The sequence below is a fragment of the Falco cherrug genome, chromosome 3 (genome assembly GCF_023634085.1).
Source record: "Falco cherrug isolate bFalChe1 chromosome 3, bFalChe1.pri, whole genome shotgun sequence".
In the NCBI taxonomy this organism is placed as follows: domain Eukaryota; kingdom Metazoa; phylum Chordata; class Aves; order Falconiformes; family Falconidae; genus Falco; species Falco cherrug.
This window is the reverse complement of record NC_073699.1, coordinates 77,957,960-78,086,813: the sequence shown is the minus strand read 5'-3', so window position 1 is coordinate 78,086,813 and position 128,854 is coordinate 77,957,960. Positions and strand designations below refer to the sequence as shown.

General features: G+C 40.2%; 2 protein-coding genes across 4 annotated transcripts; one reads left to right on the top strand and one right to left on the bottom strand.

Annotated features, from left to right (window-relative positions):
• The first annotated feature begins 7,299 nt into the window (after nt 1–7,299).
• On the top strand, nt 7,300–50,473 carry RPRD1A (regulation of nuclear pre-mRNA domain containing 1A). 3 transcript variants are annotated; one of them, XM_055703534.1, is made up of 7 exons: nt 7,300–7,636; nt 18,463–18,592; nt 19,281–19,387; nt 19,466–19,560; nt 20,490–20,616; nt 20,716–20,891; nt 48,575–50,473. In XM_055703534.1, exons 1-7 carry the CDS (start codon nt 7,486–7,488, stop codon nt 48,722–48,724), a joined length of 936 nt encoding a protein of 311 aa, XP_055559509.1. In that variant the 5' UTR covers nt 7,300–7,485; the 3' UTR covers nt 48,725–50,473. The 3 variants fall into 3 exon arrangements, with proteins under 3 accessions (XP_055559509.1, XP_055559511.1, XP_055559510.1); XM_055703536.1 differs by lacking the exon at nt 48,575–50,473 and adding an exon at nt 23,961–28,772; XM_055703535.1 differs by lacking the exon at nt 48,575–50,473 and adding an exon at nt 23,949–28,772.
• Nucleotides 50,474–56,498: 6,025 nt separating this feature from the next.
• C3H18orf21 (chromosome 3 C18orf21 homolog) lies at nt 56,499–61,966 on the bottom strand. The gene is made up of 5 exons (XM_055703537.1): nt 61,799–61,966; nt 61,361–61,383; nt 60,444–60,643; nt 57,109–57,317; nt 56,499–56,691 (listed from the first exon to the last, which is right to left on the bottom strand). Exons 1-5 carry the CDS (start codon nt 61,876–61,878, stop codon nt 56,538–56,540), a joined length of 666 nt encoding a protein of 221 aa, XP_055559512.1. The 5' UTR covers nt 61,879–61,966; the 3' UTR covers nt 56,499–56,537.
• Nucleotides 61,967–128,854: the final 66,888 nt, after the last annotated feature.

Genomic DNA, 128,854 nt, shown 5'->3' with positions numbered 1-128,854 from the left:
GAAGACACTAGAGTACTGGGAAGGCTGTGAGCCTCCATTCCCTCACAGTGGCCCCAGTTCAAGTTAAGACAAAAGCAAAGCAAATGGCCACTTTGGGACCTGGAGGACTGTCCAGGAAAAGGTCATAATCTCCTTTTTGGGACAAGAGCAAATCTCTGACAAGCATGTTGGTTTGGAAATTCTGTTTGTTAGGGACAGAAGGTCAGAAGTATGTGACACAGCGTACAGGTTCTGACCGCCAGAAGTCTGCCAGCATTGCTACAGCACTCTCATCCTTACCTTCCTTCCAAACTTTTCTGTCCCCTGCTCATCACTTCCCAAGAGAAATAAGAATCCCACTTCCATAGAAATGAGGGGCTTTTACTCCACCTGGGCAGTGGCTGTGCCCAGATGTTACAGGACAGGAGAGTCACGTAGCAATAAAGCATATAGTGGTCTGGACCACTACCAGACAATGACAGCATGTCTGATCACCACTTCATAAAACACAGATGTCTGAAGAAACATGGACTTTCCATTGCATTCACAGCTGACTCCTGCACACAACTGCTTATCCATCACCAACTCTTGGCTATGTTTTGCAATGAATATGACAAAACAATGGCACAGAAAACAAGTACAGCAGAAGACTATGTCACTAACAAATACTGGCAAAGTCACTGTGCTTGAACCATGTTCCTCAAGATGTTGCAAGAGCAAATTAAGAACCCCTATTGTCTGCACAATCTTCCTTGCTACATAACCTCTCCTCATTTATTGTTCTTTCATCAAAAAGCGGGCTCAAAAATAGTTCTGGGGTGAACAAATAAACATCCCTTGGGAATAGCCACCTACCACTCTGGCAATTCTCAGGTGTGTTTTCAGTGTAAGGAAGAGGGAAGAGCTAGTATGCATCAAAAACCACCTGGATTTTATTCATGGACACTCCCCCCCTACATTTGGGGGAACTGTGGCTAATGAAGTAATTTATGTTTTTGACAACTTAACTGACGGCTATCACGCAGAAGATATGGCTGATGGCTGAGTAGTAACAATTCTTAATAGCAGACTTACCCATGTCACTCTGCCTAATCACTGATCTGTAGGAATTGAGGGGTGCACACACTCCAGAAGACAACAAATATCCTCTGTCCTGAAGGATCATGCTGACATGCAAGTTAATCTGAATCACTCTGCATGATAGGAGAGTAGTGTTGTGTAGCTGGACAACCTATTGTGCTACAAGGAGCCAACTGACACAAGCCTAGCAAGCCAAGCCCCACAGTGTGGATTTGTACCTGAGCTTGCACAAGCACAAACCAAGTTGTACAAGTACATCACTGAGCAAATGTGAATATTATAGTATATAGGCATAGTTTAGAGCATTACCCCACCATCCTCCTGCTCAAAGCTGCGTCACATATGAGGTCAGACCAGGGTGGTCAGGGCTTTATCCAGCCAAGTCTTGAAAATCTTCAAGGATGGAGACTGCAAAACCTTTCTGGGTAACCTGTTCCATCATCTGACTGTCCTTGTGAAAAAAAAAAAAAAAAAAACCAAACCACAAACCCTTGTTCTTTATATCTGGTTGGAACCTTCCATTTCAGTTTACCACCACTGTTTGTCAGCCTGTCATCATGCATGTCCATGAATTGTTCCATTTTCTCAGTAACCTCCTCGTAGGTACTGGAAAGCTGCCATTATGTTGCCCCAAAGCCTTCACTTCTCCAGGTTAAACAAGCCCTGTTTCCTCTGACTCTTCTGGGTTCCATGCTCCAAACATCTGACCATCTTGGTGGCCTTCTGCTGGACTTATTTAAGCTTATAAATATTTTTCATATGCTAGGGGAGACCAAACCTGAGCGCACTATTCCAGATGTGGTTTAATGAGTGCTGAGTAAAGGTAAGTAAGCGCTTCGAAGCCTCAGCCCTCTGGGTATGCTTGTGATAGTACACTACAGTATGCTGGCAGCCACCATCTCCAAAACCATGAGTTGAGTACACCGTAACAAAAACAGTATCTGCTTTCTACAGCTGAATGGTTTCTGGGGCACCATGTCCTCTATTGGATCACAAAGGTGAATCACCCCATTTCCTTTGATTTAAAGCAAAATTTAAATTTTCATTTTCAGAAATTTCAAGAAGGTTCTTCACACAGTGTATCAATACATTGCAGAGTTTTCCTTTTCCTTGCAAAGATAACATTATTTATTGTTAAGAATGTGCTTTATTACTTTTATGCTGTGACTATGAGCTATATACACTCTAGGGCACATATTAATGATCCATTAATATATTGCTCAGATGTTTAAAATTACTTAGCCTAATGTTTCATGCTTTTCTACACACCTGAGTTAGTACATACCCTAGAGTGCTTTCTTGCATAGTTACAACACTGTCTCTGCTAAGGAAAACTGGAACTTGATTGCATCCATATATTAATCACAGTGTGTGTTTACATAGTATGACTTCACTTAATAGCATAATGATGAAGAAGCCGGATGTACATAGCTGTTTGGCTAAATGCCTGACTTCGAAAAAAAGGGAAGGTTTTCTACAAACATCTTTACATCTCCACAGAGGGCCAAAGAAATCACAGAAATCCTAGAGATATTTTTTTAGATTGTATAGTCTATCTTTCTCCATAAAATATGGGAATGCCTTGTTGGATCATATTTATATATCTCGGTAAGTGGGGTTTTTTAATCTTCTAAGTAGCAAATAATTTCTGCTTTTAATGAATTACATTAAAAAGTGAAGTGCTTAGTGGCAAAAACTCATGTAAAAGAACAATTATTCATCCCAAGGTTTTTGGCTCCAGTAGGCAGCTCCTGTAAATTACTTCAGTGGGCTTCTTCCTTCCATTTAAGCTTTCTTTTGTTCTCTGCCCGTAGGACTTCACAGTAATTCAACTCAATTTTTATTTATTTAGGGGTTTATTTATTCATTTGTAATTTCTGCCAGGGATATGCCCTGTAACAAATGGGGTTTAATCTTTCTGAAGAAATTACCTAGACGAATTACCATCTCTCAGTCAGGAATCACTTTACAGCTATATTTGAGGGTCATCTTTTTGTGTTTCTGCATTTTTCATGCCCTTACTGGGATATGGAAGTAGGATCACTTACACAGAACTGGATTGTGAGATGCACAAGCGTACTGTGAAAGATGGAAAAATATTTTTAAGTATGACACTTCAGAAACTGTTATACCGGATAGACCACACACTTGTAATAATAAAAAAGAACTGATAAGCCAGTGCTGCATTTTTGAGATCCAGGCAGCAAATGGTATGCCGATTAACACAAATTCTTAAACAGGAAACAAGACTAGAGAAACCTCATTTGTCTTTTAATATTATCGCATCTCCTGGGTGGGACTATTTAAGAACGAGTTACAAAAGAAAGGTAAACATTACAAAAGGCCAGCCTCATACAGAGAAAGATCTGGTCTGTTCTGGTGCAAAAGCTGGTTTGAGCTCAAATCCCACATGGCTGATGAGCAATGTTTAGTAAACCAGTATATACATAGATTGTTCTGCTGCTCTATGTAGTGGTATAGAGTAAGGGTTCCTAAGCAATTCCAGTAAAGCATGCAACATTACTAAGGGTAAATAAATCATCTAGTTACATCTCTGGGCTTCAAAAGAGAACGATTTCTAAAGATGACAGCTGTTTGAGGGGAGTGCCCTGGAAGAAACAATTAAAGTTAAAATTGACTCTGAGACTAAGACATGTTCATATCAACAAATCATGCAACGAGATACATAGGCTCAGTGAACAGCAAAGGAGTCCGGTGGTGCGTATTTTTAACATTGTCTGTACCTCTGGGATCTGGCAGGTAGAATGCTGTTCTGTAGAGCAGTAGCAGCCAATTGGCACTAAACTAGATGATCACTGGAGCACAGACAACGGCCAGTTTCACTGGGGCTTTGCCCGTTTTGGGTCTCTGGATGCTCTGTCAACCAACACAGACTGCCACCTTTGCCATCCCTTTGGCCCCATCTGAAAGATGAGAGATACAAGAGATACACAGTATAGACAATCTGCCTTATCTTTCTTAATGCTGATGTCATTTTAAATTTTGCCTTTTCTTGCCAGTTTCAGAGAAAATACCTAACCTCTGTTATCTTTTTTTATCTTACCTTTAAAATGCTTAGTGATTAAAAAAAATGCTCTTGTCTCGTGGCAGTTTCCTTTTGATCATGCCTCCAGGAGAACCAGGAGCTAAGCCCAGATGTATTTGCTGAAGGGCAGTCCAAGAAACTCAGTTCAGTGTTGTGATGATTAGCTGGAGCGGTTCAGGCAGAGAAAGAGCGTGCATATAGGTTTGTGCCTTGGGGTAGTTGCTTTTGAGAGAGCCCTATAGTAAAGATGTGTGCCCCACCACTTCAGTAGCAGCAAGCCTTCTCTTTGAATTAAGACTGGATAATAGATAAGCTCAGATATTTGGGGAGTGGGGGTGGTGTAAGAAAAAAAAGAAGAAAAAAAAAGCAAAGATGTGGACTGATGTGTTCTGGGTTTTTTACCTTTCCCACAAGGCACTATAAGCATTGCTATTTTAGACACAGGATCAAGCCTTCTAGTGCTTAAACACTTCCTAGGATTCCCTCAAGGTAACAGAACATAAAACTTCCAATTGTTACAAGGGTTACATTCCCCTCTTACAAAAGGTTTTATGTGGATGTCCTTGGGTGTGGGGAAAAGAGAAGCAAAAAATCTGCGACCAGCACATGAAGTGAAAGGATGCCGTATGGCCTCTTGGTGACTGCAGTCTGAAATGTAATTGCATCTTTGAATTACCTAGAGCTTCCCAGTCCCATATTCTACAAAAACATCAACCGAGGAATTTATTCACAGTCATTGTTGTACATTTCATGGGGCTCATTTCTCCAGGAGTGGGTGAATACAGGTGACTACCATTAACCCACAGTGATCAGACAGAAGGGAAGCACTGCAGAATTTTGTTCTTAGGCTATCAGAGGAAAGATGTTACTGCAGTTTGAACAGAGGAATGGGTGGAAGAAAACTTGCCATTTGTTGGCAACTGCGCCCCTGTGGCTGTGGGCGAATTTTCTAAAGGCAGGTGAATAATGTATGAATTGTTTCTGAATGAAAGCTGAGGTTTTCAAAGCTCCACAGCAAACAAACCCGCCATTGTGCATACTTCCTGAGAGTCCCTTCACTTTAAGTAAAGTGGGAAATTTCCATTCACTGACTTGATAAGCAGAGATTTTAGAATTAGATTACTGATGCAAACATTTATGACTACAAATTTAAAATGCAATATAAAGATTTATCGGCGAAGTAAAATCTCAATTTTACTATATATTATATTACGCAAAGATGATAAATCACTCGGAATTTAAATATATTTATTTACAGAACAAATACCTAACTGAGAGGTTTTATTCTGTTTGTAAAATGTTCTGATAATCCTTGATGACTCACGCAGAGGAAGCAGTAATAAACATTTCTACAATCGTTACTAAAATTCTCTACTGATTTCCTGCTCTTTTTTCCTTTTTTGCTTTAACATCTAAATATCACTTTTTGTTGCTACATATTTTTTAATCTAGTCTTGTATGTGAGAGATATGTTTCTTTTTCCATAATTGCCCAAAAGCTTCTCCTAACATCAGAAGATATGCCTCCAGAAAACGGTATTTGAATTTTAGTTACTAGATTACCATTCATACTTCATTTTTCTAATGCTTGCATCCATGTTAGCTAGCTATGTCTTAATTTTACTTCACTGGCCAGTCTACTTAATGCCAGAGTGTCCTCTGTTGTACGTAGCAAAAACAGCAATATGTTACAGGTTCTTTCACTCATGATGATCAAAATGCAGTGAAATGATAGAAAAAGAGACTCTGTAGCGATCTGTGCAGCTCCTCACTTAAATTTCTGTCAAAAGCATTTTTGCAAAATCCTTTCTATTTCCCCAAAAATCATTCATGCTACAGATTATTTTGTAAATAGAATTCACATGAAAACCGAACACTCCCCTCTCACCCTTTCCAATGTTTTATGTTTAAAGGGCAGATTTCACTAAGAATCAACATCAGGAAAAATGGCCTGAAAAGAAGCCTCTGGGACATCTCAATGTCAGACATAAATCAGGGAGAAAACTTTCTAAAGTTTAAAAAATTCTGTAAAGAACTTTTTTTCATAACTAGCTTTCTGTTGTTTGGTGAGGACAAACTGGATGTGTGAAATATTATAAGAATACTCCATTTTAAGGGTGAATACTTAACCATTGCCAGGCTGTCCCAAGAGTAACAAATACACATATTTTTCTAATTAATACAGACAATTTTATAGAAATACTAACATATCTGAGAAAGACATGAACTGCAGTCATAATTATTAGGTACAGAAACAGGATTCAGGACAGACCCACAGGAGTTAAGGTAGATAGTTTTCTGAAAATGTGTTAGTTGGCAATGTTTAAAATAAGAAGTGATGTCAGGTGTTTTTTAAAAGAGCAGTAGGAAGGCTAGAAATGCTCACATCATGTTCAGCAGCGTAGGGCACCTTCCATGTAAGCACTGACTTAGATCTTTCAGCTTGAAAAGTAACTGATGAAACCATATAAAAATATATGAGAGAATGCAAAGGTGAGCAGAGAATCATGTTTATTCACCATTTTGAAAACAGCGGAATTAGCAAGAATTCAATAAAGCTTTAGGGAGAGGTTTGCAACAATAAAGGCAATGCTTTTGGCTTCATATTGCCATTGAACAGTGGAAGTCTGTTACACAATACTGTCAATGCCATAAATTGGGGAAAAAAAGAAAAAAAGAGGGGGGTGAAAATTAAAACGGGGCAGCTTTTAAAAATGAGGCTCAGCCATATTTGCGGAGCAAGTGTCCACCTGCAAGTGTGAAATGCCACACACCCTGTGTGACAGGCAGCTCCTTCACAGGCTAGGGGTAGGCCGCGGGCAGGCCTGGGCTGCCCTGGGCCCTTACTCGTGTCTGGTTTTTCGTTATTTCCCAGGGCAAAACGCTGACGTACCCCTCCTTTTCTAGTTACGGCCCCAGCTGCTCCGGCGCGCCACATCCCTCAGCCTCCCGGAGCCCGCCAGGAACTCTCCGCAGTCACCGGGTAAGGCACGGCTGGCGCGCGCTGCCAAGCCTCCCGCCACCCGGGCCGGGTCCGTCCCGCCCGCCCTGACGGTGGCGCCCGGGGGCCGCGCGCAGGCTGCTGGGAGAGACGCGAGGCCGGCGCGCGCGCTCCTGGGGCACGAGCGGCTCCCGTACCCCCCCGCGGCGGGCCGCTGCCGGAAGTGAGGAAGGGAGGAGAAGGGGGGCGGGGCCGGGCGACTCTCCGGGAGGCTCGGCCGCCGCCATTTTGTTAGCGCCGGGCTGCCGGGGCGCGCGGAAGTGGCGGCCGGCGAGGCGGGAAGGGACAGGGCTCAGCCGGCTCCTCCCCCGCTGGGGCGGAGAGGCGGGGACTGAGCGCGGCCGAGCAGGGCTGGCGGCGGGGCCGAGCGCGGCCCAGCAATGTCGGCGTTCTCGGAGGCGGCGCTGGAGCGGAAGCTGTCGGAGCTGAGCAACTCGCAGCAGAGCGTGCAGACCCTGAGCCTGTGGCTCATCCACCACCGCAAACACTCGGCGCTCATCGTCAGCGTGTGGGAGCGGGAGCTGCGAAAAGGTGAGGCAGGCACGGCCGCCGCCGGGCCTTGCGCCGCACTCGGTGCCGGGTGGGGCCTTGCTCGGGGGCGGCGGGCGTGGGGGAGGCGGCGGCCGGCGTGGCCGCGGTGGGAGGGGGCCGCCGTCGGGTGCGTGGCTGCTGAGGGGAGGATGGTGGGGCTCCTCGGCCGGCCGGGCCGGGCAAGGAGGAAGAGAAGAAGAGAGGGCGGGCGGCCTGGCCTGCCCTGGCCTAGCGCCTGCGGAGAATAGAGCTATTGGGGCAAGTGTTACACCCCGGGTCTCAGTTTTTTGATGACTGTGGCTTGGGAGATGCTTCTCCTCTTTTTTTTTTTTTTTTTCTCTTTGCTCTCTTGTCGTCATCCCATCCCACTATCCCCCCTCAGTAAGATCTCTGAGTAGGCTTGTTGTGTTTTATCTTCCCTTTTTTGTGGAAGGAGAGAGGAAGGTGGGAAAATGGAAGGAAGGCAGAGAGCACTGGGTTCAGTGCTTTTTGTTTTAATACTGGTAGTTAAGGCTTTTCCAAGACGACCCCTTTTAGGCATTGCCTGTCGTCATCTACAATGATGGCTAGTTAGCTGTAATATTGTTTGAGTTTGAGGACACGGTGGCTTTGCCCACTCATACCAGCAATTATTGTTGTAGGGCAGCTGAGGATGGGAATATTCTGGGGGAAGAGCAATGTAGTGTGTCCAAAGTGATTTTCACTTTCTGTTTTTGTCAGGTGGCGAATGCCGATGTCAGCATAATAAAAATGTGTTTTTCTTTAAATGTATTGAGTAATTTGATGTTGAGTGTGCAGACTTACTTGGCTTACCTTTTAACAGGAAAGAACTTGCATCTATAGGCAGTGAGTGGTTCAGGGACTGAAAGGAGGAAATGGCATATAAAAGTTTGTTTGAGCTGACTGGAAAGTAATTTGATCTTAAGTGAACTCATTTAAGTAAAAGCAGAATCACTTGCTAGAATTCTGCTTTGCTCTAGGAAATGTTGCTGTCTTCCAGTGGCTTCCTTTGGAGCCCCATTAATATGTAGATCTTTAGTGGGAAAAGTAGAAGGCTAGATTTTCAGGTGGAGAGGAAGAATAGCACTAAACCATTACATGATTTATGGCAGTTAAACATGATTTATGGCAGATTAACAGTTAGACTTGATCTTAAAGGTCTTTTCTAGCCTAAGTAATTCTGATTTCACAAAAGAGGAGACACTCCCTTAGTTTCACACAACAAAGAGGAACAGTCAACTTGCAGAAATTACGTGTAATGGAATACAAAGAGTGCGTGGCTGGATCATAACTACATCTTGGCTAGGGGGTATAACTTCATAGCAAATGGACCAAACTATCATTAAAATAAAAATCTTGAGTATGAAGTAGTGCTGAACTTTACAGTATAGTATGGAAATTAAACTCTGTAGGTTTTCACATGGCTACTGTGTTTTTGTTTAAAATACGCCTTTTGTGTGCAGTTTTATTTTTTAACTCTTAAAAGATGAGTTAAATTCTTTTTTATGTTGCCTAAAGAAAGACTTATTTGGTTGCATATTTCATCTCATGAACAAAACATTTTCACTATATGTTTGCAAGCTTTCTTTCCTGTTCCGAGAACAAATGGGTGGATCTTCCATCAGCATCTGAAACACTTCATGTTATCTGCGCCTTCTAAGCAACCAACTTAAATGTTTGGTATTCTGAATGGTATCAGAAAAGTATCTTTAAACTAATTGACACAGAGCCAGAGTTTTAGTATTAGCGTAATTTTCCTGTGTTCGAAACACAGGCTACGTGTTTGAAGATGGCATTGAGAGTTCAGGATAATGATCTTAAGAACTCATGGATATGCTTTCTGTGTCTGGCTTCCACTTTTAAGCCTGTTTTGAGCTTCAGATGAGTATACCTGCTATAATTGGGTTTATCTTCAGTTTGTTAAATTCGTCCAGCTTTTACTGCTTCAAAGAAGATATTTCTGGTGACTTCTTTTTGGAAGCAAACCTTCAAGGGTCTGTGGAAAGCATGTGGTAGTCTGTCTGTGGTAGGAGTAGCTTAGTTGCTTTCAAGGTCCTGCACCTTTTCTTCTGGGCTTTTAGGCCTTGTGTTAAGTGCTGCTTCTTTCCTTTGTTCCTCAACCACTTCATTGAAGCAGGCATAGTTAATATACACAGGATGTATTTTAATTTTCCACCTCTGATAGTAGTACTTGAGCTTCATAGATCAGCTTACATTTGCCTTAGTACTAACTTTTTGCTAATTGCAGCACAGAATTATAAGATGGTCTCTGATCCCCAAAGGTATAGTGGTCTTAAGCAGACAGCATGGAGCAGATGAGAAGAAAAACCGGTATGCTGCGGTGAAGTGACTTGCATAAAACATCACAAAGCAGAATGCTGGCAATGAGTCCATAAATAGTGTAAGTTTAAGGCTCCTGACTTGCCTGCCATCCAAACCATAGAAATATGATTTTCCTCCTACCCGAGAGGAAAATGATCTCTATTTGGCGAATATGGGCACAAAAATTATTGGCATGGTCTGCCTCTGTTGCTAGCCAGTAGTGTCCTGGGACTGAGAAGTGAACCTAGCCTTTCTCAGTTTAGCTTCTGTTCATTGTACCCTTTTTCTATTGTCAACCCGGTTTCCAGACCTTCCTTCCAGCCTAGTTTCTCTCAGGCCCATAGAACATTGTATAACAGAGTTGAACACAGTACAGTGTGATACTATATTTTTTTTCTGGATGCTTTGTTTTGGTAAAAGATCCCTTGTGTCTTGTGTCAGATCAGTCTTTAGTTATTCATGAAAACAAGTACTAGGATCACAGCTCTTTTGTTCATTAATGTTTGGTTCAGATTGTTTTTATTTTTAAAATAGTCATTGTCTTATATCCTGTTGGAGTAGAGGTGAAAAGGCAGCTTTTCAAATGTGCATATAATTTAGGCAACATAAGATTTTAGTCCCTTTCTGTTTACTTGGTTTACTGGGGTAGTGTTCAGGTCCCGTATTAGGGCATCTCTACAAATCATCAGTTTTATGCACCTTCATCTACAGGTTTTCTGTGGTTGAACTTTCATTAATTCCCTTGATGAATTCTTGTACTTAATATAAACTTGGAGCACAGGCAAAACTTGCATGTCTTTGTCATACTTGGAGCAGTTACGTAACATTGGATTTGTCTTGCTGAACTCGTGTTTAGCTAAAATTACATCAAGTCAGTTGATGGAACTGATTCCTGAAGGAATATTCATGTGTATTTTTTTTCCTAGTACTACCATAACTTTTATACATAGTTCTTAGAGTACTGGCATGTAGAATTAATCGGGTCATTCTTAGAAATAATAAAAAATTGGAAGAAAGCTTGTATGATGTATTCTAGAATTTACTGTATTGTGAAAGTACTGATACTGATAATTGTCCAGACACTTAGTAACATTTGTGACTTAGTAACTGTCACAAATACTCAAAGGAAAGGATGTTGTCTTATACAACCAGTAGTTTGATGAAATTCCGATAAGGAGTTGTATATTACATGCTTCAAAAGACTCAGTGTGGAGACAGGCTGTTTAATGACTGACCTCAAATATGTGCTAATAGCAAGTGTATGGATGAATTATGCTGCTGGGGTGGGGTGATCGGTGCTGAGGTGTCTCTGCCTGGGGTGTTAAGTATTCCTGATGCTGCAGTTGTGCCAAACCACTTAGGTGTCACTCAAGGTACTTCACATTTCAGTGTCTGTAGTGGTTTTTTTTTTACTATCTATTGTTATGATTATTGGAGAACAGATTCTGTAGTTCACTGATCTTTTGTTCATTGATAAGTAAAACGATGAGAAAAGATTAATAGAATACCTTTAACTTAAGTGACAACTGCAATGAAATAACAAAAGACTTGTGTTTTGACAGATAAGCAGAGGTCTACAATGACAACAGAACAGTTTCTTTTCCACTCTGTTGTTGGTTAAATATGTCTTTAAATATTTTTGATGTTTTTTTGCTGGCAGTATCTTGTGCTGTGCTGCTGCTGAAAATCAGCAAAACCAATAGTTAGTTTTGAAATATATGAGTTCCCTGATGGAAAGCTGGTGCTGGTACAAAGGAGACTGACAATAGTATCATCACCCCTTTAGGCCACAGCCTGTGTTAGCATTGGCTGATGCTGATCATGAGTCTGCATTTTTTTAATTTCATAGTTGATTTATGGAATAAATAATTGGGGGGATACTCTTTCAGTACTTCATTTGTGGTAAATGTCTTACGTGAAAAACTTAGCACAGGTTGGATTTTTATTCTAGAAAAGTGTGGCTTTTTTACTGTGGTACTTGTGGCAGTTTCATAATTGCTTCAAAGTAACTTGTGTGCATTAACTTTTGCGATAATGTTGCCACATCACGTAAGTATTTTACAGAGACCTTTCGAATTAGGGAGAATTTTGTAAAGCCTTGAAAAGTGTGCGCAGAGGGAAATGATACTGCTTCGGCTAGATTTTGGATGTATGAAATGTAACACTCAAAGCTAAATATTTAATTACTTAGCAGTCATAAGCTTACTCAGTATTTAAGTAGTTTAGTACAACTAATTCATTAATGGGAATATATCAGTCATTCCCAAAATGCAGCTGGTGGGCCCATTAAAACTATTTAATTTTGTCTGTCCATAAAGGGATTGCCTTACAGGTGAGTGTTTTTTTAAATTAAGTAGTGGCATTATACATGCAGTTTTGTTGTGTAAGCCTGTGTAAGAGAAACCTTTGAAGGAACCAAGGAACCTACTTGAAGAGGGTCTTCTGAGATGGAGGCTGTTGACTTAATTTTGTTTGCAAATTGGTTATGTTCTCTCGCATACATCTCTTGCTCCCTAGTTGCAGGATTCTTTGCAGCTCTAGGGGTTTGTTGTTTGTGTGTGCTGTTTAGAAATGAAAAACTTCAGTTCTGTAATTCAAAGCATCAGCCAGCCATCTAGAATGAATAGTAAGTGCTTGTTCAGTAGGCTCCATGTGATTCTTGCTGTACTGACTTAAAATAAAGTGAAATTGCTAAATATTTGAGTTTGGTAATATGGGACTTCTTAATTTAAGCTCCAGTTAGTTGTCTGTAATACCTTCTTTTCCTGTCAGCTCATTTTCTGCTAGCTTTTCCAGGTCTGCTCGGGCACTTGTTAGGTATTTACATCCCAGTGATGTTTTAGTAGTTGTTGTGTTGTATCTTGAAACCTAATTTCAAATTCAGGTATCTGTTTCCTCAGGGCCTGACATGGCATCTCATAGATAGTCAGTCCTAGAAACTGATGCTGAACACACACTCCACCCCCCTTAATCACTTGACCTCTTGGTTCGACTCTCATCTGTCACCCCACCCATGTTGCACTGATGAGTGTCATCACTGCAAAGTTTATACAAGTTAGCAGAACCATTGTATATTGTCTTTTAGACAGCTGCAATTGTGTAAGTACATCTGGGCTGCTACAGAGTGACATATTTGTAGCACAACTCTGCCAGTTTACCTGCTGTTCCAGTTTATTGTGTGTGAACTTTTTTGTTTATTTTGGTGTGTTGAAGTCATTCAGCCACACAAGAAGTGAATATTTTTGCTTATTTATGGCTGTCTATCTACAGCTTCTACTGCTGGGTCATATGCTAGTGTTTGAGTCCTCATAGCTGTTGGCGTTGATGCAATACAGTTTTCTGAAGCTAGTGCTTGTGGTGGCAGTTGCTCAATGCTGCTGCAAATTGGAATATATCTTAGTAGGCAAATTGAGAAGGCCTAGCAATGTTGAAACCAAATTTGAAAGCAGTACTACATGTGAATTACTCTGATACTCACTCAGCTGTTTTGGAGCAGAACCGCAGCCAAAAGTGGTAGAAATACATTGCCCTGCAGATGTGAAGTGAATTTCAGGAAACTAGTCCCTGATTTAAAGCAATTATTTTCTGTACGATGTAGTATAATTTTTTTGCCAAGAGAAGGAGCCTTTCTCTACTGGTAGTTGTAAGATTATTTTACTTACGTGGTATAGTGTCATTGGCCAGTGTGATAATACTTGAGAGAATAAATGCTCTATTTTATTTAAAAGAAACAAAACTATGGCTTACTGGTTAGTAGGTGTTCTTGAGGAGGCCAGTAAGATACTTAAGACAGATGTGATTGTGGATACCTTCCTGCTTATGCCCATGAATCTTCTCATTTGTGCAAAAACATTTGGAGATCAGCCAACAGCAGGCAAAACTTCAGTTTTGAAGTTGACTCAAGTTAGAGAAATGTATTTGCTACATACATGATTTGACCTGCAGTCAGGAGCAACATATTAGCAATACAAGAATCTTTCACTTAAAATAGTCACATTTGGGCTGCATAATCTAGCCTGACTAGTTGACTCTCTAATACTAGTCTTGAAAGAATGCAGTGTGTACAAATCCTTATTCATTTATTGCTGTACTACTCGTGTCCTGGTATCTTACCAGTACCTGTGTGTCTTTCACCATTCTGTTTTTGAATACTTTAGTGTCTTTTCTATTGTGAAACTGTTGTTGTTGTCAACTCGTATCTATTTTGGCATTGTACCAGCCAGGTGAGGCAGTGAAAGAAATTGTTTTTTTCTGTTAACGTAATTCAAGATACGCTAAGTGCAGTGGGAAGCTTCTGCAGAGTAATTGTGTTGGAATGGTTTCCTTGGTTTGTGACCAACTTTCTTGCATCCCGATGGCAATTTAATACTGATGGCCTCTTTCCCAGCAGTGGCTGTGTGCTGTGTTCCCTTTGTCTACTAGCCTCCAAACTCAAAGTCAAGATACTTGGACCCTCAAACATGCTATAGGTAATCTTATTCTCCTCTTTGAAAAGGAAATAACATCAGTTCTCAAACCTTGGTAAAATTCCCCAGGAGAATCAGTTGACAGCAATGTTGAACGCTTAGCTTAACTTTTTCATAATAGGAGGTTAATAAATGTTAAGATTCTTAATTGCTTGTTGTACAACATGCCTTTTATGGATTATATTATCTTTGAATTGTCCTTTCTGGTGGTAGCCTCTCAAGTAACTTTTTACAGATACCCTTTCAGTTATGTTAGCAAAGATGCTGCACTTAATCAGCTTGCATAAAAATTGAGGTTGCCTCTCAGTGTGAAGGATCAGTGATCTTGCAGTCAAGTTTCAGTGCTGCTTGACTTAAAAAAGATGAGTTGTGTCTTGTAATAAGGAGCTTGAAATCTTGTCAGGTGTTTACAAAGTTGTCCTGTAACTTCTCTTGCAAAGACACGAAGCATGCTATCACACAGGAAGTGTCCCAGGGATTGTGGGAGAAGTGTCGACATTCTGCTGCATGTAGGTAAACTAACGTAATTTGAACGCAATTGAGCCAAATCTTTATTTGAATCCATATTAGAGAGCTTCAGTAAAAAAGGAACTGTTCAGTGCTAATAACTGTTGTAGGATTTTAACCTACTGATAACCATTTTCTCGAAATCTGTTAAATTATATTCTCATTCAAGGTCAGCTAGTGTAGCAGAGCAGGCCTGTAGAAGATTAAAGGCTGATACATGTTTTCAGATGGGTCAATAGTCTGTAATCTTAGAGTGGGATGTAAGAAATATATGTTTCTCTGCTTTCTTCCTGTATGCCTGAGAGAGGGTGAAATTCCATGAATATCTGCAGTGTATTCACTGGTATTTAAATATGTCAGATACATTTTTGGGACAGACTTAGTTTCTGTTGCAAGATGCCAATCCCAGTTAGTCTCGTCAGAAAAAAACCCCACATTGTGGATGCTTTAAGAGTAACCTGCTTACCTTATACCAAGCAGCATTGTTGACCTGTTAAAATATTTCAGAATCCAGCACTTCAGGGAGCTGCTTTGGTGACTGCTGTGGTGGGTAAATGGTAAATCTAACTGTAACAAGCAGAAGAGTTATGTGAATGCTGCACAGAGCTTCTGAAAAGATGACTCGGTCCAACATGGATGCTTTCTTAGCAGTTTTTTGTTTGTAGACTGTATTGTTAGTGTGCCAGAGATGCTGTGGGTTAGCTGCTTCTAACACTATATACTCTGGCAGCATGTGCCTTTCAGATCCTGCTTTAACTTAAGATCTTACATTTTTTTTCTTTCATTTTTTTTCTGACTTTGAGTGCTTTTACTAATAGCCTTGGCATATGTTGAGGAGATGTTTTAAATAGTTAAACTGTTCTTTGATCCATTTTGGTGCTCTAAGATATATCAAAGTCCAGGGCTGAAATTTAATGTCACCGATACTGAAAAGAGATACTGTAAACAAGTAAGTTTTTTCAGAATAGATCTATCTGTTCTAAAATTTAATTTTGTATTTTAGGCTTCAATAGTTAATTTACAGCCGTAGTAGCAATAAAACACTGAGGGTTTTTGTAGCTGAGTTGTCAACCTCGGTTGCTAAAGGTTACGTTGCACTTTAGTCTGATGTGTAAGGCAGGCAGTAGTAGGCCAGCATGTAACTCCTGAAGATTTGTGAAGTGAAAGGGAACACTTCTTCAGGCTAGGCATAATTTTTAGCTTTGGGATTTTATAGAGCCTGATTGCAGCAAGAGGAGTGAAATGCTACTTCACAGTATTCTTTGTGAACATAAGGGCAGAATATGAGTTGAATTTTTAACTAAAGCCAACAGATAGCTTAATAGTATTTTGAGGATTTTTTTTTCGTTATATGCAGCATTGTTTCTGTTGAACTGTAGTAGGAAGCTGAAAAGGTAATACTAGAGGAAATAAGCTTGAAAGTGATTTTCTGGGTTTTAGCATGCTTTTTCCAAACATGGTATATTGATCTGTTAACTGTAGTGAATATATAAAGTCTAGCCTTTGTGAGAGTCAATATCATGTGACTTCATGACGCTGCATACATCTCCTGTCTTTACCAGCTCTGCTGATTTGGTTACTTGTTCTGCTGATTTGGTTACTTGTTGGAAGTACAGAAGTTGAGGTATGTCATAAATGAGTTACAACGCTGAGGATTAAAACATGGCGCTTTTTCTGTGAGGTGGATGGACAAGGATCTATCCTGCATGCAGTTCAGGGGGTGTAGTATGGGGAACAGCCTGCTCATTAGATTTTTGAATCCTAATTCTGGGCTCATTTAGGAAATGGGAGAGGGGAACAGAGTCATCTTTGGTAAATACTAAGTAATTTTCATGCACATATGAGACAAGGTGTGTTTTCTGAGATTGTCTCTTTAAATCAAAGCTTTCTATGTGTCAGAACTATGATTTACTTGAAACATGAGTGGATGTGTTGCTATATTGTCAGTCAGTTTTTAATATAGAAATAAAGTAGGATAAGTTTATAAAATCTACGTTTTAGTCTAGCCAGATTTTGACCCAAATAGATGAATTTCCTGGGTGTTTGCATGTAATGACTTCACTGTTTGGAGCAGACTTTTAATAGATCCATCTTGTGTCCAGCACTTGCAAACTAATTCTTTTTTGCCACTTTTTAGTTTGCTTTGACTCTAAGAGATAGGTGCATTTTTACTTTTAATGCAGTGTCTTGTTTCTTTTTTTTCCCCCTGCTTAATCCAGAACTCTCAACTTGTTGGATATATCTGTCCGAGAGGATGGGAAAAATTCAATACTTGAAGGGGAAAATCCTTCAGAGGAGTCTTTTCTGTAGCGCACATTTTATTCTCAAAAACATTTGCTTTGAATGGAAGTATATCAACATTTAATATTCTGTATGTATGTGAGGGTGGTGGTTCTGCATGTTTGAGAGCTTGGAGTAGATATTAACAAAGCTAAATCATATTGGCAACTAAGCACAAGTTTTAAGAAATCTTAGGTTGGCTTTACCACAGTGTTGCTGTCCTTGAGAGGGCAGAAAACATTTAAATCCTGTCTTTCAAGAGAAACCTCTTTTTAAAGTCAGAGCATACATACTGAGGTTGTGTGGTTGTAACTGATATTGAAAGTTTTTCCTGGTGTTAACACAGGGTTAGAAGTGTTACAAGAGTTGCAGCTCTAAAAAACCTGTAGACTAATGAAGATTAGATGAAATGTGATGTTAAATGAAAATACCTGAGTAGGAACACTTAGAAAACATGAAATAGATTTTTAAAAACATCTTGTAAATTGAAAGCTTGTAATCTATTGTATGTTAGTGGGAATGGTGCAGAATGTGTAAGATGCTTGGAGAAGAGAGATATCACAGCAGCCTGAAAGTGTTTTTTTGAAATGTTTTCTTGATATTACGGCTGCAGGCACATGAATGATTTAATTTTTAGGAGATAAAGCAGGGGACTGTCACCATGATATAGGAAGATTGACTGGGGATTGACTGCTCATTTTGCTCACATATGAGAATGAAGGGTGGTTATATGACTGAGTGAAATTCAAACCAAAAGGAGGAGGTTCTTCACGTGAGTGATTGTGGATCTGTGAAGCTCCTTGTCTCGGAGAACTTCATGGGTGTAAGAAATTTGTGCAGGCTCAAAGGGAAGCTGAAGCACTTGGAAGAAATCGTTGAAGGCTACCAAACCCGTAGATCACATAAGGCTCAGGAAGACACCTGAAAATAGCTGGGGCTGAGGAATATTTTGGAATATCATGGTTTTCTCTGTTTTATTTTTTGAGAGTGTGCTAGAGGAAACTAGTGTCATATTATGAAGGAGGAAGAATCTAAGCAAAGTTACAGCAGAAAGGAGAGAAAGCCAGTAGGTGACTGGAGTCTGTTCATGTTTTTAAATAGAAAATTTGAGTGAAAAGTTGTAAGCAGTAATGAGAATAGGAAAAACATATTTTATTTGAGGTTTTGTGTTTAGTGTAAATGTGCATAAATAAGTGTTAGATGGAGGAACTAAATTTTCTAATTATTCTTGTGTATCACTCTTTTTATTAGCAAAACCAAATAGGAAGCTGACATTCCTGTACTTGGCCAATGATGTCATACAGAACAGCAAAAGGAAAGGACCAGAATTTACAAAAGACTTTGCTCCAGTAATAGTGGAGGCTTTTAAGCATGTTTCAAGGTACAGTAAACTTATGTGCAGTGTCCTTCATCATACTGTATTCAAGGGGTGTTTAGAGAAGTCCTTAGTTCATCTCTTCTGACCCAGACAGTCCTTGTATGCTATTTCTGTACTTCAGGTCTTGTTAATTTAATTTAATTCAGTGTTCCTTTGATCTTGGGTATTCTTAATGCTGTTTGACGAAGTTAAATAGTAAACTCATCTGCATGCAGTCCCTGTTGCCTTAGAAAACTTAGCTATACCTTAAATTAAGATTTGCTTTTAGTCTGTGTTTATATGCTATAACAGGTTAATATGTTTCATTACTGGTGTTGCATGATCTGCTTTTCCCCAGCAGCCATTAGATCCTTATTTTTACATGGGATGCAGGTGTTGAAGCAACACAAACCTATTTGCAGTGTTTGCATAACAGGGTTACAGACCTACAGATTTACAGGTTGAGCAAGCAAACAGAAAAAAAGAATTGGTTGTTGGCCTTTTTTTCTTTTTATGTGCTTGCTAACTCATCTTGAACTGGCCTTTGCTTTCTTTTCTTAAAACATGATGATTTTGTTATTTTATGAGATTATTGGACTTCTGGATACTTTGATATCGCTAAGGTATGCCGAGGTTCTTCCACAAAAGATAACCATATGGCTGTGCTGTACTTCTACCTACTGCTGATTTTTTGCTTTTTTCCTTGTAACAGTGAGTCTGATGAGAGTTGTAAGAAACACCTTGGCCGAGTGCTCTCTATCTGGGAAGAAAGGTCTGTTTATGAAAATGATGTATTAGAACAACTTAGGCAAGCGTTGTGTAAGTATTTTGTGTGTGTATGAAGATTCAGTCTCTTGTTTGAAATACTATTTCCCTGACTCCTCTGTTTTCATTTAGATGGAGAGAGGAAGGTGAGGAAGCGCACATATGAACAGATAAAAGTTGATGAAAATAACTGTTCACCTCGAAGTTCTCCCACTGACCCTCCACAGGTAGAAGCAGTTTATAAAATTCTGTATTTGCATATGTTTTGATATAGAAATTTTCAGTTACTCTTGGTTTTGAATGTTCCCTGTTTTTCTTTTTAATGAGGTACTGTTTCTGAGCAAGGATGAAACCCGAAACCTTTCTCGCAGCACTTTAGGTTACAAATGGAACATGTTGTAACTTTGTTTGACACTGTATGAACTATATATCCAGCTTTGTCCACATCAGACTTTCAGCATTAGTTTCTATGTTTTAGGTTCTCATTTGTTTCCAGGGTGGTAACAAATAACACATGTATTAGAATAAGATTGTTATCAATTTATCAGTAAAATATTTCTCAGTATTGCAATCCTGGTGGTTGGGAAAAGTTCTTACTACTTTGCGTTGTTATGGCTTTTATAATTCTTGTGGGGGTTTTGTTATGGTATTGCCCCATCTCAAAAGGCTTTTTATTATGGCAAGGGATGACTGTCCTCAAATAATCATAATTTAGTATGTTTCTCTGTAACAGACATCTGGGCTTCTATGAACGTCAGCCCTACTTCCAAAAGAAGTGCAGTGATCTAGTCTGATGCAATAGTGAAGCAAAACTACAAGTAAAATAATTTCAAAAATGTATAGTAAAATGAAAGGTACTGTAAAATATTCACTACTGTCAAAAATAAAAGATTTATAAGTAGTCCTATATCAAGAAATTAAATGAAAAATCTATTTTAGGAAGGTGACCTTTAAAACTGGGAACGCTGCAATGTTGTTCTGAGAATTAATGGCTTGGTTTTCTTTTGCTTTCAGTCTGAGAGGGGTAGAATGTTGCTATAATGCTGATAGCATAAATTATGTTAAAGTTACCATCAAATTGTTTCCATAAGCTTATTGTGAAATACTGTTTTGTACTAGAATTAAACTAGTTCTCAATCTTGCATGCTTTTTTCAGACCACAGATCTCATTAGAGCATTACAAGAACTAGAAAACGCTGCCTCTGGGGATGCAGCAGTTCATCAGAGAATAGCTTCTTTGCCTATAGAGGTCCAAGATGTGTCCCTGTTAGACAGAATAACAGGTGAGGGTTGGGGACCCAGTAACTGAAATGCTGTTCTGAGAAATTAACAATATATAATGAAATCATGCTTTACTTGTTTTTCTCTGCTTGCTTTTTTAGATAAGGAATCTGGAGAGCAACTTTCCAAAATGGTAGATGATGCATGTATGTTGCTGGCGGATTACAATGGCAGGTTGGCAGCTGAAATAGATGATAGAAAACAGCTAACTCGAATGTTGTCAGACTTTCTCCGTTGTCAAAAAGAATTCCTTGCAGAGAAAGAACATAAGCTGGAAGTGCGTAATTTTTTGTTTTAGTCCATTCTTCACTAAAGCTTGTTCTTGCATATGTTTTTAGTTTGCCTAAACAACTTTTCTCTCCAAAGGTAAATATTTAATTGCCACTGTTAAGTCTTTGCTTCCAGCACGCTATTAACAAAATTTCTTTTGGTTCTAGTGCTCTAAATCTATTAAACCAGCTCAACATTAGGTAATGTCGGAACTGTAATCACTTCAGTGTGTGTCTTTCTGGTTTTTAGCCTATTCAGTCTTCATTATATGTACAGACTTAGTTTTAGTAGTGCAGGTAGCAAGTCTTACCTTGAATGGTACAAACTTAATTCTTCATGGGGTGATTTTTTTTTTTTTCTCGTTCATTCATTGTTGTAAGTCTTAGCTACCTATTACATGGTTTAGTAATAATCCTGTTAGTGAATAGGATGATCTTTCTGGAATTCATAGGTTTGTGAAGCCATTTAAAGGATAAGAATTTCATTACTGGTTTCAGTACAAGTTTTTAACCTGAATCAAGCATTCATTAAACCCAGTACAATGTAGTTTTAGCTTCTACAGCCTCTTAACGCAGCTGGTTAGCAGTACAGGCACCATTAGGACAGGACAAATGATTAATAAAAGAAGGATGTGGAGCAAACAGCTCATTGTGAGCAAATGATCCCCTAAGTTATTCTGTTCTTTGCTATTACCAGTAATCTGTTTTCCCTTCCTGCCATGTAATACTGTCAAGTCTCCTGTTGAACATCCCATATATTCTAAATAGGTCCATAATTTCATGTACATTGCTTCCCAAATCCCTTGTCTCAGCTTTGAGACAGAGGTGCCAGCAATAACTTGGGTATTACAGTAATAGAACTGAAGCTGCATCCTTTTGCAAGGACTGATAGCTGAGCAGTTGCAATGCCCTGTAACTGCAGCATATGCATACAGGGTGCATAAATTAATTGCTTTTCAGGTTTTCACCATGTAGGCCTATCAAGAATATTGTCTTCATTCAGTTGTTTCTTTACCCTTCTGTAACTTCAGTTACAGATTTTGTGGTCTTTGTTCTGGAAAATGCTGTTCACAATGTATCTGAGGTGATCACTCAAATCAGTTGTGCAATATTTCCTGACTTCCTTCTTTTGCCCTATGCCTCACAGAAAAATATTTGATGAAGGTTCTTCCTATCAGCTTCACTGTGTTTATCCTGTGGAAAGAATATCAGCCATCTTCATTAAGATAGATGGTATGCATGGTAGTGCTGAGTGCAGTAGCAACTGATCCAACTGCACAATGGAACCTGGAAGATTAAAGAACAGGAAGCCTTAAGCTTTTTGTCACCTGTCCTACCTTCCCTCTGTGTGTGTGTGTAATGTGTTTGAAGGACAATTCCCTACCACTGTAGGACTGATTGAGACACTTCTTTATGTTGAGCATTACCAGCAATTAGACCCTGTTTAAGTGTAGTAGACCACTGGGATAGTGGGTTGCTCGGAAGCCAGTGACTTAGTCCTTAAGACAGATTTATACTTATGTACAAACAAGAGAGCTAAAATTTTCAGAAACTACAAATGAAGTGCATCTGTGAACAGGTTCTACCTTTGTTGATTGCTTTCAACAAATACAAATCATTTTGATTTCCTAATATTACTAGGTTTAAGAGTTCATGACTGCAAGAGAAAGCATTGCTTATTCCCAGGCTGTCATGATTCTTAAAACTGGATTTCTTGGCTGAATTATTTAAACTGTTAAAGAATATCATTCTAATACAGCACGCTTCCAGTTTCAGACTAGTTTCAGAGGCTGGTCTTTAGAAAGCAGGAGGTGGTCTACAGTGTCTGTAGCAGTGTTTTAAACAGATGAAGTCCTAGGATGTTGAGGTATGCTGGTTTTAGGAATGTTTTTAGGCTGATCAGTATGGGTATAAATGCAGGTTACTAGTAAAGGAAATTACAAGCCAAGATGGTGTCAACCCAGGGTACTAAAAGTTCTATGAGTCAAGAGGTTGTAAAGAACAAGAACCTTAAATCCAAGTTTCTGAAGTTGTATTAAGATGAGTGAAGTGACTTTATGCTTACTACCAGTAGTGCCTTTTGGTTTGGGAGGTCTAGGCTGATAAACATTCTGAAATTTTGACATGTAAGTTGAGGACATTTTCATGATACTTGTAGGGTCAGCTGACTTAGGTAGGTAGGTTGGTTGGCTGTTTTTAACAAACAGCTGTCTTCTAATGTAAATATCAAATACCTGTAGCCGGATGCATTTTTTTTCTGAAGCAAGGACTCTGCTAATCCTCCGTTGGGACAGTCTTAGGGAATAGCATACCTCAAGTTGAGCCTTGCTTCTTGACTTCTCATTTGAAACAGCACTGGGAAAGAGCTTGTCACCCAGTTCTTTGAGATTGTATTTCCTAAACTGTCTGTCCCTAGGTTTTGCTGCTCAAGCTTAATTTCTGGTGAAATTTGTTTGAGACAAGCTTGTTGCCTTTGTTAGACTTCTGGCTATCCACATTTTTGAGTATAACATGGTCTCTGTGTTGTAACATACAGAGTCTTCATTTCTTCTCGAATTAGCATCATCAATCTGAGTATATTGCTGAGATCCTACATTAATGATCTGTCAAACACCCAGATATAGTAAGAAGCAAGTTGTAGTCTTAGTGGAATCTGGAAAAGTTACCTGCTGTTGACCTGGTTTAATAGTATTAGTATTTGAATTCTCAGATAATTCTTGCTAACTTTAAACTTTAGATGGGAGCTTTAGACCAAAATGTGCAGATCATTTATCTTCTGAGGAAAATTTACAGGTAAGTAACTTTGAATAACCAATCTTTCCATGAGTAGGTTTTTAAGAGTAAGAGTTTCTCTAATAGTTATTTCTAAACAGAAGTGCATGATTCCCATCAAAATCAAGGTAATGTACGCATTAAATCTTGACAATTTTGTCAACAGAAAAATATGAGCTATCATGTCTGCACCAAAAGCTAACGTATTGTTTATTAGGTGGCTTTCATAAGTCTGCTCTGGGTAAGTAGTGTCATCTTTAACTCTTAAATTGTTTTCTTTAACATCTGTCTAGCTTCTGTTGCAGGTGGTGGACATGGACCTATCTTCTAATGATGTCACCATCCATTAGTACACACATCCTGCTAAAAATAAATTTAAGAATCAAAATCTTGTATTGTCTGTTGTTTTTGAAAACTGAAGAGGAATTCTGTAACTACTCATACCAAACCTCTGCTATTTTCATCTATATTCTCACAAATGTTACTGAGTTTATGCCTGAGATGCATAAGTATTTATCCAGTGTCATTCCTTTTTCGTGAAGATTAAAAATTTCACAAGATTGTTCCTAAAACTCACAAGTCCTTTTGGTTAAATCATTTGAAATTCCAAATGCAGAAGTTTGGGTGTCACTTGCATTGAAGCTGCCATTACCAAAAGGAAAGAGCTGTGCAAACAAGACTTACAGACTTTGCTTTTTAACTTACACTCTAGCTATTGGGTTTACATGAACATCAGAAATGAGAAGTGATGGATGTAGAACTTGTCCTTCACAAGCACAATAAAGAACTTTATTAATAAATATACATCTATTTTACATTTTACGTAAGTAACAGAGCGAATGTATCTTATAATTGCTCATATGCCCCTTTAAAGCCCCCCCTCAAATTTAGGGTCATCCCAAAGAATTTTTTCCCTTAATCTTTGTAAGTTTTAAAGTAGTATAAATAGTTAAGGTTCAGTGTACTGTAGCTGTATCTGGAAACTTGTATACGTTTTATAGGCAGATATTATTCTATCTGTAGAGAAAATGCAAATTTTTGCAGAAAGATTATTGTAGGAATCCTTTTTTCTCAGAACTTTGAGGACTAATATAATTTCCTGTTTTCTGCTACTTTGGCTGACTTTTCCCTCCCTGCTTCCTCATTGTGTCCACCTCCTACCATCCTGCCCATCCCCTAGTTTTGGAACAGAAATGTTGATCTCGCTGACGGCTTATAAAAAGAGCTTTTTGTTATGCAGGAACAGAGAATCAGGTATACATAAATTTATATTCAGCTGCGCTTATCTCCTTTTGATAAAGACTGTCCTGTAGACGTTCTAGAACTAACATGGCCTTAAAAGTATAAGGATGACATGAACAAGAGAAATACTTCATTTACTGTTTTTTTTTTTTATATTGCTTTGCTTTTGCCTGTTCTGCAGTTTCATTGACTACAGAGTAAACAGACTCTTACTGAATCTCAAATAAAAGCTTTGATAGTTTGAAATCTTAAGGACTTATTAACGAGTGTGGGCAGGGGAACATGACCTTCTTCCAGAAAAGCAAGATGGCCTCCTCACCTTCATTTTGATGCTAGGGAAAAACAGCATTGCTACACTTAGATGGCCTAGTTTCTTACGTAGTGTTTCTGTCAACTTACCACTGTAGATTGGGGAACATCTTGTCACTAAATCCAAATTTTTATGAAGGAAATGTTACTCTGGGAGGTGTGCTGTGTTTTAGCAGCTTTCATTTAATTAAGACACTTTTATTGATGTTGCTGTGTTGTATTCCTTATTTTCTACAGTTTTATGAACAGTATTCATATCCTTACACTCAGACATCTGGTTATAATTGCTTGTGGTTTCTTAGCATGTTGCGAGAGTATTGTATGTTCAGTGTACTTTTATTTTGTTATTGAGCTTTATAGCTCAATATAGCTTGACTTGTCCTCCTAAAGGGTTTTGTTTTGTCATGGGATTTTATGGGTAAACAGCGAGCAGTTAGTTATCCTGGTCTATGGCTCTGGAGTCAAAGGCTTCGGGCCCCCCCTCCCCCTCCAAGTTACAGCTTACATGTTTTCAAATGCAGGCAAAAATGTCAAGCAGAGAATTTAAGGATGACAGTGGTATAACAGGCCTCTTGTGTTTAGGTTTTGTTTCTTAATGCAAGACTGCATTGATACTATTGTCTGCTGTTTCCCTCCACTATGCCCTTTGTGTTATCACAGGGTGTAGTGCTTTCCTTGCTGGTTTTCTCTTTTCTTTAGATGCCTTATACTTACCTAGCACCTTTGTATGCCAGCTTCTTTCAGTGCCAGATGAACTTAAGGTAATACATTTAGTCATGCCTCATACTTTTCTTCAAGTCCATTTAAAATAATTGGGATTAATTTCTTCATAACCTTACAGCTGAGCAGCTGAAATGTTTTACTGAGCTTTGGTTGAAGTTGAGGAAGGTTGATTTGTAGCGTGAATCCTATGCTGCTTTTTGTTCTGGGTGGAGTTTGCAGCATTGTAGGTTATCTACAACTCCCTAAATGGGGCAGCCCCACATTAACTCAAGTTAATCTTGACTTAGAACTGTGCTGCCTGCTACTAACAGTGTAATGATTACAGAACCAGTAGCTGGGAAATATCAGGAAGTATGCAATAAGCTTCATCTGTACTCATGAAGACTGTTAAGTATTTAAGATCGTCTGATAGGTGCTTTGCAGCAAAAGACTCCCTGTAAGCAGTGATGCCAAACAGACCCTGTTGTGCAGCCTCGACATTATGAACCACCACATTCATTTCTGTTCAGGATTACAGCTTCAGAAATTCAAGCTGGGTTGATGGTGCTTCCATTTCAGGGACTATATGACTTCTAGTCAAAGAGGTGTTTGAATTGATCCAGATATTCTTGAGCTGAAAGAATAATGACTGTACGTCTTTTCAAAAGGGAGGGGAGAGCCTTTGCCAGATTTTTTTTTTTCTTTTGTGGGCCAGTTTCAAGTAACTTTCACTGTTTTTGAGAAAAATGTATTTAGGTTTTAAGTGTTGGGAGGGAAATGTAGGCTAAGGATCTCTAATGAACGATTTTTCTTCATTGTAGTTCTCCCCATCCTACCCTGTACGAAATGGAATATAATTCAGAAACGGGCTGTCAAGCGTAGAGATTTCTTTACATAGGTTCAAAGCTCTTGCTCATAGGTTGGCTTTGAATGACCATTTGAGATGCATTGTGTAGTGTAAATACACTTTTCATCTGAAGGTTGAGTTGCACGGTGCAAGTCCTTTAGTGAATAGTTACTGGCGGGTTTGTGTTTTTAAAAAATAAAACCCAAACAAAACCAGCCCCCACCCCCAAAAAAACGCCAAATGAACTGAACTTCAGTAAGCTCAGTAGTTTGCATTATCTACCTGAAGAGGACTGGAGAGAATTAAGCAATCACTGCAGTACTCCTCTTTCCTTAAGGTTTATTAAGGTAGAAGTTAGAGAATGTGGGAGGGGTGTTTAAAATGAGACGCAGGTTGCTTCTCTTATCTGCAATAAAGTAGTCTTGCTAAGCATGCTTACAGGTTGCTAACCCATCTTTTAAAATGTGGTTGTTCTTTTGTTTCTATGAGTATTTTTGTCAGTGACAGGAGATACAGTTGTAAAGGTTAGGTTTTGTAGAAGTCATTTGCTGAATTAGTGGAGAACAGCAGACCTTATGTCAAAGACAGCAAAGTCAGATGGTCAGCGCATTTTGTTCCTTTGTGCCGTACCAGTTTTATATGAGAATAATGCTTATTTGCCCCATTTCTTTTAACAAGCTTAAAAGCTCTTTTTATTTGAGCAATAAATACCCCTTTTTTATATTGTGACTTAACAACTGCAGCTTCAGATACAATACAGTTTCTCAGCTTGTATCTGGGAGTATTAGACTTCAGAGCTCTTGTTGTCATTCAGAGCAACAGAAACACTTGAATACTGCTTTCTAAATTGAATTACTGGATATTTCAGTATAAATCCTGGCTTTTCTAATAGATTGGGCACGTTGTAGGTTGTATTTTGCTCATCCTTGTAAAATAAGGATAACCTTTTGCTTCAGTTCATCATGTTTTAAAGCATTATTTGTCACACTGAAAATGCTTTGGTTTTGAAACAGGGTAATAAAAATGTTACAACTTTTGTATTTATACATTTTTTTATCATTTTTACCCTGCTCTGTGAAGGGTGGGGGTTTTTAACCTTCACTCTGCAACTTACCCATTACATTTTATTTGAAAAGAGGAAATAAAAAACCACCCAACAAGATACTGGGTACTTTAATCCAATAGCCTTGAGGGTACCTTTTTGAATTCCTAGTTCTAAAAATACTGAGAGAAGATACTGGTCTTGTTTAGGTAGGATTTCTGTTGTTTGTGAGACTTTTAGACAGAATTTTTCTGTCTTGTTGCAAGCCAAAAACTTCATACTGTTAACCAAAACAAATGGACCTATTTGTGTCATCCCGGAAGAACGAGTTTTGCAGGTATGTAATGGATTTGGGTTTTGTGCAAACAAACATCTGAGATGGTGGGAAATTGGAAGCAGAATAATAGGTGTCTGTCTAGAACGTCTTAAGCTTTTGGACAGCTCTAGATTGGCAGTTGACTTCATCAGACACTTTCTGCAGCAGATGTTCCCTTTGCTTTGATCAGATGTTTGTTGAAAGAAAAAAAACCAACACCCCAAACAACTGGATATAAGAAATTGATGTAAGAACTGGATGTAAGAAATACTGAAACTGTAGGGCCTATTTATGCCAGTAGTAGCAATGTAGTTTTTCAAGTTAAGACTATCCCTTTTCTACAGCCTTTAATTTCCAAGAGTAAATTTGTTGCTGTCAGACTTCTTAAAATCCTGATGCTTGTGTTGCTAGTCTTATTAAATTTTAAGAACTTTTTTTTTTTAATCTGTATTGTGAATACAAAGTCAGCAGAACTGTAAACGTTGCTTGTATCCCTCCTGCAACTGGAAACTTGCTTTTGGAATTATTTCTTGAAGCAACTGTAAATTCTAAATAGAAATGTAAGGCTACGCTGGAATGACAGGTAGTAACTACACAGACTAAAACATTGGGCTTTCTCACTCTGAGAGTTACAAAAGAAACATTTGTAATCTAGTTTCTCTTCCATGCAATGTTCAGTTTCTTTTTTGAGAAGGGAAAGGAAGCTATCAGCTCTGTGGCACAATTTGAGATTAATTGTATAAACCAAATAGAAATCTGTTGGTTTAGCTAATGTCTTCTGGTAGTTTCATTTAACAGGAAAATAAGCCCATGTGGATTCAAAGATAATTGTGTTCAGCTCAAATGCTGTGCTCTTTAGTGTTCTCTTTAAATTGTCCTAACTACAGCCTGTGTTGTTAGGCTGATACTCAAAATGTACTTGGAATTTTTTTTTTTGCCACCGTTAAGGTCTAGAAATCTTAATAAAATTTTTGGTCCACCAAGCTTCTATATGAAGTCAGAAGGTCACACCACACTCAAGTTATTCTTTACTTTGACATATACTGGTAGTTAAATACTTTTGTTGCATTTTTGATGATAATTTGGCTGGTTGGTTGGAAAGGCTGGCGAGAATCTGACAGAAGAAAGAAGATAAATGGCTAGAACATCAGCTTGCTTTTACTCTCAGCCTTGCTGAAACAAAACAAAGCAAATTTCATTCTATCTCATTTATGAATTTTCAGTGTTTCTACTTAAAACCAGTGTAGTGTAACACAGTGGCATAAAATCTGATGATTTGTGGACAGGGCTGATACCTTTCTGAAGAATTTGAATATGCACAGCAAGTTAAAAGTCTACCAACTGGCAACAACTAGTTGTTTGAGACTGCATTTAAAGAAAATTTGCATCCAGTGTAGTTACTGTAGATCTTGGACAGAGTGCTCATATTTACCTATGTCCTCACATACACATAGGAAAATAATTCTTCAGCTTCCGTTATAGTCTGAGGCAGCAAATATTTTCAGAGCCCATAATGAAGTAATTTATTACCCTTTGTTATTAGTTGTATTTTAATGTCAGCATAGGGGAAAATAAAGGTTTTGCTGGAAGAAATGTTAACTTGTGCAAACTAATAAGTATAGGTGATATGAAAACCTGTTTACATTTAAAAAAAAGTATTGATGAAATATTTTTAGAACACATCAACATTTTGTGGTTTGTAAGGACGGTGCAATTTCCATGGTGGTTGGTTTGTTTTTTTGTTGTTTTGGGTTTTTAATCCCCGTTTGAACAGAAATTCATCTATTACAAGGTCCATCAGTTGTGGGTAAAACATCACTGGAAATAAGAACATTGAAGAATTCATACAAATCTTGCATGACTGAGATAAGGATCATTTTTAGTTTTAATAATTATTCTATTGAATCAGAATGATGTGAGTTCATATGAATCAAAATTGAGTAAGTTCATGGTTGTGCTTCTTCAATCAGGCACCAAAACTATTTTGTTTCCCTACTTTAAATTCATGATGATATTATGTAGTGGTACTACTAAAGTAGTCACAACATTTACTGTGACCATTTCATACATCTTCTGTGGTCTCTGTGCTCCTTTCACGTAGCTACTGATGATCTGAAACACACCTTCAACTTTTCTATTAATTACAAATTCTCCATTTGCAGTTCTTAATAAAGGTGCAAGTAAGTAGACAAACGTTAGCCACAGGTAGAATTTTAACACATCATGTTAGTGAGGTCTTTTTACTTGACCAGTAGTTCTACAAATAAGCAGATCATGGAAGTTAGTAACTTCATTATCTTTTCAGCTTCAGTTAAATGCAGAGAGAAGAAATACTGTTTAGTAGGCCTTAAAGTGAAACTGAGTTTCATAGATCAAAAACATCACAGCAATGTCTAAGTCAGTGTAGTAAACCTGGGGAGTTTTACATATAATTTTTTTTTTAAAAAAAAAAAGGAACCCATACATTTTATAAAATTGGGTACTCCTGGTTCTTAAAAAAAGCTCCAGGAGCCCCAGCTGAGAAAGGATGAAAACTTAAGGAAAATAATGTTTCTGTTAGCTGGGCTGTTGGTGAAAAATCTAGTCTGTAACAGAAGGATAAAGACAGTTATTAAAGCAGGCAGGTGAAATAGATGTGAATTAACATTTCCTTTCAGCTAGTAGCAACTGTAGTTTAGCTAATACTGGCCTGATTCTGAAAATTAATCTCCAAGAATAACAGTAGCCTTGTTCCCTGGAGAATCCAATCTGGAAGGCTGATCTCCATACTGAAACACACGCACAATGTGTGTACTCTTGAATCCAGATGCTGAGGGAGAAAAGGGAGAGAGCTGCAGGGCTTTCATGTGATGCTACAGCTACCTGGTAGAAGCGTTTATGCTTGTGCTGATTGGAATTAGAAATTTAGATTTATTATTGTGTATATGCTTACACACACGCGTGTATATATGAACTGTTGCTCACCACCACCACACACCCCCAGCATCTTATTATTTTCTTCATACCTAGATTTCTCTGAGTGTGGTATGATACAGGTCTCTGCAGAGGGGAAGAACAACTTGGAAGCTATGAATTAAAACATTGTACTCAACCGTGTGAAAACACCAAGTCTCATTGACTTGTCTCTTGAAGCTGTGTGTATTAGTTATTGTGGGTGGGGTAATGGAACTGTAAGAGAGCAATTGGGAGAGCTCTTTGGGCAGCAGTGAGGAAAGAATGTATTCCACATGTGTTGTGCTTGCTGAGAATTAATCTCTTTGCTGGGGAGAAACGGAAAGAGTTTTGTCACGGGAGTGCTCACCATCATCTGGTAAGGGTGTGAAGTGGTCCTTAGCCTTGCCTTAAAAATTAGTTTGAGAGTAAAGGAATGGCCAAATTACATTTAGTTCTGCTTTCAGGCTGAAACAATTGAGATATTGTGCAGTTCTGCCAAAACTAAAAGAATACCGGATTACTCTGCTTTGGAATTTTTGGTAAAGTTTTTCTACTACCAAAATCTGGAATGCTTGGACTAAAAATGATGGAAATAAGGAGAAATAGAATGCAGGGGAACAACTTGGTGTGATATAGATCCTGTAAATGAACTCTGTTGCCTTGGAATTTCATTCTACTAATATAGTAAGATGTATCAGATAAAAAGTGTATTAAGCTGACTTGATTAGAGAGGGCAACACATTTTTCAACACATTTTTCTAACACTTCTCAGCTACTGCTGGCAGTGATCAGTGGAAGAGGAAAGAGTGAATTGCTGTTAGAGAAGGCTTATAGGTATGGTGCTAGTCTGATTTCCTGAGAGACTTTAACTGTTGCAGTCATGATGCCAGTCTATCAATTCTTCTTTCATTTGACAGGGAAACACTCTTAATATAATTCAGTTCCTTAAAAGTTTGATAAAATTAGTTTTCTGAATATGTGGATAGAAGGGAGGCCCAAAGTGATGCTGCGGTAGCTCTTCTCCCCTCAGCCTGCTATCCAGTCAGCTGTGGAACCAGCCATAACCTCCGCTGCTCTTTGCCACAATAGCTGTGCAATGTAGAAGACGTCAGGGGATACTGTGATGGGGAGACTTGGAGGGGGCACACTGGATGGATTTGCTGTGGGCTGGAGAATTGGGCTGATGGGTGGAGTTGGGATGTTTGGCCATTTCTTCACAGAGATCAAATAGCATCACCATTCACTGAACATCCTTGTACCACTGTGCTACCTCATCTTGAAGAAATAGTAGCATTGAGGGCGTAAAATACGTCCGTGTGATAATAGGATTGAAACTATTTCTCTGAAGGTATTAGTCTGAAGAGCCAGTGTTTTGAGCTGCTTTCTCCAACTGTTTTATTTTCTTGCCTGATTCACCTTTAAATGCTTACTTTTCACAAAAGCACCTTTCTGTTCAATTTTCATCATCTGTGAAATTGACCTCACAGCAGGTTCTAAATTCACAGTGGTTTGGTAATTTAGAAGCATATTATGAATTCAAATTGATGTAAAAAAACCCAAAAAACCAAAAAACACCCTTTTGCATTCTTACCAAATAAAGTACACTGCTCCACTAAGAAAATTAAAAAAAAAATAAAAAATCAGCTGTCTTCAAATTGAAGAAGAGCTTCAGGATTTGAAATGGGACAGTATATATTTAAATGGGAATATTTGAAACACTTGCCTAACTGTCAAAAAGGAATTTTAGTTCCTTGTTTTTCCACACTTGGACACTACCAAATTAAAAATAATAATAAAAAAAAAAACTAGCGTTTTTTTAGGCCAATGAGAGTGGTATATTTGAGGTGCATAGGTGGGAAAGGAATGTACTGTGACTTTAGGCAGAAAATCAGTGAATGTAAGGCACAAATATATTTTACATGGTTATTAGTGGACAAAATAAGGACTCTGAGGAGATAAATCAGTGGTAATGGCATTATCTGGCCCAAGCTGCCTCTCCCTGAATCAGGCTGGTTCTCGGTGCAAACAACATCAGTTCTCTCTCCATAGCTGGGCTGGTTTGCCATAGCATACATGTCATTTCTAAGTGGGGGGGAGGGAGGGTGCTATGAAGTAGGAAGAATGCCACGTGCTTTCTAAAATAATTGCAGAAGTTATAGTAGATACGCACTAGAGGGCTGTAATGTTAATCAGTATTTCGTGATTTAGCACAAGTCCTGAAGTATTTGAAGGTATTCTGCAAGTCTGATTACTTAAGTGTAAGCCGGTGTTAACTAATACAAATCACTGTAAAATGAAGCCTTTGATCTTCCTGCAAGTTAAACATTTCCCTCTGTGTTTTGGGTTATGTTTGGGGGTTTTTTTTTCCCTCTCTTCCCTATGCATCCAAACCAGATTTTTGTATCATGCTCCATCTTTGAGGCCCTGTAAACCAGATGTGGAAATTAAGTTTTGCAGTCAGCACAGGAAACGTTTTAAAGCTGTGCTGCATGCAGAGTTTGGGGATAGGAAATGTGTAGTGGCTGCTTTGTTAGTTATTACATTGCAAGAGGATGAGGGTCAGGTTTTGAAAGACACAGAATGGAAAGTTGGAGCATTTAATCTTTGACTTCCACCATTCAAAAGACTTTTGTGAAGTCACTTCTGAAAATGGCACATTAATAACATGTCAAAAATAGCAATAAAACACCGTGAAGAAGGCTGAGAAACAAGATTTAGATCTGACTGGTCCTAAAAGTCAAGTAGATACTTACTTTGCTCTAGTTCCTCAAGTGTTAGGTTATCATTATCCCTTTCCATTCCTACTTATGTATTTCTTTCTGTCCTTTGTTTCTCTTCAGTCAATAGCATTCGCATAAGGTTCATTTTACTCTAGCTCACATACTTCATTCATCAGACAGCAAAGGAGGTAAAGGGACAATGTAATTCATTTGTTCCAGAGTTGTGCCTGTAAACAAGTTCTTGGATTTTATGTGGAGTGCTGAGCTCCTTAAAACTTCTTTAAAAACAAGCCTCATAGCTATCCTGATCTCAATAAATGTGAGCCCTTTGATCATGAAGATGGTAGAAGGCAGAAGACTGAGCAGACGGTATAACTCCCCCAACTGTTATTTTTGGCAATGTTTCAAACACACAGAGTTTTAATGTAATTTATTTCTAGGTTGCTAGTAACTACCAGAGTAGGAGGAATGATTCTGCAAGGGCAGTAGATAGGAAATCACTTGTTTCCTGCATCACGTCCCGAGTCACTATTGGTAATCTGGCCCATTGCTTTATTCTTTCTGCGTTATCACTTTGCTTTCTCCTCAAAATGCGGTCCTTAAGAAAACACTGTATAGAATCTCCTTTTCCTCCCCTCTACCTCATCTTTGCTATCCTACACATCAAGGCTTAACGGTGAAGCTGAATCTGGCGCAATTGGTTGCCTAAGTTCAGAGTATCAAGGTGAAACCTGGTCAAACTCTAGATGTATTCTGGAAACATCGTAAAATCTCCCATTTTAAGTTACTTATTTTCTGATGCAGATAATTTACATCTATCAGCCATATTGAACTGTGGTCAAAAAGTGATGGCTCATTTGTAAGGTCAGCATATTTGATAGATAAACGGAACGAGGTGTGCCATCATTGTAGCAACTTTTATTCTGGAGTATCTGGCCTCCCAGATACTGATAATTATTAGGCATTCAGAAAAATTGTTTAGTTATTTGATGGGTAGCTTCCAGCCATATCTTCGGTCTTTCACTCGTCTGTGATTCCGTAATAACCAATGGAAGCGACAGAGACCGCATGGCTGGCAGTAAATCCTGAGTTCATCTTTCTCCATTTTCTGCCTTCTGCCCTAAGAAAATTTTTTTGTGGTGGTGATTTTTGTTGCTGCTGCTATTTTTTAAATCAGTGGTACATTAAACAACCTTTAGTTTTAAACTGCTTAGATCTAGAAGCTGTACCACTGTAACGAGTATTGTATGTACACTGACTGTTTAGCAAAATAATTTAGCGTGCCACCTTGAAAGCCAGGCATTTCTTGTGTTTGCTGTCACAGGTCATGTAGTGAATTGAGTGCCATTTCCAGTATAGAAACCCATTATTTGGCATAGGGTGATATTAGATGTAGCCTCTGTAGAGAAAATTAAATTCTGTCTGTGTGTACACCTATTAATTTGCTCTCTTGGCCATAACACAATTACCATGCTTAGCTATGGTATTATCCGAAGATGCAGGAATGGAAAGTCCCTACTTATAATTTTTTTATCTACAGAAGAAATCAGATATTCTTGTTGAGCAATGTTATCTCAAAGCCTTTGTATCTTAAGGCTGAAAGTTGGTGGAATAAAGTGCAAACAGAAATGCAGGTACAAACCTAAAGCAGAAAGTACAGTCGCTGCATGCTGGCTTGGTTCTAGGGAACCTGCGTGAACTCTTTCAGACAACACATTCTTCTCAAGAACTAATAAATCCTAATTTCTGGATTTCTTCCTGTGCAATAGTGCTGTCTTACAACACAGGCAGCAGCAAGAAATTTTATGTGACTAGGCTATCCTCCAGAAAGTAGTCTTTAAACCACTTTGGTTTCCTGGTTAGCTTCTCACCTGTAATTTATATGGATTGTCAACGCGCTCTCTTGCTGCAATGCCTGTAAGCAAAAGTTATCCTAATACCATTAAAAATGTCATAGGCTCTTTCTTCTGCAGCTGCTTTGTACTCATGTTCTCAGCATTTCTAGACAGAAGCACCTTGAAACTTTATTTTTTTACCTCCTGGCTGATGGGTGTCTTTGGCCTTGTGTGGAGAGAAGAATCCAAGCCAGTTTTGTAGAACACCAAGATCTTCCTTTATTCCCAATCCACATTCCAGGAGAGCTGTTACACTTAGTGCTAATCCTTGAGTCCTAGAGGAGTGCTGCTTTATTGTTGGGCTAATCGGTTTTACTAAGATTGGACTCCAAAGGATCATGCAGCTGCTTTCAAACCAGCTAGTGGAAAATTGTTGTTTTGATATATATGCAAAACGTAAAATGATTACTAGCATGGGGTTTTTTCAGATCTCACGGTTCAAGATAGAGAAGCTTCCTGTCAGTGCTGACTGGAAACATCTCATTTATTCCATTCGTGTCCTCATGCACAACTTGGCAAATATCCTAGCCCCAGATCCTTGAAGCCATGCTGGATAACAGCCACTGTAGTCAGTGGAAAATTAATGTTCTTTTCATGCAGCATGATCAGAAAACTTGTACAAACTCAGTAGCAGCTGTAAGTTTTAAATTTATACTTCTGTTAAACAGTAAGCAATAATTCCTGGGCTTCTGAGGCTAATTCCATATGTGGGCTGTGGAATAATCTTGATTACTTGAACTTCAGTTTTGGAGTTACCTGTAAGTATTCATTGTCTTCTGTTGTCTGAATAGCTAACATCCAGTTAAGTAATAACTAAAAGAGCAAGAGAGTTTGCAGAAGCTACTTTTAAAAATACCAGAAGTAAAAAAGACTGAGATGTATAATGTAGGTTTTAGCTATCCTCAGTTATAAAATGCTGAGCACAAACTCCAGGTTTGCATCTTTCAATGCAATTGATAAAGGCTTAGCATTTAAATATGTGTTTGTTAATTTAAGAAATCAATTGTATTACATGATTTAAGATTTAGAGCAAATTTATTTTCTGCATGTGAGCCAGTGCCCAAGTTTCAGTAGGAGAAAGTTGCTGAAAAATACTGAATTTCATTAGAGCTCCAGTAAAAACAACACTATCAGTGAAAAATGTAACTAGAGATGAACTGTTGTGAGGAACAGCAGGCAGGCTTGCTGTGCTGTCATGGGAGGGAGCGATACTCCACAAATCTGACAGTTCTGTGAGGTCCAAACTTGCATTAAAACAATTTCAGCAGTAGACGTGTTCTATTCAGCCTGCAAAATGCTTAATGGCAGAAAAGCTTTCTCTTATTCTGCTATATACAGACTTTTTTGTTAAAGCATGTTGCCACTTTTTGACAGCACATGTATGTTTAACAATACTTTTTCTTCCAGTGTTTGAGTACCTAGCATGTTTTTATGCTATGCCATACAGCTTTTGCCATGTTGCATAGTGAACTTTCTCCAAACTTCAGTTGGTCTGGAAACATGCACCCTGCACAGCTGCAGGTTTCAACCTACGTATGAATGACTGTGAGGAGGGGTTTTATTGCTGCTTTTACTTGGCCCCTTTCTCTTGATTCTTGAAAATGTAGCTGTGAGCGTCACTTACGCTGAACGGGGGAAAAGCTTGGTTTTGCAGTTTGTTGTTTTCGGCTGTGAAAGGGGGGACAGTTGTGCTCTTTCAGCACCATTGGGTGCTTGCTCTCTCTCGGTGGAGGCTTCTCTTGCCGTGTTGTTGCAACATCAAGGATGTGCGAGAGCTGGCTGGGAGTCGCTGAGGGACTCCTTTGGGCTGCTAAGCCCCTTCAACTTGCAGTGCCTTGCTAGCTTGATTTTTTTCACTCCAGGTGGGTTTACAGGGTACCAATAGAGAAATTACCTTTTGCTTTACAGGGTGAGCCTTATAAAAAAAACAAAACAAAACATTTGAATGCATGGTGACTTCTACAGTTACTCTTTAAGATGGTCTCTGAAGTTGGCAAGTCTTTATGTTTTATTATAAGTCACGATTAAATCATAAATCGTTTACCATAAGTGTACCTTGGGTTTGGTGCTGTTCCCCTCTTAGGTGGGGGAAATGTTGCCCTTTTGCATGATGGTTCCACTGCAGAGTGAAAGCAAAGTGGCATAGCCGAGCCCTCATAGCAGGCTGGAAACATATACCCAGAGGGCATTTATGTTGTTCTTCATAAACACTTTCTTTACCCTGCACATGATCATGTCCAGCAGACCAGAAATCTTAACACACGTGCTGGCAGGCTGGTTTTGCTGTGTCAGCCAGTCGATTCAGCTCTTGCCTGACCTTCAGCTGCAGGCTCAGACCTGCTGGTTTTGTTTTGCTTTAATGCAGTCCCAGTTGTCAAATGCTAGGTGTAGATTTGGTTTATTTTTTCTTTCAAACTTCATGTTTGCAAGAGATCTGGAAGCATGAGCTTATGGACAGACCAGTCTTAACGGTTTACTGAACAAGTAGGGAAGAGATGGACAGGTATCTAAAAAGTTCTTAAATCACCATACAAGCCATATATATTAAATTTGTATTCCGTTAATATTTGCCACAATGGTAAGCCCTTTTCTGCAGCAAGGGTAGAGTCTCCATGTCTACTTCAGGTCTTGTTTTCTCAGGGAGTTTGAAGCAGCTCACCATCAAAATGAGACATGTAATTATTTTGCCGTTTGGACATGAAATCTGAAAAAAACCCCACATATTTCCCTATTTTCCTGAGGTGGTGTAAGGAAAAACACCACTTCAGAAGATCTCAGGTTCCTATTTTAGCCTGTATAAATGGAAGTAGAGCCTGAGTTTTTCCCTGGAACCTTTGATACAAATTTAAAACAGTCTCAAGTTTGTGAGACTGGATTTTGTACAAATAAGAGAGAAATTCGGAATGTCTGTCATACAACAAAACCAAGGGTAATGTACCTGGTCAACAGGTACCTAAGTGCCTTGCATACTGACATACAAGAAGCCTGTGGCAAAACAGGGAATTTAAGTGATTTACTACTTTGTGTAATTTCTTTTCTTTTCAACACTGGAAACCCAAATAACTAGTTTAGGAAATACGGTAAAGGAACTAATGAAGAAGAGTTTAGAATGGATGAAGAACTGTGTTTAGGTGTTTTATTACTCCCTATTGAATAGTCAGAAATCTCAGAATCTTTATTGGGAATATCTGAAATGCTGTACTTTGCAATGATTCTTCCCTGTGTTCCCCTCATTCCAAAATTACACATTTATTAAAAATTGGGTGAAAATTGAAATAATTTTTTACATTATTTGCATTTTTCCTCTGTAATATATCTACCACGTTAGTCATGATTTAATTTGTAAATATCTTAGCGATAAATTACTTTAACAACATTTATCTTACTATGCTTTCCTGATGACCTGATCTTCCAAGGTCACTTCATCCACAACTGGATAGAAATACAGACCTACAAAACAGAAGACCCCACAGGTGCTCTTAGAGCTTCTATATAAATCAATATAATGATTTTAAAGACCTTTTTTAATGAAATACAGGTGGACTGCATGGATGAAAGATGCTTTAACAAGCTAAGACATTATAAATAGAAATGATTACTAACCTCTGGTACATGTTTTCTTTTATCAATAGATCACAGAAAGATGTGCATTAGTGGGGTTATTGCAAACTGTAGGCTTTTGGGAGGAAAATAGTTCATAATGGGAATGAAAACTTCAGGAAAAACACTGTAAATGTCTTTCCTTGTTCTTTTTAATCTTGTTTACTTGTTCTATGTTCTGCTTTCTCTCTAGACTTTTTCTTCTCTAGTTGCTTATGATTTCTGCCCTGACAACCTCTTTTTATTATAAAATAAAACTAGCTATTTGAGCAATTCAGAATTGGGTAAATAATGCCAAAAATGTGTGTGTGTGCCAAATCTCCTGCCTGAAATTGGTTGTTTGATAAAAGACTTTCACATTGTGAATTTTTCTGTAGTTGCTCTGTGCTCTGTATTGGTATTGTTTCCCTTTTGCAAAGCTTCCTCATCATAATATTTTAATGCTAAAGCTTTAGGCTAAGCAATGTTTTTTCAATGATAGAACTTCTATCTATGCACATTGTTAGGAAATTAAGATTCTGCTCCTTTCTTCTTGGCTGTAGAAGTGGTATGGTTGCTTGTTTGCTTCATGCATGGTAGTATTTTCATTGGAGATATTCCCAGAGGACATATGAGGAGCAGTTTCAAGAACGAAGTCAGAATATCTACTACTGCTATGTAATTCTCCCAGCTTTACCAGTCTCATGCTCCCATCCCCACCGCTGAACAGTGCATTTGAAGTTTCTATTTCACAGTCATGAAAGGAGAGAAAAACAAAATTACCATGCAGCATATCAACAGTTTGTCTTGCACAGATAGTTATTCTCATTGGTCACATAAACTATAGTTACAATTCTCGAGTGATGCTGAGCACTTTCATCTACGATTAAAGCAAATCAGGCTTGTGAGTGGTTATTCTTTGAGCTGTAACTAAATCCTGTTCTTTAGAATCGGTGTCTCTAAAATGGATATTTCAACCTACTTAATGAAATTGTGAGAATGAGTTGACAAGTGTAATATGAAACTGTCTAGCTGATAAAATGTATTAGACTGTACACACATTGGATGACCCCCTGGCATTTCTTGGGTTATTTGAGAACCATTCTTTAGAAATCTCTTTAAGAAATAGTCACATGCTCTTCAGGTAAGACTATTCTGTAATTGTAAGATGATTGTCCTTCACAGCTGTTTCTTCAGGTTGGATAGGAGTCATTTATGAACTGAAAAAATAAAAGACAGAAATATTACTTAAATTAACAAGGTCAACAGCCTGTAGCAGAAAGTTGAGATCTTTTATTTCACTTGAAATATAGCTAATACTCAACCTTAGGTCAATAAAACACTATTTTATTCAAACACCTCTCACTGATTTTCTTTGTGCTCACAGGTGAACACGGCAGTGGCTCTACACTGCGGTTGCAAAAGCTATACACATTAGCCTGCTTTAAGCTCTCTCCTTCTTGGATTTGACTGCCACTAGTACTTAGCCTTGCTATAATAAAGCTGGGTCTCAGGTTTCTACTTTATTTAGATCTGTCTTTGACAAAAGAAAGGGATCTGAAACAATTGTCTCTTGGCTAGCTATAAATAAATCCCCTACCTAGTTACCTGCAGTGTTTCTTTCATTCTCAGATTCACTTTTCATCTTCAAAATAGTTATGTGTAGTCTTGAGTTTATAGAATTTTTATACTCTCAGATATCTGTTTGTCTCTGTTAAATAATGAACATCAAAGTCCATGTTTTTGTGGTTCGACACCCACAGCATTAGCTTTAGAAAGATGAGTTGCACATGTGGAATCTGAAATTGGAACTGAGACTGTTGTAGACCTGCAGGCAAGGGTTGCATGAAATGAGGGATGTGCGTCAGAATAAAACAATTTTTACAGTTCATCTGTTAGGTATAGTAAATATTTGAACCTGAAGACAACTGTTCTTCAATGCATTGCTTAAGGCATGTTACTTCTAATAGATCATCAAATTTTTTTCATTCATAGATTCCTTTAAAATTAGACCCTGATATGCTTTAATTTGGATTTCCTTCAGATCATTTGTGAATAGGTGAAACTTTTAAGAAGCTATCCCTAAGCCTGCAGCCATTTCTTTTTTAATTGTCTTATTTTCAAAATTGTTCTACTTTATTGCTTGTAAGTCTGTCTTAACTTGAATGTTTGAGCACAATTTCTCAGAATTGTTCTGAAGTGCCTGATTGCTTGTCATCAGAAGCTCTCAAAAGCTTCATTCTGTCAGCCAAGATTTGAAACTTAAGCATTCAGTGTAAGTTAAGCATCTCTTGGAAGTGTGTAGCTGTGTGTTTATTATAATGGCTAAATTTTCAACCAGATAAAAATGCTGCATCAGATAATAAAACACAAGGAGACCAAATGGAACCTCAAGCAGGCATCTTTCATTGGAGCTGCTGCTAATATCTGCCATCCTGAAATGCTTTAAATTAAATCGTTGTCCTGGAGAGATTCTCTAATGAAATCAATGTCTTTAAATAGTAATTCATTTTATAAATTAATATTAATCACTGTGTACCTTTTAGGATTGAATGGAGGTAAATATAAACTAAGTAAGCCTGGTAATACTCCTGGTAATTAAGCTTGTAAGTCCCTGTTTTCTTTAATTTCTCTAAGCTTTGACCAACTTTTTGCCCACAAAATCTTCAAGAATAAAACTAAGGACAAGTTTGTAATAAAACACTCTTAAAAAATGACCTTTTCTTTGAAATTACATAACCAGAATGGGCTGAAGAAAACTTCTGCAATTGCAACTGTATGCAGTTGTTCTCTAAGCTCATCGTGGGGCAAGCACCTGACATGAAAGCAGAGAACTTCCATGGGTGGGTTGTCCATGGCTCTAGTGAGGCTTAACTAATGGGGAGGTGGAAGCTGATAGGTTTGAATGCAAAACTTGGACAAGTTCCACTGGAACTTGGCACCAAAAGCTGCAGAGATTAAGAAGGGATCCAGGACTAGACATTACAGTGAAGAATGGATAGGAGATCAGGTGGCTGAGAAGAAAGGGAGTGACCAGCCATAAAAGCATAATGTCATGTAGGACTGAAATGGGAGGAACTGGAATTCCTTTGGACTAAAAGAATGGAAGCAAAAACTGGTATGAGGTGGTAGATCTGATGGAGATATTATATAGACAGAGAACAAGGACAGACTGAGTACAGGACTAGGGAGAAATAGGTGGAACTGGAACCAGATGTAGCCAAAACTATAGAGAAAGTGGTAAGTGCAGACAAGGATTAGAGAGGGAGGAATTCGCATATGGAGCCAGAAAGGAAGGAAATTTGAACAGTTAGGCAAAAACCAGTTGTGAGTGTTTGTATTACATGCAAATGCAGTCATGACAGGAGTCTTGAGAGGCATGGAACAGCCTTGCTGGACAAAGGTGGGTTCTAGGAACAGTGTTCAAGGAATGAAGATGCAGACCAGGAGTCAAGACTGGGGTGAACAGGATTTGAGACCCAGGTTTAGGCTGGAAGGAGCTGGGTTTTCAAGGAATTGGGTTTTCAAGGAATGGGACAAATGTGACCACTGTGAAGGACTTCACATTTCTGATAATCACCCTTCCGATGGGAAATGACTTGGTAAAATGCTTTGTTCCTATTTACTACTGCTGATTTGAAGATCTACAGTGTATTTTTGTTTGTGCAACAGCAAAGTAGGTGGTGGTGGATAAAGTCATTTAATCAAGCTTTTTTCAGGTGATCACTCATTTAGTCTGTGCATTTCAAACTTCCGAAGTCATTGGTTCCTGTTACTTCATTTGCAGACAAGCTGAGGAGTCTCTTAAGTTTTTAACTTAATTTGGAAAATTTGCTTTGAAGCATTAAGTTCTTGGTAATTTTAAGTAGTAAGAAAAATGGGATACTCAAGAGAATGCATTTCATTTTGATCTGTCAGCTCGAAGTTTTCTGAAGAATAAACTGCATTTTGCAACAGTAAAGTATGCCATTAGAAAACCTATGAGAAGATTAGTAATCTGTGTACAGAGTAATGCATAAAGTAAGTAATGCTCGGTGCAATGCATAGAACAATACGGAATAAACAAAGCAGTCACTAGGTAGGTGCTCATTGCTTCAGTGCTATTTATTTTGCTCTAAATGTCGTAAGACCTAATGGAAAACTGATAGATTCTAACACACCGAGAAGCTGAAGCTTTCTTCCAAAAATCTAGTTTCTAGTTAACCAAAAGGTATAATGGAATGTTAGCCAAGTCAGTCCTTTCCTGAGCTTGTCATAACTGTCCTTGATTTTTCAACCTTGTGGGCTTGTGTGAAGCATATAGATGTGTTCAGACTGTTCAGTGTCTTAAATAAAAGTTATTTCAAGGTTTTGTTCATCCTTAACACCAGTAAATAGGTTGAGCCTTTAGTCATACTGGTGAAGAACATGAGCCATGCTAAATTTCTAAAGGCAGTAAAAAATTTAACCCTACTTACCTGTTTTCCAGAGTGATAGTGAGGCTCATCTGACTCCTTCAAGTCTAGTTGTCAGTCTTCCTTGCAGAAAAATACCTAGACTGGGTGAGGCATGAGATTTCAGCAAGGTGGAGTCTGTAAACAAATAAGGTGTTTCTGAACTTCAGAGTCTAGATATCAGGGTATCACATGCTATTTACCTTCATCTCAGCCTCTGGGGATTTCTGGTGGTTTCTTGTGCTGTTGGACAGAGCACATGAGAAGCCTTCGCTCTGTGACACAGCTCGAACATCTGCACCTGAAACTGGAAGGTTGGCACAGACCTAGAAAGTCAGAGATCTCAGTTGTAAATACGATGATGTACATAGAGGCCATGGATGTTGGTGTACACACATGACCTTAACACTTGAAAAGCCTTTTAAGCCTTTTGGGTTTTGTTTTTTCTGTATTGAGAGTACTGATTTCCACCTTAACTTCCTTTCTGTAGCTAACGGGTACAGATTAAATGTTTGTGTTTTCTGCAAACCTTTTATTCTTGCTTCAGAATCAGACTTTGTTTCTTTCATTTGGCTATACATTTTCAGCCATCAATATTTTGATGCATGCGATAGCCTTAGTGATCAGATGAGGATTCAAAGTCATATTCATATTGCAAAGGGAAAGCATATCCATGAAGTACCAAGTTGTTTCAGCTGTAGCACCACTCTAGGGTAATTGCAGAAACTCTGTATTATTTCAGCCTATTTCAGCTGGAAGGGAAAATATTCTCTGCAGTGCACAGCCAGTTTGGCCTGCCCACGTTTTTGTTATTCATTATGATCGTAGTGTCTAATCAAAAATTATTTGGCTTTTTTGCCTGGTACTTATTTGATAGAGAATTACTATTAATCTAGGTGTGGAATCCATGGAATCCATATATTACTAGCATTTTTTTTTTCACAAAATATCCATATTCTACACTGTCAAGTAATGGAAACTGTAGTAATCAGTGGGATTCTAATGCGCAAAATAAGTTCTTCTAATTATCTCATAAACCTACTATTATGACTGGAATTACAAGAAATTATTGCTTGAAAGTAGTGTTATCTTAGACTGCTGAAGAAATTGAAGAGATTTTAATTCCATACATCAGGTTGCCTGTAGATCCCAAGAGTAAGGTTCCCCATAGGCAGCAAGCAATGCAAATTATGCTCAGTGTAGCAAAAGAAAACATGATACTTCTGCCTGTCCTTCACTGTTTGAAGTAAATAGCTTGAATCTTGTCTCATTTACGCAGGGATAATTTCAAGTATATGTTAGAATCAACAAAATGAAATTTAAATTCTCCATGAGGATTTCTGCAGCTAGAAGTGTCAACTGTATGGTTAAATTGTTACTGGGTTATATAATATACAGTATTTCTAATGGAGTGACAATATCAGAAATAACACCTAGATATCTCCATTCCCACTTCTTGGCTTTAAGTCACACTTTGTAGGTACGTGTGCATGCTATTATTTTAAAATAATAAAGGGTGTACATACGAGTATTGTTGATAAAGAGTACTTGATACTTGTATTCCAGCAGTCCAGGGCTACTTAGGTAATGCCAAGACTGTGTTAGCAGACTTAAAAATATATAAGCAAACCCTTTCAGAAGTGACTAGTGATTTTAAATAGAACCAAACTGTGAAAAGCAGCCCCTTTGAAAGTACTTCAAAACTGCTAAGTCACTGTACCTGAAAATCAGCCCTCTTTTGAACTTGCTCACCAGTCATGACAACTAGATATTTTCAGCGATTTCTAGAATGATTTTGAGAGCGTCATGGAAAATGAGGTGCTCTGGATAGGTGAATAATGTTTCTACTTGTGGGGGAGGATTATAATGAATATTGACCCTGTAGTTGCAGATCTCATATATGCTTTGGATTACCAAAATCATATTTAAATGGCATTCTGTAGCCTCTACTGCATCAATAATATAATGAACTATAAAACTTTATGTAATTTTTTATTTGGTTCTATAGTAAAAACCTTAAGCAAACTTTCTCAGAGGTCTCCCTTTCTGAGAAGCAGGGAGCAAATGTTGACTCCCTGAGAGTGTGCTTTATCCTAAAGTATTGGTGAGAGGAAGAAGGCTGTGTCATATGGGAGACTGAATTTATGAGAGTATTTTCCTTAGTGAGAAAAAGGAACCTACTGTCAGTAATATTGATCAAGCTGATATTCACTAGGCAACAAGTCTCAGGCAAAATTTATATGGAAAATGCTGTATGTCAGAAATGTGATGTTATTATGGAAATGCTTTATTGTCAGCTAAAGGGAATTTTAATGGAGTCAAGCAACTGGCAGTCTAGTGCAAGACAACATTTCAGGTTTTGGAGTAAAGTCTTGAGAGAATAAAGCTGCCAAGTGTGATCTGCACGCATTTGCCTAGCATCACGCTTTGAGCTAACAAAGTGATACCCATTTTCTGCTTCGCATTCTTCATTGACAGAGAATGAATTTTCTCACGATTCAGCTGAATCAAACACCATTTGCAAGAATTAACTGCTGGAGTGATTTTATCATTAATTTCTTTTACTGACTTTGGGCCTTATGAGTGTTTTGATTCTGCTCACAGTTCTGCTCATCCTCTTCTGTCCAGCAGTGCGTCTTTCATGACGGATGCCTGGTCTTTCAGCTTCAAGCTTGCTCAAGGGCCTCATTGCCCAGTGCTCAATCTCCAGCCATCCTGCTTCTGAGAATAGTCATTCTGGTTAATTGCCAAATTGTTTATTTTACTAAACAATGAAACCTATCTTTTCCTCTGACATTAAAATCTGTTCCCTAAAACAATTGTCAGGAGTATATGTCTGCAATCCAGACTAAAATAGATAGTGAAAAAGGGAAGAAGTATTCTTAGTGGGTTTTTACATGCTGACAAAGGACTATGATACATACAGAATCAACTCACTGAGGCCTCTGGATGCTGCTGTAATACTCATTATGAAGCTGTAAAGTATTTGTGGCCTTTGGGCTTTACTGTAAGGCTACAGTATTCAGGATACAGCCCTTCATTTCCACAGCCATGTTCTCAAGTCACTTACACCAGAGAGAACATTTTGGGCAAGTGTGAGCAAGCGACAGTTTTCCTAGGACCAAGGGACCCGCAGTCGTAAGGCTTTTTTGGTGACCTGTATCATAAAAGGAACACTGCTTTGCCCTGTGTGCTGTCCCCAGGCATTTACAGTTCTGCTGACTAGGCATCTGTAGTATTTTCATTGTGTTTAGTATCTCATAAGACTCTGAACTTTATGTAGTATTTAATTTTAAAATAGAAATTATATCATGGAATTGATTATCCTAATTCAAGGACACTTTTTTCTCTTTTTTTATGTAAAAATTTCATTACTACTTTTTTTAGCTATGCATAATAGGGTTTGGACTAGATGATCTCTGGAGGTCCCTTCCAAGCTGACCATTCTGTGATTACCTTCTAATTAAGAATTTAAGTTTTCTTGTGGTTCTCTTACCGTCCTTGGGAAGAAGGCCACGCTGCTGATAATAGTCATGAACTTTGCTTTTATGAGTGTTGGACCTTGTCCAATAATCTTGATCACGCCCCAGGTATTTAACATTTGTACTTCTGTGTTGGGTTCTACTACCAAAAGCTCTTTTCATTGGCCTTCCTTTTTACTCCCTGCTATTAACAGTACAGAAAAATGTTTAAAATTATGTTTAGACCTTGTAAAAAGCTGTTACCTTTTATAGACATTTGCACAGTGGTTTTATACTCGCTGGAACTTTCAAGTGTTTATATTTGGCACTTTTAGAAGATGATGTAGATTTTTTCCCCACTATTATTTAGAAGGGTTATAATCATGAGATCTTGGTTATCCATGGGCTGATTATCCAAGCTGTAGGTTAACTATGTTTTATTATTTCCAGCCATTCCCAGGCTGCAGCAAAACCTGCAGCTGCACTAGAAAGTCTCTGCATTTGACATGTCAATTACAGTGTAATTTCATGAAGTGCTGCTTTGCCTGCTAACGCTTAGTCTCTTCTGCTCTCCAAAGAAATGTGTTTCCAAGTTTTTGAAATGTTAATATTCCTGTAAATTGTACCCTTATCTTCCTACATTTTGGAGTAACTTTTTTCATTTTATACAAGCTGGTATTCTCTATTATGTCTCGTATTCTTAATAGGTGAGCACTAACTAGATTCTAGTGCACTGGTTTACAGTGTTGAATACTTCATTTTGTAAAATGTTTCATGTGAAAAGTGCCTCATAATCATCAAATATATGAATTATGAGAGATGTGAGCTCTATTCCAATATAATGTGAAATTGTAAGTCCGCAATTCAAAAAGTTTCTGAAAATTCGTGGTGAGATCCATAAATGTACTGATGCAATATTTTTTTATTGTAAAAGTTAATGCTAAATACTTAATTGATCAGCTTGGTGGGACTGATCAACAGCTCTGGTTAGGTGGTATTTGGTTGGGTTTTATTCTTTCATCAGCATGAGCTGAAAGTATCTTCTTTGACATCAGTAAGTTTATTGTCCCATACTTTGTGAGTGGTAGCAGAGTATGTGTATCAGTTATCCTTAATTCAATTTCTAAGAATAATGCCTTTCTACTAGTCACATGGAGAAATGTGTGTAGCTGTGTTAACTAGGATTGTCTTCCTTGTTTAGCTTTTATGTACATACAATTCAAAACAGAATAATCCCATAGGTATGCTTCTGAAGCCAGATGCTGAGAAAATGCTAGAGCTGATGCCTCTGCCTCCAAAATACCCCGTTCTCACCTGTTAAAGGATGTTTAGTCATCTAACTTGCAGAAGGAATACTTTCTTTGGGAAACCTCAAGTGCAGTAAGTAGTAGAGATGGTATTAGCAAAAAAGCCTCATGTTGAATTCTTCTGCATTACAGGAGTACAAACGCAAGCTAGCCAGAGTGTCCCAAGTACGGAAAGAACTCAGGTCACGCATCCAGAACCTGCCTGATCTCTCTCGACTTCCCAATGTCACGGGCAGCCACGTACACCTACCATTTGCAGGAGACATCTACAGCGATGATTGATTACAAAAATATCCTTCCATAACCTCTACTTTTCTGTGAAATGAGGGGTAGGTCAGACTGATTGGTACTCTTGTAGTATTATTTTTGTATATTGTTGGAGACTGTCAGTAAAAATACTCTAATAATTTATAAAAAATGGTTTAAAAAGTTGCTTTGTTTACTATTTTATTGGTGAGTGAAGATAAGGGTACATTTATAAAAGTGGCACTGTGTCTATTACATTGAAGAATGGATAATTATCTTATCTTTTGTAAAGATTTTAGTTGGGTGCCCTGTAAAAAAACATGCTAAGATTTTTCTTATGTACCCTGTATTAAATGTAGATCAACATATATTCAACACATACTTCTAACTCGAGACATTTCAGTTGCTAGTGAGGGAGTGAAATGTGGAAATCACAAGCTTATGCTTGCAAGAAGGTTGATGCAATTTAATGCAAAATTAAAAATTATCTTCCTGTCGCATTAACATTTAAATTGCCCACTCCCAAAACAAGTCAGGTGGGTTTTTTTGAAGTAAATGTTAGTAATTAATTTTGTATTGGAAGATATAAACCACGTTACACTGAGCAGATCTTTTAATGACTCAAAACATTGCAATATTCCAGTATCATTTAAAAGTTAGCATAGGAAACTATACAGTCGACCAGTTTAATTATGTTTCAAAAATTTAACTTTCTTGTTACAGCTGCTTAATTTCTAAATTGAGGGACCATTCATTTGTACTCTAATCCCTTTCTGGAACCTCTGTCTCCATCTAAAAAGGTTAATCCCAGAAATGTGAAGCCATTTTACAACTTTAATTAAATTGAAAGGTCATTCTCAAAACTGTCCCAATTGTTAAATTCCCTTTATTAAAATTTGACAATGCTATGTACCATCCATATATGCAGCAACAGGATGATACAGCCATGCTGTACATGCTCTTCCACTGAGAAACCCCAGAGGCGAGCATGGGCTTCCAGCCCCCCACCTCGACCTGCTCTGGCAAACATTTCTAGATCTTGATCATTTTTTCTCACAGAGCAGGAGGAGACAGTTCAGGCCTACATATAAGTCAAACAGTGGAAAATTATTGCCAAGTGTCTGTTTATAAAAATGTCCTTTGCATGGAACAAACGTGGTGTTTGTCTACAGGTCGCTAGCTGAAGTTGAGAAAAGTCCTTTTTACCATATTATGCTCCAGCTTTTAAGTTCACCTAAAAACTTAAAGATACAGGCATCTAGCAGTTTGCCAGGAAGTTTAGGCTTTTCAGTCAATTGGAATGAGGCACGTAACTGTTGAGTGATTTAAAAGATACCTACCTGTACCTTTGGCATTTAGGTGACCTTAAAAACCTGGGCTACAATTGTTTGAGTCGGATATATCATCGGAGTATTTAATGATTGCATTTTGCTCCTGGGTTTGCACTTGTCAGTTTTGGGGTTTTTTTTTTACATCAGTTAAGTACACAGTTTACAAGTTTAATGCTCCTCACATGAAAGCACATTTTTTTTTGGAAAATCTGTTCTTCCTTTTCAAAAACCACAATTCAAAACAGTTCTGGAGTGAAATTGTTGGATGGTGATCTGTCACTAGCTACTGACTTCTACAGTGCTAATCACTAGAATACTTGTTGGATGTGAATGGAGAATAACCTTTCTCATTAAAATGGACAGACTTGGACATAAGCACCTCAGTCCAGTTACCTTTTTTCATGGAAGTTGCCATGAATTAGACCTCAGTGAAGTAGAGAAAATCCCCTACAAGCTGTTGACATAACGTTCCATAGCATGCAATGTAGAATGCTAATTTCATCAAAAATTTCTGACAGATAGGAATGCTGAACATAGTTCATCACAGCTCACTAGCTGTCCAAAAATTTGTACATTTTGAGTGGCAATTTTCCACTCTGTAGGAAAAAACAGCTAACTATAATGAATCCAGAGGAGTGTTTCTTTAAAGTCTAATATGCAAAATTCAGTAACACTTATTGGCATCCTTTCAGTGTAGGTTCTTGATAAGAAAAGGAATTTTCAGGTACAATTTTAATGTGTAAAATATTTCTGTTCTAGTAGGTTACATTCAGCTCCTGAATTCTTATAGACATGTACGTGCATTACAGCTGCAGTTAAAGCTCAGTCTTGCTAAAGAATAGCACCAAATTTGTGATAAATATTAAACCAGCTTAATCTATTAAGAATTACAGAACCATTTGTAAAACAAGAAGGATAAGTAGTTCATGGTTGAATCCCACCCATGGAAAACTAAATTTGTACCCAGAGGTGATTATAAGTGCAGCAGCATGACTTGTTTAGAGTGCATTGAAGGATCTAAGTCTTGGATACTCAGAACCATAGGGAGTTAAGCTTAAACAGTCTTTTGCTACCTTAATTAGAATTGATTATAATAACAAAGTTGAATGCTGAATTTCCTTGATCTCTCAAGAGTATCAAAAATGACACAACACTTACTTCACTAGACTTGTTTTTCTATACATAACTCTTTGTGGTAATGTCGCTTATCTACAGATAATGTGGAACTGATAAAAGAATGAGGAAAAATCTCAACTTCTTCTGGATGTATATAAGTTTTAATTTTGAGAGAGTGCTATTTTCTGGATATATTTTACTTTATTTTACTGTGAAATTGTTTACTTCAAGGAATATTTCATAGCTGGGTTTTTGGAAATGATCCCTCAACTTTGTTTAGAAAAGAGGACTTGCGGTCACTCTTGTGGCAAGTGTCATATATTAGTGGCTCAATGGTACATTGGTTTTTTATTTATATGGGAAAGGCATCAGGTATCAACTAGTTAGAAGATTTATGTTGTAACTGTAATAGTGTAGCAGGAGATAACATGGTATGATACAAACGCAGCCCTGTAGTATCAAAAAATACCTCCAAATCCTCAGGTTCCAAAATTTAACGTACGTACTTCTGATGTCTCAGGAAGAAAAGGGGCTGGGTGGGGGTAGGAAGGGAGCCTAGGAGCTGGAAGGGAGGAGAACAACCCCGGCTGGAAATGAAAAGCAAAACAAATGTCAACTTTTGTCAAAACAGAAGTTAACAGTGTGAAACTGGGCAGCACCATGTTTTAGCTGTAGGTGGGATTAGACAATAGAACTGCTTTGGGGCATTACCACCCTGGGAAAGAAAATGTGTGGGTGTACCCTGCTGGTCTCTTCTAATGTGGTCTGACTCTACTCAAACCAGAATACTCACTCTGCAAAAGGCACAATTATAAAATATCTGAACTTTTTTATCTCATAATAAAAGCCTAGTAATTAGATTATTTGCTTCACTATATTGCACTTTTATTGAACGTTCTCTGAAAAAAGCAAAGAGATTTGCCATGTGAGAATGCTTACCTTGGAGGTCACTGGGACTGCTTGTATATTCTAGCATTTGCAGGCTCAGGCTGTTTTTGCAGAATGTTTTGAAAGATATCAGGAATATTACCCCACTTCTGTGGTCTTAAAAATAAATGTGAAGTCCTTAGTTACAAAAATTACCATTCTTAGAAATTGTGTTTCATTACTCCTTTTGAAAAATAAACTACAGCCTGCAGTGACATTAGCTTGTCTGTTTCACTCCATTAATGTTTGTATTAATATATTAAACTACCCACGTTAATCCCCAGTAACACAACCCAAACCACATGATTATGTATTTTTATCTGAGTAGTCTGAATGTCAAACTGAGAGCTTTCATTATGATAAAATTACATTCCTGTTTACCTGAAACTTAAAAAGACAATGTGTTAGGACTTCCACAGACTAATACTGCTCTCACAAGTCAGTGGTTACTCAGTCTGGTACTTCAATAATGACCCAAAACACATACATAGGATGCAGTAGCCCCCTGTGCAGATGACCGTGGAAGACATGGATAGGCTGGATTGGGCCTCTAGAGAAGAGCTGGATTTCAGCCTTTTCAAATGTGAGCGAATAGATTCACAAGTGTGGGGGGTTTTCAGTGGAAAAATTACTGAAGTAGACAACCAGCACGTCTAAAATTTGATGGTTACATTTATAAATATTTAGGGCGAGCTCTGCTCATTCATGCATATGATCACAGTGACTATTTCTGCAAGTAAAGAAAGCAGACCTAAGTATAGTGTCTGAAGTGGAATTTATTTTTTTTTTTAATGAATGACCAATTTTGCCTCGGCTCCTATTTCAGTGTGTCATTTATCTTGATTAAGTAGTAAATCTCTTCCATCTTGTTATTTAGAAATCTGATTTCATCTTTACAATATTTAAAGTATCCTACTAAGCATGATGTTTTTGTGGGAATTTGCAAAAGTTCAATAGCACTCATTATTTGTTTGCAACAGAAATAGACTCGTTTATTAAAAGCTAACAAGTTTGAAATGTAAAGATGTTTCATTATTGTGCTTTTCTGACAGAACGTGTAATCCTTGTGTAATTTATGTCCTCAGAATAACACCTGTATGTACGCTCTTTCATATTTAATAGAATAAAATGTTGTTGTAAAAACATCTTTGAAATCATTGTGTATTGCTTGCCTATGCAATCGTGTGGTGTGAAATGGCTTTATTGTAAACTGCTCCCTATACTTAGGAAGCAGTATCTTCCAAAATCTCATAGTGAATGCTGGGGAAACGGTCAATACTGATTTTGAAGTTTATTACTCTTCATATTTGTATTTTGTGTGAAAAGTTTAAGTGAGGAAGCAGTGCATTAAAAAGTCTGAGGTCATATCTATAGAATTGTAAATTTCTTAAAAAGAAATATTGTTCATACACCATCTGCTTTGGCCGAAGTTTGCGTTTCTTTAGAGGCCTGGCCAGGGCTGAGGGAACGAGTTGCAATATGCTAGCTTGAGCTTCCCAGTACTTAAAAATGGGAAAATGTTTCTGTTGCATTAAAGGGGAACGGAGTAATTTCACAACAGGCTCAAACTGATATTTTAAAATAAAATGTGCATTAGTTGAGCTGGTTATATTAAGACATACTTTGTATGTGGTGTGATGCTATTACTGTGAATGATGCACATACCATTGCATAAACAGAATGTGCATGAGCTGGGAAATGACTCTCACTGTAGTTCAAGGCCTGTGTGCAGGGGTGTACGCTTAACGGAGAACCTTCTTGGTCTGGCTTTACGAAGTCTGAGTGAAATTCTGGCCTCGCTGAAATCAGCTGGCTGTTTCTTCTCCGTACAGTTGTTCTTCCAGCTCTTCAAACGCAAACCAGTAATGCTGCACAGCAGAGGTTTGGCGGGGAGGCTTAGCAATAGTTCGTGTTCCATCGAGTGCAGGAATGTAATATATTCTGAAGGGAGGAGTGCATCACATGCATATATGTACGTGCATATATATATATATATGGATCTGCTGTGTGTATATGTACCTATATAGCTATATGCATAATTATATATAGATATGTATATACTTGTGGGGGTTTATCTATATGTTTTTCAATATACTGATTCTGTGGAAGTCCAGTAACAGAAAAAGATTGTATTAGAGGCTTAAGAATAATGTAAAACCACTTCAGATATAAGACACCAACGGTATTTCTGCCCAGCATTTGGAAGCACAGTTGTAAAAGAAAAGAATGACACATACTTGAATGATTTTTTCCCTTTCTTCCCACAGTAGAGTCTGATAGCTTGCAATACTGATCCCTTATAACAACACACCTGAACATGTCCAGCAGCTCTGGTAGTCACAAAGATGTTGTTTGGAGCGCAACAAGACTCTGTCTACATTTAACAAATTGCACATTGTAACAGGAATACACCTGGAGCACAGGACGCCCGGAGCTCGATGCCTGCCTATATACTTTTTGGAGATGCATACTTCAGTGCGCTCTCCTGTGATCCAGTGGATGGAACGCCCATTAGCAGTCGCAGCACGCTGGTTGTGCCCTGGATCATGTCTTTTATCCATTAGCTGTAGTTTTATCCAAAAGGACGTGACTCGTACTCTGAGCTCACCGAGCATTGCATAAGAAGCACAGTAAACAGGGACAGCTGGAAGCTCTGCTTCAGAAGCATACCCTTGATTTGATCTAACACATTAATGTTGGTGCCCCTTAAAACATAGCAGACGCCTGTGCTGGTTTCATGTAAGCTTCATAGGAAGCACAGCAGGTGAATACCTAATGTGTGTACTTTAAATACAAAGATTTCTTGCTTTTTCTTGTTTTTCAAATACTTCTGTATAATGCACAACTTCCATCAACAAGATGGAAGTATTTTTCCAGAGGACTTGATCATAAATACAGCAACAACAGCTGAAGTAATGCCAAGTTCTGTACTGGAAAAGGTGAGGTCCGTATTTTGATCAAAGAATGACAGTTAATTTGATCCTACACGTAGGTAAGAAACAAATGGCAGTGAACCTTTCAAAGTTATTGTGCAAGTGTACAGGAGATATAAAAAGGTTACATGCCAGTCTTTTGAGACTGTAAGTAGAATTTGCAAGAAGCTATTCTTCCCTGCCCTGGATTGTTATAAAGTCTGCCAGCTTACTTGGTGGTTCTATTTCTTAAGCGGTGTTCAGAGTCTGAATATACTTAAAGGAAACCATTCATTAGAATACAGAAGAAAAGGGAAATACCTTTAAATCCAAGAATTTAAATGTTTTTAACCGATTCTCTTTTCAGAGGGGAAATCTGAAGCATGATTTGCAGAACTCACTGCAGCCTATATGCAGGGCAGGCTACCAACTCAGTCCTGAATGGTGACTTTCTACTGTTCTTTCTCACCTCTGTGCCGAATTGAACACATAAAATTTGACAGTGGAGACTGCTTTAACCTTTGCAATCTTCTGTTCACATCAAAACACATCGGTGCAACAAGTTCACTACTGTCCAGGGTAAACCTGGTTTTCCAGACTGAAGTCCAGGAAGGAAGGAACTCTGAAACCTTATAAAACCAAAACATTTAATAAAGAGGTTCTCTCCTTAGTAATTTCTGAACAAGACAGAAGTGACCCCTTTTGGTAGCACCCGAGCAACTGGAAATGAACCATCCCCTATTTACGACCCTGCCACTCATAGCAGTAACAAATCAGGGTGCTATTAGCAGGCAGGCATGGAGCTGTCAGTCCATATTGAGGGCATCCCACATCAGAGTACAGTTGTATAAGGTTCTGCATTATCCTCGGACCGGTATCATCTGCAGTCCAAATCACAGAGAGCATTCTTAAGAAAATGAAGCAACTTAATCTGTGATTAAACAGTGATACGCTGTTTACTCTCTCTTGGTACATGAGCACTATTACTTTGTACAAAAGTTACTTCGGTATCTTTGTAAAGGCTGTGCTTAAATTACCACACGTATCAGAAGACAGCAACACCACAGGACACTACATTAGACCCTTGAAAATACCATACCTGCAGAAACTGCTAGTGGAAATGTCTTTGTTTTACTCAAATATGCAAAGTGGGGATGAAATCTTTTAAATTCTGCTGTGATGCATTACCTTAAAAATATGGGAGAGTAAGATGGAACAAACTGTAACCTCCCCTCCCCCAAACTGCTTTCAGGGGTCCGGCGGGACCCACTGATGGATCCAGTATTGCCAGTCTCCTCAAAGGACAGAACCTGTCTTTTAATTCTTGGGCCACTAGAGACTGCAAAACATGTCACGATTCCCAAGCATATCAGACTGGCTATTTTCTCACCTCCCTCTTGCGGACAGTCGGTCCCCTTAGAAACAGAAATTCCTTCTAAAAAATATGGTCTATGCTTTCACACAGTACATGCTGTTAGCTTGAGCTTTAATCACTTTGTAGATTTACTAAAACTGAAGCAATACTTATTGCTGCAATCTTTATTACTTTGAAATAATGTGTAACTAAAGTAAAGTCAAGAAGGTTTTCAAATCTGCCTTCTGGCTTTTCTCTTTTTCTTCTAGGTTAAGCATCCGTTTTAGCTTAGAAAAGTGAAATTTGGAGTTTCGGGGAGTCTTGGAAGCAGAGTTGGTTGTCGCCTGTCCAGATGCATGTGTTCTGAAAAACAAAAGACTCAAATGTCTTAAAGGTGAGGAATAGAATTAACATGACGTAACTATGAAAGTGCACATAAATGTAATTTGAGTGAAAAATTCTAAAAGCAGTATATTTTCAGGTGAAAGTGAGCCGTCAGAAGTATAACTTTGTTATGCAAATTTTAAGCCAGCCATCTCACATTAATGACAAAAATATAACTGGGCATTCTTTGCACACAGTCGCTTTTCATTAGAATCTTTTGATTTTAAGGGTGGCAAAGTTAACACTGATCTCCTTCAGACCACTGAAGAAAAAACCTCCAGTTATCAATTTTAAGTTTATTAAGTGACTGATCCGAAATCCGTACCTGAAGCCCTTGCCCAGCAAGACATAATATACTCAGCAAAATGCCTCTTTAAATAGGACAGAAACAGGTACCTGGGAATTGATGAAGGGCTGTTCCCTTTCGATCCCCACCTACTGCAGCTTACAGGTGTTACTTTATTTGCAGACTGAATTTTTACACCTGGTGTCCTCAGGCTAGATTTAACACTTGGAGTGCCAAAATGTCGTGTCTTTGTAGCCAGAAAATTCCTGTTTTCACCATAATGTCTTGTTGTTTTGTTGCATGAGTTGCAAGTAACCAGCTATGGAGAGAAGAAAGGAAATACCGACCATTCTTTCATTCTTTTCATCCTTACGTGATAAAGCCACCATAAGAATTATCCAAATTATTCTCTAAGTGCCATGACACAAATTAAATATTTGATGAAGAGAAATACGAGATATTAAAAAGCAACATATACTTTACACCTAATATTTGCACTCAGACCTCTTAAGCCAAACACATCCTATGGGTTTCTCTAGAAATTACTCCAGTCCCCTAGAAACTAATTTCAGGAGACCTGTAACACTGAAAGTAACGTTGTACAGTGAAATACAGAAAACAACCCTGTCGAAACAGAAAGATGAAACAGCACCTGAACTGGATATATGATATTCTTGAGTATACGTTAGCAGTATTTCTATTTTGCTAAAAACCATGACATACAGTGTCATCTAAATTCATTAGCATATTCTACCCCCAATTAAGTTATATTACACGCTTTCCAGGGAGCCTTGAAATAAAATATTTAAATCACCAAGCTCTCAAAACCAGTCATCCATAACTAATAACAGCAAGTCTTAGGGAACAAAGAAAAGGCTTTCATTAGTGCGAAAACACTACAATATGAAGGAGGTTCAAAACAAAGCACATTTTCTCTTCTGTTTACTTCAAGGCTGCAGGGAACTTCCAGCAGCACAGTAAGTTGCAGAGGTGCATCAGAACAAATAACGTCAGTCACAGACACCATCAGATATTCCTAATATCCCTACTGCCATGGCAACTACGCTTATTAAGAGACAACTTTTTGAGGCACACAATTACACTGACTGGAAAACACAAGTTATATGCTGTTTCAAGTTAAAAAAACATACTCAAAGAATGTCACAAAAATGTCTAAGCAGGTTTGAAAACATTATACCAAATAATTCTTCATTTCAAAGTGTGTAAAATTACCTAAATTCAGATTGCTTAGAAGTAATTACATTTAGAAATGCCAAAATGAAATATTTTCAGTTGTTTTTACGGTTCTTGACATTATTTTGTCAGCCTAACAAACTAAAAAAGAGAAAGATCATTAACTTATACATCTCATGTATTGATGTATTTTTAGTTTATGTAAATTAAATTCAGATGGGGGAAAAAAAACCAGCATCACATGACAATTTAGCACTCCACGGAATATAAATGGGGGTGAACGCCTCACAATGCAGGAGTTAGTGGATTAATCATAGCACTGCACAGATAGTTTCCATTCCCTGAACTGCACATGCAGGGAACTCCAAAAATTTTAAAAAAGCCCTGAAATAGTTCCTATATGTCTCTTCATAGCACAAGCATTCTCAAATCAAGTTCTACTTGCTAAGAAAGGTATCAAAGGCACAATCTGTCACATTGTTCCTTGGTTTAATTTTCAACCACCCTCAGATTTTCATTTTCAGAAGTGTCTGGTACTAGATTACAGGGATCTACATTGTTAATTTTGAAAGCTGCCAGTACTTAAAATACTTAAGACCAGAAATACTTAAATCATAATCCACAGCACAAATGCAAACAGAACTGAGCAGAACACAAGTGCAGCAAACTGAAATTACATCTCAAGATTAGAATATTGCCCAGAGTTTAAACTGGACCTATTTAAAACTGACTTTTAAACTACTCGTGACTGCACAGTGCATCCTACAAACCTATCCAGCTACACAATAAATCTAAGAACCATCATAATTCTGTAAGACACTGTACCTCAGTTGTCTCAAGAGACAGTTCTTACTGTACACTGAACATTCGTGACCCCAGGAAAATAAAGCAAAGATTCCAGCTTCTCAGATGCCCTTTCTGCTGCTCAACTATGACGTACAGTTTGGAAAGAGCAATAGCAAAGCCGTCTTTCTGGAGCACCTTATTTTGCCCTGACAGCTGAGAACCTCTGTGGTATTTCCTCAGGTTAACTTTGTATTATGGACTCTAATATTTGATTTCATAAATTTTACTCCCCAAAGCAGCAGACTCTCATCTGAGAAAATGCCAAGTGTGCTAGCAACTGCTGGGCCCAACAGGGTGCAGTCTCATTTATTAAAACATCCATTCACATAACCTGTTTTAATAGTAATGCATGCCTTGGCAACACTAGATTAAATGTATACTATATTCTTCAAATAACAGTAATTAGTATAAAATATAGTAATTAAATCTTACATTCCTCAGTAATTTTAGGAAAAACAACCAAAGCCCCAAGAGCAACATTAACTTGTTTAAATCACCTACGTGGTTTAGTTTTGAAAGACTTCCTATAAACAGTAATGTTCAGAGAAATGTAAAAAATCCAATTCATACAGAAGGTAACAATAATCTGATGTAGCCATGACAGTCTACTGAGAGAAATGAAGTAAAGCTTGTTCAGTTGAGCAAATATATTTTTACACAACTGATAAAACTGAAAAATCCTGACAATCTCTCAATCACTCAAGCTATTCTTCAGAGCTGAAAGGAGCACTAAATGTCAAGCTACACATACTGGCAAAATCAGCCTGACTTCAGCCAACACCACGTTTTGCTTCTTAGGTATGTTTTGCGGTATTCGTAGCAATGGATTTCCAAGGATTCTAATGCGTTTTAGGATCTACCTGGCTGTATTAAGGCTCTGCATCGAGTAGTTGCCTGGCTTTAGCCACATCCATAGGGAAAAAAGGAACAGGCAAAAATCTATCATGCCTGTCATTTTTTGCAAAGCTATGCAAATGATACAGCAGCTGATGGCGGAAATGCCAGAGCTTTGTGGCAGGAAGAACTTATTTAATTTTCAGCAAGATCTTAAGACATCTGCAGAGTCTACCCGGACTGCTGCTAAAGAGATCACAGGGAGGGCAGTGCTGTTTGTGTGGCTTCTCTGACACGTTACGTTGTTCTTTTTGGGGGAAGCTTACCGTTCTCGTCATTGCAGTTATGATCTCTCATAGCAGATTAGGATAGATTTTAAATTTAAATTTAAAAATTTTGGTTATGAACAGAAATTATTCCAGAAGAAAGGAAAAGCTATATGCTCATGAAAAATGAAATGTGTAGGTGTGAGCTCCTCTTCCAAAAGAAAGATTTCCGTATCTTTTTTTATGCCACTGAAAGGTTTCAGGGAATTATCAGGTATTTGGCAGTTCCAAGCAAACATCCTTACCAGAACACTTCTTGACTCTCTGTACTTTTTCAAAAGCTTTGTCTGTTTCATACTAAGTTTATGGTTCTTCGCCTCCTGTTTAAGAATCTTCTCTATCTGTGGAGTCACTTTCATCTTTGGTTTGAGACGCACCCGGCAGCTATCAGGAACCAGGAACTGGAAGCAGTAAGGACATATCCTTTCTAATCCAGATTCCTTATCTACAGGTTAATAAAGGTAAAAGAGTAAAACTTAAATGAAATAATTATGTTTTATAGGCAAACATTAAAAAGATACATTTCTATTTTAACATCGTCTAGGTACATGTTTCAGACAGAACTAGAACACAAGAGGAAGCTGAGCACAATTCACGTTAAGTTTATGCACAGCATAAATTCACACACTATGCAATTGTAGGTTTTCCTTAAAGAATGCAATTCCTTCCTAAAAATCTTTAATGATGGAGGCCGACAATTCTGCAAGGAGCTTCGTGCAGGCACACTCTTGTGCCAGCTCAGTGACACCAAATCCTTGTGAAGCTCTTTGTCCATTTTAAGTGCAAGAAAATGACAGCATGGGATGAAGAAATGCTCTGAGTTTAATTTCAGCCCTAATAAGAGAGGGATGCTCTGCAGCTGCCGTTATCACCTCCTGCAGCCAGAGCTGGGCTAGAGCATCTCAGCCCGCCGAGGAAACACCTGGACGCTGCTGCTTAGCAAGTGCGTCACCTCTGCCAGCAGCCCCCGAAGCCCACCCTGGCACTATTCTGTGGGGGCTGGAGAAAATGGAGAAAAAGGGAAAGCCTGCGTCCTTGGGGTTCTCCCCGCAGCCGCCCAGGCCGCCGCTGCGCGCTGCTCCCCGGCCGCAGGAGCCCCGCGGGGCAGCCCCCTCCTCCGCCGCTGCCTCCTGCCGCGGGCAGCGCCCGGGCCCTCACTCGCCTCGGGAGTTGCGGAGCGTCCACCTGCGCGGGAGAAGGGCACAGTGTCACGGCGCGGTGGCACGGCTCGGCGCGGCACAGTGGCACGGCGCGGCTGTGGCACGGCACGGTGTCACGGCACGGTGTCACGGCGCGGTGTCTGGCACGGCGCGGTGGCACGGCGCGGCTGTGGCACGGCACAGTGTCACGGCGCGGCACGGCACGGTGTCACGGCGCGACACCCCGCACCGGCCACGCGGCGGCGCGCGGGCAGGGGGCGTGGCCACCCACGCGCGTCACCGCCTCGCTCCCTTCCCCCCCCCCTCCTCCAGCCAGCGTGCGCCGTCCCTCGCCGCTCCGCTTCCCCTCCCCCCCCATCCTCGCCGCTCCGCTTCCCCCCCCCGCCCCCATCCCCATCCCCGCCCCGAGGGCCGCCGCCGCCCCGCCGCGGGGCGCTTACAGCAGGAACCGTGCCTGGCCCGGGCAGGCGCCCAGCAGCCCCTCCGCCGCCACCTCCAGAAACCGCCTCTGCCACCCCATGGCCCTCAACGCCCGCCCCGCCGGAAGCCGCTGCCAGCCAGGTCCGGCGGCCGGGGGCGGGGAGGGGAAGGGAGGATGTGCACTGTTTCGCCGAGGCCCGGCGGCTCCCCGCCGTCGCAGCACGATGGTTCCGGGGTCGGACGGGCCCGCGGCGAAGGGCGCTGGCGGCGAGCGCGGAGGGAACCGGTGGCGTAGCCCTCGTGCCTGGTGGCCTTGCTGTGACCTCCGCGGGCCTGGGGTCCGCTGGGGCTGGCGCCGTTGGGGCGGCAGCAGCGGCCCTGCCCGGCGCCCGGCGCCCCGTGTCCGCCGACACCGACCGCCAGACCCCTCGGGGCGGCCCCCGAGGCCCCGTGTCCCGGAGCACCGGCCGCCGTGCGAAAAGAGTGGTTCTGCAAAGCAGCACGCTCCCACCTTACGGGGAAAATGACATTTCTCGGTCGAGTTGTCACCTGGAAAATGCCACCAGCGCTCCGGCATGCCGCTTGGTGTTCGCCAGCGCGGAACTTCAGCGATCCCCCCCGCTCCATTTAGATGCCTTTTTAATGAATTTTGGCCACGACAGTTTGCTTTATTACCCTGCAAATGTGCTGCTGTTAAAAAGGAAAAGGAAAAAAAAAACCACCAACCCTCGGCTTTTCAACGTTTGATGTGTGTTTTATTAATTCCCTCGGCCCCATTCATTTGCTAGACATTCTTCTTCTTTGATCTGTCGGTAATGGTGTTCATTTAGGAGAGGTATTCATCTGAGCAGGCTTCAATATTCTATCACAGAATTTGAATAAATATAATTATTTCTTATTTTCTAACATGGACTAGCTGAGGGGTTTAGAAGTAGAAAAGCATGAGAAAAATTGAATTTCTAGGCTTCCTTTAATAGGAGAGCTTTACAGTGCAGTCAATAAATCTGGGCTTTTTAATGAAACGTTCATAAAGCTACAATTAGAGCCTCTGCTGACTTTATTTTTGAATTAAAAATCAATTTTTCGGTGGACCTTCCAATGTTACATTTTTCGTTGCCATGTTGCTGGCTTTGTTGATGATTAATTTTTGTGTGAACTCTACCTTTCCTGAGTGGATACATAATACCTATTTAAAACACAGCCTGTGTCCATCAGTCAACAGATTTTTGGCAATGAGATATTCCCATTTTTTAGTAGCAGTGAAAAACCCCAAAAGTATTTTTTAAACACAAATAAGCAAAAATAATGCCAACACTTCTTGGGGGAGGGGGTGTGGGGGCCTGTTTTTATGATTTTTAGCCATGTTTACCCCCGAGGGGACCTGGTGGCAGAGGAGGAATGGCGCGGCCGGATAGTGCCATGTTCTCTCCCAGGCTCTGCCTAGCAAAAGGGGGGTACGCTGGGGGGTGGGGGGGTGTCTGCTGCCTGGAGCTGGGACCTGAGTCCTCCCTGTCCCTGGAGCGGTGCAGGTGGGCCAGAGCCCTTGCACTAACACCTCGGGATAATTTTTTCTTTGTGAGAACAAGTGCCTGAGTGATTTTGTTAACAAGCAGCGTACTGTACTAATTAAGCAGTGATTAATACAATGCAAAGGATTCATTTTTACTTCTCTCCCTTCCCCCCACCCTACTCTTACACTCGTCTTACCCCTGCTTTTTTTTCCCTTCTGTCTTTTCCAGTTTGTCTGAAATGCTTATACTTTCTTTTTCTTCTACTCCTGAAACTGCATTGGGCCATTCACAGTTTTAAGTTCACTGGTTTCTCTTTGCATTACAGATCTCCTTGTCCCAACAGCAATGGGGAAAGCACCTCCCAGTGCCATTCATATACAGTGTATCACGTGTCTTGTCCCAGTATCCCCCCATGAGGCAGAAACTATGTTTCTCATGTTAGGTGTGGTGCTGCATGTACTAAACAAGTCACGCTCTAGAGGCAGGGAAAATGACCAAGAAATCACGGCCTCTAGTTCACGGTTCTCTACCACCCCCTTAACTGCAGAACTCCCATCAAAAGTCAGTATTTCTGTGCATCCAGAACTGACAGGACCAGATCGTCAAAACCAGATAACCCCCAGCTCCCTGGTACGGTATTTATGGCATCAGTGGAGTGAACTCACCCACATTTCAAGGCAGAATGCATTTGTCGCTACTTTTTCCTGGATTTTGTTCACCCAAAAAACCCCCACCCCACCCACATTAGCGGACCTATGTTACTAACTGCTTCCTGCTTCTGTTGTTTAGTGTTTCGTAGCTACCATGGCTGGCCAACAAACTGTAAATCTTGCCTGGTGTTTTTTAACAAAGGAAAAAATAGAATGATTTGTGTTGACTTCTGGTCATCGTGTATCATTATTGATTTGAGGGAGGGCAGAGGAGGAAAGCGTACTGTCTATCTGTTGCTTGCCAATCCTCCAGGAAGGCAGTGTTAGTTAGCAGTCAGTAGAGGGCAATCGAGAAATACAGTTTGTGATACCTAAAGGATTTGAAGCACTGATTATGTGTTTACAGAAAAGAAAAAGACGAGAAGAGCCAGGAGGATAGGTTGTTCAGTTTACTACTGGAGACCTGACTGTGACAGACCACCAAGAAAACAAAATTTTCAAAGAGAGCAAAGAAGACCTTCTGCAGCATCTGCGAGTCTCTCCTTTTTTCTTCAGAGTTGCATAGGATAACTTAGCCAGAACTTACTGATGACTGCATGTTCAGTGGACTCGGGAATGGGCTGGGAGATGCAGAAAGGCACTCTTTGGAAGGAACGCAAGAGGAGGCATTTCAAAGATCCTGCAGGTGACTGAGGTGAGCAAACTCAGAGTTTCTCTTTCAGGTGAGATAATAGGTGTGCAGTCAGCTGTATAAAAGTCGTGAGCGAACTGAGTGATTGAAATTATATGAGAATTTTGCTTTTTCAGGCATGCTGGTGCAAGACTAATTTTGTTGTGGGGAAAAAAAAAAAAGATAGAGATGCTACAAGGATAAGCGTTTCCAAGCATACGTTATTTTGGAGACATGCTAAAACTGGTAACTTGTTTTATGTGTAATATTTTATATTAGAACTGCTTGAAACATGCTCATTATTTCACAAGGCTTGTGTGCTATAGTTCCTAGACTGTAGTTTACAAAGAAATGTATAAAGAAGATGTGACTATTGTTCCTTTTAGAGGGGATTTTGCTAAGCTTTAGGACAAATGTGACTTGCAGGTTTGGGGAAACATATTAAGAGATTTTGGATGCATAGTGGGAATGCCCGCAGATTCTTCAAAGGCTTTATTATCAGAAAGATACTGAGAAGTGATAAGAAGGAATACAGCAATAACAAAAGGAGTTAAGCCATAGAAATCAAGGGGCTGACAGAGGGTTGGGAAAGCACAATTAAAACAAGAGACTAAGTTAGGAAATAAGCATATGAAACACTTTTCTGTTGCCAAGATCTCAGCTGGTGTCACCATAACACTTGGAAAATATCCTCAGGACGCTGGGAACCATTAAAGCAGTACAGATTATCAGAGGATAAACTTCCACTTCAGCTGGTACCAGAAGTGACCAATAAGAAACGTTTGGGAAATGAAAGATGAAGAACTGAAGCATTGACATTCTGGGGATATCACAGAGCAAGTGCAAGGGTATCTAGAGGTCAGTCAGACAGTACCCATCTGAAACAAGCCAAGCTGATAAATAAAAGGAATAAATCCTATATTTAAAAATGCATTCAGCTTTGAAAAGCTAATTAAAGGAAAACTTATCTAGCATTCCTCCTGACCCTGGATTTATTTTGTAAGTGGTATGATAGGTAAGGCTACGGCACAGTGATTTTTCTGTTCTTTGAGTGCCAAAATATGTAAAAGATTAATATTATAGTTGTCTGTTATAAACTGTTTAGAACACAGCTTCCTTGCAGCATGTACCTGAGTGAAGTGAAAGATAACATATATAAAGCATGTCACTATTTTCCATGAGTTGCCAACATCCATCTGACAGGGAATCCCCCTGATCTTGAAAGCTACAAGTTCCAGTCTCTAATTTTTTCTTCTTTTCATTCCATTTCCACTGCACTAGATCTTCTTGTATTCCTGCAAATCCATTCTCTCAAAGGATAATATGAATTAAAGATGATATCGAACAAAAGCCTCAGAGAGAAACATACTTGCAGTTTAAGGAAACACGTACTTGTGTACCAACTCTTCTTTAAGTAGTCTGTAGTCGGAATTATTAGTTCTTTATTTAAAATGTGAAGCTCTAGGGCAATAAACATTCTCTTATAGCCCACACCTATTTTCAGTGAAATTAGCGTGATTGCTTGTTGGTGTTTGCTGAAGAGTTTCCTCTCTTGGTGATGATGATGAGATGGGTCATCTCTCTACAGGTATAATCAAAGGGGTTCTTGTACTGGGCAGCCATGCAGGTCAGTGGCTGAGAGATGGGAGCTACTGCTTGTTCAAGTCCAGGCTTTGCTTTGCCTCTGTGACTTTGTGGTACATTAGGGCTTTTTATGGTCAGCTTATGAAGTGGCCAGCCTGGCATCTTGCCCACACTATAGGCTAGGCTTTGAATGGCAGGCTGCAGATATACAAAGAGGCCCTCCCTGCACAGAAGTTACGGGAAAGGCCATCATCTGGTTGCAGTGTCCTTCCTTCAATACGTAAGACAAATAATACTCCTATGCCAGTTCTGGATATGAGTCCTTGTCACTTTGAGTCACAAGAAACTATTCCTTCATTTTCACTTATGAAACAGTTGTCTAAAAGTGTTTAAATCTCAAGCTGCAGCTCCAGCTCCACCTGTGAAAAAGACACTGCTAATTAACGTGTTAATTGTCATGTAAACCTCTTTGCTTAATGAGATGTGAAATAGCCCCTACTGCTAGATATATCAGTGTGCACAGGAGTTTGTCCCAAGAGCTCAGCGTCATTTATTGCTGTGCTGCAGCACAGCAATATTTAAACCTCTTGCCAAAAAAGGAACGTTTTACTTTCTGATGAGTCATCTGGGTTTCACTCAGATCTCTTAAGGTTCTCCCACCCTGTTCTTTGCTGTATAGTTCAGGCCCTGCCCTAGAGGCCTTGCTTTCACAGCCGAAAGATGGGGTGGAACCCTTTTCAGCATCTGTCGGCTCCTTCGCTTGGAAGGGACTGCTAATGAATGATACGGAACATTTTCTCAGTCACCGGAGCTGAACGTGCAGCATTCCTAGGCTTCTTTGGCCTGGAGTGTGGCAAAGCAGTGCTGGCAACTGAGCCGGAGTTTGCCACATGCTGTGCTAAACGTCACCTGCATCAAGAAAGAAAGGGAACTAGGTCAACCAAAGGAGGCAGCTGTAGATTTTTTCCACATTCATCATATTTGCTTATGAACAACACAAAAGAGCTATATGTTTCAGGAAAACATTTCTTGCCTTTTTTTTTTTTTGTTTTCCTGTTGCCAAATGGGCATAGGGGAAGTCTTAATCTTGTATTTTTTTTGTTTTAGATGATTTTCTTTTCCTTTTAATACCGAGCAACCTGTTCTAAGGTGGCACTGGTCTGAGCATGAGGTTGGACTAGATGACCTCCAGAGGTTTCCAACCTTACCCTGTAATTTTCAACACTATTGCTGTAATTTTGAATTCTTCCTGACTCCAAATTACCTGGGAGAGGAAAAAACCCACAACTATTTTAAGATAATTCTTTTTCCCCACTAAGTTATTATTTTATTTTATTTGAAATGGACCAGAGAGAATAAAAAACCAGGTAATTCCAATAAATAGCTGTGTCATGGAATAGTTCTTTGCAGTTGTTGGGTTTTGTGTTTTTGGATAAAACGCTTTGTCTATCATGTTCAGATAGCCTAACAGAATTGCTATTATGGAGAAATTGAGTCAGCTGAGGACTAAACTGTTTGAGGGCTGTACTCTCTGCTGCAGTCAAAAAGTGGCTTCTCATACCTGTTTATAGTATCAAAAGTTGGTCTCATGTCTGAGAAGGTGGCATCATTGCTGATTCTTCCAGTTTTATGCTTCGTGACTTAGATGGCAAGAAGAGGCGGAATATTTACTGCTAAAGTATGTGAAATAATATGAACTTGAAAGCTTCATATCAGCTTTTCAGTGATCAATTTTGGCTAAATTCATTCAAAAGTTAACTGTTTGCCCAGCTGACATCCTTAATTCATCACCCTTGCTGAGACTGAGATCTTCAAAACCGTTTACAACCGCTAAACAAACGTATCTTCCATTAGCTTTGATTATGAAGCCTGATAAAATGTGCAGAAGATCTGCATCTTTAGAGATGACAGTGATGGATATAATTTAGACTCAAGAGAGGTAACAGAATCAGACTGATGCTTAAAGTGAACTTTCAGCCAGAGTTTCAAGGTCAAGTATGGGCGGGTGGTGCAGTGCTTCAAAACTGCTGTTGAGGCACAGTGGTAGCACTGCATATTGTACCTGCATAGGGAGGAGAGCACTTGAGTCTTCATTGCTGGTAATGTGGCATTGTCACCAACATTTATTCCTCTTTTAAAGGAAAAACTGAAATTGAGAGGATGTAACTACTTCGTAAGTGTGAAGCAGATACAGAGTAAAGAGAAAAAACTCTACAAGACAGTACTTTAATTAAACTACAGTATTATTGCCTTCACTAGTGGTGGAAAACAGGAAACTTCTTCAGTGAGGGTTCTATTATAGCTGCATAATTCCCTAATACTGAAAGGAGATAGTCTTTCTAAAGTTTGCCTGCACGCAAGGCCCTCTGCTTTCCTGCACTCCTCAGAGATTTTGTACAGAAAACAAAACAGCAAGGCATAGATGATTCAACAGAATACTTTTTCTCCAAAACCCCAGAGGTCTCTCTGCTTAAGCATCCCAAGGCAGAAAAAGCTGAAAGTAGTTATATGCACATACGTTAAACAAGCATCATCAGAGTTGCTGGTAACCTGCTACTTATTTGAAGTGTGAGAAGGGGCTGGTGCCATCTCCAGACTTTTTCCAGAAGGCCCATAGCCATATGTTTTTATGTATTCTTTTCATTATTATTAGATAATGCTAACAGTAGTTAGCATCAGTCTCCTGAAAGGTTATTTTGGCCCTCAATGAGGAAAAGACTTGTTTTCCCTCTTCAGAAAAGTAATTTCCAAGTGGTCAGACTGATGGCATGGCAGACATAATGAAGTCTGTCAATTCATAATCAGTTTGTGCAAATGAAAATTATTTTTTTCCTTACTGTGTCCTTAAGCAACGTTTTCCTGATGAAAATATTCGTGGGGGGTTTTTTTGTTGTGGGGTTTGGTTTTTTTTTTGTTAATCTCACCCTTCCTCCTAAGCCAATCTGAGATCTCTGCATCCCTTAGCACTGTTTAGAAGAAAAGATTTGGTTATCATAAGAGCGTGGGTGAAAGACAGGACAGTGGAAAGCTTGAAGGAGTAAAGGTCCAGATAGAGATGTACTGGCAGTTCTATGAAGAGCTTGTCACAGTGCCTGTTGGCTCTCTACCTCTGTTTCATTTGCTCTGCTGGTTAATCATTTGCTTGAGTGCTCAAGTACCATGGTGATGGACACACTACCAGTGCCATGGACCCAGCATGCTGCGTATTCATTAAAACATTATTTTTGAAAGGAAACACAAAATAAATACAACTTTTGAAAATCCTCAGCATACCTAACATTGCTGTTTACCTTCCTTTCTAACAGTACAAATTAGTATGGTAGGATACAGTCTTCTTCCTCCCATTTTAGGTTTTCATTCTGCTGTTGATATCCACAGCTTTCTCATGAAAACATAAGTGGTTTGAAAGGCTTCAGACTTCTTCCATATGTTGAGTATAGCACGTTTGTGCATTGGCCTTTCTGTGCAGCTATTGAGATGTTTGTTCCATTGTCATCAATACCAAAATCAGGGAGAGGGCCCTGGAATATAAGCCAAATGCATCCTTGGTCTACTAAGCCCTAACATTTTGCTAGTGTGATCTTTGTGAAACTAGGGGTATTAAGTGCAACTTTGAAAATCCTGGCTAGCAACTAACTGCTGGAATGCCATCTGGCAAGCTATTCTTCTTCCTTATCCAAATATGAAGCCTTCTGCCTGAGTAGCTCCAATACAGCATCTCTTCTGCAGCATCACATTTTGAGGTCTGATCCTCACACAGACCTCTGTTGCCCTTTTTAATTTTTATAGTACAGTGCTATTTAAATCTCTGTCTGAACATGTATGGTGGCCGCCAATGGAAAGTTAGCACTGAGCAAGTTTCCCACAGAGGGCATTACTGTGCTAGCATCTCTCCAAGATAACTGCACAGAATGTAGGAACAAACGTTATTACCTCTTCATCATGTGTACCTTACGAGTTTGCTCCTGGTTTTGGTATCTTGGATTGCTTCACAACACTGCTCTCTGAACACCGGTGCCTGGAGCAGATTGAACTAGCATACTGGCAGTCAATGAACCCCCAGCACATGAAGTGCCCAGGAGGCAAACTAAACCACAGAGGAGGGAATCAGACAGAGCTAGATGTAAGGTATGCATCCACTGGAGCTGGGTAATTGTTCCTGAAACTCTGCTGATCATAAAAGCTTGCTTTATCTTTTGCCACAGCCCTCGGGAAAGGGAAAAGACATCCTTTCCCTCTTACATTTCCCTCACATGATAAAAAAGTACCAAATATTTTTTTCAGGCCTATCTTACCATCTGCTCAGACAGTAATTAGCTCACCAATTGGTGTGGGCTGAGTTCCATTAATATATGGTAAAAGCATGCAGAAAAGCTCAAAGCTGAGACAGTGATGCAGGGATGCTCTTTATGTCTCCCTGGCATGAGGTAGGAAGGGCCTGTGATGCACTGCTTGCCAGAAGCTGGAGACACAAACAATGTGAAGAAAAAGCAATGCCATTTGAATCTCCCATATTACAGATATGCACCCCCACCCCCATCCCCCCACCACTAAAAAAAAAAAAAAAGGTGTAGTAAAACCACTAAATATAGCAATCCTGTTAACATTACTGAGCAAAGAGTGAGTGAAATTTCTGGGACTTGTGGGTCAGGACAGTGGTCTCCTCCCTAGCCTGCTTCCTGTAAGATCTCAGCTGATGTTGTTGCAGGGGTGGTAGGAGGGAAGGCAGGACTTACCCTTTAAGGATTTAATTTGGAAGGCATTGGAAGTGGGGTCCCCTCCTCTCTATCCTTCTGCAGTATGGGCCTTTCCACCTTGGCCCCATCTGGTCCTTGAACTCTCTAGAATCCACAGATCCTTGTAAAACATACAGGTACAGCAACTCTGCTCTGCTCTGGTGTTTTGCTGGGGAGAAAGAACAGCCCTTGAGGAAAGGGGTAAATGAGTGCTGCTTGCCTCCTGTGCCTCCCCTAACTCCATGAGCCAAGGCAGGTAGAGTCACACCACTCTCCCAGGTGGAAGTCGGGCCAGACTGCAAGGGAAGGCACCAAACAGGGTGCAGGCTAGTACTGTGGGGTATCAAACCTTAACAGTCCTGGTGCCTGTAGTATAGCTGCAAAACTGGACTGTGGCACCAGAGTATGGACTGCTACTATTGACATGGCAAACATCTACATGCGGATTCTACAAGTTGTCCCATAAAATGCTTTTGTTTCTGTGTTGTTGCCAGTCATGCAAGCAACCCCTCCTGCCCACCATTTCCCCTTTTTCATTAATCTGCAGTAATCTCTTTGGTGTTCCTTTGCATTAAATCTGAGGGGTATTCATGGGTACAGTTCAATTAACTCTCTCATCCTTCCTTTCCCAAGGGCGTTCTGTTTTTGAGAACCACCCTAGGAACACGTGCGAGTTGAGCATGGATAGAGGCATCTCCTGCCAGCAGATCTGTGGACTTGTTTTTTTCCATGGACTGTTGTCTGGACCTTGGCAAGCCTTTGGAATCTTTTCTGGATGAGCAGTTCTGGATTATTCACCAATTTTTTGTGAGCTGAAGTGAAAATAAACACGAGCTTAGGACTCTGAGCTCAAACTCAAACCCAGGCTTTCCTAATGTGAGCTCAGAACTGAGAGTTTTAAATTAGCCCTTTATGGATTATGAACCAGTGACAGAATTAGATTTTGAATCTGAATGGCATCCAAGTTCTGTGATACTCATGTAAATGTACTAGCTTAGTGCTTGCAGTATGTCTACAGCCTGCTATTCATTTCAAACTGGTGGCATTTTCCTTTTTGGATACGGTGGGAGAAGCTGTCAGGCTTTACTGTTGGTGTTGGGTTTGGTACTTCATGATGGTAACAAAATCTGCAGATGTAGAAGCATGATAAACACATATGAGGGTCAGAAATGAGCCCATTTCTAAACAATCTTAACACCTCTTGGAACAGGCAGAGGAGTCTACGTAGGTTGCACAACTGCAGCCATTGACTGTTCACTTTCAGAAAAGCAGCCTGTCCTCAATCACTTGGTAATTTTGGTTTAAAACAGTAGGCCCAAATCCAAACTGGGTTCAATTTTTCACAGGTATTGGGACACCTGGGATGAAAAGTATGCAAGGAAAGGAAAGCAATCACCTGGTCTAGTGCTGAAAGGATTAATGAGGAATTAAGGAGAGAAAAAAAAGGCTGCTAGAGTCATGTTTCATTTTTCAGTCTCTTCGCTGTCTGCCAGTCCTTCACATTAGTGCTAAAAATTTCATTTAAAAATTAAAAATATATTTTAAAGAATAATTTAAGACACTCAACATGCAGTACTAATGTTGGGAAATTGCAGCTCTGTTTTCTGACACAATCTTACGTTTGTGGCTAAGGGAAAACTTGATTATTTCAGTGGATTGCTGGAGAAGTACATGTGAATATGACTATCCATTCTCACCTTAACAGATTGACTTGGAAACCTTCAGTTTCAAAGAAGGTAAAGGTGTCAGAGTGAGTTCATATAGAATAGATGAGTTTTCTGGAAAAAGTCTCCCATTTGAAAAACTTCCATAAAAAAATCACATGACTGGCATGAGACAAAGTACTTTTGTTTTGAGTGTTTGCTGGTCCCAGTGAAGTTGATGCTACTTTGGGAACTGATTGAAGCTGTTAGGACTTTAGTTACAGACTGGTGTAAGTGTTGAAGATGAAGACACTGATCATTAAAGCTATGTCAGTTTCTCAGCAATGAATTGATCTTCTTTTTGGGTTAAGTTCAATGCTTTTGAGTGAGAACCCTTGATTTACATTAAGTGTTTCTCAACTATTGTTGTGGGGGTATTAAGCTGATGTCTTGCTACGGTTTGTGGAGCCACCAAACAAACAAGCAAAAAGAAAAGAAAAATAGAAAAACAAACAAAAGAAAACCCCACAGAAAACAATTATTTAAGTTTGGTGGCTGCTGTTGAATGCGCTTGTCCTTCCCTCTTGCAGCTGCAGAACCTACCAGCGTTGCAGGTAGATTGTCCGACAGCTCCCTTTCAGACTGTTGCCAATCCTGCTTCATGGATCAGCCAACGACTGCCTCTTCAATTGTGCTTGCACCTGTTTCCTCTTGTTCTGGAATAAACAATTTTGTCTGAAAAGAGCATTGACAAAGGCCAAAGTTGCACACCCAGCCTGGTCCACTGATATAAAGGAAATCACATTTTCTTGATGCTTGTAGAATGAAAGTAGCAGCTGTTACCATGGAAATAGTCAATTTATGAAAGGAGAAGTTTTGAGGATGCTGAACATCACCACTAATCCAAGAGATTGCAGTCAAGACAAAAGGTTAAAGTTGGAGATGTGCTAATTAGAAGATAGCCATGTTTCTGATAATGTGAGGATGGATACAAAAGAATTCTATTTGATAAAAATGCTGTTGTCCTGGCTAATCCCTTGAACCTATTATTTTGGATACACAATACGGATTAGATTGATCCCTAGTATAAATCCACTGATTTGTGTTCTGATAGGTGTAAACTTGATGGGTATAAATAGGCACTATGTCCTGGAAAGATTATTTCAAATACTTCCTTAAAATGTGTTTTAAGAGTTGTTTTTTCACATTCCCTTTTTTAAGATATTTTCCTGGGTTTTGTTTTATATTTTACAAGTACTGATGTCCTCTCTGTCCTTTTTCTCTCTGCTCAACACATTTTCTGTGGTGCAGAAATTACTGTGGTTCTTCAGATTTCTCCGTAAATGTGCTAAAAATGTTATCACCAAATAGAGAAAAGGCTCTGTTATTTCCACTGCACTTCCTCTGCTGATTGACTGTGCCAAGACAAAGCAAATAGTACAGTAAAGTCATCATCTGCAAACAGGAATGTTTGGGCCAGATCCTCTCTGCTCATACAAAGAGCCTGATCTTCACTGTCTTCAGGAGAGATGCCTCTCTCTCCACAAGTTCTGAAAATACAGCAACATACTACGTCCATTAAATTTCTCAACTTTAGAGCACTGAAAACCCATCTGACAAACTTAATCTGAGTGCCTAATAATAATTTTAAAACAATTCCACAGCTTGCCCTGGATTATTTCACAAAAGTCTTAATTATTCTTAATTAAAGCTCCTGTTGATTGTATTTGTGCGAGCCCTAGCTATTCAAATAATCTTGGGCCCTACATTCTTCTTATTTATTTTCACTTAAAAGTAGCCTGCATTATCTCAAAAGCCTTTATCTGTATAATTAGTTTTACATGGATTTTGTAATGAAGACTCTATGTGAAAAATGGAAAATAGAATGGTAAATGTTGTTGGATATGTCTTCCAAAATGACACCAGTAACATCAAAGCAGTAAAAATATCACCACCACACTATTCACGGAAGAGCTAAAGGACATTTTGTGACCAGTAGATGCAAGCAATGGGACTGGGCCATTCTAGAGGGCATTACAGTATGTGATACTTGCACTTGTATCTCGAGCTCCAACTTAAAGGCTGTAATTTTGCCCTAACTCTTCTATTAGGGAGACTGTTTGAGAAACCCATAGGCTTATTGCTAGGTCCCTTCTTTACAGCCTAGGTGAATGTGTGGCATGTATACTGCCTTCCCTCCCCTTCTCCCCCAACACTTTTTGCTCTTTAACTTGAATAACACTTTTACCACCTGGAGGTATTTTTCTCAAGGCATTTCTAGGCAGCAGTTATATCCTTACTTAGCACTTTTATTGTTAGACTAAACAGCTCTCTTACTATCTTTGGATGGAGGATCTCCATTCCTTCACTCATTTTATAAGCCATTCTTTGTACTTTTCCCCATTGAGTTCATCTTCCTTGAATGTATATAGGACTTCGGGTGAAGCACAACCTACACTTTGGACATGATCACAGAGGACTCCCAGGTTCTACTGAAAATCTCCATCCTTATGTCCTACAGTTTCACTTGACTTTTTCATCATGTTACCCATTTTGTCATCCTGTCATTCACAACTACAGTCCTGACGTGTCTCTACCTGGTCATCTCCCAGGTTATATTTGAATTTTCTGCAGATGATCTTGGTGTTTATTGCATTTCTATGGCTCCCATTTTCAAGCTGCTGTATTTGTATGGTTCCATTGTTCTTATGTATTGACAGTACAAGAGTGCACAGGTACTCTTCTACCTGAGTCACAGTGATCAAGAGCTATGAAAGGGTAGCAGAAGCCCAGGATGGATTCTGAAGACCATCACTGCTAATCTCAATTAATTTGATGCATCCCTTGTTAATGACACTTACCTGTTACTACTTCTCCTTTAGCTGTTTTTTAACCACCAAAAAGGTCTTCTCCTTAGTCCTCACATTCCTTAATACTGTATAACATGGTGTCAATTGCATTCCTAAAGTCCTGAAAGATGAGATCTATTACACTTCATCTGTTCAGACAATCACTTACCTCATCTAAGAAAACTATAAGGATAGTTTGTGTGGTGTCCTGTTGGTAAACTGCTCTTGCGTGTTATCCCATTTTTCATTTATCTCTGTGTCTATATACTGCCTCCCTCAAAATGTATTTTAAGACCTTTCATACTAATGAGGTCAAATGAAATAGCTTGCAATTTCCTCTTTTCTGCTCTTTTCTTCACAGATATTTTTTTTTTATGTAGAGAAGCCGTATTTCTTAATTTTCAGTTTCACTCCTAACTTGATGGTGCTATTAAAAATATTTGTCACTGTACCAACATTACACATCAGAAATTCTTAGAAGTCAGAGACAGTTATTAACCAGACTTCAAGCTTGATGCATTTAACTTTTTGAGTTGAGCTTTTGTGTTAGCTGTGGTAGTTTCTATTTGCATATCTGAATTCTCATTATTCACCCTGTCTTTGTCTCTAAATTCAACTTAAACCTTCTGATTGAAGATTGTGGCAAAATACTTATTCAAGGACTTTCCTTGTGTTGTCTTTAGTCTCTACTCCATCCTTCCTCCAGTGGCACAGCATTTTTCCTTGTCTTTTTTTATTTATACTACCAAAGAGCCTTTTACTATTTGTTTTCATATTCTTTGCAAGATGTAACTCCGTTGGGTTCTTGGCAATTCAAACTTTATCTTTGTACTTCCTAACTTCTCAGATGTTTTTAGTTTGTTCACAGTACCTTTGGCATTGTGTGGACTCGGCTTAATTCCAGTACCTTATTTTTGACATGGTTATTCATTCAGGTTAGACCTGGGATCTCTTCTTAGAAGGTCCTGTTAGTTGCTGGCTGCGACTTTGTAAAAGCCATTAGTTCAATTTTCTGTCCTTTTCCTGTGCTACAGAATAAACATCACTTGAGAGAACGCAAATGCGTTTTCAATTGTTGTTTTACAATGCTTTTCTATGCTAGTGCAACACTAAGGTTCCTGTGCTTACCTTGCTTCTCTCTTACATAAATAATCCTACTCATAATTAAAGTTATGAAGATAATTTGTGTGAGAAAAGGGTTGCAGATCAGGGTCTTCATTCCTTCAAGTACTTTTACTAGGTGCAGCATTTGCTCAGAATAGTGGCTTTTTTAACTGAACTGTAAAAGCTGTTTAAGCGACACATGTGCAGTATCAGAAAAAAGTGCAGGATATTTTGGAAGATGAAACTGCTTGGAAACTGAAGGGTGCAGGGATTTGTCCAGGTGCCCAGTATTTCTCTAATAGCGTTTTTGCCACTTCACTCGGGTTTTATTTCTGTCTTTGTAAGTATTATTAGATTTTCTTTTGGCACCCTGGTGATTTGCAAATGTGTAAATCTTTGTACTGTCCTGAATGCCTAGGGAAAGAGTTTTTCAAAAAACTAAATTCTTGCATGAAGAAAGTTTCTTGGTAACTACTTATTACTTGGAATTTTATCAGGTCTCAAAATATATCATGGCTGTGTTGCATTAACACTGGAAAAGCATATTCAGCAGCATACTCTGCCCCAAAGAGCTTGCAATTAAAATGCATAAAACACATCCAGAGCCAAAAGAAGCAAACATTTTTTTATGGTCACTGTGAAATGTGGGAAATAAGCCAGTGTCATCCATCTAGGGCATGACCAGTAGCTGGACTCAGTCTCCTTGACTTATTAATATGCCTCTCAGTTGCAGAAAGGTTTTTCCTATTTTCATCCACTACAGACATTAATAGAAGTAGGAAATTTCAGGAGGATACTGGGAATGAAAAGAGACAAAATGTCATTTATTTTCCTACTGTTGCACTTACTGTAATAATCTGTCACTGTATGACAAAGTAGTTGGTAGAAGGAGAAAGCGTGTTCTCTTGTTCTCGACTGGTACCATTGCATTTTTTAGCCAGTCCGGTAGGTGGGTATAGATTAGCTATTGATCTGTTACAGGGAGAAGGCAGCGGATGGGTCAAAACCTTACTTGGCTGTTAATTTACAAATTTTGAGCAACAGTGGTGAAATGACTGAACGAAGTAGATGACAATGCGGAAAATATATTTTGGTATATAAAAGGCTTCCTTTTAGATTAAACCTATTCATAAGTAAAATTACACACAATTCTGAAAAGATATTAGTAAATCTCAGTACATTCAGATTTCCAGATTAGCTGGTGAGTTGCACAAATGTGACCTGAATATGACTCTCCTGTGTTTTCTAATTATAGATCCTTTTCCACTACAAATAAATTATGAAATACATTTAAAATAGTGAGTTAATGAAAAAAAGTGGGGTTTGTTTTTGCTTTTTAGTCTAATGAATACAGCTGCTTTGGATGGTGTCATTTTTTTGCTGTGGGAATGGAAAAAAACCCACACCTCCAAATCTCTTCTGTGTACAAATACATCCATTTACTTCAGCAGCATATCAATGAATCTAAGTTTGACCAACAAAACCTAGCTGGAATGTCACTCCTGTGTGTTCCAGAAAGATTCAGGAGCATTAGTGAGGAATCTGTATCTGATTCAGTACTTACTGCTGTGTCAGTGTTGCAGATGGAGTGATGCACTTCACTCCTAAGAAAGAAGCAACAATATAGTTTATTCCTATAAAGTAGTGAGTTAAAAAAGTTCAATAGTAAATGTGACTGGTTTAACAAGGTTCAGTTGATAGGTACAGTTGATTATTTACTGCATAGAGGACAGGGTGAGACAGGAACTGTCAGGGAGACCCTCCCATGGAACCATGAGGTTCAGAAAGGACCCCCTTGCATTCTGAACTTCTCAGAGGGGAGCTGAGATGCAGCTGGATCCAGACATAGTCCCAGACTTGGTCAACAGTTTATGTCTAAAGGATTGTAGTGCATGGTTAATCCTTTATATCACTTAGCTAAGATTTCAAAGGTTCAGCTGTTTATTCCTAATTCACTTACCGAGTATCTGACATAATAAGGAATCTCTCAGCCTCAAGGAGTAACCTTGAAGGGCATCCCTACTCAAGGGGAAATCCTGTCATTCAGCCCACTGTTGTGCTGGAGCTCAACAGGCCCCCTGGGGTGTTCACTATTTAAAGAGCAAGGCGATTGACTTATAGTCTTATTTGCATACCAGCAAGACATCTGGGTCACCATTCCAGACACTTCTTGACTACCATGTTGCCATCCATCTGTCAAAGCTTAGAGTAAGCTGGATGCAGTCTTCACAACCCCCACTGGTGGTTATGGCGTAAGTCAGGGAGTGGGCACACAGCCACAGTCGGCTTCACAGCAAGGCAGGATGCTGGGTCATAGGAAAGAAGAGGAAACGGAATTCTGTTCTGAAGAGTGTCACCTCATGTATGTACAAAGCTATTACTTCTCTCTCTGGCAGTGAAACGGCATACTGTATTTACCAAAAGAACAGCAACAAATCTCAAAGAAGTGCTCACATAACTTTATATTAAGGAATTTCAAAGAAATTCTGATCAAGATGGTACTCAGGCTATGAATACCTACAGAATTGTCAGGTACCAGCAAAGTGTTGTAAAGAGCACTAAAAGAGGGTTTGGGCTGGTACCAGTGTTGCATTTATTCACCCAACACATCTCGTGCTCAGTAATTAATCTCAAGAAAAAAAAAGTTCTAAGGAATTTTACCACTGGTAATGTTTTTTCCCCAGTCTCAGTTCTGAAAGAGCCAACACAAATCTTTGCTTTGTTGTTTTGTTCTGGTAGGTTTTTTTAAGGGAAGATGTAGGCTTTCAAACAATTAGAAACTTTGGCATCAAGAATGTGGAGGGAATAGGTAAACCAGGGATAATAGATAATGGTTATGGAAAGCTTCCCTTTCCAGTATATGTGCTGGCTTTCTGAACAAGATTTTCAGGGAACAGGATCTTAAGCCTTAAGATTTGAACTCCTGCATGAACTTTTCAAAAAAACAGTTCTTCTACAGCAAGGACACTCCCTCTGTTACCAGCCTATTAGTGTGATGGTGTTGATTTCAAATCCAGAGGGACAAAAATAACAAGTTTAATTTTCAGATGTGTAAAATGTACAGATCACTAGTTGAAAAAGCATATCATTTCTTTTAATGCATATTTGTTAAAAATAGTGCATATTTTTTACTTGGCTACATTGATTTTTCTTAGCTGTGGAGAAAAAGCTGCAATACAAATAATATGGCATAGGTATTTACTCAGCAGTCTGTCCAAACAAACTGACCTGATTAAGGTGAAAATTTTTCATTGCAGCAGTTTTCCATTGGTGCATTAGGAGATTTGTAGTGAAAGGCATGGGTTTTTTTGCAGGTTTATTGTATTAAAAACAAAACCACCATAAGATCTGAATATTCACCACAAAATCATATTATTTTTAATTCCAAAAAGGCTCCATATTACCTTCTGAGTATTACAATTTAGATGTTTCTTGCTTCTGTTCTACTTGGGGGCCTGTTTTCCTGTCTGGATTTAACCTTCCGTGACGTGCCACTATCTCTGCTTCATGGCTATGGACATAGCCTATTCTCTGATGAATTGAGGGAAATACAATCTAATAATGTAGCTACACAAGGGAATGAGAATATGAGTCACTCAAACTTTAATATCTGTGAGGGCCAAAAGCTTGTATTTAAAGCTTCCTTGGAAAATTGAATTCTTCACTGCAAAGGAAAAAAACACGAATATTTTTAATTATCTCTAGACACCTAGTTCTCATTTACTATTGGATACATATGGTGACTTCAGTAAAATTAGTTCATAGGAAATGAGCTTAGAAATTGAGTTGTGCCGAAAACTAGTGTTGCATGTGAAAGGCTCAGTCTGAATTTATATACAAATGCCCTTATCTGGTAGGCAGAAGAGAGGGGTGTTCGTGAGTTAAGAGCGTGCTGGGCTATTGGTATTCTTCAGCCATACTCCATTTGTATGGAGAACATTTTTGTCGATGCCTCTATTAATCCTTTCCCTCATTTTGTAGCAGTTGAGACAAAAAGCATTTTTTACACAAGTGTTGTGCATGTGGCATGGCCCGCACAACTGAAATCCATCTGTGAACTATAGTGTCAAAGTGACATCAATTTCTGTCTAGAATAGGTATCTTTAAGCACTGAACAACAACCAGAAGTTGTATTTCAAAGCCTTGAAACCAGCTGCCAGTCTGAAAGTTCTCTAGTTTGGATAGAATACTCTCAGCTTGGATTGCTTAATCAATGCTCTATTTTCACTTCATTGGTAAAAAATGATATAAAAGTAAAACTTCTTTATTAACAAATTGTCATTTCTAAGCTGGCTGCAGAGGTCTGTGCAGTCATGTCTACTGAGTTGCTAAATCTTTATGCCTCCTCCTCTTTAGAGAGTCATTAAGCTTAGAAGCATTAGCCTCTACAGGGCTGATCAGGATGGCTTGTTTTAAAACATGTCAAAACTGTTGGGCAGCAGCTTGTTAAAAACTTCCACATTACAGATCTTTCTGATTGACTGGGCATAAATTAGTCCCAGTTCTGTTATTATTTTTAACACGAGTTGCAAAGATACTTGCACATCTTAATTGAGCCTTTAGGCTGGCGTCAGCACAGGTATTTAGTTCATATGGTCTCTTCCAGTTTTTATAAACTCAAAATCTTTTATATGGTCTGTCTATTAATTAGAAATCTGAGTAACTGATATTCAGCGCAGCTACAAGACTGTCAAGACACTGATTTTCAGTTCATTGGCTTTAGCTCAAGTCAACAGTGTAACCGTTCCTAAAGCTTGGATTTGTACAGGGTACACCACAGCTCTGCAGTTAACCTATAGCTCTGCAAGGTACTGTTAACTACAAGCCACCTCTGCAGACCAACACTTCAGATCAAACAGGTTTGCCAGTGGTTCATGTCCACACACAGAGCAAATGGCGAGTGTGCACATGCTTATGCCCACCATGGCTTCCATCAGGTGACCTTCAGTGCATCCCATTTGCACCCTGATGTTTGATCTGCTTTAAGATAGTGACCTGTGACCTGGAGGGGGAACGGAGCTGATGCACGTTTCAGCTGACATAGCCTCTGCCAAAGGTGCAGGTCAGGGATAGCCTATTGAAAACCTCTGTGCCAGAATTCACTTGAGCTTGTCCCTTTGCTGAGTACAAGTGAGGTGGGAGATGGAGGAGAGCGGAGCAACCATCCTCCTTCCCCCTCCTTGTATTTCAGAGGGTTTAGTTCCTGTCAGGGAGAAAGGAGGGAACAGTCTCTGCCCACAGGAAGAGCTTTTTGCTTTTTTTCCTTTGTATGCACCATGTGCGGGTGTGAGCTATGTCTTTCCTCTCATCCCCTCCATTATACCACAAAGACAGACTCTCCTCTTTTCCTGTAATTTGGTTTTCAGAGCTCAACAGCAAAGGTGCAGGCCCACATTCTGCCAGAATATGACTTGACATTTTGTTAGTGCCAGAAAGAATTGGACTCCAGTACGCAAAAACAGATTTTAGGTCTTTTTCTGAAGACTACGCTCCAAGTTAAATCATTTTGTTGTCTGACCAGTTCATAGGGAAGAATTACACCTCTTGTCTTGTATGCTATAAATGTAATTTGAGCATATTATATTGATTATACTTTGAACTTAAAGTATTTCCTGCAATTTTCAGGAAAACTTCCTTTAAAAAAGCAATAAGCTACTTGACCATTATGTAGAAATGATTTAGCAATTTATTTTTACTAATGGAGAAAGTCCAAAGAAAAAAAATCATGGCCTACTGGAACAATTTATAAGGAAGAAAAATTAGGAGGAAAATCATCAGATTAATTACATCACATAATTCACCCCATTCTACTTTGAGACTTTCAGATTTTGAGCATTTTTTAATTTGATTTGCAGGTCATGATCTGCTGCCAGAATAAATAAATCTTAGAAAGTGCCAAGACTGCTCAGCCATTTGCTGTGATATCACTCCCACATGAGGAACCTGTATCATCATCTTTCTTCAAGTAGCTTCTGTCTTGTGGTAAGTTTTCCAGAGATACAATCTTCTTCTGCGCCAGAAGTTTTAAGAAAAGGGAGTGAGATGAGTTCTGAGAAATCCAGCTCTGGTCCTAGATTTTGTTGGCAAAACTGGAAGCTATAGTCAGTAAACCTAGTTGTACTCATGTTGAACACACGTGAGGTTTGGTAAGGCTGTGGAGTATGGTAAATACCACAGAACTAAATTACAGGTGTTGCTAAGGGTAGTTTACATTTCCTTCATCCCCATGAATGCACAATGTATAAAATTTCTTTATTTGTCTCATTATCTGAAATTATTTTTTTAAACACTGACTGACATCTGTATTTGCAATTTATGACTTTGCCAGTACCTCTAAATAATTAAAAAAAAAGAGCCTCTCATCCAATATTAAACCAAAAAAACCCTAAAATCCATTTATAATTCTGACAACTAACCTTTGGAATGGAGACCTAATTAGTTCTTATTGAGCTTGGTCCAAAGATCATTGAAGTAATTTGGAGTCTTTCCATTAAAGTTAATTGACTTTAAAGCAAAGTTCTTTCTCAGATACACTGGTTTAGCCATATAGGGTAGCAGTCACCCTGTCACCCCCATCAGCAACATCACCCACAGACCGGGTGTTAGGTGCCCTATTTGATATTGTGTCTGGTAAAGATGTCACCAAAGTTGATGATGCCCCTGTGGGCATGTAAAGGACGTGGAAGAAAATTTATGCCCTGAGTCCTGTTTATTTGGCAGTTACCAAAGCCTGCAGGTTTTACTCATTCCAGCTTCACTGTGGAGCTTTCATCAGAAGTGTCAACATTAACAAGATTTTAAACTGCAGGCAAATATAGAACATCATTTGATCCTGGCAAAGAACTGTTTGCCTCAGCACTTGTGGGATAATGTAGAGTAAGCAGCAAATCATTGATGAATCTGTAATGCAACACCAGTCCCAGGAGGGCTCAGGCAAAATTGCTGCAAAGAAGAAGGAAAGATACCAAAAATGATTAAACACAGCGATAGCTTCAGACTTTGGGAGACATCTAGGGAGACTCCTCTTTGACAAAGAAAGAAAAACAGAAAGGAAAAAAGAAAAAAGGGTACAGAATTATGTGCTTAACCCTTTCATTCTGTCTCAATAAAAACCATAAGGAACCCACAGCTGCTAAATGTTTACTGAACTTTAATTGGCCTGGAATCATCCTTGTAGCTACTGTAGTTTATGCTTGTGGTAATGTAGACTGCTGGCCATTATCCACAAGTTTGTTGTGCAACTTTTGCACGTCCTGCCAGGCCATTAATTCTTATTACTGTTAAACACCTTATTTGCTTTTGCTGTCCATAGAGATAATTAAAAAACATAGGATAAAATTTGCATAACATTAATAGAGCAAGTTATTTAACCTTTTTTGTGTCTTTAAAACGTGGCAAATTTACTAACAATATCCAGCAGTACTCATATGGTGATTAGAAAACCTCAGTGGAATTGCATTGTCAAAATGGTACAACACATCTGTCAACACAGAGTTGGTCCTTAGACTAGTATCGCAGTGGATGCTTGCTTACTTCCCATCTCTGTTTTGTCTTGTATCTGGCTGCCATAGTTCAAATATAGATCCTGTGGAGTCAGTGCAGGTTCTTCCGTAGTGATATTTGGGACTTAAGACATTGGCACTTGGGAGACACCTGCAAAGTTTCCATCCCTGTTATGTATTTGCTCTGGGAATATAGGTGAGTTGCCCTTGGGCCAGTCATAATAGGACTGACAGAACTTTTTTCTTACACCCTGACTGCTTGGGTAGTGTGCTTTGTGACAGGGCTTTGTTTCCTACTATATTTCTGTACCAAGAAAGTAGGGGTCCTATTCCATTTGGTGCCCCAGGTTACTTAACAAATTTAATTTAGTCAGTTTCAAATAATGACATTAAGATAAAGAAAACTCCCTATCACATTAATTATCTTCAGAGTATTCTACTCCCTTTGCAAAAGTATTTTGGAGACTAAGAAAGGTTGTACTGCAGTATTAGATACAGTCATCTGTTTGGATGAAAGTAGTTGCAAAGCTTCGGCTAATACTCACATGAAGTTTAGATTGGAGTGTACATTCCACCTACTGATACCAAAAATACTGAGCTAATGTACCAAAAATAAACATTCATTTAAAGAAAACAAAGAAGCTTTTAAGTGATCATTCTGAAAATTTCAGTGGCATTTTGCAGTCATTTGCATTGCATGATTCATGCTTGAAATATTGTTTCGTACTTAATCTCTTAAGTATACTTCTCTGTTGTTTAAAATTAAGACAACTTTTACTTTGCACTGGCTGTTGGTTTTGGAAGTAGGTGGGTTGTTAGTCTTTTATTATTTGCAGCAGTGAGGATGTCACTTCAGACTGTGTTGGCCTAAGATGATGTAAGGATCTTCAGCTTCATATTTATATCCAGGCCAGTGGACATCCAAAGGAATGTTAGTCTCCAAGGTACCATCAGAAAAGTCACGGGCAGCGTAGATGGGTAGAGAAGCCCATAGTGGGCAATGAAGCCCTGCCTGTTCAGTGACAAAAGGGTCCCACAAGGCTTTTCAAGTCTGTGACAATGCACATGCTCAAGGGATTATGTAGGAACGGAGAAGAGAATCTACTCTTTTTCTGAACTCAAAAAGAAAAGTTCTCTGTCAGGCATAACCAAGATGGAAGACAATGCCCTACTCACAGACAAACATATATTTAGCACCACGATTTGTTGGGAGTGCTTGTACTTGTTTCCTGAGAAATATATGGAGCCTCTTGATAAAGCTAGATGATAGTAATCTGCCCTCTGGGTCATATTAGCCCACATTAGGTGAAATCTCCTTTTGTTTATGTCCCTATATGGTTTGGGTTTATTACGTTAACTGTTAGAATAGTATCTTCTTAATGTCAGAAATCAATACCTTATTTATAAGTTGCAGATTTTAATAATGCAGTAACAGTAATGATTTTTTTCCTAAGTGTATGGTAAAAATAGTGTGTCACTATTTTCCTGTGATTGAAGATACTTCAAAAGTGGTGGACTGGTCATACTGATTTTGAAATAATCTATTTTTGCTGTTGCTCCAGGTGATGTAAAATCATGGAAAATGGCCTCAGAATCTGGCTAGACAATGTTTTTGTTTGTTTGAGAGTCTATGCACTATGTTTAAGAGTCCTGCTTTATGCTCTCAGTTGAGACTGAGATGAGGTCATTTTCCTTGGAAGTTCTGTTGTTAAAGTTCCAGATCAATATAGGACTTAGTTTGCATGTATGCAAGTACACAAGTAGTCCTGAAATCAGTGAATAAAGTGCTGACTTTATTGATGTCAATGCCAAAACTCCCACTCACTTCAGTGAGGCCAGAACTAATCACATCTTCCAGTGGAATAGTCTGGGGGCAGGGAAAGGGAGGATTGTTTTGGTTTTGACCAGTAAATGAAAGGTAGTCAATATTATAAGATTTTATAACAGATACGGTGCAGATATACATGGAGAAATGTCAGAAATAATCACTTCATTTTGTAAAAATCTTTTGGTGTAGTAATGCCAGTTCTTCATTCCGTCCTGAGTTTTACATTTTATATTAATGTTAACCATATTACTATGGTGACATGAAATGTTATCTGAAGTAGTTTAGATAACACTTAGATACAGTTGATGTAAAGCTTCTTACTAAATCAAACTAAAACCATTCAATCGTATAAAAATAAATTGTTTTGTCATTACCAAACTGCATTTGTTTTAGATCCCCAAATCTCTTTTCTTCAAGACATTTGTTTAATGGGAAAATCTGAAGTAGTGACATTCTTTCTGATTTAGAGCATAATCAGATTCTGAAAGGTCAGGATCTCCTTCAGAACAGAAATTTCAATTTTGACCATCTCTCAGTGCAGCAAATATTTAATTCACCGTGACTGTTTACTAACTCAATGACAGTGCTGTGCAAATTTGGAGCTTAGCAAGCTCTCATTCCTGATCAAAATGATATGAACATATGATCATACTGCTGGTCAAATACATTGTAGTGCCTTGATTTTTCAGAAGATAATGACTGTTGTTGTGGTTGCTCTTACTCAGACACTCCTCCCCATTTCTGGTTGACAACATTTTTTAAATAGAACTCAAGCTTTTGTAGAAAATAACGTGTTTCTTTTACTTTCCTTCTGCACTCAGAAAACAACTTCATGACCTACAGTCAGAAATAAGTCATAGTCATAAATAAGCTGTAATTTTACTATTAAAAGTTTTTTCAATAGATCGATGTGCAATATAGCCTTTTTGTTGAGCCTTGCATATGTTTCTACTTATTTTTTAATTTCTTGGTAGTCTTAATTTCTTGGCAGAGTATAATACACTAAGAACAATTCTTTATCCACTTATCTGGTAACTTTACCTTCAAAACCAGTGTTGTTTTTATTTGATTGGCTGGGATTGACTCTGTCTTTACACTACTTCATACAAATATGATGCCCTCAGTTTAAGTGGAATGCATCCCAATTTACACACATGACAGCAAAAAAAGGACTTTTGGACATTTCAACACATACTGAAAGTGCTGAACTCTAGAGTAATACAAATGCTTGGTTGGTGGTAATATCCTTGAAAAGTTTCTGCTTGTTTCCTAAAATATCTGCATTATCAAAAGTTTTGTTCACACAGAGTCATTGGAGTCTTTTGTTCAAACAGGGCTGGCTATGGTGCAATAGCTATCCCCAGCTGTTTGATGGGAACCTTTCACATACAGGCTGAGTGAAAAGTAGCCACATACACCTTCCTCCACTGTTGTAATGGACCTTGAAAATCTGCTAAGCTCAGGAGGACAAGGGAGGTCAAGGAGAAGCAGGATGTAAAAAATAATATTAACACATCATAAGCGGAAGCAAATATAGAGTTTTGCATTTAAATTAAATTTTATATACACACAGGAAGCATCATCTGGTGGTTAAAGTATAGAATTGGGAGCTGAGTGATGCTGTTTCTATTCTTGGCCATGCTGGTTCAGGTTTTGTTCCAAATAGAGAAGAGCAGAAGTCAAAAATATACCTGCATAAAAGAGATTTCCATTTTTAATAATAACATGAGATAAAGCCATGTCCCAGAGCATTAAACAGAATCAGAACTTTGATTGTAGATAAGATTTTTATGAAAACCAGCTCAGAATTTCAGAAAAGGGACAGATCAGAGTTAAATGAAAATGGGTATGAGAGGAAAGTAATATTCAGTCTGAAATCCTGTGAAGTATGTAAGTATAGTCTGGGGTCAGCAAATGTAGAAAGCACTAAGAGTAGTAATGTCACAACAATTAGTTAAGAGGTCATAAACTGTGTCCATCTCATACATCCATGAAATTTCCATAGCTGCCTAGCATAGGATATTAAAAGCCTCCTGTTGTATGAGTGTAAAATTAATTACATAGAGAGACTTGTACCAAATTCATGATAGAATTCATGGTCTCCACAGGGTTTGTGCCTGCAGTTGAATGGGAATGGATTCAGACAAATTCATGCCCAGCTGTTCTTAGCTGCACAGATAAAGTGCATGTGTGTAACTGCTGTAAGAAAAAACCCCAGAACTTCCACTGAGACAGCTTGGCAAATTTGATCCCAGGTATGCAGAGTTTTGTCCTCATTTTCTTTCTCCTAGCACACCTTCATGCCATCACCAGGTTCTCCATGTTATCCATAGTATCCAGAATTTAAGGAGCAGTTTAACTACTAATTTACAAAGCCTGAATTAATGTACCCCAGACTCCTCTTCTGTTCACAGCATGGTGCTCTGTGTTCTAGATTTGGAAGCTAGTGGTGCCTGGACATGCTGAAAGTGTGAAAATATTTATTTCCAAGATAAGAAAATGTATGTATTTTCAGTAACACATGTGCAGAACCACTTGTCTCTGAGTATCAGGTGTAGTCTAACGTTAAGATGTTCCTAGTGTGCCTTAAGTCTTGCTCCCCTACATGCCTGGAATGTCTCCATCCTTGACACTGCTGAGCAGTTCAACATCTGTCTTGCACCTCAGACCTGTCACAATTTCAAACTTACAAATGAGTGGCTCAACTGCAGGATCAAGTGTTATAGCTGTTCTTTGAGCATGGTGTTGACACCCTCAGTCTGGTCTAGTGGCATTCATCCAGTACTTGGGAGATCCCACTTCAAATCCCACCTCTACCTGAGTAGGTAGGAATTTGCACTTTCTGCCTCATGGGGGAAGCAGCTTAAACACCAGGATGTAGAGTAAGCTTTGAGAAAGGGTGATGGGACATGGAGTCAAGAGCTGAAGCTCTTCCAATTTCTAAGATGTGATTAAATGTTCATTGGATTGGGGGACCAGAGGGAGAATGAATGAACTGTACCAAGGAATAAAGGAGAAGAGGACAAAAACATTCAGACATTTGAAGGCTATGAAGCTGGGATTTGAGATCTCAAGTGAGGGCTTCAAGGAGGCTGGAGAGGATCTTGTCTGTATTTTGTGAGAAAGATGGCTTAAATGTTCATCTTCAGGAGAGAGTTCATAACTGTGAATTGCAGAAGTGCCAGCTGCAGCTCAGGGTAGCAGCTATGTTGGGGAGGAAGGGGAGAAGAGAGGGGCCCTTCCAACTCTAGCAGTGCCACTTGGCCAGCCTCACCAGGTTGGCCTTCCATATGTCCCATGCTGAGGCACCTAATTGTCCCCATGCACTATCTAATAGCACATCAGTTTCTAAGTCAGGATATGGATTATAAAGTGTTGAAGTATCAAGGAATATTTGTCTTTCTGAGGATATAGTCCATTGTAATTTATATATCAGGAATCCCAGTGATATCTGTAAACCTCTTTGTAAAGCTCTTTAAAATCTCCAGATGAAAAATGAAATGGCAGTAGTTTTTCTATTCACAATGGATTAAAAAATCTAAGAGAGGCAAGGTTTTAGAGGAGAGATTATCTTTTATTAGATCATCTGCTACACTTGGAAGAAGCAGGCCAGCTTTCAGGCATAAACCTCCTCATTTTTTCTTGATCACCGCTCATTACCACAAGGTGTTGCAAAGTCAACCTCCTAGTTTGTCTCTATCTTTGTATCTCTTTCTCATTTTATTGCAGGAAGTTATTTTTCCTTTCTGTTGCTGATTTTGAGATTGTTCTAGTTAGTCATCTTGCCTGAAATGTAATTTTCAGAAGCTGGACTGTGTTACCTTTCACAGCTCCAGGGACTTCTTTGCAACAGCAGAATACCCATCTGCCGTGTTCCATCTGGTTTCCACTTCTGCCTCTGCCACCTGAATGCAGAGAGCCGGAGAAGTGGGCCCAGCATTTTGCATTTTAGCATGCACACATGCAGGAACTATATTTAATGATTAAATATTGAAGTTAAATAATAAATTTTTAAAAATTGAGCTCTAAAAAGAACAGCTGGTGCTTAATTTATTGAAATTAAGTTACCCTGATGCACTTGGGTTCATGGTTAAAAAAAAATTAGTTCTTTGGGGGTTAAAAAGAAGAGAGAAGCTGGGGACAGAGGGGGAAAAATAATGACATTCTTTTTTTCTGCATTTCCAAAATGACTGTCAGCTTTCTGTGGAAAGTCAATCTGCAGTGTCAGTCTTTGTGTCTATTCACCTGCCCATCTTTGACTTCAAAGATTCTAGTCCGGCATTCACTGGTTTCTGCAAATGTTCTGCAGAGGTGACTGACCTGTCTGTTTTCTGTTTTCTCTTTACAATCTTCATTAAGCTTTCAGAATTTATACATGGATATGCATTAATAAGAAGGCAGAAGCTGGGTGAAAAAAATGAAGTAGCCTTTCAATGAAGTTTGTCTGTAGCATTTGTCCCCAGTAAACTGAACACTTTGTTGTGCTCTATTTAAAGATGTTCCCAGGACCCAGTTCAGTTTTGCATCTGTCCAAATTCAAGAGGTTCTGAGAGGAGCTTTTCTCCCAGAGTGAGTCATCAGGCTGGGGTTCAGCTACCAAAACACTAATCTACCTGTGTATTTTTTTCCTTATAATTTCTTTTTTCCTAAAATTTTGTTTGATTTTTGTTCTTTCCAGCTTCAGAAGACAAGCAAGTCTTCTCCCAGTCCCCAAGGACTGATGAATATACTGATTATATCCATGTGAGGCCGAACTGTGACAAGCTAACGTACCTCATGCTATGACTTCAGTGAATTATTTATGGAGCAAAGCATTATTCATAGATGTGAACAAGGGTGATAACACCCTGCCCTTTTGTTTTCCCCTTTTCTCCCTGGTTCTTCTGATAAACATACAAAATGTTAGGAGGACTTCAGGAAACTTTATGGGAGGAGTCAAAATTAAGAATGTGATGATACAATCTGAAAACTGCCTGTGAGAATAACAAGGCATAAAAAGTCAATTACTTGCAAGGCATTGGGATCTTGGGAAGAAAGTATCATAACAATATCACATAATGGCTCCATTATAAGACTATAGATGCTTTGTGGAGCAACATTAATGAGCTCCTCTAAAACTTTGGAGAAGGTTAAACCAGTCTAAACTCACTTGCTGCCTTGTTCTAATTTAACGTCTCTACAGTCACTTGATGCTGAGTAGTGGAAGGAAACCTGCTATAATCCACTAAATATGTTGTCATGTCATGTTAACAAAACTATCAGAATTAAAAAGACACTTTAAATATATGACAAAATGAGTTAAAATTGCAAAATAAATCATAATCCTAGTAAACCAAAATTATAGCAAATACAAATAACTAAACATTTAAGATTAAAAGATACTGAAACATTAACATTTTACATTGGTTTGCTTTTTAGAAATTATTAAAATGATTATTTAGGAGTTGATGCAAAATTTATTGGCCAAGACGTGTTTCTGGAGGAAGGCACCACTGTTCTAACATCAGTAAAATCATTACAAAGAAACATGAGTGTACAAAATTTCTTGGTATTACTGAGTACTCTGAGCTCTGATAGTATAATCAGCAGAGTCCTCTGCACCAATTCTTCCATTTCCACTCCTTTCAGCATTGTAGAAATTCTTCTGCATGTCACCAGGACATATTAAAATGTAGCACATTTCTTAAAAGCTATTCAGTTCCTTCTCTTTTATGCATGTGCACAAAAAATACTTTTGTTGGCTCAGGCATTGATAAAGTAATAGCAATTTCTGCAAGCTTAACTATTCAATTTCATTATTTATTGGGAGAAATTTTATGGAATGGGGCAGGGGGTGAAATTGAGGTAAATCTATTGCAATTTATAGTTGAAAGAATTTGGTAATTAGCATGAAGTAAGAAAGGGGAAACAGAAAATTTCTGTATTTTGTTACTGTTAAGGTTTGGGGTTTTTTTATATGAATGCCTTTTTCTTCCCCTTAAGCAGAGGTTTTCACTGTAAGACCCATACCTATCTGAGAGAGCAAGCACTACTCCTAAGATGTCTGTAGAATTTTACCAAGAAAATCAAGTCTATTGAGTAAATTTTAAGGAGCTGCAAGCAAAAAAGTTTGAAAACTAATGCTACATGACAGTACCAGTAGAGTTAGATAATTTTTTTCTAATATCATTATTAAGCTCTTAAGGTCTTAAACTAAAAGTCAACAGGAAAACTTTTACTGACTTCCAGGGATTTAGGATCAGCATCTCAGTTTATTGGATTTTGTCTTTGATGTCTAAAATGTATGTTAGAAGATGCTTGAAGGCAGTGATTGGAATTTCTTAACTTGGTCATTCAGCAGACAAGGGTAGGATGATGGAGATTGGCACTACTGAGTGTGTATTGCTGCTTTTCCATCGACTGGCTGTATGACCGTTGCACACTGACTTGCCCCTTCAGCCCACAGTTAATTTATTGTGAAGAGTCAGAAAATATGAAGAACCCATTTTTTTTCCCTTTCAGAATCCAGCAGCTGTGAAATTTAAAAGGATTTTAGGGATTCTTGGACATGGAAGGAGACAGGATGCTTGAAGGCAGCAAAGCAGAGGTTTCTAGGCCTGCAGAGCAGATCCGTGGTGGCTGGTAGCCAAAAAGAGAAGAAAAAATTCCACATGAAGATACCTGCACAAAAAGATTTTTCCTCATAATAATTATATATTCTTCCAGGTACAATGGAGTATAGAATAACTCCATTGAAGATGATGCTGTAACTGCAAGAAGAGAGCTGAATTTGGCCCATGAGGAGCAGAGAACTTTTCTCTTGTGGAAACTACCATTCACAGGAAGATACAGGAAGGAAAGAAGAATGATGTTAAGGAAAAACGAAGTTATGGGAGTGGGAGGCTGCCATGCTGATGACCAGCCTTCCACTGCTTTAAGTCCTGATGTCCTTACATTGTGTGTTCTGGGTTTAATTATAATGCTGCAGTGTAGTGTTAACAAGGCTGCAGAGTTTTGTCTTCTCCCTCTCTCTGAGGCACAGCTAATTAAAATAGGCATTAATTAATATGCTCTTTGAGGTCCCTGAACTTTAGGTGATTAAAATATTATAAATAATATATTATAACTTATAGCACATGGATCACTATGAAAGAGTTTAATGTCACTGACTGTAAAATGTGGCTAATCTTTAATGCCCAGCATGGCAGTTTGAAGTGACCGCCTACATCTCCATGTCCCTGGAAGAGGTCAGTTTAGCTCAGTCCCTGGGCTCCCTTCTCAAGCTAGCCATGGGGGACATTAATGTCAGAAACTTTCCAACTTTGATCTCACTATCTTTTCCTAGATCTCACTATCTTTGCCTTTCTAAAAGGCAAAAAGACTTTGCCTTTTAGTCAGGTGCTTAACAGGCTATTGCTGGTTTTATATCTTCTCTAGATAAGTTGTGGGTTTTGAGTAAGGCCTTTTTTTTATGGCTTCGTGCTTTTAGTTCTCTAATTATCCCACAACATCTTGTCCTCTTGTTGTGGGTGATACATAAGAGATAATTAATTAAATATTGAAAACATTTTTACTAGCTGTACAATGGCTTTTCTAAGCTTTCTCTTTGCATCCATGGCTGACTTTTTATGATGGTTATGATCAAGCATGTGCACTGTCAGCAAACTAGACCTCTTGATCTAGAATACTTATTTAGAATATAAATTCATCAGGCAGTAAATGTGGCAGTGAATGTTAAGAAACTCTGTTAGTACTTGGTATATGCAATAGTCAAGACTACTTCAGTGCTCTGTAGGGAAGGTCCTGGTCAAACAGGACAGTTTTTGAAAGATCAGCACAGTGGTGCCACCCTTACAGCCACCACAGGGATGACTGCCTTCTACTCCACAGCCCTGCTGAGAGGAGGACGTTCACCTTCCTGCTCAAGTGAACTCCTTCAGATCTTCTACAGACAAATTAGTAAGTTAGACAGTCCTCTTGCTTTCAGGAAAAGGGTTAAAGATCTGCTTTTCAAAATTACTTCTGCTCCAGCCTTCTACCCCCACCCCCTCTGTACACACAGTAAAAGCCTCCTGCTAGAAAGGACTCAAATCAAATACCCTGATTACTGAGAATTTTGAATCTGTATCCAGATTTCTAGGCTACTGTTTGGTGCTGATTTCTTCTCATAATCACCATGGCAGCAATACTTAACTCATTCTGTTAAAAAAAGAAGCTTTTTAGACACTTTGTCTATGAAGCACCATGCCAAAAAATAAAAAATAAAAAAAGAAAGATAACTTTTGTAATTTATTACATGACAACACAAAATTGGAAGCCTGCAATCAGTGGGAAGTAAAAGCTTTCAAAAATAAAGCTCCAAGGTGATAAGTTAAAATTACTGGTTGTCACATCTATCCTACCGCTTTTATCCATAGCTGCTCTGTTCCTTGTATAAAAGCTTGGCTTTATTAGCATCCACTGGAGGCCTTCAGACACCATAAGCTCTTATAGCTCTCAGGTTAATGACTGGTATTAATTACTACCAATGTACAAATTTCGAAGGTGCATACTGGTTGCAATGTTTTGTCTCAGGTGCATGTAAAAATCCAGTCTCCAACTTGATTTAATGTCACTGGCTTCAGCATTGAGCATTGCTCTAAGGCAAGGCCATTTACAGGTGCCACGAATAGATGTATTTGTATTTGACTGTAAAAAGTGTCCAAGTTTATTGCAGAAACACAGGTTTAAATGGGAAAGAGGGAGCTGGTGCTTTGGTCTAACCCTCTCTGCATGCACAGTCATTCTAGGTCTTGAAGGTATGGAAGGAACAGGATGATTGATCACTTATATAAAGGATAAGGAACAAAGATACCACTTTCCCGACTTCTTCCTGGCCTAGTGATATGTGTCTTGTCTTGTATTTGAAATGCGGCCTGACTATGTTGCTCTTCCTGAGACTGTCTTCAGTGTTGTATTCACAGAACCACCCATTCTGGGAAGGTCTGAGGCAGCCGTGGGTACCACCTCCCTGCAGGTCACCCAGCAGGTTGGTCCAGCTTACAGGCCATCATCTATGGTCTCTAAGGTTTGCAAACAGACACTTCCATACTTTCTCCTCTGATGTGCCTCATGCTGAGTAACTACTCTCTGCAAGTATCCATCAGCACCTACATCATCATCACCTTCAAAACTATTTTCCTCTGTAGTTCCATGTATGAATTACCAACAGAGTACATGACAACACTGGCAGCCAGTGGGATGACACCGTAACTTCCCACTGGCTAGGCCTGTCTCATTCTGTTCTTCCCACAACAGGTAGATGACTTGTGAAACTCCTTGCCAAAGGATATGGTAGATAGTAAAAATTTACAAGGAATGACTGAAGCTCATGAAAACAAATCCACTGAGCATTGCAAAATACATAAAGCGCACATTCAGAGAAATAGGTCCTGAGCTGAATTCATTAACGACAGAGTATTAGCCAGAAGTTTCATATATAGTTCTCCTGTTCTTATTGTTCCATAACCATCCACTTATGGCCATACTTTGGGGTTTTTTTAATCAAGACACCAGAACAAGAAATTGTCAACAGTCCCAGGAGCAAAAACTGTGTTTAGAGATCTCTTAATGTTAGTTTTGTAAAAAACAGAGTGTTTCTCCTGGAGTGGACAGACCTTTGGTCTAGGCCACTGTGGTCATTCTTAGGTTTTGCTTTTAACTATCTAAAAAGGGAATCAAAATCAGAGTATTTAACTTTCTGTTACCCTTTTAATTTTTTTCCCTGGAGCACAACTAAATTAATTACACACATACACACACACAATATTAAAACAGTGGCACCCAGGGCAAAAAACCCAAACCTTAAGCTTTACCCTCATATTTCAATGGCAACAGAGATGCTCTGATAAGATGTGAGAGCTGGAGAAGGTCAGTGATATCTCAAGCCACAACCTTGTCTTGGAGAGCTGTTGTTTCAATCAAAAGAGGATGAAGCAGGCCCTAGTGCATCTTTTAAAAAGAATTTTATAATAGTTTCCCTGTGATTTATTCAGTGGCACAGTGTGAGAGGCTGAAACCCACTATGGGTTTTAGGTATTTTGTCCAGTGCATTTTCTACCAGTAGAAATTTAATAGAATCCTTTTCTGCCTTTGAAATACCAGATGCCATATTGATCTTTCTCTCATAGATGCTGTTATTATGGATTTTGATGCCTCTCTGCTTATAACAAGACACAGAGAATTGTTGTAAAGCATGTTTCTGTATATGTTTTGTAAATGAGCATAATGTTGAGTGATGGAGATTGCTTTTCTTTTTAACTTAGGTTTGAGCTAGAAAAACAGTATTTACAGGAGGAAGATTTTTTGAACATTTGAACCCCAGCTAAGGTTTTTATTCAATAGTTAATTTCTCCTTTATCTGCATTCTTTTATGTGGGACTACAAAGGCAATCTGTCTGTCTGAATACTAGAACAGCTACAGGGGCTAATTTTGCCTGTCTATGGCATCTTATGGAGAAATACATGTCCTCATTTGCTGAATACTAGTATTTCCTTTATTGTAATTTTTTTGTTGTTGCTTATACAAATATATCATTTTACAAATCTCCCAGACTGCCACCTTCTCTCACCTCTATAAGTAGTATTTCCCAAGCTGGAGATGAAGACTTCCCTGGGTGGATTGACAGATGATGGCAGTAATACCATTTCATACACAAATCCTCCATGATAATTTAAGTACATACTCTTCTGTTGAAGCTGACAGGATGTTGGTGCCTGGTGGATTTTAGCCTAGCCCTGCTGCACCGGAGCACTGGCAAAAACAGAAGCAGTATAGCTCAGCACCAGCTCCATCACAAGGGTCCGCTCTCAGCACCATATTCCTCTGCTGTATCATACGCACCCACAATCTGCACTGATTGCCTTGTGCTATGTCTTACACACAGACAGTCCAGACTACTGCAGATGTGTCGCTGAAAACTACTAGTTACTCTTGCTGTCTCTCATATATGCATAGCTGTAAACCTTTTCCAGCAATGTCCTCTCATCTGACTGTAGGAAGTGTACAGAGCTCCAAGTTAATGTCACATCCCACCAAAAACTTCTCTGCTGTCCCTTGGCATCCAACTGAACTGTATTTGCTATCACTGGATAGCCTCTGCTCTGGAGCTTGGCTCACACTAAGCATTATTAGCATGTTCTGGTCACCGTTTACTGTCTTTAAATTAATTTACAGCCAGTTCACTTGAATTAAAATTGGACCACAAGCTCTAATCAAGGTTTACTCAGAAACACTTTACACAGATGGTACACGTATTCTGTGTAAATGCATGATGCTGATTAATCTAAGCCATTTTAATTAACTTAAATACAAAGTCCAACCAAATTAGTTTTTGCTGCTACTGTTTTTTATTAACAATGTTGCAGAAAAGCTAGTGACACCTGTAGCAAACAAAGACTGTACTGCTGAATGATTCCCATAAGGAATGTATAGAGACTTGATTCCTTTGTTTTGTTTCTCCTTTCCCTTTTTCGCTCCCACAGCTATCTTTGGGAACCTTCTGTTCTGTTATCTGTTCGTTTGATTCCCAGTATTGAACATGATGCCCCTGAAGTTGCCCAAAATTTGAGGTTTTCCACCTGAAGCACCTTTGACCCTGAGAAATGGGGAAAGCATTAAATTACATTCAAGAGAACCAGTTCAGTGTCTTCAATCTATCTACAGAACTTTGAAAGGGTTGTCTCCAGACAAGGTGCTATCCTTCGCCTCCTCTTCATCTCCTTCCATGTGGCTGCCTTGGAGGCAGGCAGTGGACAATGTGTGTGAGCAGGCTGTGAAAGCCATGCACTAATGTGCTGGTCTGGCTAGGGCACATGCTCTGGAGGGTACTTCCAAGCTCTACCAGCAAACGTGCTTTCAGGCTCACCCCTGTACAGCAGGCATGTTTAGTTTTGAGAATACCTAAGCTTTGATGCTGCCCTTGCAAGACATTGTAGCCACAGTCTGTGTGACCTCGGACTAGTTAGTTACTATTTTTGCATGTCTGTTCTTGTTTTGCAGCTAGCTGGAGTAGTCATTGAAGTATATGAAGTGCTCAAATACTGTACTTCAATAGCCTGAACTTCAAAAAATGCCTTGTATGTTATTCCTTCCTTAAGTGAATGCGTTTGTTCTCTGAAAGGGCTGGGTAACAGAAGGGTGTCTATGGACAGGATGTAGAATAGTCTTTTATGTTCTTAAGAACTGGAATGGACATACTTGTGCTTATTCAGAGCCAGAAGGACTTTGCACAAAAATTTCACTGAATTAAAGAATAATCAAAGCCATGCAGATTACAGCAGGATGATTCTCTGGTAGCCAGTTCATCAGGCTGTATTTGCCTACATCCTTCACTACCAAGCAAATGCACTAAAACAGGAGCTCTGTGCTGAGCAGACAGGTGTGAGACATGTCCAGTGCAAACAGTTTCTTACTGACTTTGCCTCTTTGCCAGCATGGAACAGTAGGACCCATTCAAAAGCAAATACTGTAGTCAACTGGAGTGTAGACGCTTTAGTAAATGGCTGTACCTGAGTGCATGACTTTGTACACTCACAGTTACAAACGTGCCTAAGCAGGAATTAAGCTTGAACTAGCAAGTGCCTGGTGGGTAGGGTTCTAGGTGCAATACTTGTATGGTATAATAGCATGGCACAATTTTGTATGTTCCCACACAGTTCAGCATAGCTGGCACTACTGGAAAAGAGGGACATAAGCTAGTGGTGTTAGAAGCTTTTGCACGAAATTTGGTAGCAGGTATCCACATGGGTTTGCCATAGCATAGCTGGGAAGACATTGTGTAAGCAAAATTTACCAGCAGGGGTGTCATTCTTAAACGTATCAATCAGTACATGGATAAACACACTGCCACAGTCTGAGATGTAGCTGTACTACTGCAGTGGAAGAAGAGACTGGGAACGGGAATGCAGCTGACCCTCATCTTGGTGGGACATTTCCAGCTGATAACATTTCACAGTGCTAATCACACTTTCCAGACTGGTGAACGAAGCAGAGCTTAGAGAATGAAAGAAGCTTGCTTGCTTTTTTTTTTTTTTTAATCTTATCTTTTTCCCTTATTTGTGAATTTTTGCAAGAAAAGTGACTGCAGTCCCAGGTTTTGGAATAGATCCAGCTATCAAAGTTCAATGGTGTAGTGGCAACTAACTACTTTAATTCAGTTTGAAGTCAGAGTAATTTAGCAAGAAGGGAATGTGTCGCAAAGAGCTATTCAATCCCACACATACATTAGACAGCAAATGGACTGTACATTATTATTATATCATTTCAAATTTCTGTCAGTTGTGCTGTGGGAACAATTTTTTCATAGAGTATTTAATTCTGGAAGCAATAGTCAGTGCTTAGTACTGGAAGGAATTAACAGTGGACAAAACCACCTACAGACTGGCAAATTTAGAACATCCCTAAATCCATCATGGGCTCCATTATTCACCATGTTTCAGTAACGTATAACAGACAACACTGACAGGGGCTTAACAGTAAATGTGGAAATCAGTTTCTGGGGAGGTGAAGTTTACAGGCTTTATTTGCACTTTGGATCCAGAGGCTGCCTGGGAGGAGCTGCGCGGGCAAGTGCTGCACACAGCTGATGGCACCTGGGAGGCTTGTTTCTGTACGTCAGTGTGGCACAGCAGACACCCTGTCTCCAACCCTGTTTTCTGGTGCCCTCTGCACACCAGCTCAAAATCTGCACAGGATTTTTACATACAACAGATGCCTGTTGAATCCCAGCTTTAAAATCTTATTTTCACTGCTGATTCTGCCCCACACTTTCCATATAACTGTAGATAAGCTAGTAAGTGGCAGCACTACCAGACATAAAATGTCTGTAATAGCTGCTCAGTTCTCAAGGAAGCAATCTTCAGTGGCCTGTCTCCAGCTCGTGGAGACCTTTGGCTGAGGGTCACATGAGGGTCACATGACCCCTAGATGAGACTTTTATATCAGTCCATGGGTATAGCCACATGCCTTCCCTTGGTACTATTTCATTTCATTATTTAGGTCAATTTTAATAACTAACTGTCTAACTCTGCTTGGTAAATTGGTACCCAGAAAGCAGTGGAAAGACGGTGTTGAGTGCACACAAGCAGGACACAGATCCTGTTACACACGTGCATTTCTGTGGGAGAAGGACAGCTCAAGTCACAGCTGAATAAGAAGCGGGGAAAAAATGTACAACCTGTCATAATGGCAATGACAGTCTTCTCATGTGTCCTCACCCCGCAGGAACAGGGAGGCAAAGGAGCCTGAACTGTGCAAGCTGCACCATCCCCATCGGAGGGTGCGCACACGTGGCAGCAGGCACGTGCTGGTAGCTTCCCAGGGAGCACAGGGAGCACAGCCATGCAGAGCAAAGCCCACAGGAGGACAGCACTGCCAGACAAGACAGAGCTTGCATTGACAGCCTTTCTCCCAAACTGATGCCAATGCTGGTTTGCAAGTGGCAGTACTGTGGGATTTCTTCCGCAGTGAGCAGAAATACTGGGCCAGCTTCCCACCTCTTTTCCTTGATTTAGGAAAGAGACAGGTTTTTTTTTGTTTAGGGATTAACGCATGTCTCAGTTTTGGTTTTGTCTGTGAAGATGGGCTTTCTCAGTGCTACCCAAGCTGTTGGATAATGAACTGCAGCCCCCTCAGAGCATAAACCAGCTCTGCTTAGAGAGAGAATACTTGCACAGAAATGAGTTTGCTAAATACTGATGCTAAAGAATCCTAGCACAGGCATTTTCACCTTGACCCAATGCTCCACTCTTCTGGGCTCCTGGAATAGCTGTGATCTCAATTCATGCATTTTATGCATTTTTGCTGTACAAAGCAAGCAAGCAAGCAAGCAACAAGAGCTTTTGACTTTCAGACTTCCTTTGGAGGCTGATGCAGAATTTGGGCAGCAGAGCGACCAGAGTGATTGAATCCATCAAGCATAACAACAGGAAGAGATATCATGGGGGTATGATGCAAACTTCCTCAGTTCAGTGATGAGGGCTGTCAGCAGAAGCCTCAAAATAAACACTCATTTTGTTGGGACTGTGGGCTTTTTTGGGGCCTCTTTCCAGAATTGAACATAGACAATGGAAACAATCAAGGAACCTCCAAATCTTTGCAAAGTTGCGATGTATGAACTGATGGTAGAAAATGTGAAGGCTGACTTAATAGGCAAATTAAAATGTTTGGAAAAATCATAATGGATACAGGAAACAACAAATCTTTCCCAGAAGGGAATACATCTAAATCAGCATAAAGCCAACAATAGCCTTTAGTATTTTGTCTGGTGATGCAACACCAGCTCAAGGGAGTGTGAAGCATAGCATGAAGCATAGCAACCCATCCATGGCGACTGCCGGCCATCTCCATACCACAGTTTGTATGCTCTGGTAGGAACAAGACTCGATATCTCCCAAGTTACCATTGTACGACAACTCTAGAGTAATCTCAGTGTTCAACAAGAGACGTCAAGTATGAAGCATGAAGGGAAGCTCCTTAAAATAAAGTCCAGATGAGACACTTACCCTAAAGCTGCAAGAGCCATTGAAATAATTGCTAGCTCCTTAACCTTTCAAGAAAAAATTAGCTGAACTATAAAAAATGAAGGATTAAAAAGTGAGATAGGGAAGGAGAGAAAGCTAAGAAGAGAAAGATGCTTTTAATTTGCAACCTACTCTTCATCAGAATTATTTTAGGATAATCAGGCAGATGCGGATGTTTCCTGGAAGGTAACGCTTGAGTGGTGAAGGTAGAATGTGATGGTTGGATAAAACATGCTTGAAAATGTGACAGGTTACATTATCTTTTATTGACATCCGAACAGAACTGCCAGACTCTGGAGGCTTTATTTTTGCATCAGCCTCTTTTTTTATGACATCTGCCATCTTTAGAAATTAAACAAACTTTTTATTGCTGAGTTTTAGCAGATTATCTCAAGCAGACTTGACTGTTTCTTGGTAAATTGTGTGATATGTGATGTGCTTTTGACTTTAACCTGCATTCTTTTCTCATTCCTTTTTTTTTCTGTAAAATCATTCAAAATAATTTATGAAATTCACTCTGTGTTGTAATCTAACTTTGATCTGGGGAGACAATACCAAGGCAAAATAGAAAAAGATGGATTATAGTTCCTACATTAATAGACCTGCACAAAAAAACCCCTTACACTTTATGAAATGAGAAAGATAAGAACATGAATTAATAATGCTTTAGCAGCAGTGGCACAAAATCCTTGAACGATAATGCTCCAAAACTACTCATATTGATTTAAAATCTATATTTAAGACAGTTAGGTCTAGAAGTCCCCCTTCAGCCACATCAGATATAGATTTTCAATTTACAGGATTATTTTAAATCACAGTCTTTAATTCAGAAAATATCATATAAAGGTTTCCATGTTTAAAAGTAAATGTTCCCTTCATGCTCTCAAATTATGCTACTTAAAGTTTAACAGTCACCAATGATAAATGTTTGTGCGTGACCATGTCAAAGCAGGACTGCCACATGTCCCGCAGGGGCCTTGTCCCAGGGTGTATGGTTATAAGGCTTTGGAGTCTGGAATGAGGGAAAGCCCACAGTGAATACAGATTAGAAGAAGACTGGGCTCATGGAGAGCTTAAGGTCACTGAGGGCCACATTCTGCCTGAGGTGATGTGTACCTATTGGGTTCAAAAAGGTTTTGTGTTCATGCAAGGGCAGAGTCTGTCAAAAATGTTTTACTAATAATAAACAGAGACTGATGTTCTTAAAAATAAAGTTAGACAATCCTTTGCTTTATATTGAAATAGAATCAACAAGAGAATTGATTATTGCTTTCTTGCATTCCAAAACAGTTCTTGAGGACTTTGCTGGAATTGTGCACTGTTCATTCAAAGGGAAATGGTTACAGCCTGCATTAATGTTCTAATATGTAATTAGTACAGTGTCACCTTAAACACCAAATTAATTCACAGTGGTTAAGTAAATTGTAACACATACTCACATTTATTTTTCTATAAAATGAAAATTTTAGTGTTCCCCAGCAACTGTCCTCTCCAAAGAATAAGGTGAACTGGTGTGGAACAGATGTGAAATTTAATTAGAAGAACAAAAGGGTATTTGTCACAAGCTAAAAAATTGTAACAAAGAATAGGGGCTGGGAAAGAAAACTGATTCCAGCAAGAGCGAGAAATGCCTCCCGTAACTAATAATAGTAATGGGCAAAGAGCGCAGTATCCAGATCCCAAGCAAAGTGCTAGTTTACATTTAATGGCTTGACAATGAAGACAAATCACACTGGCTCAAGTTCACATTCTGTGGCTTCAGTATCCCTGTGATGTGTTTCTGGAACTCCAGAATAACCCCCTTCTCATTTTGGGTCCAGCCACACCACCACATTTTAAGGGTGGTGGAAGTCAGAATTCCTCTTCGATCTCCAGTTTAGAGGTTTGATTTGATGGCTGGGTCTGGAATGGCAGCTCCTCACTCTGGGGAAGGACCCCCTGGACATCTCTGTAGTCCTATGAGCCTCCATTCCTGCTCCTTTTGCAAACCATAGAAGTAATGACTGTCTGGCTAATGATACCACTGCTCACTGTTCTGGAATGGCTCGCTTTGAAGATGATGCTGACCAGCTCATCCGAGAGGCCAAATTTCAACGACTGTTCCCCTGCAGCTTGCTGTGCCAGCTTCCCACTCACACTGGGGCAGAGGGGAGTGAAATATCACATGAGAGGTGATTTGCAAAACTCTCCCTCGCCCTTCATCCCATCAGTATTCACCATGAGTCAAAGTTTATAGCCATGGAGTGAGAGATGATTGTGCTGTCAGACTAGGGAAATGAATTCTGAGGAATGAGCAGGCTTCCCATTTATCCATAAATTGACTTACCCCTGTTGGTAGTATAGAGCAGGTAAAAGTATGCGTTGTACAGGGCAGGCTGCCGTGCTAATGCATCCTGCTTCCTATCTGAGATCTCACACAGAGCTAACAAGGAAACCATTCCAGAGGGGCTTATGAACTCCAAGTAACTTCTCTTGGAAATGCCTTCAGTGAACAAGACTGAGGAGACACAAAAGAAGGAAATACAGACTAATTAAGCAGAATCTTCTCTAACCCAAATGATTTTCATGCTTTTTCCACAGGGCATCAGCAAATCTTTAAGGATGCAATTTCAGCTCTAACCTTGAATTTCCTTGCTGTAATAGGGATGAAGTGAATCTTTTAGTTTTATCTGAACATAATTTTTCTGTAAAAAGCAGATTAATTCTTGGTCCCAAGTTTCTAGTACTCTGTGTTTTGAATTCCTTTAGTGCCTATATAGGCACAGTTTAGGGAATTGGTAAGACAGATGGAGCTTGGCATGATTTTTTTTTCACACTGAATGTAAAAATGGTTGGGTTTTTTTTTGTTGTTTTTTTTTTTTACTATGCAGCTGAGATAAGAAAGGCAGGTGGCTGGAAATAACTAAGTTCTAGATAAACTGTATAATTCATAGCAAAAATCTCAGAATACACACAGAAAAAGATCTGGGGGTTCTTCAAGTTGCAGACTAATGGCTGAAAACTGTTGTCATTAGTCAGCCTTAAAAGCCATGTTATTATCAAAAATGCTGACAGCATTCCTTTTGATGTGCTCATAAGGAAAGATCTTTTAATTCATAGCTTTGTCCTTTGCCTAATATGAGCTGTGACTGGTTGAACTATACTTTATTCCGTGTAAGATAAGTCTGGAAATGAACAAAGAGCTGATAGCTGTGAGTTTATCTGAAGTAGATAGGAAAGTTTTAAAAGAAATAGTAAACATCTTTCTAACAGAAGTTTGACATTTTAGAGCAAACAGTCTATGTAATTTACTAAATTCTATTAAAGTGAGTACTTACCATCAGAGTGCCTGAACAGGCATCCAGTGGGTCATCTTCATAAAAATAGCAGCTAAGTACACTTCCTTTCCTCTCCCACTTCCTCGAGTTTGTTTGGAGAAGCAAAAGTACTAAACAAAGTAGCAACAGCATAAAAGTGATATGTAGAGAATCAGGACAAAAAAGCAATAAATCTGCCAAAGATATTTTGAACAGAGATAGCAATAATCTTGTCTTGTATGCCTGGCTCCAAATTGCTGATCTTTATTGTAATGCACAGCAATGTACTCTACTGGATTGACATTTTTTTTTAAAAAAAAAAAAAAAAAAAAGAAAAAAAAAAGAATGAGTCTTTTCAAGCTCTGCCTCTCAAAGCATTTCAGTTGGGAATGAATTGTAAGTCCACAAGGAAAAGAACACATGCAAGTAAATACTATACTCATAAGAAATTCAACAACGGTTCTGAATGTTTTCGTTAGCATTAATTTATGACTTAAGCAAGCAGTAAAAAACATGCTGTCCTGTGAATATCCACTTAGACTCATAAGTGAATTTCAGTTTAACTCTTTGAACCATTTCTAAGGGTTGTTTTCGGTGGATCTTGGGCACAGAGCTTTATTATCAGAAACTATTCCCAGCAGTACCCATTTTAAATTCAAAAGTTTGAATGTGTACCAAAAGTGAATTTTTGAGCTGTGTATCCACAGTGTCAGTTAATTAGACAGCTAACCTCATCAAGAATAAGTTTTTATGACTTATATAATTAAGAAATGCAGTGTGAATTGCAAATGTTCACAACTCTTTATAAGTGATCTGCAGACCTGGGATTATTAATTATTAAGGCATTCATATATAATTGTGCATAACAGATTTGGAAATGTTGTGATCTGTGTAAGGGCATTTGCAAACAAGAAACAAAAGGTACAATTTGTGTATACGTGATCAGTTGCTTATTATTTGCTTAGCTTTATTTGCCATTGAAAGAATAGGTGCTTGGCAAAGTTGCCGAAGGAATGCTATCAGTCTTCAAGTTCTGGAGATCACGCTGGAAAGGCAGTAGAGCTAATTGAAACGGCTGTGAGCTGATGTGTCTTTGCTGAGGTCAACTGAACGGCGGCTTTTAGCTCTGGGTCTGAACTTGACCTTTCTGCCCTAGGTTGGTAGCTACTTGGGTTGTTTTTCCATTAGCAGTGTTGACAGTAGCCATAGCACACAGTGTTATCTGCCTGCCGCCCACAAGTACCTGATTTCCATTCTTCTCCACTTCTCTTTCGCAGATTGACACATAGGTTGAATTCAAAAAGTGCAGGAAAAGAGCTCTGCCTGCAAAAGGAGCCTGCACTCCAGAGGTTTTGCACTAAACTATTGTGAGACCTCCGGCTACAACACAGGACATGGGAGCTTTTCTGAACCCTCGTGTCTTGTGTTGCAGCCAGAGGGGCACATCTTTTCAACTGAGTCTGAGACAAGTAGAAGAAATGAACATGAAAGAGGTGTAAAGAGAGAGTGAGAGACGGGTACAGGCGTGGGACTTCACTGAACATCTGAGAGAAGCAGACTCAGGAATGTGATCCTTGGCATTAGCCTTTGAAGCTTTCTCCTAGGTCCAGAGGAGATGTCAGTTTTCTGCCTGTTCTTGAATGCAGATTGAAAGATCTAAATCAGGTAGTAAAAGTTACTGTGCTTACAATGCCACTGGCACTGGTCTCCTTGTTTCTTGCTGCAAATTTGACTAGAATCACTGAATTAAACACTAAACGCTTTGCAAGTATCTCGTGATCTGCCCTTTTGTAACTAAGCAGGTGTTGTTTTCTGTACTTGAGCAGATGTAGGTGTGAGATTTCAGTTGAAATAGAATTAAGTAGCCTCACATGTTTTGAGCAGAGAACATGCCTATGATTAGCATTGAATTTTTTTGTTTCCCACTGGGACAAATTTTTCACTTCTTCAGCAACTGACTTCAGGGTAAGCCTCAGCTTTAGTAGGAGCTGCAGCACAACTTCTTTGTTTTGGCTTAACTTTGCCACTTGTTTAAAACATTGCATGCCACTGTGTCCCATCTAATAAAGTATTAAAGCATATCCAGCTGAAATCTTCCTTTTTAATACTGCATTAGACTGGATATGCTGGGATATAATGGTTTAAATTTCTGCATTAAAAAACTGTGTATGCCACTAAAATACCCAGAAGATGGCTCTGAATTTGTATTTTGAGTTGTTAAAATAACATAGATGTTGTCATGGCGATCCTTCCATTTTGACATCTTTTAGGAAGCTACAAAGACATGTCATCTCATGTGGCAATAAACATGGTTAAATTCTGGGGTAAGATCTAAGTGACTGTGATCATTAAGACCTTGCCCTATTCTGTATTCATTGATTTCAGTGGCGATGGACACAAAACGAAACTCTGCTGAAGGGCTTAAGAATAGCAGGAGCCAGTCTTTTAATCATCCCAACGCAGATTTTATTGAAGATTCCCTTACCTGATAAATCTGGTGGTTTTGTAGTCCATTTTAGATTGTTATTTCCTGTGGGAGAAATAAAAAGGTAGTTATAAGAAAGGTAAATAAGTATTCTCCCTTCGCTTCTCTGACCAGGCTTAGTGTTTCCTGCACACTTTGTGTAGTTACCATTTAAATGAGAGAGATTCCTTTAATTCAGAAAGTGGCTTTCTGGGTCAGTACTCCTGGCTTAGTTTTCAATGCCATTTACACTATTCTGTTTGTCCTCCTGATCTTTGGTGCAAGTCTGTGGAAAGAATTAGCAAAATAACCCAAGGAGGACCGATGCTCCAGTGCCATCCATTGCCCCGTTAATGCCCATTGGATTGAATAGCCCAGCTGTTGCATCTCTGTGTATGCATGTCTCTGCCTCCAGCATCTCGTTCAATCCCAGGAGCATAAAACTTGATAATTTGAAAATGCTTGCTAGAGAAGCTGTGTCTCAATATTCTCAAATACAAGTTATGTTCAGACATTTGCTGAGGGAAAAGGGAGTGAGAAAAACTTCCCAGTCCCAGTGGAAGACCTTGGAGGAGACAACAGGAGAAAACAGGGACACATGCACTTAAGTGGAAGAGTATAAATCTCTGCAGTTGCACCAGTTTACTTCAGCCTAAGCATTATACCTAGTGATTTTCTCCTTTCTAAAGTATCCCATATGAGCTAACAAAAATTCCAAGAGCATTCTAAAATACTCAAGGTGAAGGATGTACTTTGGGTTTTTTTCAGTTATCTTTATTCAAATTCTTTGCTTCCTGTTGCATATATTAAGTGTTGCACTAGAAATACAAAGCAAGTGGTTCGACAGAAAAATATGTCTATACTGTGGGAGAGGGGCATTTTTTTGCTCTGGAATCTACCAGCTAGACTGTACCAGTTGAGAAAATTTTTGCAAGTAGTTAGCCATCAAACTGTAGCCAAACCCCCAGTTTAAAGAAGAAAACCCAGCAGTTAAGTATAGTTTGTTGTGTTTTTTTCCCCCCAGGAAGTATTGTTCGTATAAACTATAATTAGTGGTTTTAACTCAGCGTATTTCATTTCTCTTATAGGAGAAAAAGCTTCCTAGCTGAGCATCTTTGTTAGAGCTGTCAGCGTCTGCATTCATAAAAGAACAGTGATCAAAAATGGGTAATTTCTTTGCAGTTTAGATGCACCCCCCACCAATCACGAAAGCCAAGGCCTCCTAATGATCTTAAAATAATAGAAAATGGAATTATGTCAAACATTCAGGTATTTTTCAGTGAACCTATTTGCTCAAGTGAGAAGTTTATTTGTTGGCGATGGCTGAATACTTAATTACAGTAGCTGTGCTAAATATCACTGCTGGCGCTTGAGATATATTTAGATTCAGCTCCCTCTGTCTCAGAAAACACAGAAATTAAAATGCAACACTGTAGCATAACGTAACTGATAATAGGTATAGGGCTGAGGAGGGTTTGAGATGTTGCCAGATCTGCTGTGGAAACCACAGATGAAGCATGAAAATGGTGGGACCTTTTTCTTCCTGTACTAGTCCAAGCCTTCGCTCTGCTCCATCAGTGCAACATGCAGCAGTACAGGGGTTTTCAAGGAGTTAAATGCCTTTGACGGTAATAATCATTACAGCATTAGTCTTACCGTCTATAGTTTAACGGCTTCACTAGATTTGGTTCAAATAATGAACCAAAGCTTAGTCCTGAACAAACTTAAAGCGTTCGTTTAAAGGGCTCTTTTCTCTCTCCTCTTCTTTCACATGAGGTATGCAGATCCTTTGGGTCCTGAGGCAGAGCATGTGATTCCTACCTGGTCTGGCCTCTTGCACAGATCAGTACAAGCCAACACAATCAACCTAGCTCTCTCCATGGGGGCTCTGATTTTATCTTGTGTTCCCAGAGGATGATAGAGAAGGAGACTTGACTGCGGGACACGAAATACAAACATTTATCCCAAGCATGCCTGAACCTTTAGTGATTTCACTTGTTCTCTGCTTCTCCATTCTCATCCTTCCCTTTCTCTGAGCACCCTCAGCCCCGCTCTGATTTAATGAGTACTGACATCGTCAAGCCGTATTAAGACTCAGACCCTCAGTCATCCCAGCAGAGAGCATGTAGTAGAATGCGAGCTCTAATATGTAATTCCTGACTGTTTTTAACACTCTCATGTGATGTTCAGGCAGTCGGGCACAGCACATCTTGAAGGGCAAAGTGGGAAAGCACTGTCTGCTTGGCTCATAGCTTGACTTTGCTGGAGGAAACCTGCTTTGCAACACGGATGGAAAAAACCTGCACTCTTACAGGCTCTGAACTTTCCAGGAGTTGCATTAACTTTGAAAAAGAGATATAATAAAGAAGTATCTTTGTCCTCATTTAAACTCTATTTATGCTTTGAAAGTCCCACACAGTTCACTGAAAGATTTTCTCCATCCCTCTTCAAAACATGAGCTTAATGATTGTCAGAACTCCATATTGACAGGATGAGGAACTGACTTAGCTTGTTTATCCATAAAACAGTGGTACTATATAAGTTACTTTAGCCAGTGAGTTGCTTGGAAAACAAAGGGGCTGTTTGTATTTGCAGGCTGATTCAGTCTGTGATCACTATGTAGAGCATATGAACAAAGGTGGCAATTGCGCTCAAGCCACAAAAGAAATTCTTATCTGTCATTTACAGCTCCATTCTTTAGAGCTCCTTTCTTTCAGTATGTTTTTTTAATTTGAATTATTATACTTATGGTGTACATGTCTTTGTTTCACTGAGAACTTAATTGACAAAAACCTCATTTTCAACTGAAAAAGACAGCTTTGCTGGAAGCATAATAAACCATGCACCATTAGCCTTGGTTATAGTCAAACAAAACCAGTAAAAATGCCACCTTCTAGCTTAGGTCAGCTTTCTGAGTGGATCACAGGTGGTGTTTGTTCACTTTACTGACTAAAATAAATCTCGTTTCTCTTGGCTGCAAGAACAATGCAGTTAATGGGAGATTGAGGTGGGCTTCAGGCTGTATTGCATATATTCAGCAGAGAATAATTTAGTATTTGAATGAAGAATGTTTATAAGTAGTCATGATGCAGGGGAAATGTCCATTAAGAGCCTTGGGTGAACTTCCAGTAGTCAGGAAGGAGTGTGTCCCTGCAAATTAAGCTGAGCCAAGGAGGCATGGCCAGCATGGAGGTCCCCATAGCACTCCTTGAATGGGGCCAGGCTGGGCTAAGGAGGCCAGTCAGGGGAGATCCCTCCTCCCTGCAGGTGAAGAAAGGGAGCAAGGCAAGATCTGGCAGAGCAATCTGGTAACTCTGACACAGAGTCGACTCAAAATCCCAGTGCGAATGACAGGGTGAGTCAGATCTGTGCCTGTGACTGTAGGAAAGCAGGGAGGAGATTTCTTTCCTCTTCACACTGGTCTGCAAAGCTAACTAGCTGTGGGAGGACTTCTGTCAAAGTTGGCTACCTTTTTTAAGCCAGAGTGGCTGCTGTGGCAGTACAAGCCCTGTCTTGAACACTCCTGCATCCTGCTGCTAGCTGACATGCGGACACCACAGCAGCATTGCTGGGCTTGGTGCATGCAGTACCAAACCACACCAGAGTCGCTGGGTGCCCTCGCCTCAACTGTGGGCTCCTGTCTGGCCCCACTGTACTTTTGACACTTTTCTACTCTGCTCTCCAAAGATGAGGGGGAGCCAGCAGCAGCAGGGAGATGGGTGGGATTTCCTACGTGATGCCATTGGTTTCTTCACCGTCACCATGCCAGAGAAAAGCTCTGAGATATACAGGGCTGAGGGTGTCTGTAGGTCGCGCAGTGCAGCTGGAGCAGGAGGGAATCATGTTGGGATTAGGGCATCCAAAGCATGGGAGTGGGTAAAGGCCCTCAGCTCGGGTCATACTGCTCTAAAGGGGCTGGGAGGGAGCAAGGAAGAGCCGGGGGCTGAGCAAGGGAGAGGGGAAGAGGAGGGGACCCACAGCCTCCAGGACTGCACTGCCTCCTCCTCCAAGAGTAGCAAGCTACTATTTCAGTATCCACTTCATGGTTTGTTTGTAATGCCATTGGCCCTCAACATTTGACACAAATGCAAAACCACGATCTCTGCTTTAATTAGAGAAGGAGGCTGGCACTGTTTTGAATTCTAAATCCATGACAGTCAAAAAAGGTTTGGAGAGGAGAATGATGCAGAAAAGGAGACAAAAACAGTGCCTGTGTGGGTGTGTGCAGGTGTATTCTCTGGATTACAGGCTGAGGAGGAAAGAGGTGCAAACATTTGGGAGCTGATGCTGTAGACGCCTGTTACCCTCGTATTCATCCAGAGCAGCTCCATCAACTTCTGCTGAGCCACCTGGCTTCCCATTACAGTGATGGGTCATGAAAATTTGCTCCCAGTCTTTGCTGCATGAACCATTTCAATTTTTCAGAAGAGTTGCAAACCTGCAAGCTGAACTTGAATGTCATTCACAAAAGCTGTCACCTCCACCTCTCCCTCCTGTGTGGACATACCACACCAGGTTCCTCGGGCAGCGCTGCAGTTCAGCATTCTCCGTTTGAGTTCAATAACAAACACCACAAAAATCAAACACGTTTCCTTCCACCCTGCTAGCAGGGAAATAGCAAGCAGTAGAAAAGGCACTGAGATGAAGGACAGCCATAGGTGGAACGCATACACCAGGTGACAAACAAATGATACCCAGAATAGACAGAAAAGACTTTCCACAGCAAGGCCCACACAACATGTGGTTATAACTATGGCTCTCATGGACATCCTGAAAAAACATCAAATCCAGCTGGCAGAAGGTTCCAAACATTCCATGGTGTCAGCCTCCCCAGAATGACTCCACTGTATGCACTGGGGCGGCGCCGGGCAGGGAGCCGCAGGGTGCCTGTGGCAGCCCTCCAGCTGCACGCCTGCCGGAATCGAGCGGAGCATCCACGAGGCACAGGTTCGCTGCAGCGTGCTGCCCAGCAAGGGAGCAGATTTCAAGGCCCAGTCGGTGGTAACAATGTCCTCCCTACTCACTCACGGCTGGGAGAAGCCCCTGTGTGCCGGGGACCGTGGCTCAGTCACCCGGCAGCCTGCATCCCTCTTCCTGCTGGGGCGAGGCAGCGAGAGGTGAAAGGAGGAGAAGCCGGTTTTCCTGCCAGTGGGTTGTAGCTCCCAGAGCGCTGCCCTCCTGTGCAGGTGCCTCTGCCTTCTCTCAGGAGTCAGGATCACAGACACGGGGAAACCGGGTGGAGCGGGAGCAGCTACCTTTGAAGGGTTTGTGGAACATTTAAATGCTGAGTGTCTCCACTCAGCTGTCTCCAAAACCTTCTCTCCAGGCTTTTTAACTGGTGCATTACCCTGCCCTGAAAGCATATGGGTTCATGTGAGAGAAATTAACGTTAATGTGGCCATTGTTAATCTGCTCTCTTCCTTTTGCTTGGGTTTGTTGATGCTGTAAAAAGAAAACCGAATTGTCTTTCTTCTTGGGCCTTGTATGGGCCCTGTCCGTGGGAGGAGGCCGACGCTGAGTGCCTGGAGCATGACAGGGCTTTTGCTCTTTCTTCAGCGGTAGGCTCCAACATAACCGAGTTAACTGGCCAAACCATTGCAACAGCAGCGTACACTGTTGCACAGGCTGGGTAATACAGTAAGGGCTAAGGAAGGGCTTGCAGACTATTTGAAGGGAGAGCTGGTAATTCTTATTCCGTGCTGCCTCCTTCTCTGCAACAGATCCATCCCTACGTTACAAGAAGAGCTGAATCACTGCATTATAAATAGACTCACTACTTATTTTTTCTGCCTGAAAATAATTTCAAACCAAACATGCCTACTCTATTCACTTTGAATTACTGCTCCTAAGAAAAGAAAAGACCACTACATTTTCTAACTCTTTCTAGTTTCCCTATTAGTAATCTGAATGTTAAAAGCCTTGACTGTTAGCCTTTGGGATGCAAACCTGCTCCCATTTAAGTCAATGTGAGTTTTATCATTGACTTAATTGGAAGTGAGATTGAGCCATTGGGCATATGAGTGGCTTTGTGTAGAGCTTGAAAAAAAATAATAAAGGAGACTGAGGCAAAATGTAGTGCCAGTTTTTTCATCAAAACAATAACCCAGCTTTGCCCAGCCTGCCCATAGTCATGCTAAAAGCAAAGCCTAGCCTGAAAGGAAGCGCTCATAATATTATAGCTTAATTAGTTTATGGGAGAAAAATGCTGAAGGGGAGAGGAGCTCCCGTTGTTAAATATTTTACCATTGCAACACTGACAAATGTTGTCTGCTCGACACCAAGTTAGCCAGAGTCCTTGCCCTATTCCTCTGCAGCCTGCCCAGGTTTCTGTGCTCCCTCCTCAAGCCTCGGTTTTGATTTAAAGACAGTCATGCTGGGTGCCTCTGAAAGCACAGAAAACATTTCTGTGTATCTAATTTGCCCATTATTAACATTATCCCCAATCTTTTAAGTAGCTGATTATTAAGCAAAGAAATAGCAATGAAGCAAGGAAAGAATGTGATAGGGAGATTTACTGTGTGGGAGGCAGAGATAAAATTAGATTTCTTTAAGCTATGTAGTACAGTTATTAGGAAGTTAGGCTAATTTTTCAAGGAGCTGTCACTTAAATAACCTCATCTTATTATTCATGCTGAGGTATTTACTACAGAATTTTTTTCCCCCGGGTCATCATCTTTTTTCAGCAGCAGAAGTTGGGAACTCAACAATTGTTTGCAGGCCCGAATAATGCAATGGCATGTTATGGTAATGCAAATAGTAGATTATTAAAGGATATGATTTAAAAACACTCTGATAGTTCTAGTGGAATTTGTTTGTTTGGCCTCTTTTAGTATTTTCACTATCTCTCTCCAGATTTTCCAACCACAGTCTCAGTGAAGAAAGCAGTAAATTTTCTCCACCTTGATTTGTTCTTAATGCTGTTTCTTATTATCTGCTGCCTTTTCTAAAGGTGCCCCAGCATCAATCCCACTGACTTCTAATAGCACCCAGTATCTCTACTACCACAGAGCTCCGAAGCGTATTTTCTCTTGATCGCTTTCTTTATTACCCAGCTGTATTCTGTCGCTCCCAGTCCTGGCCTGTGTATGAATTAATCAGACTGGCTTTTAGGCTAAACTATGTGCTCTTAGCAGCATGGGTAGCTCTTAACACATAATACATTTTCCAAGCCACGAACTGGGAGGTAATCTCAAACCATCTGTGGGTTTCGTAGCCCCACACTGCTTGGCAAAAGCTTCCACTTATGCTCCTTTCAACAATGTGTCTCCAGCTCTACTCCTCGGCTTTGCTTTACAGGACTACCTAAGCATGTAGCTCTCAGCTCCCGTTTGCTGGCACACCAGTAAGCGCTCCTCCTGGCCTGCCCAGTGAGCCAGGAGATGCCTGCATAAACCCATGCGGCTCTTTACTGCAGAGGCAACCTCTCAAACCTCAAGAGGGCTCTAAGTCTTCCATAAATGAGGAAACCAGTGGACAACAGAAGGTTATTGATTTTATACCAGGAAACATAGTAAAGGGGATGAGGAGGGAAAAAAACATATACTTTTATCATGTTTTCATTATTTACAGTCTTAGCATAATCTCTTGCTGCTGGTGGTTTGCCAATAAAATCGGTCCTTCTCTTTTTAGAGAGGAAACTTTTTAATCATTGCCCTCTGCTGTGTAGTTGGCTGAGTGTGACTTCCCATGTCAAATCCTTGAGGTTTGGAAAAACAGTCAGCACACCATACGGAGCTGTGCTAGCTGTGCTAGGCTGCTCACAGCATGTGTAATTGAATTTGAGCACCGGAAAGCAAGAGATGCTGAAATGAAGATTGTCTAAAGGCCCCCCAAAATGGCTAAGATTTGGGAGCCTCCTTAAAGCTGCAAATCCATGTGTGTCCAAGACCTCTCCAGGTTAGGCAGTGAAGAGGCATTCTCACTTCCACAGGGTAGTGGCTGCTGAATTCCTGCATCAGGGCACATAGGTGTTCCTCTAGAAGTTTGGGGAGGTTGGGGATACCATGGTTCTAATTTTTTCAAGAGAAATGCTTGCTTTTTTAAAATAAGGTCGATATGAACATGAAGGTGAGCAACATGAGTCCTTAAAACATGGGCCCCTGTTCTAGTAGGGGAAAGGTTAGCTCCTGATCAACTATTGAGGCTGTTACCTCAAAAACAGCATCATATGGGAAATACCAGCTTTTAAGCAACCCCTTTGATTCATGAAAATATGTATAAAAAATGCTGAGGAATCTCTGAGGTAAGATGGAAAAAGATTAGTATAACTGGTTGAGGCTGGGGTGGGAGGTGGTGCGTTTTTGAAAATGCTGAGAATAGGACAAAATGAAAACAGGGTTAACGATAGATCTATTTGTCTCTGAAACTTCAGAGACTATGCAGTAATTAAGTAGCACCAAGGAACTTATTCTGAAGGCAGGTACAGAACTGGCAGAGTGCTAACAGAGAGAGGGACAGTGTGCAGGTGATGTACATACAGCTCTTCTCACCTCTGCTGCTAACTCCTCGTGCTGCTGTAAATCCACCTGCTTCCTCCTTTCCTCTCTCTGCTTCTCTTCTTCTTTCTCCTCTCTTTCTCTCCTTCTTTCTTCAAGTGAGGTGAAGACACACATGCTTTTTATTGGTGCTGATAGGCATGGAAACAGAGGTTGACTCTGCCTGATAAATTTGCATGCCAAATTCACAAGACCATCAGACTCCTTGCATTCTCAGAATTATCTGTCCTTAAAAACACTTCTAACAGAAGTGACATTGTAAACCAGACGAGTGTCCCCAATGAGCAAATGAAGCTTTTCAGAATTAAGTTTTCAGTAATATACATCAGATTTCAGTTGATTGTTTTCTTAACCTGATTATGGCATTGTGCTTCTTGTAACAATACTTCACATTTGTTTTGTTCTTTTATAGGAAAATAAAAGTGGGGGTAAGGAATTATAACTTGGGAGTGTGAGGACAGGCAGGAAGACTGTAATTGGGACATGGATTCAAGGCACGATGATTTGAAAACCTCTTTCAGAACTTTTATTCTCTCTCTTGGTAACCTTGTCTGGTTCCTTTAGGTTTCTTTTGCTGCGGTATCTGTGACTGTAGGACAACAGGGTGAACTCCCTTCTCCATCATGTGAAAACAAGAGACAGTTCCTCCTGGTATCCAGCACTCCTGGGCACACATCCCTGTGCCAGATTCCAGGTTGCACCACCACCACCATGTTGGCATGTGCATCACAGCTAGGCTCGCTGTGACTTGGCTTGCTCACCGCATGCAGGCGACATGAGTCATGTTTGCACATGGGGTTTCCAACAGGGTTTGTGCTGTCACTGCCCTGCCAGGGTTGACATTCATTGATGGGTGTGAGCTCTCCTTTTTTCTATGAGAAAAGCATGACCCTAAAATGGACCAGAAATGATCCTTATTATCATTTCCTATATATACTGTTTCCAGTGCCACCATCCTAGTGCCTGTGGCTCTCTGGGACCTCCCAGCTGCAGGGACAGGGGTGACTGTGTTTTCTTCAGTCAGCCCCAGCCCTGAGAACCTTGGTGGCCAACCCTGAATGTACAGCAACAGTTTGGAGCTATGCAAACACCAGCCGGTGTTTCAGGCGACTGTACATTTCCAACCTCCTTCTTCTCCTCTGTCTGTCTCTTGAGGTCCCCTGGGTGCTGTGGGATTCCTTCTCCTGCCCTAGATTTTCCTGTGTCCCTACACAGCTCCCAAAGGCCAGATGTTCAAAACTTTGGGCATAACTGTTCTGCCTTTGTCTGAACCCTCTGTGAAATGCGATTAGCGCATATTTACCTCGCTGAGACACACATTGTGAGGCCTAATGAATGGCTCCACAGTACCTGGTATGAGGTAAAAGCCTAAAAGAGCCTGATATGGAGGTGAGCATTGCTTAATTAAGTTAACCTTCAGATTAATTGAGCTGCTTTCTAAAAAATGCAATGTGAGAACGCGCAACACCCTGCAGGGCTCTAGTCTCATTTCTGGGGCTGCACTCATTAGATACAGGCAAACACAGTATCTGTCAGAGGGTATGTACATTGCTGGGGGAGCACGCTGATCTTCCCTGCTTATTTATGCTTTACAAAGTGTAAATTTCAGAAATAAATAGTTGATCTACTCCGCATGCAGCGAAACTTTGCCCAAGGCTGGGCTGGTGATTTTTTTTTCTGTGTGTCTGCTTTCTGCTTTGGATGATGCCCACATGCTGCTATTTCAGTTCCTAACTTAGCAATTACCCAGCTACACGTATGTGCAGTGAGCGTGCTGAACACAGCTGCCTCCCTGGTGAGTTCAAGGAAACTCAGGTGTCTCTTTCCTTCCTTTTATTGAATTGACCCTTTGTACTGTCCTGTAATTCTTTCTCTTTAGCAATTTATAGCTGTAAAGGTATACCCTTTTAAACCCCTCTTTCCTCTGTTGACATATTGTGATTATTATTTTTTATTTATTTTTTAAGTAACTAATTAACCAGAGGCTTTGTGGATAAGCTATTGGCTTTACTGCCTCAGGGCCCGTTTCCCATTCAAGTGTAAAAGACAGAGACATTGCAATAGCAGTGCTCAGCACAAATTCCACCCCCCCCACCCCCCCACCCCCGCCCCACTGGAAATCTGTCATCCACCTCTTTAGCTCTTGACGTGAAAAAAGGAAGAGAAGAAGCAATATGTGGGAGAATCTGTGGTGTGTTGTCTGGCAGTCTGACGTGCTAATGTTTCACTGGGAAACAGCTGAAAAGAGAAAGGGCTTGCTGACTGCTTCTCTTGCCATCCACGGTCAAGCAGAAGGAGCCACTGAGTGGGAAACCAGAGCTGGCACAGCCAGTCAGCCGTGAAGAAGCAGCCATAAATCCCCCATCAACGTACAGCTGAAACACAGTCAGCAGAAAGTTCTCAGAAGATGCTGGATGCCAGCATGGCTGGAAGAAGGCAGAGGACAAACAGTGTCACCTGGTGCAGCTGGGGCAGAGGCGAAGGGAGCCCTCAGTGATGGGGGATGAGATGTGGGGCTCCCAAAGAGCCTCAGCACAAGTCCAGAACCGCTCCTGAACAGGGGACTGCAACCGCGGGGGCCCTGCCGAGTCTTTGTTAACTGTGTCTGGTGGGAAATCTTCCAATACTGCATAGTGGTGTCTCTCGAGGGGATTCTTCTGTCTTCCTGGGGTGAAAAAAGTGAATGGAGTCAGTGTGATTCTAGACAACGATACCTGGTGTCATCAGGAGCTGCTTCACATGCAGTAGAGTTTTAACTATTTAAACCTCTTGACTAATCATTAGTTTTATACATCATTAGTTGATCATAGTTAACAAAAACTACTGATTTTTTTTTCCTGGGAAGAAATAGAATTCTAAAGAATGATGAAGACTTGCTTGAGAGTTGAGTATCTGTAGTTTTGGGTGATCTATGGAATCCCAGAAAATATAAGTCTTAAAAAAACCAGATGTGAAATGGAAAAGTGTTTTACCTTTGAAGGAAAGATGTGTAGTCTAATCGAGCATAGGACTAATTTATGTGCACATATCTTTATGAATTTAAAGATTATTTCTTCCAGTTCATATTCATCATGCTTGTAAGATATATTTCAGGGGACAGAAAACATGTAAACAAGGAAATAAACTTAAGCCCTTTTTTATTTGTTGCTTTTGATCACCTCAACTAGGAGGAAGAGTCCTCGGAAAGAAAACTACCAGAAATATTAGCAATGACACGGATGACACTATGCACCCTGGGGTTTGGCTCAGGCAAGTGAGATATCCAGACAAATCACTTTTTCTTACTGGAGAAGAAAAAAATGCATTAAAATGTGTCATTTAATGCATTCCATAGTGGTAGAAAGATATTTTTTGTATGGGGGACCACTGATACATTTCCTTACAGACAATATACATCACTGTAAACCACTGGTAAACTGCCTGTTTTAATCTATATAGTGTCTATATAGCCACTTCCTATTCTAGTTTAACTTCAAGAAGGTAAACTTCCATAAAGAAATTTATTATGTGTGATGATTTCAGACTTTAAAAGGGAGCCACAGCTGATTTTAAAAGGTGAGATAAACTTTCAAATACATCAGATGTCTCATTGGGTGACAGATTGAGATGAGCTTGATTTTATCTGGATTTTCTGCAGATGCCCAAATTAGCTCTCACACTGTCTCAAGGGACATGGGGACCTGGGGTTTGCATTTGTGAATCTGAAGGCTGGGCTGGCTATCACTCGGTGTCTGAATGAGGAACCAGGTTTTGGGGGGGTTTGCATACAGCTGAGATTTCTCTAGAAATATGCTCTTTTTCCATCCAGAAATTTTGGCCAGAACAGTTTGGGGACATTGACTGTTTGTCAGGAGTTTCTGAGAGCTAAACAAAGCTTGCTAGGGGGACAACACTGTACCTCACAGTGCTTCACAGCTGGGGTGTGGGTCTGTGCCTTGGATTTTTGCTGTGCCTGTGCTTGGGCAGCAGGCTGAGCCTCTGCTCAGCATCTGTCTCTTGAAGCCAGATGAGCTGAGACCAGACTCTGTTTCCCATTGCCTCTTCGAATGCGTGGAGCACTGCGAATGCCTGCGCAAGAAATATCTGTGCTCCCTGCTTGCCAGTTATGCGAGCACTGCAGGACTTAATGGTACTATTTTATGCAGGACAAAAGTTTGCATTTCCTTTATGGATGCAAAAATTCCCACTGCTAGCCAAGAGTAAGTGACAGCATCACATGCAACTACAAGAGGAAAGTATCCAGGAGGGAGTATTCGGTCTGTCCCTCCCACCTCATTTCTTTGCTGCTAAATCAAAGCTACCTCTGCAAAAAAAGCAGGCTACCAGGAACTTAAAGGGGCAGGTCCAGAGAAAAACCTAATCCCTCACTTGCTAGTGCTTGCCGTTTAGTGGTAAGGTTTGCGATATTTGATGTTTCCCCCAATGCCCCAGTTCTTTGAGTCACACAGCTTGGTGAGAATTGTTTTCTCAAATATTGATTTCTAGAAAAAAGCCTGAAGACAAGACCAGAGTCCTCCTTTCACATGAGAAGCGAAAAAGAGTCAAACATTGTTTTAAGCAGTCTCTAGATTTTTAAGTTAATTTCAAGCTTTTCTAAGACTTAGCTTGTGATTTTTTAAAGCGTAGCTGTGACAACACTGTGTTACCATTATGCACCACAGTATAACGATGCTTAGGGCTTCCTACTGCCATCTCTACCTCTTTCCCTTGCTAAAACTGGCAATTCTTTTCTGCTTCTCCATCTTTTTCCTCCTGGGGTTACTCCAGCACCCAGCTCCCCTCTTCCTGGCCTCTCCCAAGACTTTCCTCCCTCCTCACCACCCCCCTGTGCTCCTCCCAGTCACCTCAAGCATCCAGTGAGCACCCACGGGGCTTTAGTCCCTTGGTCCCCTTTTTGTGTCCCCTCCATCGGAGCAGAACTCTCTCACCCCAGGCTCCTGGTGGCTTTCAGGGGTGCAGAAACAGCACGATAACCTAGGGCTTGCTGTCTCCTTCAAGTCAGACCCCTGGCAGAGGGCATTTTTGGTGCAGAGGGGCAGGGAAGTCTGTGTCTGTGTCAATGGCACATCTGTTGGAGCTGGGGGTTTGCAGGGGGTGTGCAGCTACAGTGAGAGGTACCAGAGGGTCATGATTCCAAAAATAGACCCTGTCAAGGTGAAACCACGTTATGTGACCTACCTTAGCAAGGAAGAAGGTGCAGGAGAAACAGATGACGATGGCAGTTGTATAAAAGGAGCATAAATGGGGAAGGAGAAAAAGGTGGGATTTCAGACCTGATGTTTTATAGTGTTTTACAATTTAGGCTTAGCTTTTTATCCAATTGAAGGTCAGTCTACAGGGCTGTGACTGCTGCCCATGGAAGGAAAGGGAACTGAGGCGGCCGCACAAGGAAACTTCTGTCCATGGTGATCTGTCTCTGTGGGCTCCCCTGACACTCAGTGAAAAAAGCTAAATTCTGCAGGGCAATTCAAAGCAGAAAATTAACTCCATGTTGTCCCTTTTCTATCCAAGGCCAAAGTTCCCCTTTCCGAACAATGCCCTCCCTGCTTACCTTACCACATTGCTTTGTTGGGTTAAATAGGGCTCAGCATGTGAGTTGACCTGAACAACTGTTGGCGAATGTGTATAAAAGCTACACCTGCAAGGAATAATTGCAAGGAGCATGGTCATGCAGTTACATAGACTGCTCTGGCTCGGGGTAGAGGAGGATTGGCAGTAAAGAGTGATGGCTTTATTTGTACACCAGTTTCAAGTGTAAACAACAACTGCTTTATGCAAAACCTTCTGTCAATAAAGCTCTTCTCTTGCTTGTGGAGCTATTTAGCAAACACCAAACCCTGTTCAGGTGCAGATGCTGGTTTTTATTCTGAAGACATATATAGGTCTATTTTCTTTTGATAACTTACTGTTTACCAGCAGCTATCACCAACACCTGCTTGAAGTAACTCTTCTGGCCTGCTTCTCTCCCCTGCTATACATACATGCTCCCAGTCTTACTGAATTTCCATGTAACCACAGACAGTGTTGGCTTGTGGCTGGACTAACTGAGTCAGGTGTGAAAATGTGCCTGAACACAGGCAAGCAACAGTCACGCGTGCCATCAGGTACAGCTGTGAACACAAATTAGCTCTTTCTGTTCCCACTGCAGGAGAGCCTCTGCTAGTACTCAGCTGTAACTCCCAGAGGTTGCTGAGGAGAGATGCGGATCAACTTCAGCTCCCAGGAATTCCTATGGCTGGTAAAGCCAGGAGGCTTCATTCCCCATGGAAGCTTTACCCCTTGTACTAACCTGCCGCCCAAATCTCCTCTATGCCACTTTTTGCAAATCACTCTGAGCCAAAGGCAAACAGCTCCAAAGGAGTACTCACCAATTATGCGAGCACTGCAGGACTTAACGGTACTATTTTATGCAGGACAAAAGTTTGCATTTCCTTTATGGATGCAAAAAGTACCAGCTCCACCAAAACCCACTAAGGTTTTCCTATCTCCAGCTGTTGCTATATCTACCATTTACAGTACTTGTGACCCTTTCAAAATACAGCTTACCTCCTGGGCAATTCCTACAAGTATCCAGGACTCACCAGAGATCATTAACTCCTACCAGCAGCATGAAGCCCCTGAAGCACAGATGCAGAGTTGCTTGCAAATCTACCTCAAAGCAAACTGTAAGAAGCCCAGGAAGATTCCCAAGCTCTGCAGAAGCATGTCCGTGTTCATGGGCATTTCCAAGGGATCCTAAAGTCAGGCACGGGCTACACAAATGAGTGTGGGAGAATGAGAGCAACTTGGCTGAGTGCTGGGAGCCCTGTGTTCAGCTACCAATTCAGAGAGCTGAGTTCAGCTTGCTTTGGGGGAGGATCTGAACCCGCTGCCTGAGTGAGGCATCCCAGCCACCAGCCTATCTGAGAATCTCCAGATCACATTTATTCACACTGTCCTCCTTTGAGCACATGAGGAAAAGCTTGCCAGGGCATTTCTACTGTTCCAGGGAGCCAGCTGATTTTCTGACTGGCTTCTCTTTCTGGCTGTCCCAGAGAAGGCAGAGGAAGGGTCTGAGCTCATTTAGCTCTGAGCAGCTGATTTTTGAGGACCCTTTCCCATGCCTCCTCACTCTCCCTTGAGGTAGGGGTCTAACCCAGAGCTTTGCATTCCTGCATGTGGTCAGTGGCCACTGCACGGGACAGAGCCCCGGCCAGACAACATTGACAGGGACTCATCCAGTAAATCCCCTCAGTGAGAGGGTATTACAAGCCTTCTTCCCCTTCTGCCTTCCTCCCCAGCCCTGCCCCTAAAGCCATTTGCTGTTAGCAGGCTGCTGTTGTCCCTGTAGCAAAACCAGCATGATGCATCTAAACACCTCCCAGGACATTGGTGTAAGCACCGATGTGGGTGCCCCATACCCTTTTTGTCACTTCTGCAAAAGTGAAGGTAACCACTAGCAGGGGTTGGAGGGGGAGACATAACATCTTACACGATCACAGTCTTAAACTAAGTAATAAAGAGGCAAAGCCTTGCCTATCTCTGAGGTTTAAGCTTAATGTGCTTTACAGGCTCCTGGGAAAAATTTTGTGGTGCTGTTGGCAAGTTTATAGGTAAATTTTTAATCCTTGGTTCATTAATGAGGCAGCTAATGCACAGAGGGTGTGATCTTTCCCTCTGTTGTATGAGGTACCATCAACCATGCAAAACATCCCCAGAGGAGAATGGCAGTGTCTCCTCTGCACCTCTGGGGATGATGCACAGCTGGAAACTTGGTGTTAGATAATGGAGGCCAAAAATGATGCAAAGCCTCCACACCAATTCTTGCTGATTTGTTTTGGCATGGTGTGCATTCAGGGGTGATCTTCCCCGGGGCTGCAGCCTGGTCTGTGCAACTCTGTCTGAAACCCATGAGCCAAACTCAGGTCTCCGACCCCTGCTTCTGCGCTTGGACTGGGCTTGCTTCCCTTGGCACCACCAAGGGAACTCAAAAGGCTCCATCATTCCTTTTCCCTAAGAAGCAAAGAAGTTAATGCTGGAAATGCTCTCTTTTGAAGCATTTGTAATTGGCAGCTCCTGCCAAGTATTAGCAGACCAGTAAAATCTCTCTACATAAATTGTGTTGTAATTAGCGTGATTTGTTTAATGTCACCTTGTCTGGCTGTCTGAGAAACTGTCTCAAAATGTAAAAACACCACATTTTTCAGTTGAGGGAGTGGACTCTGACTGCACCAAGACATTTTTATTTCTATTATTTTACAATGGCCTTTTCAAATCACTCAGGCTGGTGAACCTAAGCCAAATTAATCAAGAATTCCCAGATGAGGAGAATTGCAGCCGTAAGATGTATTAACAGCAAGCATCAAAATTTTCTTAAAGGTAAGATGCTAATAAAAATTAATGGATATTGCTTTCAGTACACAGGACAATACAGTAAAAACAACCCGATACCCACAAAACGCTTATTATGTATGCAAATATATTGTTTTAGAGGGAAGCTATAGGAAGACTGAGAGGAGAAAGTAGTTTGCTTGCTGGAAAGGGGCGTTAGAAGCTGACCGACCCTCTCTGTACCCCTCAGCTCCTGCACTGGCCTCCCTGAGCTGCTCAGCCAGGTCCGAAAGGCAAACACGAGTGGGTGATGGCCATTTTCCCACCAGGTGGCAACAAGGAGAGTAATAGAAAAGTAGCTGAGGGGCACTGGTAAGCTGGAGTGCAACTGGGGAGCAGTGCTGTGGCTTCCCAGTGGACTCCAATACATTAAAAAAGCCCCAGATTGAATGTGGTGCCATTATTGTCCACCAGTGTCCAGAAAAAGCTTACGACAGGCACAGCAGGAGGAAAACTGGTCAGGTCTTACACGGGTGTAGCAACCTGATAAAATTACTCTTATCTTCCTTATCCCATGAATATCACCAGCAATCTGAGAAACAGAAAGGGGGGGGGGGGGGCGGGAATGTCAGGAAGCCTCTCCAAGCATGAGAAATGTTTCAGGGTGAGAAAGGTGCAGAAGGAGCACTGAACGCACAGATCAGCAGCAGCATTTTTCAACTTTAATCTTTCTTCCTAATGTGCTGCTTTTATTCCAACTAATTGAATGAATGTCTTAAAATTCACAACACAAACTGAATTTGATTAAATCTAACTTGGTTCATATGATAAAGCACCACAGTTAGAATGCAGCTAGAAAAATACATTATGCTGGGACAAATAAGTATGGTTAACTTCAGTAAGAGTAGAGGTAAATTGCTTTTTGCGCGAGATGTGCAATTTTACCTCAGTACAGCTTTAATCAAAGTAAAATATTGTAGGGCACGGGGAGAAAAAAAAACCCTCACAATGTAACATTTTGTCTGCTAACCACTCAGTAAAACTTCAAGTTTAAATTGCTAAATAAAGCCAAGTCTGTATGTTATGTGCTCCCAGTTAGTATGTAAACAGTTAAGGTAATATCTGGCTATGAACTAGTTTATATTTATAACACACCAAAACCTACGGAAAGCCAATGTGAATGCAAGCTGTCCATCAGAAGTTTGTCTGCCACCAAAACTTTCACTGGAAGGGGAAGAATGGAACTAAATACAGATATTTAAATGGAGGTTGTATTCACACTTATGCTAGTGTTTTCACAGCCAAATGGAAAAGAATGTAAATTAAGCATAGCTAATAAATGTGTTAGAAAGTATTAACCTTGAGTTTGTGGGAAGGAATCTTGCTTTTTGCTCTTCAGCGGTCTGTAGTTGATGTTATGTTATCAACACTGGATGCTTCAAATTCCCACTTAGGGCTAATTGCATCCTACCTTCTATTTGGGGAGGACCTGCTCTTTTTCAGGTGGGCTGACATTGATATGCTGCTGCCTTTCCCTGCTTGGCTATATGGATGCCTGTTTGTGGCAGAGCAGGGCCACCTGCAACCCCTTTCTCATGGGACCATAGCTGGAGTGGTACCACCATTTTGGACACAGCAGGAGGCTGAGGTAGTTCTGAAACACTGTAGTGCAGCCCAGATGCTGGGAACATCTTGATCTTTGATTGCATCTGGTACTTCTCTGTGGCCAGAATGAGAAGGCACTGACAAGGTGGCTTCCAATAGAGCCTTGAAAGGGTTTCACACTCCCATATTTCTGCATGTTACAGGAAGGTACTGCCTAACACAAAGGTGAGGGGGAGACCCACTCTCCAAGGGGACCCCTGACCATATTAAAGGTGGATGACACACAAGACATAAGCTTCCTTGTTCACTCCTTTAGCTTCAGAACACCCTCTCTTTGGGATGGACCTAGTCCTTTTTCATATGGCCACATACCTGTTGTAGCTGGAGTCCAACTCAGCCTCACACAGGGCACCAATTGTTGCAGCACAAGCAAACTATCAGGCTGCAACAAGGCAGGCAAGCCGGCCGGCCGGCCACCCATCTTCTGCTTCCCCCAACAACCAGACCACACTGCTACTCCTCCACCCAACCCCCTCTCACACTCCTCGGGGCTATTTAACCACTTAGCAGGAAGGAGCTACAGCTGCACATCATCCATGTCAATCAACCCACTGCCTTCGAGACAAGGCCACAGCTGCATGTTATCAATGCTGATCAACCCACGGCCTTCATTCCTCTACACACGCCCCCTGATTTCAAAGGGAGCTCAGGATCAGTTCCCAGGACAGAAATTGTGTGCAGAGCTTCGCAGGCAGCAGAGGCTGACAACCAGCTTGTTTTCATTGCTTTCCTTCTCTTTTTCCCTATGGCCTCATCCCTGGTACATTGCAAAGCTCAGTCCCTGCCTCCCGGTTGGGAGGGGAGGCAGGAGCTGCAGGAAAAGCAAGGTATTCTGGTGCTCCCAGAACACGGGCTGAGCACATGCAACTGACCATGGTCCCCCTGGCCATGATCTCTGCTACCTTTACCTGGCCAGTACCTTATCTTGAGGCAGGAATGCCTCCCATGCCAAGGGAAACGTTCTCACACAAGGACTTGGACTCAAGATTTAACATCCCACCTTGCTTCTACTATTTTTGGAGACTGTCTAAAGGAGTGAAGCACATGGATCTGAAATTCAGCAAATCTCATTAGTTTTCAGAAAATGTGTCTTTATGCCTATAGGGTAATTTTTAATCCACCACATCCAATGACCCAGATACTTCTCGTGTCAGGACCAGGAGGTCTTGAGTTCAGAGATGGATGTTCCCTTCTGTGTAACACCTCCTCCTTCTCTTCCTCCTCAGCCACCTTCCTTCAGCAAAGGATCTACCATCTCTGTCTCTTGGGGATCCACCAAGGTTTTCTGCTCCATGCTTTCAGCTGTGATTTTATTCACATCCTTCCCATTAGACCAGAAAGTCAAATTTTCTCTTTCCAGCTCCACAGGTTTATTAGCACACAAGTGTGTTGGTTGCATAGAGCCTTGAAAGTGATGGGATTTAACTGGGAGCATTTCACCTGGCCAGATCAGAATCTACCTCTTCTTGATTGCATACATGTCACTACTACCTCAAAATGCAATATTTCATGTAATTTTGATTCTGTCAGTAAAGGCTACACTGAAAATCTCATCTGGGCTTGTTAGTGATATATTGACTTAAGATACCCAGTTTAAAGAAGGCTAGGAAAACAGAGCAAGAAAACCTCAAATCTCACAATGAAAACCATTCCTTTCAAGAGAGAATGAGCGGTTTGGGGAATAGAAGTCTTGTCAGTCCAAGGGAGATAGATATTTTATATTTCAATAGAGCCAAAATATTTCTGGATCATGTGGTCTTAATAATTCAGTTTTTAGTAGATGTAGTCTGAAGCTCCATCAATAAAAAATGATCACTCACCTCAAGCTGTCTATAACCAGTCTATAACCCAAACAGCTTAAGCTATACCAGTTGTAAAACAACTTGGAAAATTTCCCCAGTGCAGGCAGGCTGGAAGAAGAAGTCTATTGCAATTCATATAAGTGAAAAACACATGACATTAAGTTGATCTCTGGAGCCATTGCTAAATGAATAATGGATAAACAATGTCAGTGACCCCCCTTGCCCTTAACTCGGGCACAAGAAAAAGCCACCAGTGGCTGACGGTTTCATTCAGCCTGGTGTGAAACTTCCCAACAGGAGGAGTCCTGGGCAGAAAGAGGTATCTGCTGCTGCATCATGTGCAAATTACCTTCCCCATGACCACTCATTCCCCTGTAAATTTTTTCTGCTCTGTGATTTACACACTAAAAATATGTAGTAGAGAAGGAATATAAACTTTCACTTTGTGGTATCACTGGCTCACATATTGCAGCTCAGCAGCTGGGGACAGCATCCAGCGTGAACGCTCAAAGGGAGCTGCCATATTTATGATTTCTCCAGCCTCACAAGAGCAAGGAAGGCTGATGAACAATGACTGAAGCACAGCTGAATGAAATGCATAATATAAAGAGGGCAAAAATCAAATACTTTCTGAGCCTGAATTCCTAAAGAAATGAGGTCTATGCGGTCCTGCTTGTCTGGGCAAGGATGTGTGTGTGTGCGGCAGGTTGCTCCCTCCACAAACCCCACACCAGAGTTTGCACCCTCTGACCTGCTGCCAATGACTTTTGGCAGGGGGGTCGGCAGTCTTGGAGGCAATTCAGTTTGTCCATGCTGGATTGAAACCAAAGCTTATGCTTCATGGGTGGAAAGGCTAATAAACTCACCTGTTACTAAGCATCAGACTATGAAAACAGGGCGGAGGGTTTTGAGAACGGCGCCTACTTGTTCTGCAGCTCACAGAAGTTCCCCTCCACAGCTTACAGTGGCTATTGCCAGGCTGAAAATATCTCTGTGTTTATTTCAAATGCATTTTCCAGCTTCTTCAGGAAACAACACTTCTGATGTGCAGGTCACCTGGGAAGAGGTAGGTACAGTCACTGAGTCTGATTCTGCCACCCGCTGGTTTCTCTGAAACTATCTGCAGATGCTCCTCCATGGGGTGGGATTGATGCTTCACATGGGGGAATTGTTCTCTGACCAGAAGACGCAGGCAGCACTCACATGGCGGGCACTGCTTCTTGTGAATTACACCAGCGCACGTGCAATGCGAAGTGGGTGCTTGACTCTAAAGTATCTGTTCTTTAATTTGTGGTGGTGAAGTTCAGGCTCCTCAGTAAGTGGAGAAAGTGAACATCACCATATATGCAATGTGGACAAACAGTGTTGGAAGGGTTTTCTAAGCTGTACTCTGCCATGTAGTGAATGATGTTTGGATTTCACAGACC

Bases quoted from the DNA above. Each gene is read 5' to 3' on its own strand.
- RPRD1A (XM_055703534.1), top strand. From the start codon at position 7,486: ATGTCGGCGTTCTCGGAGGCGGCGCTGGAGCGGAAGCTGTCGGAGCTG. The intron at 20,617-20,715 runs GTGAGGGTTGGG...TTGCTTTTTTAG, and splicing joins CCTGTTAGACAGAATAACAG to ATAAGGAATCTGGAGAGCAA. The intron at 20,892-48,574 runs GTGCGTAATTTT...TCTGCATTACAG, and splicing joins AGAAAGAACATAAGCTGGAA to GAGTACAAACGCAAGCTAGC.
- C3H18orf21 (XM_055703537.1), bottom strand. From the start codon at position 61,878: ATGGGGTGGCAGAGGCGGTTTCTGGAGGTGGCGGCGGAGGGGCTGCTG. The intron at 60,644-61,360 runs GCGAGTGAGGGC...ATTAACCTGTAG, and splicing joins GACGCTCCGCAACTCCCGAG to ATAAGGAATCTGGATTAGAA. The intron at 57,318-60,443 runs GTAAGGATGTTT...TTCTCTCCATAG, and splicing joins GAGAGTCAAGAAGTGTTCTG to CTGGTTACTTGCAACTCATG.